At 41.4% G+C, this 133,851-nt stretch overlaps 7 protein-coding genes and 1 non-coding gene across 41 annotated transcripts; 4 read left to right on the top strand and 4 right to left on the bottom strand.

The window, feature by feature from the left end:
* Nucleotides 1-14,476: 14,476 nt before the first annotated feature.
* Nucleotides 14,477-43,630, top strand: tcf3b (transcription factor 3b). Of its 15 annotated transcripts, none has more exons than XM_029429395.1 (22): nucleotides 14,477-15,025; nucleotides 18,100-18,196; nucleotides 18,454-18,501; nucleotides 20,254-20,326; nucleotides 26,106-26,179; nucleotides 27,405-27,477; nucleotides 27,966-28,006; nucleotides 28,234-28,360; nucleotides 29,113-29,159; nucleotides 33,974-34,073; nucleotides 34,171-34,271; nucleotides 34,554-34,686; nucleotides 34,813-34,874; nucleotides 35,366-35,441; nucleotides 35,990-36,051; nucleotides 36,271-36,450; nucleotides 37,225-37,336; nucleotides 37,580-37,721; nucleotides 38,029-38,082; nucleotides 38,685-38,926; nucleotides 39,034-39,182; nucleotides 40,084-43,630. In XM_029429395.1, exons 2-21 carry the CDS (start codon nucleotides 18,122-18,124, stop codon nucleotides 39,174-39,176), a joined length of 1,965 nt encoding a protein of 654 aa, XP_029285255.1. In that variant the 5' UTR covers nucleotides 14,477-15,025; nucleotides 18,100-18,121; the 3' UTR covers nucleotides 39,177-39,182; nucleotides 40,084-43,630. The 15 variants fall into 15 exon arrangements, with proteins under 15 accessions (XP_029285255.1, XP_029285258.1, XP_029285257.1 ...); XM_029429398.1 differs by having other exon boundaries at nucleotides 28,234-28,366; nucleotides 34,584-34,686; nucleotides 34,816-34,874; XM_029429397.1 differs by having other exon boundaries at nucleotides 28,234-28,366; nucleotides 34,584-34,686.
* Nucleotides 43,631-44,450: 820 nt separating this feature from the next.
* On the top strand, nucleotides 44,451-47,183 carry LOC115006884 (cytochrome b-c1 complex subunit 10-like). Its single transcript, XM_029429493.1, has 3 exons — nucleotides 44,451-44,592; nucleotides 45,803-45,942; nucleotides 46,838-47,183. Exons 1-2 carry the CDS (start codon nucleotides 44,531-44,533, stop codon nucleotides 45,921-45,923), a joined length of 183 nt encoding a protein of 60 aa, XP_029285353.1. The 5' UTR covers nucleotides 44,451-44,530; the 3' UTR covers nucleotides 45,924-45,942; nucleotides 46,838-47,183.
* Nucleotides 47,184-47,305: 122 nt separating this feature from the next.
* Nucleotides 47,306-55,052, top strand: mbd3b (methyl-CpG binding domain protein 3b). Of its 7 annotated transcripts, none has more exons than XM_029429488.1 (8): nucleotides 47,306-47,462; nucleotides 50,051-50,116; nucleotides 50,676-50,835; nucleotides 51,681-51,818; nucleotides 52,002-52,092; nucleotides 52,556-52,733; nucleotides 53,285-53,437; nucleotides 53,680-55,052. In XM_029429488.1, the coding sequence occupies exons 1-7, from the start codon at nucleotides 47,449-47,451 to the stop codon at nucleotides 53,430-53,432; spliced, it is 795 nt and encodes a 264-aa protein (XP_029285348.1). In that variant the 5' UTR covers nucleotides 47,306-47,448; the 3' UTR covers nucleotides 53,433-53,437; nucleotides 53,680-55,052. The 7 variants fall into 7 exon arrangements, with proteins under 7 accessions (XP_029285348.1, XP_029285352.1, XP_029285347.1 ...); XM_029429487.1 differs by having other exon boundaries at nucleotides 47,381-47,462; nucleotides 50,048-50,116; XM_029429490.1 differs by having other exon boundaries at nucleotides 47,434-47,462; nucleotides 50,051-50,077.
* A 1,197-nt stretch (nucleotides 55,053-56,249) lies between these two features.
* On the top strand, nucleotides 56,250-69,048 carry LOC115006986 (unconventional myosin-Vb). The gene is made up of 35 exons (XM_029429618.1): nucleotides 56,250-56,276; nucleotides 56,832-56,942; nucleotides 57,038-57,206; nucleotides 57,664-57,808; nucleotides 57,924-58,080; nucleotides 58,180-58,323; nucleotides 58,433-58,514; nucleotides 58,615-58,722; nucleotides 59,054-59,166; nucleotides 59,277-59,545; nucleotides 60,016-60,097; nucleotides 60,457-60,597; nucleotides 61,075-61,206; nucleotides 61,302-61,385; nucleotides 61,471-61,587; nucleotides 61,677-61,774; nucleotides 61,946-62,032; nucleotides 62,349-62,669; nucleotides 63,103-63,259; nucleotides 63,407-63,646; nucleotides 63,764-63,973; nucleotides 64,084-64,174; nucleotides 64,285-64,433; nucleotides 64,542-64,751; nucleotides 64,915-65,015; nucleotides 65,107-65,221; nucleotides 65,480-65,585; nucleotides 65,857-65,982; nucleotides 66,230-66,381; nucleotides 66,733-66,822; nucleotides 66,955-67,087; nucleotides 67,257-67,554; nucleotides 67,909-68,083; nucleotides 68,189-68,269; nucleotides 68,358-69,048. Exons 1-35 carry the CDS (start codon nucleotides 56,250-56,252, stop codon nucleotides 68,517-68,519), a joined length of 4,983 nt encoding a protein of 1,660 aa, XP_029285478.1. The 3' UTR covers nucleotides 68,520-69,048.
* On the bottom strand, nucleotides 68,853-112,593 carry unc13a (unc-13 homolog A (C. elegans)). Of its 10 annotated transcripts, XM_029429212.1 has the most exons (45): nucleotides 112,298-112,593; nucleotides 107,930-107,959; nucleotides 107,714-107,813; nucleotides 105,655-105,772; nucleotides 104,203-104,326; nucleotides 103,929-103,999; nucleotides 103,698-103,752; nucleotides 102,995-103,024; nucleotides 101,902-102,085; nucleotides 101,034-101,153; nucleotides 98,452-99,315; nucleotides 97,967-98,060; nucleotides 97,015-97,061; nucleotides 96,747-96,825; nucleotides 95,413-95,418; nucleotides 95,052-95,126; nucleotides 94,726-94,945; nucleotides 93,550-93,777; nucleotides 92,049-92,190; nucleotides 91,411-91,580; nucleotides 91,179-91,294; nucleotides 89,977-90,140; nucleotides 89,724-89,877; nucleotides 89,478-89,546; nucleotides 89,053-89,142; nucleotides 88,825-88,959; nucleotides 87,127-87,260; nucleotides 86,854-86,939; nucleotides 86,068-86,194; nucleotides 85,864-85,960; nucleotides 84,971-85,114; nucleotides 84,766-84,843; nucleotides 84,564-84,641; nucleotides 84,313-84,401; nucleotides 84,061-84,207; nucleotides 83,437-83,560; nucleotides 82,163-82,168; nucleotides 80,013-80,042; nucleotides 78,692-78,748; nucleotides 78,479-78,559; nucleotides 78,065-78,212; nucleotides 77,198-77,254; nucleotides 73,425-73,517; nucleotides 72,523-72,682; nucleotides 68,853-72,447 (listed from the first exon to the last, which is right to left on the bottom strand). In XM_029429212.1, exons 1-45 carry the CDS (start codon nucleotides 112,317-112,319, stop codon nucleotides 72,159-72,161), a joined length of 5,532 nt encoding a protein of 1,843 aa, XP_029285072.1. In that variant the 5' UTR covers nucleotides 112,320-112,593; the 3' UTR covers nucleotides 68,853-72,158. The 10 variants fall into 10 exon arrangements, with proteins under 10 accessions (XP_029285072.1, XP_029285075.1, XP_029285073.1 ...); XM_029429215.1 differs by lacking the exon at nucleotides 77,198-77,254; XM_029429213.1 differs by lacking the exon at nucleotides 82,163-82,168.
* Nucleotides 112,594-113,562: 969 nt separating this feature from the next.
* On the bottom strand, nucleotides 113,563-118,355 carry hmg20b (high mobility group 20B). Of its 5 annotated transcripts, none has more exons than XM_029428936.1 (9): nucleotides 118,248-118,355; nucleotides 117,736-117,878; nucleotides 116,726-116,926; nucleotides 116,263-116,383; nucleotides 116,082-116,134; nucleotides 115,935-116,001; nucleotides 115,516-115,731; nucleotides 115,109-115,241; nucleotides 113,563-114,242 (listed from the first exon to the last, which is right to left on the bottom strand). In XM_029428936.1, the coding sequence occupies exons 2-9, from the start codon at nucleotides 117,814-117,816 to the stop codon at nucleotides 114,230-114,232; spliced, it is 885 nt and encodes a 294-aa protein (XP_029284796.1). In that variant the 5' UTR covers nucleotides 117,817-117,878; nucleotides 118,248-118,355; the 3' UTR covers nucleotides 113,563-114,229. The 5 variants fall into 5 exon arrangements, with proteins under 5 accessions (XP_029284796.1, XP_029284797.1, XP_029284798.1 ...); XM_029428937.1 differs by having other exon boundaries at nucleotides 117,736-117,902; nucleotides 118,248-118,326; XM_029428938.1 differs by having other exon boundaries at nucleotides 118,168-118,263.
* A 4,223-nt stretch (nucleotides 118,356-122,578) lies between these two features.
* LOC115006795 (elongation factor 2-like) lies at nucleotides 122,579-129,946 on the bottom strand. Its single transcript, XM_029429301.1, has 13 exons — nucleotides 129,810-129,946; nucleotides 128,683-128,897; nucleotides 128,086-128,267; nucleotides 127,517-127,728; nucleotides 127,190-127,368; nucleotides 126,908-127,013; nucleotides 126,360-126,612; nucleotides 126,007-126,202; nucleotides 125,540-125,906; nucleotides 125,098-125,451; nucleotides 124,765-124,947; nucleotides 124,274-124,406; nucleotides 122,579-122,965 (listed from the first exon to the last, which is right to left on the bottom strand). The coding sequence occupies exons 1-13, from the start codon at nucleotides 129,810-129,812 to the stop codon at nucleotides 122,772-122,774; spliced, it is 2,577 nt and encodes an 858-aa protein (XP_029285161.1). The 5' UTR covers nucleotides 129,813-129,946; the 3' UTR covers nucleotides 122,579-122,771.
* Nucleotides 126,700-126,768, bottom strand: LOC115007653 (small nucleolar RNA SNORD37). The gene has a single exon (XR_003832215.1). It is a non-coding gene; the product is annotated as a small nucleolar RNA SNORD37 (small nucleolar RNA).
* Nucleotides 129,947-133,851: the final 3,905 nt, after the last annotated feature.

Here is a 133,851-nt window from a genome sequence, read left to right as displayed (position 1 = left end):
TCAGCCACGTTTCCAGGCAGGAGGGGATCAAATCAGGCCTTTTCTCTCCCTCTCTCTCCCTCTGTAGTCCTCTAATGCCCCCGAACTAGCCTGGAGGGGATATTATTATATTAGAGCCTGGTGTTACTGTGGGTAGGACGCCTGGTGCTGGCAGTTTAGTGTGCGAGTGTGTTTATATGTACGCGTGTTTGTGCACATGTGTGTGCGTGGCAGCCAGGGTCGCTCTGGCCACATCATCACTGTGTGAGTCAGCCACAGCCTGTTCAAACATGCACCCTGAGCTGCCAGCCCCAATGCACTTTCTCTGTCTCTCACACACATGTTCACACACACACACACACACACACACACACACACACACTCAGACACAGAGACACTCTGCTCACTGGGTCCAGGTACCCTGTAGAGAAGGAAAAAAACACCAGAGCTGACATATCGATTTGAATATTGTAAGTGACTCGTACATCTGGATTTGTTAGTCTTAAAATATGGAAGTTGTGTTATTGTACAGCGAATTCAATATTATTTTCCAAACTAGCACATTGAGCCTTTGAGTCAAGAAGAGAACATGCGTATGATTAAGAGTCTCTCTCCCCCCCCCCCCCCCCCCATCCTACTCCCCACCCTGTAATATCTGCAGTAGTGCTGTAGCTCAACTATTGGTCCTTTGTACCTTAATTGGAATGAGGCAGGTTATGAATGCACTTTGTTATTGAGGAGGGCACTATTGTCAACGAAACGGGTACTTTGAAACAAACCAGTTGCAATTGAGATCAGTCCTTCCTTCTGTCCGTGGTGGTGAAGTTAAGCTCCTTCACTGGTTTTGTTCAGGTTTTGACGACAAGCTGCCAAAAAAATACACAGAAATATATATATATATATATATATATACGATATGTTCAGATCTCTAAAAAGAGGCGCCATGTGGGTTCCAATACAAATATGTTGGGTTTAAGAAAATACTAAATTAATCCCTATAACTGATCGCACTTGAAGTTAGTTGTTGCTGAAATCTAGTGAGTTGTCTTTATGTCTTAATGTAAAGGAAGGGGCTAAAAGGAACAGGCAGGCAAAGAAGAAAGGGCACTGTGTGTGTGTGTGTGTGTGTGTGTGTGTGTGTGTGTGTGTGTGTGTGTGTGTTTACATGCATTTTTGTTTTGTGCATGTGCACAAGCATGCGTTGTTGGCTGGCAGGCTGGAGGGTCTCAGGACAAGCTTGGATAAACAAACTTTGCGTCTGCCCCATCTGTTCACCAGCTACTCCCATAACTACACGTGTTCTCCGAGGAACCGCAGTGATAATAGGTCCACGGTACCACAGAAGCAAAACTACCATGTTGTAAAACAACTCATCGGACAGTTGCTTGTTTACATCACGGCTCTCTTGGTGCAGATTTGCATAACTCTTTGTTTACCCTTGTTGGTTATTATCAGGGTTTGGCTATGTCTTGAGAGTTTTAGTTTCTATTTTTGGTTCTCTGTTATGATAAAGATGGGGTTCATTAATGCACAGTTTGACTCCCACCGGCAGAATGCAAGCTGGGTGTGTGATATTTATGTAGTCGTACTTGTTATGGAGCGCTTAAACCAACTTTGTCTTGATGTGGCAGAAGGTAAAACCTGTTAGCCATCTTAAACCATTTGTTTCTTTGGACCTTAATATTTTCCCAAAAGTCTTATGTTGTTTGTTCATTAACCAAAGCCCTCAATCTTAGTCTACTGTAGACTAGAGATATTAAAAGTATGTCTATAATTTATCCAGACTGGGCCTCCGTGAGTAATCCACACACAGATGCCCTCCTCTTGAATACATATGCAGAAATGTGTGTAAAATCATACAGATATTTACTTGAGTTTGCTTTCTCTCGCTCTTTGTATCCTTGTGGACGATAGAATCAGAGGTTTAAGGATGTATAGTTTTTTGTCTACGCTTGTTTTTTTCTTAAAATAACGTGTTGTGCTACTTTTTTTTTTTTTTTCTAACAATTTTACATGGCTGTGCGTGTATGTATGTATGTATGCATGTGTGCGCGTGTGTGTGTGTGTGTGTGTGTGTGGGTTGGGGAGTCATGATTTTGGGTTGCTGTGCCAGGAGGGTGGGGTAAATGGGTGCTTGGGTGGGGTTATGGATATAAAGCCTGATAGCACTGGAAATGGTGCTTTAGCTGAGAGAGCAAAAGTTTGCACTAATGTTAAATGTCCTTATCCTGCTTATGGGAGACGGGCAGGAGACCTCAGAAAGGCCTGCGAGTTTCCATGAGCACAGAGCAGTGTGGTTAATACTCAATGGTCTCAAAAAGAGTCCATGCAACCCCTCCATAGAATAATCATGTACAGTATATTAAGAAATATACAGACAGTCCAACAACAACAAAATACCAAAGGAGAAGAAATGGCTTGCTTTCAAGTCATTGGACATTTTAAGCTACCAAGAGAGTTTTATTGTAAAATCTGAAGGCTCTTGAAAAGAGAACTTCTGATGGACTAGAAATGGTGGGATAACGGCAAATAATATTTGCTGTTCATATTAAGAAATATTCCAAATATACAACATTTAGGCACTTAGAAAGAAGCGAAGCCTCTCCGAAAGCATTTGAAACATTTGAGTGTGTCCTGGTCTGAAGGCTGAGATGTACTGTGTGCAGGTGCCAGAGAAATTCAATCCATTTCTTTTAAACATTTTAGAGATGGGATTTTATTAAGGTCTGTCTCATGTTCAGTCAACTGATGAATAATGATATGAAATGATAATGAAAAAACATTGTTATTGTTGAACACTGTTATTTTGATCTTTGCTGAACTGGATGATTTCAGTTTACTTTCTGAAAAGGTTGAATTGAAGTGAAATGTAAAAGTTTGAAACAGACTGGGACTTTGTGGCCTTGTCTGAGCAGCACTAAGCTTGTGTTTTTGTTTTGTTTTTGTTTTTTTAAATGTTTCCAGACAGTTGTATTGTGCCGTGTGGGGCTGAGGCTCACTCTCACCAGGTGGACGATGCAAACGTCGAGGGCCACAGTGTGCCTTACGTGGGCAACAAAACTTACAACACCATAAACTAAACGGTTTTTCTTCCCACATTTAAAAACAAAATAAAAATATTTGAAAGCTGATTGGCTTGGTACTGAAATTGATTATGCATCTGTTTAAGCTTTTCTTTAATGACTTTATATTAATGTCTCTGTACCAGTCACTACTTCAGAGTTTTGTCTCGGTCAGCCTCTCTGGATCCACAACTGGTGTCCCCAGCCTCAGCCCCAGACGAAGGTCACTCTGACCCAGGCCACACTGAGACAGTCTCACAACTTCAATGCAAGTGTTTTTTCCAAATTGACCTTGACATGTTTTGTTGTTTTTTTTCTTCCTATGCTGTTATCAAAGAGTTTTGGGGAATCTATCTGAGAAGGCCATAAAACAAAGACGACCAACAACTATGATAACAATTATAACTGTAAATAATCAAGCGGGGCGACTTTAATATTGAGATTCGTGGGCGGCAGACGAGGGGGGGGGACTTTTTGCTTTGCTTCGTCATTTTCCTGCACACCTGATTGTTTTTGTGTGTTTTCCATCAGGCTCTTGATGCACAGCAAGCTGAGCGCAGCATATGCAGTACGGCACTATGCGCAGCGTGGCTCTGGCACTTACACAGACAGCCCTGGGTCCTTCAGAGAGGCAGGCTGCTGTCTGTTGCTCTCAGCCAAGTGGGGACAGTTTGCACTTGGAGTCTCTCTCAGTCTCTAGGGGATACAAAGGTTGGCATACAGGGAGGAGGATTAAATACGGGTGGTAGGGGAAAGCTGGATGTTGTTTTTCAGGGATGATGTTAGAAGGCCCAAGTGATGGACTGTTTGCTGAGCAGTGGCTCAGCGTTGGTCCTCTAAGCTGGTAGGAATGGCACGGCCACACTATGATAAGAATTGTAATACAAAGGAGGTCACCACAGATTTCACAATGAGAATGTTGCTGATCTCTTTTGTCTCTATGTAAGTACTACTCAGGTGGAAAATACACTGCTATGCATTGGGTTTCAATGTCTGCTAAGTTTATGGTATGTCTAATCACCCTCCAAGTTACTTCTCTGTATTTGCCTTTCATGTTCATACCAATATTTAACATAATAGTTCCCAGAAAGATAAAAGCAGGAACAGTTCCCTCATTGTAAAGTGGCTGTGACCAGCCTATTTCTCCATCTAATATTGATCCAGTGAATTGTTTGTTGGAGGGAAGCAAGCCACTGGAGATTCAGTCTTATAAGTCAGACTGTAACGTTTTTGAAAAGCGATGGGGTTGGAAAAGCACGGGGGAGTGCATGTTCTCTTGCTCTCTTCTCCCATCGCTCTCTCCCTCTCTCCGGACTCACAGTCTACATCTTTGCTGCCGACTGGCCTTTGATCAAAGATCACACATCCTCAGCAGGGGAGTGGACAGGAGAGAAAGGAGGGAGAGGGGATTGGATGAGGAAGACGGTTTCAGTTTTCAGTCACCTAAACTCATTTACGATACATTCCATGACTTCATACTGTGATTCCCACTTTGGAGTTTTGGGGAGGCGTTAAGGATGTGTGTTCGCAGATGACAGGAGGAAATGGTCAACATTTTAGCCTGTCTAGCCTCACTATCCCGCCGCCGCGGTGTGACAGACAGACATGTAGCCAGACCCCCCCCCAGTGTACCGCTATCCGACTGCCTTTTTTTCAGCTTCTGCGATTGTAACAAAAGCACTTTGCGAAAGGCCATCCTGAATTATGTGTGCTTTTATTTTATGGTTATCACTATTGTTATTATTTTTGTTGTTCCTGTTGATGTCTTTTTTTGTTTTCTCAGTGGCGATGATTATTTAAACGCAAAAAGAAAAAAAACAATTTGATGAAAATGAAAAGAAAAATGAAAGAACTTGAATATTTGGGATCTGGATTGAAGGTGATTCGAGCTGCCACCTCATCTGGACATAAACAAACACATCTCTGTTATACCACCACCATACCTGTTTATATGCAGCTTATTGCATAGTCACACAAAGGTAGGGGAGGGGGGGGGTACTGGACAGACCTCCCCTCACCTGCTCTCTGCTTACTGTGTCAGATCTTGTTGGGAGAAAGGTCATTTGATCTCATTTTGGGAGACTCCTTTTCTTGAAAAAGAAACCTGTATAACAGTTGCAAAGCTTTCTGAGAAGGCTAGCTGTGCTGAATGTTAAACATGCAGTGTTGTATCCACTGCAGAATCTTTTTATCTGCAATAACGCCCTGTCTGTAGTTAAAGGCTGGACCTGGTATCCATATAGAGCTTCGATGATTACGAGAGATGGATGAAATGGCCAAACGACCATCATGCACTTTTTTTGCAAATCAGTACAGGAATGTTTTTGGGCCTTAACATCTTTGTCAAATCAAAATTATCGCAGTAGACGGAATAATATTGATCATGATAAAACATTCAATAAATCCATAGCTCAGTAAATGGTTTGACGTGGGAGAGAAAGAAATAGGCTACTATTTATAATAGATTGATTTGTAACTGTGATTATTATGATAATCCTTTACAGAGGGTTTTTTCTGATGTACATTTAAAATGTCCCAATTCTCAAATATGGACATTGATTACAAACACACACAAATCACATGAGGCAGAAGACTGTCGCTCCACTTCTCTCTGTGTGGTAAAAAAAACTTTCTTCCGTGTTGCACATCTGACCACGCCACACTCTGGGTATCACAACAAGTGTAACCCCCCCCCCCCCCCCCCCCCCCCCCCCCCCCCAAGGCAGAGCACCTGCTGTGGCATCACTAATTGAATGGAGCGTGGCCAAAGGTGCAACGTCATCGAAGGTTTTAACCAGCAGAGTGCAGCAGCAGTTTCCTTCCCCATGAGATTCTGAGGTGGTTTACTTTTTTGAATAACCCCTTTTTCCCCACAAAGGTTTTTTCTTAGCATAGCAGTTTGTCTGTCCATATCTGTTGGAAGCTGCAGGGGGGGGGGGAGGGGGGGGTGGATATTGGTTGGTTTTTGGAGAATTTGCACTTTTTGGCAATTAAAAGAAATTGTATTGTATATGAGACCACTAAATCCACACAGTCTAAACCATATAATTCCATTTTGTGTCATTTTTTTTTTTGTTCTGTTCTTCTTTTTTTTAATATATCCAAAAAATGTCTGGCATCTGGTTGTCTGGTTTAAAGAATATAAAAATCTTTCTATTAAAAACAATGGTTGCAAAGTTCTGGCTGCATAATTGTGTCTCTTATTCTATTTTATGTAACGTAATACATTAGTTTGTTATAATTATATAATTTTTTGTTTATCTGTAATCGGGGAGGTACGGTCAGAACAACATGTTCTACCATGTTACAAAATGCTGTCAAAAAATGTAATAACATTTTAATTTGTAGAGGGTCAAGGGTGGTCAAAATAACACTTTACATTACAGTAATATAACACCTGTCTGTCATTTCTCAACATGATTACCTGCACAAAGCATCCTTTATATAATAGCAGGAGTGCTGTATAGGATTAAATCATATCGACATATTTTATTGCTCTCTTGTTGTGTACTGAACATAATGCAACCACTTAGGAAGTCAGTTCCCTACACCAACCAGAAGGTGGCAGTATTATCACTGTTATCGCCTCTCGCGGATGCAGTGATCTTCATAGTGCAGCCACACATCACCGCTGTGTGTGTGTCTTTCTTTTGCACGCTCACTCACCTTCTTTACTGACCATTATATGTGTTATCATTTCATCTGATGCATAAACTGGTACACGCATACAGCCTTGTACGCTGCAAAAAAAAAAGCATCCGTATCCAGTGCAGACACAGTGTGTTTTGGCCTGACGTACATAAAGAGTACTGTAGTACCCTGGTTTGGTTCTGAAGGATATTTACTAACAGAGGCTGAGGTCTTGTTTGAGGATATCTATCGAGGTTAGGCCACCTATCGTGTTTTATATCTGATTCCTCCCAGAAGTCCAGTGCAGACTACAACCCTGGGCTTGTTGTCACCCTGTCTTCCTGTTTGTCTCGGTCTGTCTCCCTAAGGCGATCCTGTGGGGTGACAGAGGTCATAGAACAGCTCATTAACCCCACCCCGACAGCCCACACATTGCTGCAGTCCTCAGGCCCTGGCTGCACAGCTACACACACAAACACACACAAACACACACATTTTATAATGCCCCACTAATAGCACTTAAGTCGACTTAAGCCCACTCTGTAAGCAGTATGTTTTCGTGGATGCGCCATGAGACATGTATGTGTCTTGCATGTTGTACAGCGTCATTGCACTTCCATGTTTCCTCATAAATGTGGCACACTCAGAAGTGTTCTCTTATTTGTTTTTTTAAAAATGCATAGTTTGCATTTTCCTAAAATAAAGCCCGTTTTTAACATCTAATATAATTAGAAATCAACACTGAGTGATATACCAGTGTATGAAATATTTAATTCAGTCATGTTGAACCTGTTGGCCAGATGTCTCTGGGCTCCAAGTCATTAATTGTTGTGTTTGTAAGGTATCTAAAAACACAGTGGGATGTGGTGTTATTTTCTATGTTCAGACATCATTGTTTCAGTCAAAGCATATTGGATAAGAGGAACAGCAGCACTTCAGGGGCTGGGAGATGCCTGCGAGCTGTTGTCTGGCGTCTCTAGTGGTATTATTCCCCCAATCATGTGCATGTGAATGTGCACGTATGTGTGTGTCTGCAACTCTTTCTGTTTACATTGTCTATATGCTTATGCGCAAAGGTGTGGTTTTTTTATAATCTTACATGCTTGTGCACATGTGCATGTATAGCATCGTCATTAAGGCTCACAGTAAATGAGCCTCTTACTGCACTCACAATGAACACTTGGAGACGGGCTGTAATGTAAAGGAAAACAGCTACACACACACACACACACACACACAGACACAAACACACATACTCACACACTAGCCTCATTTTCACCGGTACACACCTTTCTCCAGGGATATAAAATGCCCCTGCCTCTGCACACTGTGGGACATGAGTTTCATCCAAACTAGCTGCCGCCCTCAATAAAACCCACGTGAGCAATCTCTGCAGTATAGATTTCCAGTTTCTCTAAGGGTATATTTTGTTCAGATCAGGTGTTTAAACTGCTCAATATGACAATAATTAGGCAGCGCTGAAGACATGTGTTCTTTCTTATGTTGATAAGGGACATTGACCTTTAACCTGTGCACCCCTGTAGTCCCCCCCTCCACCGTACCCCACCGGTCCCATATGTCCCCGGCCATCACACCCCCCCCCCCCCCCCCTTCTCGCTCTGTCCAGCTCCCATCAGGAAGGATAGAGGGGGGGATTGGACAGGCTTGGAGCCTTGCCTCTGGCCATCTCTCCTCCTCCCCAGAGAACAGAGGACTGAGGTGCCTTTAAACCACTGCGGCAAAAACCCTACCAAAACCCTGCAGTCATTAATATGCAAAAATGCAAATGAGTAGGTAATTAAGAGCTGGAGCTCTCTGGAGGCTCTTTGATTGCTAATGAATTCTAATCTGCAAAGAAAGGGGGGAGGGGAGGAGAAAAAGAGATGAAAGAAAAAGAGAAAACAACAAAAAAGAGAAACCTCAACCCGAAATGTGACATATCCATAAGTTTTCATATCGGATTTGTTTTTACCTGGAAGCTGTAATCATTAGCTTAGTCATTTGACACAAGTACTTGATGATATGTATACAGGCCAAGAGTATTTGGGAGAACATAAATGTATAATGAACCACCTTCAAAACACATTCAAGTCAAGTCAAGTTATTATTTCAACCGTGAAAATAAGAAGTTATGTTTTGCAATGCAGATTATAGTAATGATGTGAGTATCAATGGGCAGGAATCTGCTTGTAATGGACACAGTGTAGTCATTGTGTAGATATAGCTAATTAGAGGCGAACATGACAGGCGAGCAGACACTTCTGACCGGCGGCTACCAAAGAAAATATAAGGTCAGATAATCTTAACGGTGTGTTCTTTGCTGCAATAGCAGCTGTGTGCCGAAGTAAAGGAGATGTCATTTCATCTCTTTTGTGAGCCATAACACATCCCCACTTCCACTCTAACTCATTCACTCTGTCACTCACACACACTCACACACACACACACACACACACACACACACACACACTGCTGTTATTGTTGTTGCAGTGCTCCCACGACACCAACAATCTCTGCTTCCCTCCCCCACACGGGCTCACATCTATCTCCCTTTCACTCCCTCTCTTCCCCCTCCTGTCCTGGGCAGCCCTGACATGCCTACTTCAATTGATTTAGAGTTAATTCAGCTTCTGATCTGATTGTTATCATGTGACTTTTCGCACACCTCCCCCTCCATATATGACTACTGTATTATTTTCAGATTGGGCTAGAGATTTTTTTTTTTTAGGCTCAGGTAGGAATGCTCCTCCTCACTACTTTGCACTTTCTCTGTCTGCTTGCGCCACTCTCTGTCTCTGTTCCTCGATATCTTTCACCTCCCCATTCTTCATCTGTCAAAAGTCAAATTCAACCATCACCACAGTCTCCTATCTGCTCCTTCCCTCAGCTGTACAGTCTGACGGTCGGGCTGCCAATTGCCCCGGCTTTGTAAACAGGAAGCTGGTGTTGTGTTTGCTGTACCTGGAGCGAGGGTGGCAGAACACGGGCACACACACACACACACACACACACAACTGCACAGTAATGGGAATCCAAGATGGCAGGGAGGGGTCCTATAAAATCACCAGAGAGAACAGAGAGAACATCCAGAAAGAAAAGCCATTGTCAAATGAGAGCAGACAGAAGTCAAAAGGATTGTTGATTTAGTTTTTCCTTTAGTAAATAGATTGTTGATTTGTGTTGTGTTTGTCTGTCTGTATTGGATCCTGTCTAGAACTGCAGTGTTTGGGAGGATTAATGTCATGGACAATCCCTCAAACTCATTTTCTTTCTCACCGTGGAGCTCTGTGGGAATTACAGTTTCAGGATAAGGGAGAGGGACAATGCATTTTCTGCTGGCGGTGTTCCCATTAGTGATGAAGTGAAATATGGGTTCATTGTGTCCCTTTTTTGAGTTTGGCTGTTTTGGATACTTTGTTTGAATTCAAGACGATATGCCGTCCTCGCTTGTTCCAAAACAACTGCTCTGCTTCGCTTATAATATTTCCAACTATCGCTGAAAGGGGATAGCATAACCTTGCGGACTGTTGCCCTTGCTGTTTAAATCACTCACTCCACACATTTTATTGTTGTTTAACATGTTGGAAGTCGGTGCGAGTTTGGGTGTTTTCTGCCAGGCGAGCTGTAATAGGGGGGAGAAGCTTGACGGGAGTCAGTTTATCATGAGCACAGAGAGCACAACAGATAGATTCCCCCTGTCTCCTCCTCTTCAGCACAGATAGACTCAGAGCATGGGCACTCAGCCAACACTATCAATCTATCCGCTCCTACCCCCAGCCTCTAACTCTTATTGGAGGACAGCTTCCAAAGGGGCAAGGAAGCATGAATCATAGCCCGGCTATGAGAAGCTGTTATGCCTCTAAATACACGTGTTGTGGCTCAAAATGACTCCGTTTCCTCGCCATTAATGACAACCTCACAAGTGATTGTCACAGCCCTGTAACAAAGTTGTAGCATTTAGGAGGGGCTGAGGCTGTTCGGGGAGAAGGATTGTTGGTCTTGGCCTAGTTTTCTTGTCTGATCAGAAACCTGTGCACCTCTGCCCTTCCCCCACCCAACCCTAAGCCTCTACTATTACAGGCTGTGAGGGGCTCAGTGTGGAACGAGGTGAGCAGCTTGGCTCACCACCGAGCTCTGTGTGCGTAATGTGTGCTGCCTATACTGTATGTTTACGGGTTTATCATTGTGTGTGATATAACCTGGTGATGTGGTTTGGCTTGCATGACTGGCTTCCTATGAGCAGAGCTGGATGGCGATGAGCGCTAAAGGTGTATAACACGTGAGAGTGTCGAGGCAGGTAGCTAGAAATGAAGCTGCGGCGACTAAAACATTGCTTTTTTTGATTGGAGGTTAAAGCCGCCAGAATCAAAGGTGACCTATGTAAGGCATCTATACCTCAAAGCTTTATTGGTTCAATAAACCCAAAGAGGATTAAGTAACTAGTGCAAGTTATTATTATTTCTCATGTGAATTTACGTGAACTCAAAATATGTGTACATATATATTTCATGAATATGCACAAATATATGTGAGATTAGCACCAATGTGCCAAACATATGCTAATTTCCCATGTGCATCTGTTGTTAATTACACATATGAAGCCTAGAATGGCTGGAAGGAATCATCGAGGGCATGTGTGACAGCATCCCTCCCCATCCTGCCTTTAACTGTCCATTGTACTGTGAATATATTTTGAGATTATAGGCGGCATGTTTGTGTTTTTGTTTGGTCCTTCCTGTATAATGATGCTGTGAGCTTTTACCATGCGGTAGATTACCCATAGTCGGATAATGAAACAACAATTTTAGCATACAAATTGAGCTTTTAGAGGTCACTATCTGTTCTTTTATGTCGGAGTTAATTACGAAACAAACAAAATAGTGGACAGCAGCATTATAATGTTCATATGTTCCAGGCTGCGCTAATTATTTTGTAACAGCTGAATGTAGAATTGCATCGCTCAATATCAGGAATAACATATTAAAGCAGCCATTGCCCTTGGCTCCAATGAGAAAGTGGTACAACTCTAATTCACTTGTAAAAGATATTATAGGCAAGATGGCAAAATAGTTCAAGAGAGGATAAAAAACTAATTTCTTCAGCTTCTTGTTATACAAGCGATTTCTGTTTAACCTCGTGTCACTCGTTGGATGTACTCTGTGTTCATTAAGGTGAAGATCCTCACTATATATGTTTTTTTAATTATTTTTCTACCGCCCCCTCCCTCTCTTCAGCCTGGCTGCCCTTGTACATGCTCTCCATGTCAGACCCAGCTGTTACTACAAACTACTTGGAGGGCTTACAAGCCTCATTGCTAATACTGACAACTGCACTATTCTTACTCAAGGCCTAACGTCTTCTGGAAAAAGCGAGAATATGAAAGATTTTCTCTGCCTGCACTAGAAATTCATTTCCCCAAACAGATGTTTCCATCTGTTCAAATCTAATCTTTTGATTAATATGAAAGGATTCCAAATAGGTGTTAGATAAATAACTCAAGATGCTCTTTCTTTGATAGCCGTGATTATTTTCTGATGCCACGGCTGTCTTTGGATTTGTTTTTTTGGGAGTGTGTTAGTACCTTTGTTTGACCAAATGTGAATGTGTGCATGGTATGTTTGTGAAGTAGTTTATGGCCCATGTGTGCGTTTGTTTCGAGCAGTAACCCCATTACATTCCTAAGACGGACCATGAGGCTAATTAATGTTCTGTGCCGAGGCTTTTCCTTCACCCAGGGGACACCCGATGGATTATTTACCTATACGTCCTATTGACAGCAAATCCCCCTTCCCATTTGTGACCTGTATGCAAATAGACAGCATTAGGGACTAGGCTATATGTTTGCATTTGTCATGTCTTAATTTTGTTAAACAGCTCACACCCAACACATGGGCATTGTGCCCACACAGTGACTCAAAAGATACTTGAGTCACTGTGGCCTTTGTAGTGGTCGATAGTGATAGCTGTGTGCGAAGAAATATTTCTGTGTCTGAAGGGTTCTGTGGTTTTTGTCTTGTGTCTTTCTAACATAACACGTCTACAATGTATGTATACAGTATATATATATATATATATATATATATATATATAACATGGTAACTTTGCCCAGAAACAAAGCAGGGTCATCTTAACTTCCCTCTTCTTTGACAGGGTTTGCCCTCAGGTCAAAAACAACAGCTGTCTAACATCTTTGTACACTTTTTCAAAAGAGGTTTTTTGTGTGAGGAATGTTGTGATTATATGCAATACAGGTAGGAAACACATTAGTTGCATATCAGGGTCATGTAAACTTATTACATTGTAGGAAGTTCTTTATCATAATGGTGATCGAGCTGCAGGGAATATAACATATCTATCTTTTGGTCTTGTTATCTTGTAAAAGCAGCATTTTAACATTACAGACACATTTGCGTTGATCATCCGGTGTGCCCTCCCTGTTTGAACTGTTTTCTCTAAACTATTCCCCCCCCCCCCCCCCCCCCCCTCCCCTTCTCTGTGATCCTATACTCTGTGCTCTCCCTCCTCTCCACTCTGCTCTGGAGCAGGCAGTTACTAAGGGTGTGTTGGTTTTATGTTTATCAGCTCATTCATAAAAAGACTCGCTACATAGAAATTGTTAGTCGACTAACAGATGATCAACTATTTAGATAATCAAATGGTTATTTCAGTCGGTTTTCAAGCAAAAATGACAAACATTTGCCGGTTCAAGCTTCTTAATTGTAAAAATATGATGATTTTATTTGTCATGTCTGATAGTAGACTGAATAATTAAGGGGTTTAGCCTGGTGGTCAGACAAAACAAGGTCTCTGGTAAATTATGATGGGTTTTTTTGTTGTTGCTTTTTCTGATATTTTGTAGACAAACTGATTAATTTAGAAAACGAACAGCAGACAAATCAATAATATCATTATTTTTTGGGTTACAGGCCTGGTGGAGATTAAGGCTGTACACGACTAAAATAATTCTTATTTGTGTAACACTCATAAGTTTGTCGACTAATTGTTTTTTTAATCAACAGATCTGTAAAACTAAGCGTCTCAACAAAGCTTCATGCAAAAGCTTTATATATTGTGTTTAGCAGAGATGTGCTTATATGTTTCTGGAAATAACTAATTTGGCATTTAAAGATTACTTATTACTAGGGGCAGCCCTAGGGGAAATTATGTCATCATTTTAAAGTAGGCCTATTGTGGAATCACACAATATTTTGGAATATATTAATTTTAATATCAAATACGTGCATGTAAATGCTAGGTTTAAAAAAAGCCTGAATAGTTCTCCTTCATAACAACCCAGAGCATACATCAGGAGATCATATATATAAAAAACATTCAGTTTATGTCAAACAATTGTATTAATAGAGAACAAAAAATAGTAATAACAGTTTTACATGTAGCTTCATTTAGGCTACATGTCGAGACAAAAAAAAGCACCATTGGCTAGGCCCAACAAGTGAAATTTAAATTTAGTTTGCTGTTCTTGTTGTTATTGTAATGAAAACCAAATAATTTAAATTAGTGGGTTAAAATATTGTTTTGTTTTAAAAAAAAGGAAAAGCGGACACACCAACCAAAGTAATAAAATGATGTCAGCGGGCATGTTGGAGGAGCCCCCCTCAGCAGCTTCCCTGAGCACACAGGGAAAGTGAGCGTCAAGAAGAAGGCGGGTTCAACTTGGATCTCCAGCCGTTGGTTGGCTGCCGTCACTGCCAATCAAGCGCACACGCTTCCCCATTGGCTGAGCCCTTTCGCATTTATCGTGCCATCTCGTCAAGCTGCTGCTGTGTAATCGCAGGTAACTTTCTTACGATAGCCTTCCGCTGGACGACCTAGTGCTCGTAGCGCTCTTGCATTTTGAGGATTGCAGATACAGCACACAAAACTGAGCTTCTGCATTAGACATTTCCGCCATATTGGCCGTCGGAAGACGTTAAAGCTGTATTTTTTTCTCTGTGTAAATACCCCCTCTCTCAAAGGCGTTTGAAATCGGACACCGCTGGCATTGAGGCCCTCACTTTTGTGCGGAGGGATACGTTGTTGCGTCTGACAATGTGGACGGAGGTGGTGAAGATGTCTACGAGAAGAATGAAATCATCTCAGTTGTAACAACAAAAAAGGAAGACGCGAGATTAGTTACTATAATAGATTTGTTTGCACTCAGACTTGCAACATTGAAGCAAACACGTGGGCGCTGTGTGAAAAGCAGGCTTTACTGGGACAAAAGGAAGACATCTACGGTGCTCCAATGCGTTTCATGCACTGAGGTCGAAATTCTCTTGAAGTTTTATGTTTTTCCCCTCGCGAGTCTCCGCTTTTCTTTTTACTGTTGGATATCAGACACTTGGAGAGGAGAGGTAAAAACACCTTCTTTCACTTCATGTTTCGGGGGAAGTTGCATGAATTCGATAGGTTTCACTGACACCTATTTTGACGCCTGCAATTTTCGAAAAGTTTTTGGGAATGTGTGGTTAAAGCGGGGGGGGGGGATGTAAGTTTTTGTCTGGTTTGAGGTGGCGAGCCAAGTGTGTGATGGTCTCCGCATTGACCACGGAGAGGAGGAAATTACTCCTTTGTTCTGCAAAAAAAAGACCCCACTAACGATAAGTCCTACCTAACAAGCCTCATTTTGTTTTTCATCGTGTGTCTCCGCCACTAGCTGTAGCCAGATATGTGCAAATATGAAATGTTAAAACGTTGTGTAATGTTGCTGAGCATTTTTAGCTAAACTTTGTGTTGCGGGCCTACATGTATTTTCCATACAAGCCAGAGACAAACTTTCCATAAAACCCCTTTTGGCAGCCCTTTAAACATTCCTTTATGGAAGTGTCTGGCCACCAGCTAGACTTTTATTTTATTGCACATTTGGCAGGAAATTCCTCATGCTCCCACCCCCACCGTCTCCTCCACTGAACTCCCTCATAATGCACGACTTGAACCCTAATATGTGAAAGAAAGAGCTCACTATTTGTTGCATGAAGTTTGGGAGCTCTTATTCTCCAGGGTCACTGCACTTGTTTTTACACATTTGTTTTCTCCAGGAAGCCACAACTGGAGATTATTGTTTTTGTTTTTTTTTGTGTTAGTCTTTAGGATGATGTCAACATGCTTCAAGAGAAATGGTGAATGGGTTAGTTGTCAAAGCCCTGGATGTGGCCTAGCGGAGATGATCAAATAATGTACAGCCTACATCCTGTGGTGCCCTGGATGTTTACTGTCATTGTTATAAACTATTTGACCTAAAGTGGTTATTGTTTATTTCTGGCGCAAAGACCTTCACATCCATTTCTTTCGGACATAATTTGAATCCACAATGAAAATGCTTTTCTGTTCAGTACGGCGGTCCTTGTTGTTCCCGAAGTAATAGCATTGACATAAACACATGTCATGTTAATTACTTTGCTTTTATTTCCCCCATTTGACAGGACTAACAAAAACGTGTACAACTTATGCGGACGGAAATATGCTTTTTAAATTACAAATTAATGTCAACAACAGTTATTATTATTATTATTATTATTATTATGCTTTGTTAGACGTGTAGAAGGAGCTTGATTTGGCCAATTATTGTTATGTTTGACAACCATGGTAAAACAAAAACTGAGGCAGACACATGCATTTAAGTCGTGTTATGAATTTATAAAAAAAAAACCATGAAGTTTTTTTGGTGTAAAGCATTTAGTTCAGTGGTTTGTTACACTGCAAGTGCCGGCTCTTCTGTGGAGAATGACCTGCCTTCTCTGTCTTGTGTGGGGGTGACAAAGACCCCTAATCTGCTTGCTTCAAATATTGATCCAACAGTAGCTGAAGATGCCATTTTGTTACATTAAGACCCTCTGTGAGCTCTCCTACATTTACCTATCTGAACATCTTAAGTTAATTGTAGAGGTGTGTGTGTGTGTGTGTGACCTATTTTGTCATGGATTGGCCATCTTATCCAAAAGTTTGGAAAAGCTATGCCAGCCATGTTCCTAGCCTTCTTACACTTGGGGCGATGCATTGTGTGTGTGTGTGTGTGTGTGTGTGTGTGTGTGTGTGTGTGTGTGTGTGTGTGTGTGTGTGTGTGTGTGGTGTGTGTGTGTGTGTGTGTGTGTGTGTGTGTGTGTGTGTGTGTTCACTTCCTTTCCTCGTCTCAAGGTTAAATTAGTTCTGCTCGCCCGAGTTCACTAGACTTGGACTGCACTGTGTGTCTCCCCTGAAGTGACTTGTGTTATTTCCATACATGCAGAAAATTATTTATGACATGTAATACTTTTGTTTGTTTTGCTTTTCAACTGGTTCCTAATTTTATATATTTTTTATTTCTTGACCATACATTTTAATATTCTGCGCTCCCTTTGTTTACATTTTACAACGTGCATTTCCTCCAAAAACATCCATCTTTTCCCCCTTATTTTTGTGTGGATTACATCAATTTATGTCCATGCTGTATTACAAGAGAGGCTGTAAAAGCACACCACCTGTTGGTGTCCAAGTGCCTCTATTCCTCCACTCGCTCCCCTTACCACTAGTTCCCTTGTGAAGCTTGCAGAACCGCCGCTCAGCATCAGAGAGCGGCCCCCGGGCTTGCGTTGGAATGCAAAACACAGGGTAAATCCAGTATTCATGCTTACTGTGTCATTTGACAAGGTTCTTTCCGAGTTGACATATGGTAATTTGGTAATGACGTGTTTGCATACAGTCATTAGCTCTGCCTTTCACCCCTATTTCCTTGGGCTAACAATAGTCCCAATTATGTCTGTAATTGTAAATGTATTACATTCTCTTTCATGTAGCAATGATCGACATATGGCTGTGTTATTTGCCAGGGTTGCGTAAAATGAAAGACAATTTTTTAAGTCATTACTTGGTAGTGATTTGACTGAGGTGAGAGTATTCATAATTTCATGGCAGTGTCTCTTCTAGTGCTTGGCTGGGAAGGCAGTGTCTGACTGAAATTAGCATTTCTAAGTAGACCCAGCTAAAGTGTATAGTGTTAAGTAGCCTAATGTTGTCCCTCATCGGTCCGTGTGATTGAGGTAGTAATTTGAGCTGTATGTTTTGGCCAGCTGCGCCTCAATAGACTGTTGTTGGCTTTTTATATTTTAACTTCTCAGACGCGCAAGACCTTTGCCTATCACCTGGATGTATACTTTTTTAGTATTTTAAATTGGAGTTAAAAAAAAAAAATCACAAACACAAATTTGATGCGTTGTCAATAAGAAAGTTGTTTTTTCTTTTTCAAGACGAATGCTGACTTTGCCCTACATCGGTGTCTTCGTGGACACTAACGACTTGAACCGAGTCATCTCCAGGGTTGTGATATAGCAAAGATAGAGTAGTTTGAATCATTCATTACCATCACCCTCTGTTTTTTTAAAGAGCTAAATGTAAATTCTCTTTGTGCTTGCTAGTGCCATTAAAATCCTGTATCTGCAAATTTCTCTCATAGGGTTTATTAGAGACTGAAGGGTATGAACGAACAGCAGCAAAGAATGGCTGCAGTGGGAACTGACAAGGAACTCAACGACCTCCTGGATTTCAGTGCGGTAAGAGAGTGGGAGAGCAGTCTGGGTGGTTCTGGGTGGCAGTGGTAGGTGGGTGGCATTGGGAGAAGGAGCTAAAGAGAGTGCGATACAGGTCTGGGTATGAGCAGAGGAGAGCTGGAGGTCTGAATGAGAGAAATGGGGGGGGGGGGGGGTGAAAGGGGTGAGCAAGGAAAATCAGTGGGAAGCCTAATTTCTTAAAAAAAAAGTCTGTAACCTTAAAATTTGATTTTTTTTTGTTTTGTTTTTTTTAACAATAGGTTGTGTCAGCCCAAGATAATTCCATCCTTCATTCTTGGCATGCAAAGGTAGTACTGATTACATCAAAGCATGGCAAGTAAAATACTGCTGTACCTCAGGGTGACTGGTAAAAAATGAAATCAGGTTTTAAATATAGGTTATTCAATTATGTAGGTGATGCAGAGATGCACCAACAAGTAAGTGGATCGTTACTGTAAAAATGTAAAAGAAAAAAGAATTCACCCCTGTTTGTCTCATTAACACAATCTGAGGGGGGGGGGGGGGGGGGGTATATTGTTATGTATGATTTGGGTTGCGCCGACAGCTTCTGCATTTCTTTTTGTCATATTCTTAGTCTTTAGGAAGATGCGTTCAGAGGTATCCTCCAGACATTATCTACAAAGTGAATAGATGTATTCTGTTCAGCTTTTATGTTCCTGTGTTTCATTCTGTTGTGAGGCCTTTTGTTGAGCTTTACACTGACATGGACGTCTCACAGGCCCAATGGAGCTGTGTTACTTTGTTCTCCTTTAATAAATTGAATAGCTGGTAAGGCTAAATCGTCACTTCTGAATAATTACTATATATATATGGGGCACAACAGGTATTTACAAACTGACCTATAATGCTCCTAATGAGCATTTGTCAGCTGACTTAATGTGCCGTTAGATTTCTTTTGAGAAAGAAAGTTGATTAATACTGAAGCGTTTATCATTGCAAGAGTCTTTTAGTAATTTCTCTTAGGCATTGTTGTTCATGCATTTTGTTGGTGGAGCTTCAGTATAATGACTTGCATGATTCAGTCAGCTGCTTTTTGTTAATGTCCCATTCTCTGCCACACCATCGGTATTTAAAGGAAACCATACCCCGTGAAAAAAAACAAAAACCCCACTCCTTGTTGTGAAGGGGCTTTGTGGGAGGTTCTCGTTAGACAGTTGGGTTTGTGTTAGAAAAGCTCAGATTGATCAGCTGCCAATTTGTATCAGCAGATGTTCCGTTTAAATATGACATTGATAATTGGGTGAGAAACTGTCAAAAAATTGTACAAACAAATTTCCTCCTTTGTTTATTTGCTGGCTAGTCACAGAAATGCACGCTAGATTGGACGTGGAATAAAGAAAAGCTAAACATGTTTTAGATATCTGCGACCAAATGCAACGGAAACAAAGATGGTGTCCAAATCGGTTGTTGGACCGCGTACTTTCGACCCTGTTTATAAAAAAAAATAAAAAATTTTAAAAAGGAGAAATCGTAGGTGTTAGTGGCAGATTGTGTTTTTGTGTCCTACTTACAAATAGGTTTGGTTTGTACAGTAGAGTTTGGCCACGTCAATGAGCGATGCCACAGATATTTAAACCCACAGTGGCTCTGTGACAAAACCCACAGCCTCATCAGAGGGTTCTGAAAGTTAACGTTGACGTAGTACGTGTATATCAAAATATGTCTGAAATGTTTCAATTCAAAATGCTGTATATTTGTTTGGGGAGAAACCGGTCCCTTTTTTATATCAACTAAAGAGTGATAAATGTGGTATTTTGCAAACATAGACATTTAAGCATGTTTATAACTTTAACATTTTTAATCGGCATGTTTTACTGTTGTATTAGAAGTCGTCTTAACAATAGTTAAATCCCATCACATGTTTTTAAATAAGTTTATATCTAATTTTAGACTGAAATGCCTGTAAGGATAAAAAAAAACACACACGAGCTGAACGACATGTGTACGTCATGTTCTTTTTATTAGTGGAAATAGGATGTGTGAAGTGTGCCATCCTTTGCTTTTGTTAGTTACGGTAGCTTTCTTCTTTTGTCTTGTAGATGTTCGCGCCTCCAGTAGCCAATGGGAAGAACAGGACAATGACACTCGCCAGCAGTCAGTTTGGGGGATCAGGTAAGCTTTTAAAAACGCTGCTTTAATGTACTGCACGTCCTGGCAAATGTTGGTTTTCATTCTTTGTATCACTTGCTGTAAATATACTTGCATCCCCAAGTGACTGTAACTGACATGAATGTGGTTGCATGTCTATTGTGGCAAAGCAGTCGCATTAAATGCAAAGAAATTCTGCCTTTTTTTTGGTATCTAGTATGCAAACAGTTTCCGTTTTGTTTGCCCCGCGTGCGATCACTGCCTCACTGGGTATAGAGGACAATTGCATTTGGTGTTCAAAGCTAAAAAACGGTCACATTAATGTTCAGAAACATTATTTGGGTTAAATCCGTACACGTATAACGGATTTTATTAGAACATTTTTCTACTAAAGAAAAAATGTAGGGCATTTGTTGTGCTTGTATTAATGTATTAAATTATTTGTAATAGACTGAGGTAGTGCAAGTCATTTTAGAAGTAGTGACAAGCTTCAGATTTTTTTAATATTTACAATATTTCTTTAGACTTTGTTTCACTATTTTAAAGTGCAAAGTAGCTGCAGTTAACCCCCTCAAGCACCTGACGCTTTTGAGTGAGCTTTTCTCTCTTCCTGAAATGTTATTAGTAAGTCGTGTTACTTTCGTTCCTCTGTCACCCTTCCAACCTGCCGTGTGAAATCGAGTCACACTCCTCAGTGTTCCCCAGAGTGAGAACTTGGCCACTGAGGAACAAAGGCAAAAAAGGGGGCTTATGGACTTGAATCGACTCCCACACCCTGAAGTGTAAAACACTCCTCCCCCAACACGGCACAGGGCTCTTACCCCCACTGATCTGCAGGAAATGGCTTGAGTCCGAGACAATGTCCCTCACCCCTTGCTCGCAGCCTCTTAAACTGGCCCAGCATGCAGTGAGTGGCCAGAGTGGAAGAGAGAGCTTGTTGAATAGAGGGATCAGCCTGTCGAAGGCAGGATTCTGTTTGTTTCTATTACAGCAGGCAATTACTAAGCAGTGAGGAGTTAATTCCTTCCCCCCCCTCCTCCATGTCCCAAAGTGTGGCCCTCGGTCATTGACACCTATTTTAATGTGGTGCTTCAAGCCGTCCCATTTAACTTTGGGAGATCTTGCAGGTACCATCTCATTGTACTTTGGAGTCAAAATTATAACATCTGTGGATTCCAGCCCAGGATTTTCTTGTAGATGTGCGTCATGTTATAACATGCAAAGTGTAAATATAATACAGTCTCTCCATGAGAAAGAAAATATTTGGACAGAAAGTAGAAAATATAGACGGACCATATGTTAGGGCTGCACAATATATTGTTTTTTTTATCGCGATCACGATGTCAACGTGCAAGATAAACACATTGCAAAAGACTGCGATATTGCACTGAGATTTTATAGAGTATCAGTGGAAAACGTCACTTTAAAATGCAGCTATTATCCTTTAAAAATATGTTTTTATTGGTGCCTATTGTGTTCAGTTCAATTTGCAATAAAAGAATGTTGGAAATAAAAAAATTCATATTTTGAAAAAGCAATTTGTTGTATTTTAACAGTGCACTGAAAGCAGCAGAAAGACAGAACTGAGTGCTCTTTAATATCTTATGTTTTTTAATTATAATTGTTGCCATATTCAACAACGTTATTACATATTTTCCTTATTTTGTGCAGCCATACTGTATAGGAAGAAAAAGGGAAACTTACTTTTTTTTATATATATATATATTTAAATGTAATTGCTGCGTTTGTCAACAACTATTTTTTAAAGCTTTATATTCCAAAAAGCAATATGGCTATGGGCCAGGAAACCTGTTTATTATAGAAATTATAACAATTAAAGAACAATGTCCATGACGTCACTTAGGCGGCTTGTATATTCAGGGGCCCAGCAGCGCGGGAACGGCAGCGAGCAGCCTAGTGGCCCACCAGACCACGTCTATTCATCAACACAAAAGTGCTCAGAGGGGTGCTAATTGCATTAGGCGTCCTTCTCCCTTCCTCAGTGGCCAGAGTGCGTGCGTGGGGAAGGGTGTGTCAGGGAGAGGAAAGAAGAGAGAATTGGCAAGAAGTGTGGGATGTTTGAGAAGTAGGGGAGGCAGAGTGTGATGGTGTGTGGTGGGAGCTGGCCAAGCCCACAAGCCTTCAGGCAGGCGTCCCCTCTGTCACCTTTGCAGCTGCTGGCAGCGTCTCCAGCCCCCTTCACACACACACACACACACATTCACGGGACGCGACAGGCTCGCTTCCCTTAGATCACAACAAACAACATTGTGAATTTACACATGTGGTCTATCTTGGTAGCTAGCTTTCCCGCTGTATGTTTGACTCTTGCACTCTCGGTTGTATACCTGCACACGCCTGCAGTAATGTGTCATGTATTTCACTGTGCATTGGTGGGTTGTAGTTTGGAAAATCTAAGCCCTCCAAAAAGAGGAAATCTCAGAGGACAGCGGCTTCCTTCTTCAACTAAATTAGATGTTTTCAGAGCCTGCAGCCGCGAGAAGGCTTTGTGGCAGAAAATAAATATTGTTCTGGTTGTGAGTAAGTATTTGTCTTGCCATGTGAGTTTCACTGGAAGAACATTCACACACTCGCCATTGCCAAAGTCTGGATGGATGTGATATACGTCCAGAGAACCTGTTTTCATGCCAACCAGTCTTTTACATATCTTGTCTTATTAATAAATCAGGGTATTTTCAGTTTTCAATCTCATTTTCCCAGTTTGATCATGTCAATTGACTTTTTAAATATTCATCACTTTATGTAGCTAATTGTCCATCATCTGAAGGTGGCATAGATTTTAGTATTAGATTTGTTATTTAGCATGAGCTTCAGTGCTCTAGTACTCAAATGCTGTCTCCAAATAATCTTGGATGTCATTCTGAGAAGGCTCATTGACATTAAGCATTTAGTGGTAATGCCCACAATTGGCATAAAAGATGTGGAAATGTCGCTACAGAGAGTAAACATTTTAGCACATCCACCAATATTTGTAATGATAGGTTTTATAGTATTACTAATACGATGCAATGTTCCATTAATGTTCATGATTAAAGATCGTCGAAGCATTAAAAGCTTTTCTGCTTCTAACAATATGATGTAAATGCAGAAAACGGTAAGCTGTCAAAGTATTAAAGGAGGTGTGTAAGCACTGCTACGTAAGCATCACACTTGTATGTCATGATAATCAATTGCAGCTATTTAAAAGGAATCTACAGGAGCTGAGAACTGGTGTGTGTGTGTGTGTGTGTGTGTGTTTCTTTTTCCTTAGTATGTGTTGGATAACAGGAGACATGAAAAGCTCAAGACTGAACTAAGTGATGAAATAAAGATCTGTTTGTCCTCTTTTTTTTTAATTTCATTGAGAGTGCAGACTCTTAAAAAGTCTTCACTGCAAATTTTGTTAGATCACAGGCGACGAGTAGGTTTTAAACAAAGTACTAACAATATTTTACTGGCCAAAATAATTGATGTAGGAGTACATCTCTCACCTACATTGAATGGTACAAAACACATCTTGTTTTTACAATTAAAATCAAACAAGAACAACATAGCCAGGATATGAATGTTATCTCGAATGTAGTGGCCAGTGTACATGTTTCCCAAGGTTCCCTGAGACAATTGTGGGTTTGTGAATTTCATGGAAAGAAACCAAGGCTCTGAAGTGCTTGACTTGATATATTTGAGTTATTTTTGATATATTTAGTTGCGTTAGTTGTGTTCACATATTAAAGCCTCTCTCGCTTTGAGCTCCTTTTTTTAAAATTCTCAGCATTTTTAAAGTTATTACCTTTTTTTTGACCTTTTTCTCAAACAATGCTGTGTTGGGTCCTTGAATGTGTAGAAAGTGGGCCTTGACAATCCCTTGAATTTGATGCTTTTAATAAGGTGTGGGAACCCTGAGTGTAGCATTTGACCACAATTGATTTATTTTTTTGTTAACAGCATGTGAGGCTTTGTGGGAATTTAATTTGCATTATTTATTTTATTATTTTGGTTTGTGTGTAATGTCAATTTGTGTCCGATAAACAACAATGGAAAGGTCTGTTTGTGGCGTAGTGGGGCTCTCCTAGGCTGGCTGAGTGTCAGTGTCACCTCAGCAGCTCTCCACCTTGTTTTAATTGCCTCAGAGTTAATTACTCCAGTAAGTGTGAAACAATGTTGTCAGACTTCTCCTGCACAGCCGTGCTTTCGCTCTATCCTCTGCACCCCCGCTGGCCAAATGCAGGCTGCATAAGCGAATGAGTGGTGTATTGAAAATAGCTGTGAAGATTATGAAGTTACTCTCTTAACTCTCCTTGTTGGCTTGTCAGGGCTACTCAGTGCAGACTTTTGTTGACCGTGATGAAGTGTAATTTTGTGGGTTACTTGTGTGTGTGAAAAAACTTTTGTCTACCAGCAATTTGGAAGAAGCTAGAGTGTGGCTAAAGTGGAACAAAGAAAGGTGTTTGAGTTGAGATGCGTCTATTCATTGCTAGACTGGAAGCAGACAAGCTCATGGTTAATGCATCTAAAGTAGATTTTTATCTCACTAATTTGGAATTACTTCTCCTGGCATCAAGCTTTGGCTGAAGTGTCTTCATACAAAGTCTGTCATCTTTATTTAGCTGCAAGCCCGTCACCAGTGTCCTGTGCTATTGGACATGGTTGACGGTGGTGCATCGCTTTATTAGCGCTGTGGCCTTTCAGCAGGGCCGATCTGTCAGTGAGCGAGGCTGATCTTTTGAGGTCCCCTCTCCTCCCTGCTTGCCTGATTCTCCATGCCACTGGCATCAGCTCCATAGATCACGGCTGTCGCAGCGTGTGTAGGTGCTTGCACCGCTCTGTTAGTCTCATCACTCATTCTCTCTCGTCAGCCAGGCTGCTGATCTCGCCCAGACCCCTCTCACTCTGCCTTCCCTCTTGTTCCTCCCTCCCTCTCGTCCCCTTGCTTTCTCCCTCCACCCGCTCACTCTCTCGTTTGCTTTCTCACACACATTTTTTTAATTAGGCAAAAATCAAAGAGGAAATATGAATATTCATAAGGAAACTGCATTAATATGCACAATTATGCAAATCAGCATGCAATTAAGGCTTGTGTCTCCAGAGAGCCTGGATAGCATTAGTGCATAAGACAGGGAGAAGGGGATGATGGGGGTATTTTGGAGTTTTCTGCTCCACCAGTCTTTTGGCTGTGTTTTTCCTTTGTGCCACACATGGGTTCTTTCTTTACCTAAAACATTGTGGGTTCATGTTTTGGCTTTACACATTATGTATTGTGTTTTTTAATGTGTTTGTATGTGTCAATTTGATTTGAGTGGAATTCAAATGTGGTTTAGATGACATTTTATCCTCTTGGATTACATTAGGGATCTAAATGGTTGATTTTCTGCTATTCAGTGACCGTAAAAAACACTAATGGGTACACTGAGTAGCATTTCCTACGTTCTTTTTCTCCAGAAATGGTGTAACCCTGCATTGCATCTTGAAAGTGGCGTCTTTGATCAATAGTGATGCTCTCTCCTGGCTTGTGCGAGCCCATTGTGACCACTTAAGGACATCGAATGTTTAGAGTAGGACGTGGTGACAGGTTCCCTTGATATGCCTCCAACATCAGGGCATTTCTACATATCTGCAGTGACGCATAGGATAATATTTATATACTGTCATTTGGGGATTGCTAACATCATTCACAGCATTAGTCCAACCTGCTTTTTGATTCTTTCATCTCTACTCTTTACTTTGATTCTTTAATCTCTGTTTCCTACTACACTGACTTGCTGGTCTCCCTACCTGTCAATCTTAACAATGTGTCTTCTTGCAGCAATAGATGAGCGCACCGGCTCTGGGTCTTGGGGCTCAGCAGAACAGAACAGCCCCTCTTTCAGCCAAGGACGGGTAAGATCTAAACACACACTTGCACTGTTAAGTCGCACACGATTTTAAGTTTGGAGATCTAAGCATTAACACCAGATGCCATGATATTGCCACACACTCGTTCAGTTAATCACACTGCCATAAATGAACACACACACACACACACACCCTCTCCCCCCACCGCCACAACAGCTTAGTACTTTTTCATGCCGTGTGCCATGTTTGATTTGAAGTGGTAGTTTTACTCTCTACCTAATAACCTTGGCTCGGGATCCTGTATTGGCAAGCTCTCTGGTAGCCCAGAACCTCTGAGGAAGCCCACCGGTAATTGCAGCTTCACATCCGCTGTAACTGTCTTGGCACAACTCTGAGTAAATACAAGGAACAGGGGGTGAAATAGATGCAGCAGGCTTTGATTACCACAAGTTGATAATTAAGAAAGTCGGTTTGAATCCCCCGAGCTGATGCAGATTTGTTTGGCATGAATCCTGTTAGGTAGACAGAAAAGCTGAGGGAGGGTAACCACCAAGCCATATACTGTAGGTGTGTTAACAAGATGGGGGTGGCCAGAAAGTTGAGCTTTTTGTTTTTAACCGTTTTGGATCACATCCCAGTCATGCACCTTGCTTTTAAAACAATATATGCCACCAAAAAGATTCTTATCTTCCAATATTGTGTGCTAGTACCATCCAATTTAAACTTATATAATTAAAGTGTGTGTGTGTGTGATTAGGTCCTAAAAGATGTAGCATGCACTACTAGCCAAATCCGTTCAGAGGGGGGGGGGGGTTAACAGAAGACGCGCTTGCTCTATGGGCCCTGTGTGTATGTGGAAGATCCGAGTAATTTTATATTCTGAAATCAAACTTCTTTTTTGTCTTTAATCGCACAACTTTATTGGAATGAACAAGACCTCCAACGCTGAGTCCAGTTCTCTTCATGCATCCATGGTGTGGTGTCACGGTCCCCTGTTGCTCCGTGTCACACTTCATTCCAATGAAATGCGAAGGATTTTATTGAAACCCCTCTTGTAACTGTAAACTGCTCAACATTGGGTTTCACTTTGGAAGACGTGACAGCACAGCAGCGAAAGAAGCTCTAACTTCTGTTTCACTGGGACTTTAAAGAGTTGTTATCGTTTAGGTCTGTGGGAGCGTTCGTTTGGTTGGCCTGCATGTTTTTATTTCCATTTCTCTTTGCTATTAAGATTACTCATGATGTTTTGTATGTACCATTGTTCCTACAGGGCTATGGCGAAGGTCCCCACTACAGTGAGCATGAAGGCTTGTCCTCTCCGTTCATCAGTGCAGGGGCAGCCGGTATGACACTTTGTTTTTCTAAATAACTCTTAACAAGTGATGCCTTGTCACACCATCTTTAATATTATCATGTTGATAATGGCCGATTCGACTGTGTGTTTTGTTTTCTGGGTGGCAAAATGTGTATGCGTCTACATGCGCGTGTGTGTGTGTGTGTGTGTGCGTGTGTGCGTGTGTGTGTGTGTGTGTGTGTGTGTGTTCATTCGTTGAGTGTTGGGGATGTTAGGGCACTGAAGCAGAAACCTTCCCTAGGGTTTTGTCTGGCAGGCGGCTTTATGCAGCTGAGCGTACTGAAAGAGGGGAGGGCATCCCTGGACTTTTTGTACTTTAGAAAAGCTACTTTTCATTTGTTTTAGCACACACCATTGCCTCTGTGTGTGTGTGTGTGTGTGTGTGTGTGTGTGTGTGTGTGTGTGTGTGTGTGTGTGTGTGGAGATCATGGTTTCACTCGCATTAACAGTTAAACAATCTTTACTTTTATCTGACAGGTAAAAATGAGAGGCCACCATACCCTGCCTTTGGAAGCCAGGTATGTTACATTTAGATTATATTTTTGTGTGTGTGTGTGTGTGTGTGTGTGTGTGTGTGTGAGGGAGGGCTACATTCATGTTATGCCTCATGTAAATGAATTCTAGTTTTCTCACTTCTCTTTTCATGTTAAATACTTTGAATGAATTTCTTAGAAGAGCTATAACTGCTTCTCTTCTAAGTGTATTAGTAAATCCTTGTTGTTTCGGTCTTTCTCTATTCCTCTAGCCTGGTTTTCTTCCTAGCGACATAGCGATGCCCAGCCCAGATGCCATGTCCCCCTCTGGCCTGAAATCTGGCTCCCAATTTTACCCGTCATACCCCAACAACCCCAGAAGAAGGCCGCCTGATGGAGGTATAGGTAAGATTTTTTTATTTGTGTTTGTGCGTCTGTTTGTTTTTTGTTTAACTGGGGCTGCAACTACTTCTAATTTTTTAGTCGTATATCAAATATCATATTCTTGATGAACTATTTGGTCTTTAATGTCACAAAATAGTAGAAATATTACATCGCAATTTCCCAAACACAAGGTTATGTCTTCAACATGTTAAAATCACTTGTTTTATCTGACTCAACGATCCAAAATGATAAAAAAGACCAGAAAATCTAGAGAATTACATTAAACAAATCCACTATAAGAGTAGTTCACCAATGGCCTAACTGAACAATTGATTTGTTTTGGCTCTGCTGTTATCACTACCTACTTATAAACTAAAGAAATGGAGTGAACTAGACCAAAAGTGCTTTTTAAAATGATTTTTGTTTATTCAATTTGTGTTTGTAATCTCTTTGTATTGGAAAGATTTGTTGAGTGAAGACAAAACTGACTACAAAACAAACTAAATCTTTATACAGATGAATGCACAGCTCATTCACACTGATAGACCTGCACACACACACACACACACACACACACACACACACACACACACACACACGCGCACACGCCAGTGTTCATGGTTTCTGTTTTCTATTCTGCAGTTGCACACTAAGACACACTGTACCTGAACTGACATAACATTGGCAAATGTGTCTTTGCTAAGTACTCATTCGTGTTTTGTTTTCTCTTTCACCATTTCTCTCCGTCTCTGCCTGTCCGTATGTAGAAACCCAGCCAAAGAAGATTCGGAAACCCCCTGGCCTGCCGTCGTCGGTGAGAGCTTATTTCTGCTTGCCTTCACAGCTCTGTCCTTTCTCTCTCTCTCTCTCTCTCTCTCACACACACACTCTCATACTCCTCTCTCTCACTACACACACTTGCTACACACAGACGGACACAAATACACACTGCTCTCCCCACTCTGCTTGAGCGGTTCTGTGACAGACGGGGGTAAAGACCCTCTGCTCAGTTAGACTCTGTGAGCTGACAGTCAGGCAACTCAGGCCCCAATAAACATCATCACTGTGGTTGTCTCTACACTACACTCAAGTGGTTTCAAGTAGTGTTCAAGGTCTGGTTGTCATATAGACGAGCAAATTTATAGGATTTTGAAATACTTTGTCATGTCTGGTAACTCGCCTACCTTGTTGTCCCCATTTAAATGACTCGTTCTGTTCTGGATTTGGGTAATGAAGGTACATAATGCACGAGGGGTTGAACTAGCTGGCTGGTTACATTTAGGATCCAGTACAAACTTTGAACTACGACACTAAGGATTTGTTTATGGGATAGTTTAGAAGTTTTGAAGTGGGGTAGTACGAGGTACTTATCCGTAGTGAGTGTATAACCTACAGTAGATGGCGGTGGGCACGACCCCACTTTGGAGAAGCAGACAGAAGTTACGGCACGGAAGCTAAGCAATGTGGACAGGGGCATCAGCCGTACGTATTTTAGCCACCTAAAAGAAAGGCCCACCAAAAGAAATGGATATTTTTAGTTTAAGTGAATACTATATTTAGAATATTTCCACCGCTTTACCTTGCAGTGTGACAGCTCTTTCCAAAAGGGAACTGAAGCTGTTATATCCATCTATGCTCTCGCCAAAGCCACCAGACTCCATTAATAAAACAATAAATTATAAAAATCAGTCATTTTACCTTGTATAATACAAAAGTTGCTGGTCTGCCTTTGCCTTGAATGGTTAGTTTGTGTCTTGGTGTGTTCAAAGTTTTATTTCTGATCCACCAAAGTCTCACAAAACCCCCCCAAACTAACCGATGAAGGTAGCGATAGACCAGCACCTCCTGTGTTCTGCAAGGTAAAATGCTTGTTTTTGTCAAAGGAGTCTGGTGGCTTTGAAGAGAGCATAGATAATGGCTCTAGTCCCCCGTCGGAAAGGACTGTCTAACGGCATTTGCTTTACAGAGCTTCATCTGTCCATTAAAATTGTCACCACAGTGTAAACACGCACGATTAAAAAATGGCCGGGCGATTGCTGGTTCAAATACTACACACAGAATTAAGATGGCAGGTGCAACTAACCAATTGTGTGATTTTGATGAATCCTTTTTGTGGAGTTTTAATTCCTAAATATTAAGTTGTTCATAACTGTTGCTGCTTTTTAAAACAAATGGGAATGTTAAACCTATATTTAAATTTGTTGAATCCAGCATCAGATCTGACTCCACAGAGTGCTATCGAACCTCATCCTATGTCCAAGCTGCTGCAGAGTAACATATAGTGCTTTGATTTACTGAACCAAGTGTCACATTTTGTCAGTGGGCCCAGAATTCCTAGCAGCTGATGTGTGGATGATGGCAACCACACATAGCTGGAAACACAAGTCACTGCGACATGTTTGAATATATCCTGAATGAATCTCACTGTTAGTTTAAAGTGAGTTGACAAAGAATTGAATCAGGCAGCAGTTGCCCACATCATTCCCATTTATAGATTATTTCCACTGAGTCCTGATTACCAGCCATTTCGTCCGTACGGTTTCAGCTGCTGTAGACCATAGATGATTCAGAGACCATTTGCTCAATTTGAATACCACATAGCTCCTCTTAATATTTTCCTCTGCAGATGCATGAAAGTCCTTTATGCCCCTGAACCAGTGCATTGCTTTGTGAAATGTTTAAAAAAAGATATGTCAAGTCGGAAGAATCCTACCGGGTAGTTGCTCGTGTGACTGTTGCTATTAGAAACTCAGCTTGAGCTGCCACGGCATCATCAATATGAAATACTGCCATTGCGTAAAATAATTCTGTCACCCGATCCTCTACTCTAGTTCTCAGATGACAGGAGTGACCTCAAAGATTAACTGGATATGGAAATGTTGCATCTCCTCACTTGTGGCGTCTGCGTTACAGCACGGTGCCTTGAAACGGTACTGCAGCAACAAGCAGAGGAGGGAAAGATTAAGAAGTTATTTACCAGTTTTTGTAAACATTGGGTTTTAAAATGTAATACCTGCACATTAGCCCTGTCTTGGCCCTAAGATTCCTTCATCTTTGTGCAACATTTACTCACAAAAGTCTAAATGCAAATTGACTCATGCCTATGCTGATGTTTTTTCAACGCATGGATGAAGTAAATTCAAAGGATTAATATGGCTGACTAGGTCCAAATCACGGAGCCATGAATGCGTAATCTGCCAGGAAATGGAAGTCGAGCGTTAAGTGTTGCATTCAGACTCTATCTTATTTTAAGATAAAGTTGCAGATCGACTAATAGTCAGCACGGCGATGGATTTGGACCTGCTGAACTTGCTGCTTAGCTGATTTCTTGATCCCATCATTGAAGAAATGTGTTTTGTTTTTAAAAATGACATTGGTGCTGTCCCCCACCTGTGGGTGTTGTCGTGTTGAAGTGGCTGCTGAAACCTCAGCATGTAGACACACTTCGGCGTGGTGACTACATCACAGAGATTGAGTGTGAACACTCTGTCTGGCCGAGACCCCCTCTTTTTCACTGTCTGAACCTCAGTCATTCCCTGCAGTGTGAACGATGGCAACGTGTGGTTTTAGTGCGAATGATGAGATGTCCGTGTGTGAACCCCCCCCCCTCCCCCTCCCCCACTTCACCCAGCCCTCTGCCTACGCGTCACCACATGATGGCCTGGGTGGGCCTCCCCCTGTGAGTGACCCAGTTGTGAGGCGCGGTGCTTGCGAGGCCTCTTAGCCCCGTGTCTGAGCCCAGATTAATGACTGCCGATGATGATCCTGTGGTCTTTCGTCCCTCCCACACTCCCTCCCTTCCTGCTTCTCTTACACCACCCTATAAACATACTCTTCTTTTTTTCTTTATCTACTTTTGTTACTTAAATCTTGGACAAATGGACTATAATAGCTGCACTGTAAAGGCTAGTGCTCATTTCCCCTCAAGCTCTCTGACCTGCGACCCACCAATGCATGTATGCAAGATCCTTCCCCTAACCCCGTGAACCTTCACCCTCTCTTATCTGCAACAATCAAACACGAGGAACTTCTCTTCTGCCCCCTAGTTGTCCAGTAGACTAATCACAAAACCCTTGTGGTTGAATAAAGCGGCTTGAGGTTAGTTTCGAGGTTAATCTTTATCTACTGCCACAACCAATGTTTTCCAGTGTAGAGACCTTTACACGGTCATAACCTGAATTACATTAAACCCCTATTAGTTGAGGATTTTACCCTAGAAATCCCCTTTCTTCCTGAGGATACAATTATCCAGCAGCACCAGTCATTGTGTAGTTCTCTGTTCCCATCTAGAGCAGCAGGATTCACTCGACATTGTTCCCCGTGAAAGAACAACTCAAAGCCTATTGTTAAATGAAGCCATCTCCGTCATGTTTTCCCCTGAATTAACCGTGATCATTTTAAATCCCCTGTTTCCTTCACACTCCCCTGGCCATATCAAGCTTTGTTTAAGTCATTTAGATTACCTTCTCCTGTCCCCCCCTCAACACCCCTTATCTCTCTGCCCATTTCATAAATCATCAGGGCCTTCATTTTTTCCCCTCAATCCTCCCCCTTGCCCCTTTACCACCCCCTACCCACTGCAATCTCTCTCTCTCTCTTCCTCTCTTCCTCTCTCACTCTCTCTCTCTCTCTCACTGACTGGATCCCAGCCCCCATCTCTCTCCCTCTCTTCGCTCCCTCTCCTCAGCCCAGCTGCCTGTGGAGTTGGATGTGGTCCAGGAACAGGCAGATGGCTCTGTAATTAGAAGTGCATCTCTCCATTCCCTTTCCACTTCTCCCTGTTAAATCAAATTACAGAAAAAATCCCTTCTCTGGATTAGCATTCTTTGCAGCATAGCCTCCATTCTCTTTCTCTCTTTCTCTATCTGCCATGTACTACAGAGGAGGAGAGGAAAAGACGGACTGAGTGGTGGCTGATGGTGTTTGGAAACTGAGGGCTTCTCATGTCAGTCTTCAGTCTGTGGCTTTGGAGTGCAGAGATGTGTGTCACTTAAGGCCCAGCATCCATTTTTGTTTGCAATATATAGAAAGGCTGTGTGATTTGGTCTCTTTATGGTGCTTATATGAAATGTCAGAGCTGTCCATCTTCATGTTTTCTGGAATCCAATCCTCTGTTGATGCCATATAGAACGTGATAGTGCTAGTTTCAGGGGTATTGCTTGTGGAGTGTGTGCGTGTGTGTGCGCATGTTGGCTCGCTGAATGCATGGTATGTGTGCGAGCTGATACTGAGTGTGTTATAGGGAGGGGCTGCAGGCTAGGCAGGGCGATGTCACTGGGGTCCTGGGAGCTAGAGGAAGTGCTCACTGTGCACTGGGATTCAAGCCGTCGCTGTGCCCAGCATGGCATGGCCGCTGTGTTCTCCTCCACAGGCGAGGAGCCGGCCTGCCTCCACTGCCGGCAGTCTCCCTCTTGCCATCTTGTGGCCACTTGCAGCTAGTGTAATTGAATGGTTATCAAAAGCAAGGATAGGGGGTGGATCAATACCTTTTCTTTTTTTTTTTTACTATTCTCATGATGCTCAAGGCTACAAATTGAGAACACAATCTTCAAAAAAAGAAAAATCCATAATCATAAAATGTTTAAGTGTATAGTCTTTATTTTTCACACTGTCTGCATGTTTGTTTAGGTGTATGCTTCCACATCTGGTGATGAGTATGCAAGAGACAATGGAGGATATCCTGGTGCTAAGCCTGGAGCCGTCTATCCTGGCTCGTTCTATATGCAAGGTAACCTTTCACATAATACCAATGGACTGAATTTAGCATGTGATCCTATTTGTGAAGGTGTTTCTCATATTGGCAAATGCGTCTCCACTTTTCTCAGAAGACCCCTGGTCGTCTTCTGGCTACTCTGCCATGCTGGGTAACTCTCCTCACATTGGACAGCCAGGCTCCTTCTCTGCAATTAACCCACAGGACAGGATGGTGTGTAGAAACGGCCTCAATCATAATTCTTCGCTGTTTTGTTTTGTAATGGCTCATATCTCCTAATGCTTGTAAGGAAATGATGTGGTGATAACGTTTCATTGAGAGCCAAGATGTTCGCATCTGTTCTTCAAAAGTGTCTGTTTTTTATTTGAATAAAACCACATACCATATGAGATGCATGATTTTAAATGATCATTTTAGGTACTGCATGAACCTTGATCTTCCTTTTTTTCTGTGAGGGCTCTGTGCCTTATGAAGCTACTTGTATCTTCTTTCCAGAAGCGTCAACCCCTGCCTCTGTCCCCACAGAACTATCCTCTCCATGGCAGCGAAGTCAACGGCTTCCACTCCGCCCACTCCGCCTCCACCACCTACAACCACACACCCACCATCAACGGAGAAAACATCATGGGTAAGGAACTAAAATGAACTTTTTCACACAAGGGTCTTGGTAGCGTCTGCACTGTGGTCAGTTGATTTTCCTTTTCAAAAACAAATTAATGGGTCATCTGACTCTCCATTGTTTATTTTGTCTCAGCAGCCAACCGAGGCACCACAGCTGGCAGTTCAGGAGATGAAATTGGGAAGGCTCTTGCCTCAGTGAGTTCTTTTCTGTTTTGTTGTTGTTTTTGTTGTTTTTAAATTAGTGCTGGGCAATGAAACAATTACAGTCATTTTGTTTTTATTTCCTCTGAAGTGATGTGATGTCGGGCGATTTGTGTGAAGAAAGAACAAATAAGTTCAAATTTAACTAACAATGTCCCTTCAGTGGGTTAGCATTATTTTTTATTTAAAAAGATTAATGTCCATAGAAATAAATAAAAAGACATTTGCCCAACAAAGTGTTTTTTTTATTGAATTATTGGTTAATTATTACCTACTTAATTATTTATTGAATTTGCTGACGTTTTATGACATTTGACTGATTTGAGATAAATATGGTATTGTATAGAAAGCATCATATCATGTAGCAAAATCTGTTGTGACACATTGCCCACCACTAGCTCACTGTTAAATTAATTGCAATGAAAATCAATGTTATGTATTCGTAGGATGTGTCGTAATGTTGCGGTGATTATTAATTATTTCAGATTTACCCGTCGGACCACAACAGTAATAACTTCCCCTCAGCTCCATCTACTCCTGGATCTCCTCAGACGATTGCAGGTGCAGTTGGATTCTTCTTTTTAACGTTTTAATGTTATGTTGTGGCACTTAAAGGCACGTAATCTCCAATCACTCTGCAATGTGTCGTTTTAACCAACAATATAAAGAAATCTGCATTTTTGTAAACACATTATTTAGTTTTTAAGAGACCTTGTCTTTATTTTTACTAGCATCATTTAGGGGCAACTTGCTGTTGATGTAAGACTCGTGTCAACCTATCGGCTGAGTAGATTTTGCCAATCAGAAGGTTGGTAAACTGAGTTCAGGTGGTTTTATCCCGCGCTTTATTCTCAGTCATGCAACCACAAATTTGGATAATATTTCAATTTCAGCCACAGAATACCTACATCAGTCAAATTTATTTAACTTGTTCAGCTTGATTGCAACCTTGTTTTTGGGCACACAAAAATGAATCTGTTGAAATTGTTGAAAGCAAAAAGGATCCTCTGCATGTTTAATGTTCTGCAGCACAGAAACGTGTCTGCAGCTCCATCTGCTATAAAGTTAAGAATGACTACTTCACACTATCCCAATATTTCTCTCTGCAGGAGCTCAGTCTCAGTGGCAAAGACCAACCACACCCAACTATGAAGCGCAACCACACACACTGGTATGTTTACGCATTTCACTGCTACATAAAAGTAGATTTGAAGCCAGAAGTTCTCATTATATATTCTTGTATTCGTATGCTTATGATGGTTAAGTGCACCACTATTTCTTATTATTTCTTAAAAACATACCACTGCATTTACGAGCTGTTTTTTTGGACTTTTATTCTGTTTTCTCATATTCTCTAAAAACACAATAACTTGTTGTATTTGTTTTGCAGAGTAAATTGGAGGACCGTTTGGAGGAGGCCATCCATGTACTGCGTAGCCATGCTGTCGGCCAGGGCTTAGAGGGCGCCCCAGACATACACAGCCTGCTGTCCTCAGTACACAACGGGAGCCTCGCGGGGCTCTCTCCAGCTTTCCCCAATGCAAGCCTCAGCAACAGACATCCTGCTATGGTGAGTCAACTACTCAAATCATGTTTCATTTGTGTGTGTGTGTGTGTGCTCGCAAGAGACTTGGGACTTCTGATGGCGAATGACAATAAGATGAAGCAAACAAAAGTGTTCATTCACTTGCATAATATCTATCAACCCTTCGGAAACCTCTCTGACATAATGGAGATTAAATGTGTTTGGGGAAGTGCATGCTCTTCAGCCATTGCTGAAGAAACTGTTGAGATTGAAATAAACATACTATGTTGTTTGTTGCATGTCTTACAATAACATGTGCAATACACTTGATTGACGGGGTATCTTGATTTAATAATGTGTTTATTTATGTTGCACAATAAATTGCCTTTTTGAAGAAATTACTTTTTCTTTTCGGCAAGATAAATTGAGGAAAAAACAATAACAATTAAATTAACTAGTAGTTAATTTTCATGAGGGAAAAAAAGAGTCGAACGTAGTTTCATTTGTGCCATCTGCTGGCCAAATGTAGAACTGCAAGCAACAAGGAGTATCTTTATGCATCTTGTTTGTGAGTTGAATAACTCTGGTTACACAAAAGATGTTACCAAACAACATGTATAACATTTTTAAATGGCTACATCATTAAGTAAATATTTGCTCTCTCAGTTGTTGACATCTCAAGATCTTTATATGTCGTTTTCTCTCAAGTTGGACAAACGCTTTTTGTTTTGGGGAACCTTTGCAGTGTGTTTTCTAGGGGTGTTGTTGTGATGTGCATGTCCTTGTGAGCGTCACCTCATGGTTCTCCACCTTCATCAGCAGGGAGGGAAACCAGAAGAGCCCGCAGGCCTTCCTCCCAGCAGCACTCTTCTGCACAGTCATCACGCATCCGGACCCACGCCGCCAGTTGGCCAACCTGAAGGCTTCACCAGTAAGTCCGATTAGACGTTGTTACTTACAGTAGAGCATGTCTGTTGTTATATAACGTGTCTTGTATGTAGTGCAATCACGGTTGAGTATCTGGGTATTTGGTGTGCATATACTGTGATGTTCATTGGAGAATTCTTTATTGATCTCTGTTTAACTTGCTTAGCTTTGCACGTTCATCTGTTGTATTACATCCCCTCCCTTGAGAGGTTTCAGTACATCCTAACATCTATGCGTTTGTCCCTAGGTCTCCCTGGTTTGGCCCGCTCCACGCACTCCTCCAGCGGCTCAGACATCAAAAGAGAAGACAAAGAGGATGATGAAAACTCATCTAATGCAGACAAATCAGAGGACGAGAAGAAGGAGTCCAAGGCAGCACACCTTCGACGGTAAGATGGTCCTTGCACTGTTTTCTAATCTTTGTACTTTGGATTTGTGTTTAATCCGAACATTTATAAAACTTCACTTCAATTTAACAGCAAAAATAACTATTATATCCCACAAAGGTGGAGATTGTCTTCACACAAGTGTGGAAACTATGAAGCAACCCATTTGATATGGGACATATGTGCAAAGTCAGCTGTTAAATGATTACGGCAGTGTAAATCCTCTTAGTCATCTCCTCTGCCCAGTGCGCCCCACTGATTGGGTATTTAATAATGTTGAAACCCTCTTCCCTTCATGTCACGTTTTCAGAAAGGAGGCGTTGACCCTCCAGATGCTCTCTAGCCTTTCAGACCAGAAAGATGAGTAAGTGTCACCAATAGGCGGTCAATATCTTGTGCTTTATGGGCTTTTGCCAGACATCACTTAAAGCACATGTTCATGAGACTGGTGTTTAAAGTTAGACGTTTGATTGGCAGAATCATTGTGAATATTTCTGTATTTATGCTGCAAAGGTTTTGAGATTTGAATTCAAAATGGAAATGTATTTATGCAAAACAATAGGAAAACATTTACCCCTAACAGAACCGTACAATATGAAACAAGTCTACAGCTCAGTAAGCCTTCCCTTCGTAAAATGCATCGTGTGTTGTTAAAACACAGCTGCAGAAACTGTCGTAAACTACGAACATGTCCAACTTTTGTGAGATATTTGAATCATCTGAACATCTGAAGGGGGAGATGCTTCGTCTGGGATGTTTGTCCAGTATTCCCTTTCATATAGTATGCTTTTAACTTCTCACTTCCATTTAGTACAGAGCTCCACTGAGTGTACAGTCCATGCTATTGATGCTAACCCGCTGAATGCTAGTCATAAGTTTACATGAACACTAACGTGTTGAGTTTACTTCATGGTATGTCTTGAAATCTTCTTGCTGTGGCATCATCATTGTATCTCTATTTGTAAGTAGCCTAGACGAAGAAGAAGATGATGAAGACCTTCCCCCTGAGGTGAAGATGGAGCGTGAGAAGGAACGGCGAGTGGCTAACAATGCCCGCGAGCGTCTCAGAGTACGGGACATCAACGAGGCATTTAAGGAGCTTGGGAGGATGTGCCAGCTGCACCTAAGCCATGACAAACCTCAGACCAAACTTCTCATCCTGCACCAAGCCGTCAACGTCATCCTCAATTTAGAACAGCAAGTCAGAGGTCAGTCTGCAAGCAGCACTTCATGGATGGGAAGCACAGTTATGTTTAAATACACAGTTATTCTTTGATGCTGACGGCCTGTTCCTGTTTTGCCCTTTCTCTGCCAGAGCGTAACCTTAACCCCAAGGCAGCATGTTTAAAACGCCGTGAGGAGGAGAAGGTGTCTGGCGTGGGGGAAGCAGCCATGCAGCTCTCAGGAGGCCATCCTAGTATGGGAGGAGATGGCCACAACCCAGTTGGCCACATGTAACACCAGGTAGGCCATGAACAGGCTATTAAAGTACTTACTTAGGATGTTTTAGGTACTTTTTACCCACAGTTACATTAAAGTTATAATCCTTAAGACTTCCGCCCTGGTTGATTTTGGCAACACCCAGAGTTACTGGTGGTAACAGCAATGTGCGATTCAACCCTCCTTAATATAATGGTGATAATATGTTATTTATATAGCACACAGTTACAAAGTGTTTCACTTGGCAAGAAAAAAAGTCATAAAACATAGCGACGCATAAAAACACAGCAGTTATCTAAATGAAATCGGGGTAGGCGACGCAATAACTGTATATGTTTTAAGAATAGACACAGTGAAGTTTGTTACCTTGATGAGGAGTTGGAGGTGTGCTGCTTGTTGCCTGCAGCTCTTCATCTCACAGCTCACTGTGGCTGGCTGCGCCTTCATGTTTTATTCATTCCTGCAATATATATAAAACTGATCCCGTGCAAAGTGCTGGCATAACTTTGTATTGGTTTGTAGATTCGTTTTTTTGATAGATAAATGTATTTGTGCAGAAAGTAATCGTCTCTTCTGTGGCTGCTTCACAATTAAAGCCGCTCTGTGTTCCACCAGTTGAATGCTACAATGTTAAGCAGCAGCAGCAGCAGCAGCAGCAGAACGTGTAAGGATGGCAAGAGCAGTAATTTCTCTTCAATCCCTCATGCGTGTGAAGGAGTACAAACCACCATTACGAAAATATTTTTAATAAATGTAAATAAAACGGCTATTGCTGGACCATAAATGCTTTTAAAAAAGGAAAATCTTAAGGATTGTAACTTTAAATAAGAACTGTAAGTAGCATCCAGTGTTCTCTTCAATACTGTGTTGTCTTTATTGTATAGGAATACTACAACATAATGTTTGTGGTCCTTCCTTTTTACAGATCTGGTGGTGTTTCCTTGGCTGTCAGAGGATGTGGCCTTAACAGATTTCTTCCACCCATTATTCTCAGTGTGTGTGTGTATATGTGGACATGTCTGTGTATTGTCCGTTCAAGTTTCAAGATGCACATTCACACACTCGTACACACATGCATACTGCCAAAACTGACACAGCCTGTTTGTCGCACTCCCAACCATGACTACAAGCTCAAATGTGAAGAACTTTTTTTAGTTTTTGCTTTGTTTTATACATGTAAAAAAAAAATCTTCTTCTTGGGTTACACAAGATGATGGAACACCGGAGTACTTTTTTTGTCCTGCCACAAATTGGGACTTCACACACTGCCGAGAGGTGCTCTTGTGAAAGAGAGGAGACCTAAACAAACACAAATTGAATCAAGGATTTGTGCCTAATTGTTACATGTTTTCTATTTGACATTTAAGCAAATTGCTTTACATGTGAGGAACATTTATTGTGAGGGATTGCTTATGTGTATGAGCAATTATTTTTAATGTATGTCATTCCCAGCGTGATGGTACAGTCTTACATATGTTATGTAACCAAGCCCATAGTTGAAGTTGAATTGTCTAAATTCAGTGACTTTTCCTTGATCTTATCAGCGAATGTTTGGGGAACGAAATGGAAAGGTCAACGTCTTGACAGTTCAAAAGCAGCTTAAGAAAGACGGAAACTCTGACCTAGAGTCAGTCTCTGATTCAGGCCCGGTCTCATCCCACAAGGCATCTGGAGACTTGGAGTAGAAGACTCCTTCCTTGAAGGTTATGAATTATCCAAGTGGTAGTCTGTCAACTACAAACCGTTCTTCCTATTTGTTGACCACAAATTCTAGTGTTACTCCAGTAATCCCTTGTCATAGGTTCAGGTTTTTGTACTGCTTTATGTACTAAAGCATACTTAGACAAGACAAAGCACAGTTGCATTGGTTTAGGCTGAAAGTTAAGTGTCGACCTTGTTGTGCTTTTCAGTCCCTGAAAGTCTTTTTATAAAAAGCCATTTGAGACGCTTGCTAAGTGATCAGCACCACTTAGTGCTCTTACTTACTTAAAATGGTTTACTGACAATGCCAGCAGACTTAACAGCTCAAGTCCCCGTCCCCCCCCCTTCCCCCTCCCCTTAATTAATATTCTGTAAAAAAACAAAAAAAAATCTGGGTTCCTTTTTTATGATGAAGGGATCTCATCAGTCCAGTCGTTTGAAGCAGACAAGCCTTTGTGTAACGGAGGCTTCCTTTTCCTAAATGAGCATTCCCACTGAATTGCAGCCCCTCACCTTCCTCCTGAGTAAGTTTGTTCTCACGTTTCTTACGGAGAGAAGTGTGACGTGTAAATTCACTTCATACATTACTCTGATATGTTTCATTTTTCAAAATTAAATATATATAAAAATATATATTTTTTGTTAGTCTATACATTGTAGATTTTTTTACATAAATGGCAATATTAGTTTGAAGTTTAGAGTGTATTGTAGATGAGCTGAATAAGGGGGATATTTGACATTTAAATGAAATTAATTCACAATTTGAACGGGGATGGCAGAGAAAAAGGGTCAACGGATGAAAAAGCGTTTGGTGTATCCTTGATTCCAGTTTTAGTTGTAAGGCGTATCATCAGCTACCCAGATGAATTTTTTCTTTCCATTTGGGAGTATGTGGACAGAGTTTGTCCTGTTGAAGTGGTCTTACTTTAGCAGTGAGGCACTGAGGAAAATTGTGGGAAGATTTTTGTCTCCAACAGTAATTATGCAAACTGGTTTTTGAATGTAGCTACCATACAAATGTGGATCACCTTCATTTTCAAAGTTAGTGTTCCTGGGTTTTTGTCAGTAACGGTATACTAGTTTTCATTTCACCTTTTTCTAATGTTTGCCCTCGACTCAGTGGCTCTCAGTGTGCAGCTCACTTCTCAGTAGCCTGCACATTTAATTTTGGAGGCAGACGTCGGTATTTGGGTGTAAGGTAATGGATAAAATGGAGAACAAAACAGTGTTATTGTGATGTTATTCCCATGTCATGTCATGTTGTGAATGGTTTTTATCAACATGTAATCACATATGGGAGGTAGAGCATTTTTGTGTGTTTTTAATTTCTACAAAAAGAGATGAAGAAAAAGACCTATACAAATCAATAGTGTGGCCTTTTCATTCTCAAGACTTAAGATGACATTATGGGAGAGTGATGCCTTATCAGTGCCTGAACTTGTATTTTCATTTAAGACAGTTTTATTTTGTGAACCATATCATTTCATTTATCATGGAGATTAAAGAGGTACTTGTTCATTCCCCCACCCTCCCTTCTCCTAATGCTTTTTTCAATTTTCAGGAAGAAGTTTAAATGGTATAAAAGAGATTTTCTTTCAGTGTATCTAGTTAAATAAATAAATGTTACGTAGATCTTGTTTAGTTTTTATTCCCTTTTTTTCTAATTATTCAACTGGATTATATTGTCCAAACTGCTGTTTTAGTTAAGGTCATGGGTCCAGGTCATGAGTTTTCTTTCTATCTGCCCTATATTGCGATATCACTTGACATTACAGGGTTCAATAGATGCTGCTTTTGGCTCTGATTGTCTGCTTTTGATGCACATTAACATGTTTCAGTGTATGTGTTGCTTCAACTTCAATGTAGGGAGTGAGTTTTATTTTTCCGTCGTAGCTGGAACCTTTAATGACTTGGAGCATTTAAAATTTCTGTATATCAGAGTGCGAGCCCTTTGCTGCAGTGACTTTCAGTATATTTAGTCTCCAGTGACTATTTTCACTTCTGACCTTTCACTCTTCCAGCTCTTTGATGCCCTTGACAGTGACTTTTTGTGGGAAGTTCTAATCACTTCTTTCAAAAAGTTGTATTTGAAGTTTTTCTTTTTATTATTACAAGATCAATAATTGTACTGAATATTGCCGATTTTGTTCCAAGCGGGGAATTTGACTTAATGTCATTTAGTATTCTGTGAGCATCCCATTAGCCTACCAGCTACATACTCAAATTATTTGTTTGGGGGAACCTTATTTCTTAACGTGAGTCTTGACAGACACAGTTTGAAATCTGCAGAAAAGCAAGCCGACCACTGCAGGAGCACATGTCAACCGATATCAATATTATGATGGAAAATGTTAAGTTGACGGGCTTGAACTTGTTTTGGTATAAGAAAGCAGTAATAAAACACTTGCTTTCAAAAGTTTTGTCATATCTTTGTTGAACTGAAAAGGGGGAGACTATTGATGAATTGAGTGTTAAATACATTCACAGGTACAGAGCCTGACATCTTGGGAGTGAGGACACTGTTGACTCCTGCAGGGTCCTCAGGGTGCCTCACTCAATCTCTCCCTCTCTCTTTGTTTTTATATATATATATATACACATATATATATATAAATATATATAGTTGAGAACTGTCCTGTATATAACAGTAATGTAGCAATAAATGTGCCATTTTTAATAACAGATTATACCTTTTCCAATGTCTGGCTTTTGAATATTGTATACATAAAAAGGAAAATAAAGGAAAACATTGTAATAAAGGGTTTACTGTAGTTCGGAAAATGAATTTGTTCATATTTGTCAATAGCAAGTTGGGGAACAAATGCGTTTATGATAGCTTCATTATTTTGCAACCACATTAAATTCAAGACATACCTGTTGAATTCCTAAAGTCAACACGTGCAGGACTGGAATATTATTTAGAACTACTAGTTGCTTAAGACCGAGCACACAGAGGAAGGAATTCACAAAAAGATTGATGCACAAATGAGACACAAATAAATCATGTCAGTCGCAAAGCACGCGCATAGGGTGAAAAAATGCACCCGAAGCAAACAATTTCTCGACCACCCTGTGCTATGTGCAAGTGATGTACATACATTTCGCACAAAATTGGCTTATTTCTTTGCAATTAGCATAACAGCGCTAATATTCACACGCAGTTGCAGTGAATATAGTGAACATGGCAGCATTGATTTTAGCCAGGCAAAGGCATTTTGGGATGCAATGACAGTTATCTTTAAAAAACAAATTAATAAAGCTTTCTTGCATGTCATTTTTGAAAATGCATGAGAAAATAATAATTGTAAATAATGTTATTAGGCTTAATAAATTATTTCTTCCCTCTCCCTCCACAAAAGAAGAGATATTTATGGGCATGTTTGCGCTGTAATATTATTAGCGCACTATATTTTGTGGATGTGACGGGTTGAAAGCATGATGCTATCAGCAGCTACAATCCTTTCTTTGTGCCCGAGAGTCTTTTTTTTTTTTTTAAACGACGATGTTGTAAACAGACCTTTGACATGGTGGCCTGAAATGACCCGTCGCTGGTGCACGCAGCCCGTCGGTTGTTTTTGAACAGGCATAAGAAAAGGCAGCTAAGGGTCCTTAACGGCCATCAGCGAGACAACATTGCAAGGAGTAAAAATCTACACTGAGAGAAGGTCAGGATGGTCCAGAAAATACTCAGTAATTTGGTCGGTGCGAAGTACATTACTATTCTAAGGACGTGGTAAGTTAAATCAACAGCAGAGGTGGACTACTGTACTGGAAATAATATTTTTTAAGTGTTCAAAATGCTATCAAGGCGCCTGTGTCCTTCTGTGTGACCCGTTGGGCTTACTAGCTAACTTTAGCTTAGCCTGCTTGTTTATATCCTACTTATTTAGCTAGCTGGGCTAGTTAGCATGTTCTTACTATTACAGCTAGGTCAGTGGAGGAAGCAAGTGTTAGCATTGAAAAGAGTTTAGTGTTATATCTTAAATGTTTAGCATATTGAATTGCTTGTTAACCATTTAAAAAATAATTTGAAAACGTGGAGACTTCAATATCTAAGTACAGAATTGCTCTTATTCCTTTGCTAACATATAATGATATCACAGTTTATTTATTAAATATTTGACAATAAACATGTTTGTTTGATAAACCTCCTAATTATGCAAAATCACTTATCTGAATTATTTGTATTAATGACATGAAGATATGTTTTTATGTAACATTATTTTATTTTTCTCCCTTAAAATATTTGCCTTACAGCAACCTTCTTCTCCTTAGAATTTAATTTCAATTATTCTCGACAGCTGTTTTGTTTTTGTATAAATGTAGTGAGAGCAAAACACTATAATTGACCTTGCAAAGTGCACAAAGAGAAACACTCAGATAGCCACTTGTGAATAGTGATTTATCAAGCTCATTAATATTATTATTTGTATTAACTTGATTTGTTGACTAGCTAAAATTCTAAATACTATTATGTCTAATTATTTTACCCTTTAATTAATCATAAATTTGCTTTTGCCCAAGCACAACTTAAACCAGCGTTCAAGCTAGTTAATTTGTTGTCAATAATCATAATATATTATATATAATATATAATATATAATAATAGTCAAACGTATGACTTATATTATTTTAATTATAAGGAATTTGTGACAATAGCAACGACTGACTAAGTTGTAAAAAAAAAAACAATTCAATAATCTTGAGCAGATACATTTGGTAGCTTTTTATGAGTCGCCTATCGTCACGTTTACTGTGTCAGCTTGTGCGTAGACTTAGGGATGTGTGCATGCTGAAACCTAAAAATTCTGCCCTGACGACAGTATCTCTTGTAAGATCATCACGCCAACTGAATTAAGGAGTACAACTATCCAAATTGCTCTTGATATGTGTATTGCAGTCAATTGTTGTCTCATTTATGAATCCTGTTTTCTTTCATCTAGGGTACCAAATATGGTAGCCTGGGGAACAGTTGGTGGAGTGGCGCTTGTTCACTTCACAGACTGGCGATTGATTCTGGACTATGTGCCATACATTAGTGGAAAGTTCAAAAAGGATGAGTAAAGTCCCATACAGCTAAATTGTGAGTGTATTATTCTGTGTAAATGAGCTTTGGTTCACACACTTTGTTTGCAATGTTCAGTTGGATTGCTCATTAGCTTTAACCCCACCCATGTACTCATAAGATGCAGGCAGGTGTTGGAACTGAACGTTAAAATAAACACACTTAAGTATTGGTTAAAGTTGCTGTTGTCTTTGCTCACCTGGCAGTTTGTTAGAACTCTACTGATGCATCTGCACAAGCAACCAAATGGCTGTTATTCTAAAACATCTGTAGTGCTCATAACCAAAGATTACTATAGGCTGAGAAAATATAAACCATAGGGTTCATATAGCTCGTGTAACCTTATTAGATGGCAACTGTAAAGAAATAAATACTTTGTCAGCTTTTAACAAAATAAAGGTTCAGATAATGATGCATTCAGCTGATGCAACAGATTTCCATTGTATGTATCAATTTGCAATTGTTCAAATGTATTTTTGTGAGTGGTTAAAGCTTAACTATTTTGAAATGATCAACTTCTATTTTTTTACTCTTCATAATTATCAATAATGTGCCATCAGTTCTGGCACTGGTCTTTTGTGCTTTCCTACACTGAAGTATAGGAATCAGTATTATCATTCTTATCTTGCAACCTTAAGCCCAGACAATATCCGTATCCATTCTGATCTCACACTATAGACATTACGTTGATATTGTTATGTTCAAAGCCCTATTAAAGTTTATACACCTTCTTTGGAGCCCTCACCATCCCAAACCCTCTGCCACTCCCATCATCACCCCTTTAACCCCTACTTGGATGTGTTCTTGTCAGAAATCCAACACAATGTGCTTTTTTTTTTTACACATTCAAATAGATTAATGTACATTTTTTTGCTAACGAATGGGTTGTTGGGTTGTGTGTTTTGCTTTACAGCTACAGGACCAGATCTGGGAATGAGCACACAGGTGGATTGCTAACACAATGCAAGCTAAAGTGGGACGCTCCTGCTCAACAATCAGTCACGGAGGGCTTGCCAGTAGTTGGGACTACAAGATGCACTCTGTATAATTGCTGTTCTGGATCTAGTATTATTGTATGTGAAAAAATCTTTAATTTCCTCCAATGTGTCCAGTTATTCTGCAAAATGCCATCTATTAAAACATTGTATTTGCATGGTGAGAGGGTTTATAAAAAATATATTGTGTTCAATGCTGAGGAAGTGGGTATACTTAGATTATTTGTACAGTAAAAGCAATGTGAAATAAAAAATAATATTGAAGACAATGCTTATGTAAAAGTCTGTGCTAATAGAAACCCTTATGCATGTTGTTCCACACATATCCACCGAGGTTTTATGGCCCTAGTTGCACACTGAGAATACGCCAGGTTCGCCCAGACATTATGCTCATTTTATCAGCCAGACTGCGAAATTTGCGTGAATAATGTCTTTCATTTCTGCCATCGAAGGGGGAGGGGACTGAAAGAGGAGAGAGGAGAAGGGATTTAACATAGCGAGAGGGAGAAAACGAGATAGTGTCTTCAAGATGGATAAAAACGAGTAAGTACATAATCTGGAAGGTTATGAAACCACATACAACTGTATTTATTGTAATTTTAGCGTTTGATGCGCGATATGTCGTTTTCATAATATATCTAGAAAGTATGTTTATCATCGATTAGGCAAAATGCACTCTGTGGTCTCGCATTTACAAATAGTACTGTGGTCTTCAGCTAGGATGTTTAGCATCATTGTAATATGCTTTTAATTGTCCTGATATTTGCAGCTAATGTTGAATACGGAGTCGATACACTGCGTCGACAGTGTGCTATTTCGACATGGATTTTAACCTTAAAAAGCAGATTATATTTTTTTCGTCATCGTTGTTACATGCACAAAGGCTACATAAATGCATGAAATGCTTTTAAAATGGTGTCTGTGTTTTATCGATAAGATCTACTTTGTTCATTCATAAAAGCCGGCTGTAAGTCACAATGACAACGGGAGGCATTGTCGTGTCTAAACGGCTCTCATATTTCACGTAGCTAACATAAAACTTTCGCATTTTGTGTTACCGTGCAAAGCTACAAGTGAGGGTCGCGTTTTTTACTACATCTAATAGATTTAATTATTCAGCAGCGTCCATGATTGTTGTCACTGCATCTGCGTGATTACTGTTTACGGTCTATTTTGTGGCAGTAGTTTATGTTTCCCATAGGTTAACGTTGAAGTAGTGCGTGCTAGCTATCGGCGTCAACATAGACGGAAAATAACACTTCCGGTAATCCTTTCAAAACAAAAGACTAAACGGCTAAAATGTATATTGAGGTTACTTGTTGTAAAAATGTGTCACCTTGACGTGACCTCTCTGTTATTCAAGTACCGGTTCTTGAATTGGATTAAGTTAACCCAAACTATATAAAAAAGAGCTCACAGTGACATTTTAATAGCTCCAAATGCAAGAAAGTGCACTTTGAAGTTGGATTATTCTGTCAAAAATACTTGTCCCATGGTCAATAATGAACTTTTATGCTCACATACATGTAAATACCAGAAGTTCTCAACTTTCTTTCAGCCAATGACCAGATAGAGAAGTTATGAGGGAAATGCTCAGTATGTCCCTTGGAATAATTGACTATTTTGTTTACAATTCCATAGTCTTAGTTATGTTCAGAAGATACATGTATTAGACATTATATTATCATTAACATAACATTATAAATATATCATTTAAATATACAATTCTACTATAGATACAAATTAAAATATTTGTTGAACAATAAAAACTTTTTTGTATTCCCATTTAGATTTAGATCAACTTATTAAAGGGAGACCTGATAGTACATTAAAACAAATTCAAAGTGAATGACAGAACGTAGATCATCATTTCACTATGAATTCTTTGTATACAATTTTGAAAATGTGTTTAATGTTGGGGACCCTTTGAGACTTTAGAGATCAAATCGGAGTTTAATTTAGTTTATTAGGATCACTATTAGCTACAGCATTGCACCAGGTAATCTTCGTTTACATAGTGTAGTGACAATGCCACAACCATCATATCATAACCGTAACATTACTGAATAAACAGGACAGGACTAAAGCCATAACCATAACATCACGGAATAAATAGGACTAAACTAACACACACACACACACACACACACACACACACACACACACACACACACACACACACAAAAGAACAATTCCTGACTTCAATTTTTTTTTAAATAGTCTCCCAAACACATTATAAATTATAGATACGTATCAGTCCAGTATTCAATAAAATAATCAAAATATATGTCCAACACATTACAAATAATAGTAAAGTTGTAACGCACGTTTGATGCGTTAAACATTTGTTCTAACTTCCTGTCTCGTCCTGGCCGCGTTGTCCTATGTTTTCCTTGCGGATGTAGCCCTCGTGCCCCGACAAGACACGCAGGTAGTGATGCGGCCGAAGTCCGCGGCGGAGCGATCTGCGCGACGACAAAGACGAGATGTTGTTAGCAGGGAGATCCCATTACAGAGCACGCATGTTGTAATATGGTCGAAACAAAAGCGTAAGAAGCGGTAGGCCTTCCACCAAAATTGGAGCCTAAAATTGAGTCTGGTTATTCGCAGTAACTTTTAGTGGATTTATAGGCAACTCGCGTGGGAAATGGAGAAGAAAAGGTGGGATTGCACTGCTCTCCCCAAGGGCTGGAAAATGGAAGAAGTGACCAGAAAGTCGGGTTTGTCAGCTGGAAAAAGCGATGTCTATTATTTTAGGTACTAAACGAACGTGGGGCTTGCAAAACTTATAGGTGCACAGGAAACCGACTTTGCGGAAGCAGAGAGGAGTATAATAATAGGGGGACGGGAGGGGAGGGGGGTCGGACGGGGGATGGTGGTCTGTGTAAAGTTTGGGATGGGAAGGGGAGGGGGGGGGGTCTGTTTGCAGCCGGGTAACAAGGCCAGCCAGGCCAGCTCCTCTCACAAGTGTAGAGATAAGAAGGAGTCTGTCCAACCGTGCAGGCTAGTAGTAGCAGCTCACGCCTGGCGAGGCCTCTGATGAATAAACCTCAGTGTCATCTCAGTTAATTATTACTCTTTATTTCCCATTGAAGTGACTCAACAACGCCAGATTTGTTTTCATTTAGCAGAGGAGAAGAGCAAGATGAGGAACAGAGGCAAGAGAGGGGGGAGGCGGGTCGGTTGTATAGTTTGTGGTAGGCTAACTGTACACTCATACTGGTGTTAACTGTGGTGTGTGATGTAAGATACATTTGCATGAGTTACTAGCACGAATCCACCCACAAGTTGTTCCTTTCGTCGGTCATGGCTCAGGCTTTTAAGATATTGTTGCTCCCACAAGTGGAGTTACAATGTATCCATTCTGTACACGTGTTACATTGTGTTCTGAGAGGTTATAAGAGCTGTATATACAATGTTGTGAATATGTTTTTTTTAGTCATATCTGCGCAGTATACTAAACATACATGCAGCTTGTAATGGATGCTAAGGCTCAGGGGTGGTGTGTTCATCAAAGGTTGCATTCATTTCACAAAGTAATGTGATTTTTTAGTGTCATTGCTCACGTGATTGTGGTTTGCTTTTGACTTGTTGCATGTTGTCGTTGTTTGTAATGTTTCTGTCTGCTGTGCGTGTGACCTGTCTGTTTCTCAGCCGTCGTCTCTTGATTGCTTCTCAGTCTTTTATACCTTGTTTTTGTGAAGAGATGATATATTAGTTTTTTTTCTCATGCCTCCTCCTCCTCCTCCTCGCCAGTCCATCAGGGAAGAAGTTTCGGAGCAAGCCTCAGCTGGCCCGTTACCTTGGCAACCAGATGGACCTCAGCTCCTTCGATTTCCGCACGGGCAAGATGCTGATGAGCAAGCTGAACAAGAACCGCCAGAGACTGCGCTACGATAACAACAACCAGAACAAGGTGAGACAACCTCATGATGACCGGCCACTGTTCTGCCAGGATCAGCTGATGGTGGCCTGGACTCTGTGTTTGGCACGAAGACACTTAACGAGTAGTTTCACAGCGTTAATAGATTGAGCACGGCGAGTGAAACACCCGCACACAAACATCAGTTGAAGATTACAATCACTCGTTTAGCTTTATGATATGTTTGGTTGCTGTCCCTCAATTTTAATTTTTTTTATCTTCAGTAAATATTCCCAGGGTTCAGCCCTATCCCCCCCCCCCCCCACTGCCCATCCCCGTGATAACTAGGTTATGTATAAAGTAGCTACAGATGTTGTTACTTCCATGAAGTCAGGAGTTATTATTTCAACGGTAGAGTTTGAATGCATGTCGTGCTGCGTCGTTTCAGTGTTATAAAAGTATCCCCAGGTTTCTTCTCCGAGCCTCTGGCTGAGAAGTTTATCATCCCGAACTTAAGATTTCATATTAAAACAAAAAAGGCAACGTTTTATATTGTATATCAAACTTTCATCTCACTACTTATCCGTAAGAACAAACTCCCATAAATCTGCAGGTCTGCTGCAACGCTCACTTCTTACTCTCTTCTGTCTGCCGCTGCCTTTTATTAAATCAAATGATCATTCATATCTTACGCAGCACGGTAGCTTTTATTCTTGTATTTACTACCTGTCTTGTTCTATTTTAGCGTCTTATTTTTCTATTCTCTTAGTTCTTTAATGACTAACTGGAGCACTAACAGCCTCTCGGCGTGTGTATGAGATGCACGTCCTCCTGCGTGGTTGTAATAAACACATTCTGTCCCGTCCTCATCCTCCTTCTGTGTTTTCGATATTTTTCAGGGCAAACCGGACTTGAACACGTCACTCCCAGTCAGACAGACGGCCTCCATCTTTAAGCAGCCTGTTACCAAGGTTACCAACCATCCAAACAACAAAGTGAAGACGGATCCTCAGAAAGCCGTCGACCAGCCCCGACAGGTGAACATTGTTTAACATCCTCCCGTACAAACCAAACGCACACGTTCTCTGTCGCTGGAAGGGTGTGTGCTACTTTGAAACAGATCAGACGTTAATATGTTGACGGTGTATTTGTGGAATCGGCAGCATGTTTACACTTAGATGGTTTATTTGTGTCAAAACTGCCTGCTGCTAATTTTACAGCTGTTTTGGGAGAAGAAACTCGGAGGTCTTAATGCTTTCGACATCGCAGAGGAGCTGGTGAAAACAATGGAACTGCCTAAAGGCCTGCAAGGTAATGTAAAGTTTAGTTTATATTCAAGTTAAACGTTGATTCTTAAGACAAAAAAAACCTGAAGTAACATTATTTTAAATTCCATGATTGGGATAATCGTCACCTGAGTGACTTGAAAAAGCAGAAAAGTAAAAAATAGAGCCTGATTAATTTGTTTAAATGCAGGAACTATCAAGAAAGAAAGGACTCGCATGATGTTCTTTTGTTTTTATTCATCCTTTATTTATGCAGTGGGACCTTAAGCTTTCCACTATTTAAAATTGTTTCGTTCTTTGATTGTTTTTAGCCGGTCTGTGATGCAATAAAGAAAACGCCATTTTGATGATTATCGCGAAAATATGGTGAATCACAGATATTTTGGCCAGGATAATCGTGACATTGTTTTAAGTATAAGATGAAACTGATCCTGAGCAGAGGTACACGTTTTGATGTGTCTTGTCTTATAACCCGGTTGGTCCTTCAGGTGTTGGTCCAGGCTGCACAGACAAGACTCTCCTTTCGGCTATCGCTAGCGCTCTGCACACCAGCGCTGCTCCCATCACTGGTCAGCTGTCCGCGGCTGTGGAGAAGAACCCAGGAGTCTGGCTCAACACCACACAGCCGCTGTGCAAGGCCTTCATTGTCACCGATGAGGACATCAGGTGGGACATCACAGAACACATGCACACATGGATCACATGTTAAGATCCTGAATGTTAAAGGGATAGTTTGGATGTTTTTGAAGTCGTGTTGTATGAGGGTTGCGGGTAAAATCATCAGTTTGGGTCGACGCTATATTAAGAATAATTTCACTGCTTTACTTTGCCGTGAGACGACCCTTCACACGAGGATCTGACGCTGTTATATCCATTGAAAAGAAACATAATTTAACGAGATTGAACTACTCGGGCAGTGTGAATAAGACCATCTGTTTTGCCAGTTCATGAGATATTGTCTTCCATTTTCTATGCTAAGCCCCAACACAATATAAAAAGAGTCGCAAAGACATAACGGACAAATCTCCCAAATGTGAAATGTCCTTGAAGATTTCTCCCCTAAAGGTGACGGAGTTGAGTCCGTCCCACAGTCCATAACAATAACAAGCGACCCTGCGCTTTATAAAAACACACCATCTGCTCTGTGCTGATTCAGTGGCTGTTGTAGGCAGCTGCAACTGCCAACTGTAACAGCTTCCTGTTGTGTTTGTGTGTAGGAAACAGGAGGAGCTGGTGTACAGTGTGAGGAAAAGGCTGGAGGAGGCACTGATGGCTGATATGTTGGCCCATGTCGAGGAGGCTGCCAATGAGTCGGAGGATATGAAGGAGGAAGGCAACGGCAGTGAAGACATGGAGAGTGTATAGCACAGGTTGGTTAAGGGAAAATGTTTTCCTTTGAGCTAATCATATAGGCAATGTATGACCTTCTGTCACACCTGTGGCTCGCACGGAAAGCAAAGTAACTCATGAATGTTTGCTAACAAAATAAAGGTTCTTGCTCTTCCTAGCTCGCTGCATATTATGAGTTTTAGTATTTTAGCACATGAACACTTACAATCCAAAAAACAAAAAGGGGGAATTTCTTCTAATTGTCAACCCTGTCCTCTTGCAGGGATTTGTTCAACGCCTGCACACACACACACACACACACCATGAACAGTAGGAGCCATGCAGCAGTCCTGTCCTGATGAACTGTCCCTGAGTATCTGCGTCCAACTTGAACCGTAACCCGACTTACACCAGTGCAGTACAACCTAAAGAACTGTCTTCCCCCCCCCTGAGCCAAAAACACTTTCCTCATTACCTCCACTTGGATGGGACTCCTCGACTTCAACGGCAATTAAATTAGATCGACGTATTTCTGAGCTCGGTTGATTTTTTGACTCTTGACGTTTTAAAAAAAAATTCCCTTGAACTTTCAAATATTAAAAATAACTTATCTACAGTGTGTCAAATTCAGTGTTTGATGAGAAGTGTATTTTTTACTGAAAGGCTTTGAATGGGTTTGTATTTTTCTTTGTGACAATCGTCAAATCCAAACATTTTCTGTCAGCACAAAGTTGATCCGGGTGCTTTTTTGTTTGTTTGTTTGGCAGATTGGAAATGAATGTTTTGTATTTTTGGCATGTCTCTTTCTTGAGTTTGTATGATGCTCTCCTGCGAGTTGTCTGACACACAGAAACACCGTCTTTCCTCGTGGAACCAGGTGAGATGTAACTATACTGAGCTATAAGCCTGCGTCGGTGCCGACCTGCTGATGATACTGAAGCAGGTGGTGTTGTTTGAATCCCGTGTACATCCATTGGAGGGGGACGGAGTCCAAGTTGTATTGTAATTTCAAGGAAATACTTTACTCCATGACCGCTGCGTCATGGAGTAAAGGTTAGAATTGACCAAAGAGGAGACATGTCATTTTAAGAGGGGTTGTTTGTGTAACGGGAGACTGCTTGCTATTTTACAGAAAGCGATTCTATTGGCTCTGCTGTTGTACAACTAACACAAGGAAAGTATAAAGTTAACATGACGGGGCTGAGCACAATGGGAAAGAAATGACTTAAAGCCCCTTTCTATTGTAGAATTGTAACTGTTTTTAACTCATCTTTATAGGTGCTTACTGATGTTGTGAAACACGGCTGTTAACGCTTTGTTTGTGTCGCTCCATGTTTGTTTGTTTGTTTGTTTTCTTTTGAATGTGTCAATGTTACCGCCATAGAACTAGAATATGTTTCTATGACTACCACACACATGCTGCCTCCTCATAAACCCACGCACAAAATTGGTGACACAGCAAATTACAATTTAAGATTAAGTTAAGTCATTTATCATCTGAGGAATAATAATTTTGTATTTTGTATCCCTGTCTGTCGAGGTTTGATTGTGAATAATGTATCAAGCTGAAATCATAAAATCCCTTCTCAAGATCAGCAGGCTGATTGCTGAAATGAATTTGATTGTATGACTTATTAAAAATTAGTCTGTCATTAAGTCTGATGCTACTGTGTTGTTTTTATTTTTTATTAAAGAGACCTGCAGCCACAGAATCAAATGACACGCATGATGCAACATTAACAATAAAACAGAAGAATAGCTGTTTTTATTCATTCAAGAAAAACAACCACATGCCTCCATCACCACTTTCCTTGTGATGCCCTTAAATTCAACAATGAATGCTTCTAATTTTAGATATTTTTTATAGATTATTCCATGCCTACGGTGCAAAGTGTATCCTTCAAAACCCGAGTTGCATTAAAAAGCGACCACGTGGAGTGTAGCTAGTGTTAACCAGAGCTCAAACAGAGAAGGGTACAGAGGAATTGTATCACTTAATAAATAGAAATATACCAATGCTGTCATCATATAAATCATATGCAATCATATACAATGCAATGAACTGAAACAAGGTGATTAATCACAGAGAAGTTGCTTCCACACGTTTTATTATTGGCAGTAAAAGTAAATTTATTTCTGAAATAAGAGCTTCACTTTGAGCTTTTTTTCTTCTGTAAAAGGTACGAGATGAGTTACCTGGGATTCAAGGATCTTAGCCGGGACAGAGTTTGGAGATCGGACAGTAATTGGCGTCTCCTCCTTTAAGTAAGGGAAGAACAACGGCAGCTCTTCACATTTTTAGGAATTCAGTCTGATTAAAAATGTGAGTAAAGAGCTCAGCAATAACATCTGCAGCCTTTAAGAGATAAGGATCCAGATGATCTGGACCTGCAGACTCTGTAGGAGCAGAGGGAAGATGCATTTACATTTGAGCTGGTAAATACAGTCCAATCCTGGATCAAGTGTTTCGTTAAACTTTTAAAAGTACTGAAATGACTGTAACTATAGTTAAACCTGTGTTTTAGATGCATCTGATCCCCCCCCCCACATGTAGGTCTTCTCAGGGCCGCACTGTCTGACAGTAGTGAATTACACTCGGCACATTAAAATGGAGAAAGCCCTCCATCCAATCACTGCATCCTCCCACAGATTAACAGTTAACGTGACAGTGCTGTGTGTGAGCCTGGACAAAGTGCACAATTCTGTCACCAGGACACAAAGTGGCTTTTCTTGCGGAGGTGTGGAGGATACAGACTGCTCCTTCTCAGGAGGGACGGCAGATGTTACCTCTGTTGATTTAAAAAAGAATAAGAGATATATATCTATATATCTGGATGCTTTAAAATATTTAAGATGACATCGCTGGAGCTGTACAGCAAGGTAAGATTGACTTCAATATTCTTAAAGTGATTATAATTCTCTGCTGCAGGTCATTAAACGATTCATAATGATTATGATATAAAAACAACATGTAACTAAGTATTAATGTGTTAATCTTCCCCAGTCGCTCCCAGTTCTTCAGCCAATATGTCACAGTCATGATACGTGACATGTGTGTATAGTTTCTTATCATTATATTTGTAAACTTGGTGCTCAATAATGATTACAATTATAATAATAAAGCATCGATTAAAGCTTAATTTCGTAAAAAATGGGCTCATTATAAGCAAATTAGATAAGTTAGAAGTATGTAATGGCTAATCCATGTAGGCAATTTAGAGTAGGATGACCAGTGTTAATTTTTAACACCGTTTAGGAGCCTTTTATGCTGATGGGTGACAAATATCTTGTATGGGTGGGGCCAGGAAGTGTTGCACGTACCCGAAGAGTGTGGCAGAAAACCTTTGCTTTTCTGGACTTAAAAGTGGTCCAGTGTGTTCAACCTGCAACATCCATCCCCTCTTTATCGTTCCATCTAATCTGTTTACTTGTTAGGGGGCAAGTGTGTGGATTCCTGACCCCGAGGCAGTTTGGGTGTCGGCCCTGCTGCTCCAGGACTACAGCCCCGGAGAGAAGAATCTGCTGCTACAGCTCTCTAATGGAGAGGTGAGACATGCAGTAACATATTATACAAAATCATAAACCCCAGTGCCTTGAGAACACACACAACAAGAACTCCTAACTTCCTTCTTTATTGGTAGGAGGCTCATTACCCAGTGGGGTCCCCCTCTGATCTCCCACCGCTGGGGAACCCCGACATCCTGGAGGGGGAAAATGACCTGACAGCTCTCAGCTTCCTCCATGAAGCTGCAGTGTTGCACAACCTGCGGGTTCGATTCCTGGACTACAGCAGCATCTACACGTACTGTGGTGAGCACTGAAGGGGCGAAGGCAGACGGCCGAGGGAGATTTAAAGAATCGCAGCTGAAACAAGGGATGGTTGCCCAACTAAGAGTGTGACAACATTAGTCCTTTATGTCAGTCAGATGTTTTGTTGGCAGCTCCTGTGTGCTTCTGTCTGCATTATTACAGCTCATAATAACTATATTACAGCAGGTCAAAGGTTGATCACGGGAGGAAACTTCCTCGCTGCTGCTGGTTAAAGATGTAATTACATATTTACTGTTGTTTAAACGATGCAAAGTTTTCTAAATGTCACTCACTTTATTTTATTTGTGTGTTTATATACATGTGTTTGGTTCGGTTTAGACTAAAACTACGGGGGTGACAATGACATAGCTATTATAAAAATACATTTGTATTATCTTTCTCTTGAAAGCGAAGTCCTATCAATATGCGCAGTCTGTTTCTTTTCCCGTCCCTCCAGGTATCGTGTTACTCGCCATCAATCCCTATGACCAGCTCCCCATATACGGAGAGGAGGTGATCGATGCGTACAGCGGTCAGGACATGGCCGACATGGAACCTCACATCTTTTCTGTGGCCGAGGAAGCCTACCGCACTATGACCAGGTCAGAGGTCAAAGGTCATGTCATGACAACCGGGAATCTTTCAAAAAAATGTTTACAGTAAAAGCGACATTATTGCTTATGGTGTACTTGATAGTCACGCTCTCTGTGTGTACAGGGAGGAGAAGAACCAGTCCATCATCATCAGTGGAGAGTCTGGCTCAGGGAAAACCGTCTCAGCCAAATTCACCATGCGATACTTTGCTGTGGTTGGAGGAGCAGCACAGCAGACCAGCGTGGAGGAGAGGGTTCTGGCTTCCAACCCAATAATGGAGGTGATGGATGAACAGATTTATCACTTAGAAAAAAAAAAGGATTTTCCTCTCAATTATGTTTTTTTTAAATATCCAAAAAACACATTATTTTGCCTACAGTCTATTGGGAATGCCAAAACCACTCGAAATGACAACAGTAGTCGTTTCGGGAAGTACATCGAGATCGGCTTTGGCAGAAAAGGGGACATCATTGGGGCAAACATGAGGACGTATCTGCTGGAGAAGTCAAGGGTTGTCTTCCAAGTAAGCTCTTTATCAAGAGTGATGTTGAAAACAGTCCTTCATTTGTTAAGATTAAACGATTGTGCATCTGTTCCTGAACGTTGTCTGTATGTGTTTGTGTGCATGTAAGGCATCAGCAGAGAGGAACTACCACATCTTCTACCAGCTGTGTGCCTCCAGAGAGCTGCCGGAAATGAGATCCTTTAAACTGGGTGAGACTTCACAAGCTTGTTCTTAAAACTTTGCCATGTCTGCACAATGTTTTGTTTATAATAATGTCCATGTTGCGTGTGCTTTGTGTTTTTCCTCCAGATGCACCTGAGCATTTCCGCTACACCAGCCGGGGAGGAGAGATGCAGATTCCTGGTACTGATGATTTGTCAGACCTGGAGCGCACTCGCAATGCTTTCACCATCCTGGGTAGAGTATTTGCACACACACACACACACACACACACACACACACACACACACACACACACACACACACACACACACACACACACACACATCACCTTAGAAGACAGTACATTGACTTTACTGTAATGATTTACGTTGTGGGGGACTTGTAAACAGATTTATGTCCCCACTACGTCAGTAATACAAGCCCCTCCCCCCCCCACACACACACACACACATACACAATGTAACCCTAACCTGTTCAGACTCAGGTAAAACCTTTTATTTAACTAAATCATGTTGCTGATTAGGAGGATGAAACAAAAGTGCTGGTGTATTTGTTGAAATTGCAGGTGTGCAGCCTGACCAGCAGATGGAGCTCTTCAGGATCATGTCAGCTATTTTGCACCTGGGAAATGTCAACATCCAAGCCAGTGGAAGAAGTTCTGACCGGAGTTATATTGATGTAAGACACGTATGAATGTCTCCTGTCACCTGGAGGGATTCAGTTCTTCTATAAACATTATAAACATATACTGTAACATGTATATGTGAGTCTTTACTTTATTTTCTCAGGCAGACGACCGCCCTCTGGCTGTCTTTTCCAAGCTGTTAGGAGTAGAAGGACCTCAGATGGCCCACTGGCTGTGTCATCGCAGATTGGCTGTCGGGGGGGAGATGCTGGTCAAACCCGTGTCCGGTCAGCAGGCCGTAGAAGCCAGAGATGCCTTGGCCAAACATATCTACGGCCAGCTGTTCACATGGACTGTCCAGAGGCTCAACTCTGCGCTTCGCACCCAGAGGGGACAAACACATTCCTTTATAGGGGTACTAGACATCTATGGGTGAGTGATGAGCCTTTACACTGGACATACATTTGTTGCCTTATTACACTCTCAAGTTTACTATAGCTAAAGGGACAGTTCTCCCAAAATCAAAAATATATATTTGTCCTCTTACCTCTGGTGTTATTTAGAAAGAAAGACAAATATTTCATTCATAAAAGGGCTCACTGGGTCATGAGTTCTGGTAAGAGACATTGCTGTTGAGTATTTTAAATGATGTTGTTGGCACTTGTTGGCACCACAATCAAAGTGCCATCTAGTTTTATTAGATTTGAGAGAAGGCAGATATTTCTCTGGCCAATATCTCCAACACTTAACAACTCACACCAAGACAATCTAGATTGATAAGCAGCACTACAGGTAACACGAACAATGTGTATGTTTGATTTGGGGGTGAAATATCCCTTTAAGGTTATTCTGAAGTGTGTGTTGTTACAAAGTGGGACTGACAGTGTTTTCTCTCTGAGCAGCTTTGAGACCTTTGACCGGAACAGTTTTGAGCAGTTCTGTATAAATTATGCAAATGAAAAACTGCAACAGCAGTTCAACAGGGTAAGTCACCGGACAGGCAGACACGTCCTGTTTTTAGTTTGGCAAGTTCACGCACATTTTAACGCGGTGTAGACCTACATCACTTTACATTGTCCTGATTTTAGGGAATAAAGGTTTGTTTTACTCAGAGTGCAACATGCAGGAGGAAGTGCTGCTCTGCTCTCGACCTCTCTGTTGTGATGGTGCTAAGCACAATCTGCCCCTCCCAGTGTGATGATGTGTTGTTTTACAGCTAAGCTAGCCTCACTGTGAGCTCTTTTATTTATCCTCAGGATGGTCTGCCTCATTTAGAGTCATTACAGTTTATTTCATTTTGTCTTGATACTTTCTGAAGTTTGATATGTTGTGTTCGTCTGCAGCATGTGTTCCACTTGGAGCAGGAGGAATACATCCGGGAAGAGCTGGCCTGGAGCAGGATTGAGTTCAGTGACAATCAGCAGTGCATCAATCTCATAGAGGGACAGCTGGGCCTGTTTGATCTTTTAGACGAGGAGTGCAGGGTCAGTCATGCCGTCTCCCTCTGTCTTTTGTCTTTTCCAGAGGTGGAAGAAGTACTCACATCAATAATAGTAGCAATAATACAGTGCCGAAAAATATACTTGAAGTACTCATCTTTCAGAAATACATTATATGATTGAATTATGCATGAATGTGTTCATCACTTTAATGTTGCAGCAGGTAAAGATGGAGCTCATTGTTATTATTTTATACACTGCTGAGTAATTAAATGTAAATGCGTCATAATTGTTATTAGCTGGTCATATTTATATATCTGATTTTGCAAAGTAACAAAAGCTTTAAATATAATGGAGGAAAAAAGTACAATATTAGGCAAAATTGTATTTAAGTAAATGTACTTAGTTACTTTCCACCACTGGGCTTTTCCTCTGTCTATTGTTACATCTGTCTCACACACATTCAGCTCAATCCTCACATCCCAAGCTGCAGTCTCTGTGATCATTATCTGTGTTTATCAGATGCCCAAAGGTTCAGACGAGAGCTGGGTGCGAAAGCTGTACGACCAACACCTGACCAGCAAGCCCCACCCTCACTTCCAGAAACCACGCATGTCCAACAGCGCCTTCATTGTCCTGCACTTCGCTGACACAGTGAGTGATGAAGGTCAACACACAGAAACTAAAGGGACTCTGTGAATCTTTGGACTGTAAATGTGTTTAAGTTTAAGATTTCCTCTTTTCATCAGGTGCAATATGAATGTGACGGCTTTTTAGGCAAGAATCGAGATACAGTCTTTGAGGAGCTCATTAACATTCTCAAAGCAAGCCAGGTATGTGTTATGTGTAACACTAAACGTAGTTTCTATGTGACTACGGGATCACTCACTTGTGTCTGTGTGTGTTCATGTGCGTCAGTCCGAGCTGGTGGCTGAGTTGTTCCAGCAGCGGGGGAATGTTTCCTCTGTGGCTAATGGAAGTGTGCACTCAGTGAAAAGAGCCACCAGAGAACATAAACTGACAGTGGGCTTCCAGGTGAGCTGTTATGACTTTCATTTTCACTTCACTTCCTTTTTTGTTGCAGAATCTTAACTATGTTTCGGTGTTTATTGTTTTGGTGTCAGTTCCGTCAGTCCTTACAGATGCTAATGGACACTCTGAACAGCACCACTCCTCACTATGTCCGCTGTATTAAACCCAACGACCTCAAAGAGCCTTTTATGTACGTCGTTTTTTCTCCTGTCTTCTCGACATTTAAAGTTTATGCATTTGAATTAGATACTGGTGTGTGTGTGTGTGTGTGTGTGTGTGTGTGTGTGTGTGTGTGTGTGTGTGTGTGTGTGTGTGTGTGTGTGTGTGTGCAGCAAGCAGCCTAACAGCCTTGCTCTGTTAGGTTTGACCCGAGGAGGACAGTCCAGCAGCTGAGAGCCTGTGGGGTGCTGGAGACCATTCGCATCAGTGCTGCAGGTTTTCCATCCAGGTACTGAGTACTTCCTCGACATCCATCTAACTCTCTGCAAAGCTCTGGTAATATACCATTAACTACAAATGATGTGTACATTGTATAAAATAGATTTATTTCCTACCTTTTAGGCTGCATTTGTTTCAGTTTGTGGTTATATGGTATATCAATTCACTTTGAATGATTTAGAGATATAAAACATTGAGATAGATCACCCTTGACAATGACAATTTATTTATTTATATACTTACATGTTGGTCAAATTGGGAAGGAGTAGTAATGTAGATTTGTAGCCCGTCGATATGCAACAAGACTCTCGAATCTTTGTTTCCAGATGGACGTACGAGGAGTTCTTCAGCAGATACCGTCTTCTGCTTCAGGGTTCTCAGAGCCAGGATCAGGCCCAGGCCTCGTGCAGACACACCCTGCCTCAGCTCATCCCAGACTCAGACCAGTACTGTTTTGGAAAGACCAAAGTATTTTTCCGAGCCGGTCAGGTGGCTCTCCTGGAGAGGCTGAGGGCTGAGAGGCTGCGTGTTGCTGCTGTGATCATCCAGAGCCGGGTCAGAGGATGGCTGGCACGGATCAGATACACCAGGATCTGCTGGGCAACTGTCACCATACAGAGATACTGCAGAGGAGCTCTGGCCAGGCGGTGAGACGTGTGTGTGCGTGTGCGTGCGTGTGCATGTGCGTGTGTGTGTGTGTGGGGCTTGTATTACTCACGTAGTGGGGACATACATCTGTTTACAAGTCCCCACAACGTAAATCATTACAGTAAAGTTGTTGGTCACATTGGACTTGTGTACTCCCCAGAGGATTGACCTTTCAGTGATAGAAAATGTTATTTATCTGTATTTCTATATATATTTTTAAAGACAACTTGCTAGATTTATGTTTGGAGTTATTTCAGGTGAGCTACAATGTATTTTACGTTGCATAATAATATGTGGAAACTCACTAAATAGTCCGTTTCTTTCTGTATTTTGTGTAAACTTCAATCTCTAACACAACATTGCCAGAAATAGCCTTTTACTTTGAATTAAATATTCTACAATTACATCTCCTCTTTGTCATTTTGGCTGCAGACTGGCCCTGACGCTGCGCTACACCAAGGCTGCCTTAGTACTCCAGAAGACCTACCGCATGGTGGTGGTCAGACAGTTGTTCCTCATGATCCGACAGGCCACCATCACCATCCAGGCCTTCAGCAGGGGCACATTGGCACGCCGCAGATACAGACTGGTCAGCATTAAATTGCAGCTTTAATTATGTGTTTTCTTTTGTCACTTTGTCTTTGAAATTGAAATTCTGATCTATTTAGAAGAGAAGTGAATTGTGACTATTAAGTTCAGTTATATAGACATAACCTGAACTATTCTCCCTCCTCAGTTGGTGGCGGAGCGGGCTGCTGTGTTGCTTCAGGCAACAGTGCGAGGGTGGTTGGCGAGGCGGGGGTACAGGCGAGTACGTGCGGCGGTTGTGTTCATGCAGTGCTGCGTACGCCGCAGGGCTGCCAGGAGAAAGCTGATGAAACTAAAGACTGAGGCCCGTTCAGTGGAGAAGTTCAGAGCGCTCAACAAGGGCATGGAAGTCAAACTGATGCAGCTGCAGTTGAGAGCCGACCAGGAGGTGTGTGAAGGGGGTTTGATCCTGTGATGTGATGCTTGTGACCTCTAGAAAATGTCTGTTTCAAGAAGTCATTTTATTTCCTTTTCACATGATAAAGTTGTGTTTGTATTTGTGCAGGCCAGGGATGGTGCAGCTGTGAGAGAGACCCTGCATGCAGAGCGAGAAGCCACCGGTGCTGAGCTGGAGGCTTTGAGGGCGACGGTGCACAAACTAGAAAGCCAGAAGCAGGAGAAGCCTCCGCCCGGCCCCGTGATCAGCGAGAAAGAGGTGGAAGAAAGAAGGAGAGCTGAAGAGAAAGCCGCCCAGGACATCCTTCAACTCACACAAGTACAGACCCGAGAATAACTTGAACATTTCCTTTCCCATGACCATCTCTTGCAAGCTTAATTTTTAATTAAATTTTGATTCTTAATTCTCATTCTGTCTTATTGTTGAAGGAGTTGCAGGCCCTGCAGAGAGAAAAAGACAGTTTGTGCAGAGAGAGAGAGGATCTTTCTGCTCGCTTGTTTGAACAAAAGGCACAAGAAGGTAGGTTATCTCACTTTGCAGCATCGTACAGAGTACATTACTTCAAAGCTAAACCATCTGTCTTCTTTCTCTGTGTGTTTCCCTTTGTGTGTGTGTGTGTGTGTGTGCAGAGTGTGTGCATCATGCTGTGTCCCAGGCGAGTGCAGCTCTGAGGGCGGAGCTGGATGAGGAGAGGAGAAAGTATCAGGGTCTCCTGAGAGAGTTCACCAGACTGGAGCAGAGATACGACAACCTCAGGGAGATGAGTCTGCTCACTGAGGTTCATAACTACACCTACAGACACACTTAAAAACGTTCGCAAAAAAAATACTATTTTGGTCCAAAACTCCCTCTTGGTTGCTGAGGGTATTTGTTCTCCTCACAACAGCGCACCAAGGGCCACAGAAGGATGGACTCCGCACAGAGTCTGAGCTTCGAGCCTCTCTCTCCCTCCCCCACCACGCTGTCACCCCCGTCTCTCACCCCACTCTCACCCTTCCCATCTGCTTTCCCTTTCCCGGAGGAGGTCCGCAGGGTCAGTGTGACGTCTCCCGCCTCGGAGAGGAGAGTGTCAGTGTGGAGCTGCGAAACACCAATTGTGAGAGAGTGTAGGAGTAGGAAACTTCCCTCAAGTTTGGTGGCGAAAACATTTCTTTTCACCCCTATTATGATTGTTAATGCTGAATGTATGCCAGCGTGCTTTACTAACATTATCTCATCAGGTCAGGCAATAAAATGTCACACTGTGTTTGCACTGACAGGAGCAGTTGATGGTGAGTATGGACGTGGCCAAAGACCCGGCAGTGAAGATGAAAGGAGAGGACCTGGCTCATGCTTACGACGCTGTACGAGTGGCCAACAAGTCAGTCTGTCACTTGTGTATCAACTTGCTTTTCCTTGCGATTTATATTTGGTGTATTAACTCTGTTATCTCTGCCTTTTGTCTGTGTCAGGCTTCTGGAGAGCCAGCTGCGTAGCCAGCACAGTCAGAGGGAGGAGGAGCTGGAGGATCTGAGGTGCCAGCTCAGTCAAGCGATCTCCACTTCTTCCTCTGCTGCACGGCGACAGGTATCGACTTATAAAGGATGATATGAAGTAGTAATGAACTGACTTTATGATGCTCCCATCTTCTCAAAAGTGCCTTCTTACCCTTTTTCCTAATCACAAACTCTCTGACGTAACCACACACGGTCTATAAAGTGAGAGCCAGTGGCTTCTTGTAATCCCGTTTAAGCTTTTTCTACTGTTTCCGACTGAGAGTCAGTTCAGTTTAGAGCGTTGGATATGAGCCACAAATCCTGAATGTGAGTGTGTTTGTGTGTAAAGGAACCGCAGGAACTACTTGAGGCCAGAGAGCAGGAGTGTGTCAGATTGAGGAGAGAGTTGAAGGAGCTTAAAAACACGGTCTCCCTCAGACGACTCCTGACACAAGGTAAGATTACATCAGAAGCTTCAAGTCAGAGCTTTGGGTGAACTGTGCACTTTCAGAATAAAGCGTTTGGTGGTTTTATGAAGTTTTCACTTGACGTCCCAGCATATAGCTATGTTTGGATCCTTGATTTATATTGCTCCTACAGAATAACACTGTACTAAAAATATCATTAGATCAAAAGTTCCACATATAAAGTATCTTCTCTGACATCCATCTTGTTTTTTCTTGCTGATGCTGCTGTTTCAGTTGTTTGTGTTGTGATGTTTTCCAGTCCTCCCATCAGCTTTCACACCAGAGACGTCCTCCTGTGCTTCCCGACCGAAGCCAGCAGCAGTAACAGGTTTGCTTGAATGCAGGAAGAGAGATGAAACAAAGCTCGTCAAGAACCTCATCACAGGTGAGACCGTGAACAATAAACATTAACAAACTCTATGTTCAGGTTTTAGCACAAGGATTCACACATTCATTCTTTAAACGCTTTAGAAACAAGCCGATGGGATGTTGAGATTACAATTGTGTAGCGTTGCCTCTGATGGTGATGTGACGCACAGGATTAAACTTGAACTTCAACTAACTCTGACGCTGACAAATATGACCTGGCCTTGTTCACTCTGCCACTGCGGCTCTCTCTGTCCGTGCTCCAGACATCCGCGTTGACAGCGCCCTGTCTCTGCCTCCTGGCCTGCCTGCCAGCGTGCTCTTCTTGTGTGTTCGTCAGGCCGACTGCAGCGGAGACCAAACGCACGCACGCTCACTCTGTAGCGCTGCTGTCACTGCTATGAAGGCAGCTCTGAAGGTAACCTGAGTTCTGAGTCTGCTTGCTGCACCATATGGTTGAGGTTTAATGTGTAAGGGCAGATCACATCACGTCGGGGAGCTTGTCTCTTACACAGAGGCATCGACAACTGACTTTGAACCACTTTTATGTCATTGTTTTGTCCCACAATCAGTCCTCTAAGGACAAAGTAAACCACAGCAAAGCCCATATACCTCACACACACACACACGCACACACACACACACACACACACACACACACACACACACACACACACACACACACACATATGCAAAATAGCACTGAGATCCTTTAGTGTCGATCGCCAAGTGACAATATAACCTTTTTTCATCCCATGTGTCCCTACAGAAACATAGTAAAGATGTAGATATGACCGCTCTGTGGCTGAAAAACGCCTGTCTGTTGCACGACCTGCTGACGCAGCACTCCCAGAAACGGGTAGGATTATTATTATTCACGTCTCATTGACTGAGAGCATCACAGATCATAATCATAGACATTAATAGAACATAATCTTTGCAGTAGTATCAATATATTTGACTAGATGAATGTGGACTGATTATCTTTCAGACCCTTGACTCAGATGAACTCGCTCCACTGTCCGTTGATCTGAGTGACTTGACCCGCGCCCTGAGTGACCTCTGTATCCAAGCCTATCAGCAGCTCCTCTCCATCACTGAAAAACGCCTACAAAACCTCATAGGTGCCATTATAATGAAAACACCACAAATCTTCCTCAGACTGTGAACGTTTTGCACATTTCTTTACAATATTACAACTTTATAACGGCACAGCTCTTCCACTTTTAATCCACATGTACTGTACATTCTGACAACACTGATAAAGGCTCTCCTTTCCACTTTCTCCTTCAGTGCCTGCTCTGTTGGAGAGCGAGACCATCCCGGGTCTGTCTGGCTCGGCATTGAAGTTGGGAATGTCCAGAAAGCGAACAGGCTCGGACCCCAGGACTGTGGGAGGCGACGCTCCCACTATGGCGGCGGTGCTGAGGGAGCTGGGAGCCCTTCACACCGCTTTGTCCCATCAGGCTCTGCCCTCGACACAGATGGAGCAGGCCTTCCATCAGCTCACCTACCTCATCTCGGCCTCCGCTCTCAACAGCCTGCTGCTGAGGAAAGACATGTGCTCCTGGAGTCGTGGCATGCAAATACGGTGGGAAAATACACAGATAAGTCTACATCTACAATTTATCACAATATTGTAATATTAAATGATATATACAGTGATTTAACATTGTAATCCAGTTGTTCCTAATCTAATTTGTAATTCAAATCTACTTTTTAGGACCTTAAATGAGGATTTTTTTAATGATTTTTTATAACATACTATACTTTAACCTTTTTACGGCAGTTTTTGGTATACTATATTAAGACATTTTCTTATGTCATATGGTATGACTTTTTTATGACAAACTCGTATCATTGTGTACGCCCTCTTTACAGGAAGTTATATGTGTAAACATATTACATAACTTATTAATCAGCCTGTCTTTCTCCTGTCACTCAGCTATAATGTGAGTCTGCTGGAGGAGTGGCTGCGGGGCCGAGGGCTGCTGACAGGGGGCGCTGTGGTCACACTGGAGCCCCTCATCCAGGCTGTTCAGCTGCTGCAGGCTGGGAAAAAGACTGAGGAGGAAGCAAAGGCCCTTGTTCGGACCTGCACTGCCCTGTCCAGCCAGCAGGTGGATCTATATCTGTCTGAATCATCTGCATCTGGCTTAATGAGAAAACTAATTGTGCAGTTAAAGTGAATATAACTTCCTTCTGGTATCTGTTTTGTTGAACAGATTGTGAAGATCCTGACCCTCTACACTCCCAACAGTGACCTTGATGAAAGAGTCACGCTGAATTTCATCCGTAGCGTCCAGGTACTGTCTTACAGCTGCAAGGGTTTCTTCTTTTTATCATTTTAAAGTAGTTGTGTCTCATGTGAGTGGTCTGTCTTTGCTCTTCTAGGGGCTTCTCAAAGGCTGTTCTGGCGGTCAGCCTCCGCAGCTCCTGATGGATGTGAGACGAGTGTTTCCTGTCACATTTCCCTACTTGCCTCCCCCCGTCCTCCACGCTGAGCAGTTAGTCATCCCAGACTCCCTCAAGATCTCGTTTCTACGCAGACCCTAGAACAGTATGCCTCTTCAGAGAACATTTGTTAATGTTTTAGCAAACTTTAATTCCCATCCTATTAAATTTAGTTATTTGAAATTTGAATAACTTCCAGGAGATGTTGTGAACTTAATTCCTCTCTGATTTTTTTAGTGGCACTAATGTTTAATTAATCTTTTAATTATCAGTGGATTAGTGTGTGCACTGTAAAAGGTCAGAGGTCAACACTGTAACTCTCAGCTAACTAAAACGACATGAATGCTAATGGAGCGCAGAAATATAAAGTGTTTCTTTATAAAAAAGATTTGCAGAAATAACAACATTTCTTAGAGCAGTTTGACAAACAAGCAATGAAGCTTTTCTTTCATATTTTATTGGAAGCAGAAACACAATGAGACTGCAGTCCCAGTAACCTCGACCCCCAATAAGAACAACTAGAATAAAAAAAACGCAGAAAATTAGAAACATCTTGTGTATAAAAAAATTCTCATGCCAGTACTTTGTACCACTACACATCATCAGTAATACATATTTATATATTCACAAACATTTGAAAAATAGAAAACAATAATGAAATATCAAAATAAAAGGAGACAACAATTGGCAATTTAACATCAAGTAATTATGCGTGCTGGCACAATAACATTTTTTTCTTTTAGTTTTATTGTTCCTATCATGCACTTTTTCTGGAAGTACAGGACCGGCGTCGCTGCGCAGCCGTCTGTCTTGTGTGGCCTGGTCAGCGAGACAGAACAGATCATGCATGTCTGTCTGCTCTCTGTGCTTTTTCGTTGTGCTTCTACATTTCTCCTTGTCCTTAACTTCTGTGTGCATTCCTGTTCCACATGCCAGTCCGATACCCCGACACGCAAACTGAGCCTCTGAAGGAGGAGACTGAAGTATCATTGTCAAACAGCAATAAATAAAGATTATTTTTTTCGTGGCATTTCCAGCTATGTGACAGTTGTGTACCTGTTATTAAAAGACTGTGCAGATGTCCCCTTGAATAATAATTTTAAAAACCCTGTTCACACTGGAGAGTGACTATCTTAGTTTAGGTAGTTCTTCTAAAACTGAGAAACTAGCGGTGTATTTATTTGGCCCTTTTTAAAATGATCTTATTTTTTTACAAATCACTTGTTATTCATCTCCAGTGTTCAACATGGCCTTCATATATCTTTCAATAATAGCTACATATCCAGATTGGGGAAACCACACACACATAATCTTCAACTGCACAGTCACCCAGAGCAAATATTCAAGTCTACAAAAGAGCAGCAAACTTCACTTCACATAGTCTGACGTGTTTGTTACATCCGAGCTATTTACAACGTCCAACAACAACAATCCATCCAGATTATTTTCCTCAGTGCTGAAAAGCTGTACAAACAAATCTCAGTCTCTAATCAGCTCTACTACCGCTGTGATATTTGGCCCATTACAATAGAGACATCATGTACAGCATATCAGACAAGCACTTGTGCTGATATAAGAATAATCCACAATGTAAACATTATAAGACTGCTTCAAAAATGACTCATCTACATATATTTTTATAGATTAGATGCATAGAGTTCAAGTTCTTACACCTTGTTCAAAAGAGGGGTCCTGTTAAATTATCCATTTACAAACAAGTGCTTTGGGGGGAACTTAAAAAAGAGGCAGAAATAGAAAAAACTAACAACACCCTGTCATTATTAAACTTGGACTATTTTTTATTTCCTAGCATGGATGCTGGATTCTTCACGACAAACATACACATCTCATATAGATAAATAAACCAATCAATCTTTTTAAAAAAGGGCATTCATGAAAAGTTCAATTAAGAGACATGCTGGACAGTCAATTCAAAACATTTAGTTTCACATGTAATTGACTCTAAGAAATGAATTTGCAGGATGACGTGAAGGTTTAATGTGTAATTCCTGTCATTCCATAAACAATTGCTGAAAAATAAATAAAAAAATCAGAGTATAAATGTGTTATTATGGGTGCATTAAAGACCCTGTGCTTCTAAATCTTCACACTACATCTCTACTAAGCTGTAGGCCCTCTTTTAAATGTCAGCGCCAGACCTGGTGAGGTCTGGATCTGCAGCCCTTCATCAGAGGTCTGACTTCTTGGTATCAGGGTTACAGCACCTGCAGCTGCATCAGTGAGGGACCATTGGTGGTATATCAACACTGATGTAATGCTCTTCCTGTGGTGCAGTGTGTGGGTTTGTGTCACCCACATAGATGTTTTTTCCTCAGAGCATGTTGCTTTCGCAGAGCAGAATCTCAGGTTTTTATAATCTCCTTACACACAGGTTTTAAATTGGCAATTAAAAAAATAATATTTAAGAAAAGGAAGTGGCAGTCAAGATGATAATGCACCTCTCCACGCCCAGTACAGGGCTGTCGGGAATGTTTACAGTAACACAAACATCGATGGAAATACCCATCATAAGAAATCAGATGCATCCACTTCAGAGTAAAAGACACTTTGAAAATCCTCCAAAATCTAATGTGAATATTAACTCCCCCCCCCCCCCCCCCCTCTGTGTGAAGTTCTTTGCTTGTGATGGCTTTCTGTGATTACGGGCGGCTACATGAGGTCAACAATTAGAACATCTTACAAACACACTCGCACATTATGAGCTCCACACGTGCTCCAAACACAGATTAAACATTCACACTCGGACACACATCTATTCGGATGAATCACGGGGCTTAAAGGCGTGCTTTCATCAGATTAATCTCTCTATACAGACACTATATAGGAGACAGACGTACCGTACGAGGGTCAACGAGACAGAAGGCATTGAGGGTGTCAGGCAGTGTGCTCTGTTACAGGGTAGACGGACATAAAGACAGACGAGGACAATCTTTCAAGGTCCATGTGGCCATCAAATAATCCTGTATATAACTTTACATATGTCCTTCATATTATATATTATGATGTATAGAATTATTTAAATATAAATATAATTTGGAAGAAAGCCGTAAATAAATATTCAAATGATCTTAACTTTATAGTGTTTTGTCCCCCGCCCGATATCTGGAATGTTTGAGGCCTTGCAGCCATTGTTGTTGTTGTTGTTGTTGTTGTTAATGTGTCAGTTGGACAGTTGGCTGGGCGGAGGGCTGGTCTTGGCATATTTAAGCGTTTATCTGTTGGCACTTTCTGTCCCTTCTCTAAATGGGTGCAGGGCAGGGAAGGGACGAGAAGAAGCCAAAATGTTAAACGCTACAAGAACGAGTTTTGTGTGTGTGTGTGTGTGTGTGTGTGTGTGTGTGTGTGTGTGTGTGTGTGTGTGTGTGTGTGTGTGGTATGGCGTGACTCACCTCTACAGACAGAGGAAAGTATATATATGCTCTTTGATTAAACTCTATGTATTTTTCATCAAAAGGATGGCTGATAATATCTGCACCAATAAAGACACTGGTGCTTTTCGAGGAAAATGATCGATGATTAGTTTAGCACTGTGTTCTTCCTACTGACATGAATGTGTTTACAGCACTGGATGTGTGGTGACTGTTGTCTTCTCTGTGCTTTTACAAAACTGGATCAGCAGGGCAGTGGCTAGCAGTGGCTCAGGAGAGCCCCAGGGCAGTAGGTGGCGACGTCTGATTGAGCTTCAAACGGGTTTCTTTTCTTTTGTTTCTGTTATGTCTCTTAGCTGCGGCCCTCCTCTGCAGAGCGCTGGTCCGACTTGAGCTTGACGAACTCCTTGGCCACGTCGTCGTTGTTGCGTTGGGAGAGGATACGCAGGACGGTGAGGCCCGTCTCGTCCATGTTGATGCGTTTACCCAGCGGCAGCCAGCAGGCGCCGCTGCCTTTGGAGGCCATGTCCTTCAGCTGCAGGACGGCCATGCCAACGGTGCGGTCCTCTCGCGCGAAGCAGTAGTCCTTCACACACACCTGCAGCTCGTAGCACTCAGGACCAACCTCGCTGCTCAGGGCGCTGCGGTGGAGAGTACATAGTTAACAACACACATTTTCTACGACCAATTCAATCATTATCAGTAATATTACTCACAAAATGAAGGATTCGTTGTATTTGGGAGCCCAACTGTTGTTCTTCGACTTGGTGGCGTACTTCCTCTTCTTGTCGCTGAGGTGAGGGCCGATGATATACACCTCCACAAATGGCCGGAATATTCCCTGCGTCTGCCACCTCAGGTCGTTGGCAGCCACCACTGAGATAGAGAGAGAGAGAGAGAGAGAGAGAGATGGACGGAGAGCAAAAGGAGTGGAAGAGAGTGGGAAGGTGTGGGTGATACAGAGAGTGAGTCATGACAAGGAAATGTGTGAAAATGTGAACCGGTAAAAAAAACAAAACATGAGTGAACAGGAAATTAAGAACAAGAAAATACTGGCTCTCCCTCAGGTCTCACATTCAGGTGTGGCTTTTATGCCTGTGACATATCATGGCAATATTATATATTACATATGACTTTCTACTGCCTTTGACATTAGAACAATGAAATGTTTATTACCAACTGTAAAGCTCGCACTCCTTTGCTTTCCTCGGCGATCATTTACAACCCACATACTGTATACTACAACACACAGGTGATCTCCATTTGATTTTGTATGTCAAGCCACATTAAATCTACGTTGATTTAATGCTGTAAAACAATAAAATGTGACTTTTTCATGTGAATAAATGAATGTGCATTCACTTGCACTCTAATCATGAAACTATTCATACAGTTATTGAACTTGTTGTGCATTGTCATAGTCAAATTTAGATTTGCACGCTGGTTTGATGCTGGAACACCACTAAAAGAAATGATTTCCTATGTGATTGGGTTTTCTTTTGTCTACCTGTTAACATACTGATCACTTGACGCCCAACTCAAGGACCAAGTGCTAGATCCAGAGCTTTAAATCCTATCGCATGTTCTTCATCAGTGTTTGGGGGAGAACGTGTTTTACCTTTCACTGTGACCTTGTGCTCTCCAGTGTTGGGGTGAGTGAATATCTCTACATGGATGGACACTTCTCCCACGGCGTCGTCCACCCCAGAGCCTGACAGGACAGAGAGCGACGGGCACGTTAATGCATGTGAATGTGGCAACATGGACTCTTGGTGCTCCTATCGCAGACCAAACACTCACACAAACCTCTGTGACCAAATTGTCTTCCTCATTTTTTGGAAAGGTTACAGACCAATTCCATTTCAATTTGATAAATTGAACATTGAAATGGATTTGACTAAAAACCTTTTGGCTGTTGCACAGAAAGAACATTGACTGACTTGTTTTTATGTACTAAATGAATCACTGTGTAACAGGAGGATTTAAAACAAGGCACAGTGATCTGCTTTGTGCATATGTTGTGGTCTGGAAGTGGACAGACAGAGCTGCTATGAGTGGGCATACGTTTGTAATATAGGGAGCGCTGCCATTCTCTGTATGCACTATAATTTATAATAAAATATTTACTGATGAAGCCTTTTGAAGTGGCAAAACATTTCTCAAAAACTCTACTCCTGCAGTCCAGTGGATATTTCTGTACAGACCTGAAATAACAATATTCATTTCTTCACTAAGGCATTCTGCTTCATGCTTAGACACCGACTGAATAGCCTTTGTACAGATTCAACAATTGAAAGGTAATAATTTGGATCCAGTGAGGACAGTAATTTGCGCCCACTCATAGATGCAAGTTGTCTGTTAGGATGCACAGTGATTAGTAAGAGGCAGAGAAGAAGACAGGAGAGAAGCTGGAGAAAGTCTACTGACAGTGTGGTTCCCCCCCCCCCGACATAGATCAGGTCAGGACATGCTTAGATGGATCTACACAGGTGGACACACCCATTCCTTGGGAAAGACTTTTACCCAAGCATGGCAAGAGGCGGGACAAGAAAGGGGGAAGGAGCTTACGGAGATGGAAGCAGCTCAGCCTCTCACATCTGTCGGCACTACTGTTACCCAACTCTCCATAATAGCTGTGCTGTGTGAAGAGCGTCTGGAGGTCAAGTTCCAGATCAATAGAAGGTTAGGTTATCAGTGGGTTTGTCGGTTTGTCAGCAGGATTAGTGAAAAACGACTTGACTGACTTTCATTAAACTTAGTGGAAAGGTGTAGCATGGCACATCTCAGGACAGGCCGTAGCCTCGGCGCAGGTCTGAGCTCTCAAGGTGCCCTAGTTCAAATATATTTTACTGTCTTTACCTAATGTTGTCATTATGTTTCTCCACAGTTTAATTTGACTATTGCTTGTTTGTATTTATTATTGCACGTCTGTACGTCCTGGAAGTGAAATTGAAGTGTTAAGGCAAGACGTTGTGTTGTACGGTGTACAGGTTGTGAAGCCCTTTGAGGCAAATCTGTCATTTGTGGCTGTAAGTACAATTTAATGACAGGGCTTACAGTATTCTAATATAGAGAATAAAGATTACAAATGGGTAAAGTCAGAGATAAACCCCCCCCCCCCCCCTGATCCAAGAGAACTCAACTCTGGACCAAGTTTAGGGCTTGGGTTCCTTGGCTCCATACTTCTAGCTGTACGGGAATTTCAGGGTAAAGAAGACTTTTGTCTGGGAGGGAGACGGTGGACAGATCTTTGTTCCGCGTCTCTGTGTTTGGTTTTGTGCTGCAGGAGAACAAGTGGTTGAGATCCACATACAACTCCAGAAGGATACGGTGACAGATGGACAATCATTTTCGATGTTTTAATTAGTGTCTTCACTTTGTCAACGGTATCTTTGTGGCGACGACCAGCAGCCTGTGTGTGTGTGTGTGTGTGTGTGTGTGTTTTCAACCAGCCGCCCACTAAACAAGGTGTCTGTGGGAGTTAGATGGCAGAGTGTTCCTGGCATGCAGCTCTCTGCATCTCTCCGGGGAGCATTATGGGATTGTTGGTCTCACTGCCAGCGGGACCAAAGGGAGCAGCAGTCATCCATCTGGGCTTGTCTACTCTATGGAGGACGTCCATAAAAGATGAGAAAGAAACTTTTCTGGCTTGTTGGCAGGAAGATGTTGCCAGGAAACCCAAGGTTTTTTTTTCTTTCTTCAACAACAATTAATAAGCAATCAGAAAGCACATTTTCCTACCATATTGCAAATCTTCACCAGAATAGACATTAAATCTCAAACTTGTACTGAGATCGAATCAAAGCGGTAAACTGCATATTCACAAATGAGATTATTTCTATTACAAACACCGAGCTCATAGCCTGCAGCGTGTAATGATGAGAGTCATCGCTGATCAGTAACAGTCGAGTTAAAAAGAATAAATTCCACTGGGCGTCGATCAGCCATCCCGCTCTGATCATGCTTGGAAAAACTATCCAGAGAAAGCTGCTTAGCAGGAAGTTAATTTGCATCCTTGTTACAGTCAAGGACATCCAGCAGCTGGCGGGAAGGCTAAAGGCACACTACTTTGTTCTCTATATATACCTCCACTACGGAAGCAGAGCGACCCCATTAGCAACTCAATTCCTAACAATGGAATTGAACAACTACTGGAAACTTCATGTTGGAATTTAAAGAGTGGATCGTGATGAAATATGATAAACCATCCGTCTGAATTCCCCTCTTTGAAACTTCCAGAAGGTCATTTCAAGTTATGCAATACATTTTTAAGTCTCTTACTGGAAACTTAAGCACTTACTACATACCGCTGTTGTCCGTTGAGAGGACTGTCAGGGTGCTGGAGCGTGTGCAACATTAAATAAAGTCCTCCTGTATGACTGTTTGAGAGTCAAATCTTTTTATTCTAATCTAAAGTGACAGATATCAGACCATGTGACCTGAGGGACTGTTTCTGATTGGCTCAATCTGTGGAGTGGGGGGAGGAGTTGAGCACCCTTTCTCATCACTGCTGTGGGGCAGGCTGCGCTGCACGTAGGAGCTGTGTGTGTGTGTGTGTGTGTGTGTGTGTGTGTGTGTGTGTGTGTGTTTGCATGTGTATGACTGTCTGTGTTTGTGTGTGACGATCGAGCAGACGAGGACAGGGAGCCCTCCCAGACAAAACTGAGCTAACAGCCATCATCGTTCTTCAAAATAATCCTAGTCCTCTCCATCAGTGTCATTGAACACAGAGGCGGGGGGGACGACGACTTCCTCTCGGTTTTCCTCACTGGAGACAGACAATGCGCTGATACACTGTGCTTCTGCTTCAACAACCTTAAGGACAGTCTCACTCAGTCACTTTGGCTCTGCTCAATCACTCCCTCTCGTCCACACACACACACACACACACACACACACACACACACACACACACACACACACACACACACACACACACACACACACACACACACACACACACCCCTCTCTGAGTGACATCATGCTGGATCAGGATTCCTCCACACTTTAATGCATTTCTATTCTTCTCATCTGATGTCAGCACATCATGCTTTAGTGTCTGCTCATACATACAGTCCATGGCGTATGTATTCAGTGCAGTTCCATACATACAGACATCAGTGTGTACATTACATGCATGAATGCATAAAGTCTATGTACTTATTGTTACGATGGGCATGTACAGTATGTGTGTGCAAAAAGGCAGAGATAGAGAAAAAAGACGTTCAATCTGTGCATTGTATTTGTCTGTTGGGATGAGATCGAGCAGGCAGGGGAGTTTCGGGATGCACGGGGTGGGTGGAGGGTGGAGGGTGGAGGAAGTTGGGCTTTGGTCAAGAGGCTTTCCGATAGTCCTGGATGTCTCAGGCCCTGAGCCTGAGTGCCACATACCCTTCTCTGGGTAAACATCCTCACTAGTGGTGAACCTCACCCCCTTCCCGCCGAACACTGGCCCACAGACGGGACAGAAGGAGGTAGTAAACAGAGAAAGAAGAAACACGTAGAAATATGAGGTTTGCAGAGGTGGAATTTAAGAATAACAGAGTAGAAAAACAGACCAACATTTATAAGTCTTGTCCATAACGATGGGAGAGATCCTGATGGATGTATTGTTATTTCAGTCAAATCAGCTATTTTTTTTATTCTTCAGATCTGCTGTGCAACCCTCCAACATGCAAAACGGACTTAGGTATGCTCCAAAAGCCACATGGCATTTTGCTAATTAAATTTTAAACGATCATCCGCTCAAATGGCATCGCTACCAGCGGCGCTCGGGGACAGTGTGTCAGCATCAGCGCTACCGCATAGATGATGTTATGTAGCCATCTGACGGTAAGATGGATGCTGAGCAGCAGAATCAAAGAGCGAGGGAAAAGAGGAGGCGGGTATTTATTTTTTCATTGCAAATAGCTGTCAGATCGTGTAAAAAAGAATCTCTGTGTTTTCCCAAGGCTGGCTACCAGGAGAGTCAGCACTTCAGAGCAGAGAGAAAATATTGTGCAGCTACAGCCTAGACTTCATGCTCTACAAAGCATGTGAGATACTTTCAGGATAGAGAGCTCAGCAATTGGGAAACCCTAATATCAGCACACAGAGACACACAGAGCACAGACAGGGAGACACTGACCTCAATCAGAGAATTACGTAACATGAGACATTAACTTCACACGTGAAGATACTGGAAGTAAAGAGAATTGAAAGTCTGCCAAATCCAGAGAAAGGGAAGAGCGGCACAGAGAGTAAAGACCATTAGGTTACCTTGTGCGTTCTGTGATGAGACGAAGGTCTTAATGAGTTTGTCTGTAGCCTGTGTGTAGAGGGACAGGGCGTAGTGGAGAGACAGGAGGTCAGGACTCTTCTCCAGGAAAGTCTTCTTCAGACCCACACCGCCAGCATGGAAATATTGCTAACATACACACAGACAGGCAGACAAAGTAGAAGACAGCTGTTTCCAACTGCTGAAGATTCCTGGAAAACCTTTGTTCATATAAGAAAAAGGGATTTAAAATGTGTATACAATAATCCAGAGCTGCAATGATTGATGGATTAATAAATTAGCTAATTATTCTATGAATCAATTGACAGGAAACTATTCTAATAGATGAGTCTTTGTCAACATTAAGGTGGCTCCGAACAGTAAAAGTCCTTTCACATATAGCAGTGAGTTTATACCTTGATGGTGTCCAGGGCGAGCTCTATCACAGCACACTGCTTCGGGGAGAGTGCTTTGGCCTCTTCTCGAACCATGTGCTCCTGAAGACAAAAACAATAGAAGCACAGACCAAAATGATCCATCTGTCCATTCATGTTTTCTGGGCAATTAGAGTCTTGATCTGAAGCACTGACGCTAGTCCCAGAGCATAACGGTGTACAAATATAAAGTACCTTCAGCTTGGACAGCTGTCCCAGCTCCTTGGCAGCGTTAAAGATGAGCTGAGTGCCCTGGAAGAGACAGAAAGACAGATAGAAGAAAGGTGGATGAAAGGAGAGAGAGGAGTATTGTTATTATCACAACAATGCACGGACAGCAGTGAATGGCTTAGTGTCACACAGAGGACACACACACACACACACACACATTCATAAACAGTCACTCTAAGCCGCTTTACAGATGTCAAGTTACTTTTTCCTTGAAGTGCTGTTATCGCACTTATCTGTGTTTTATTCATTCCAAATCATTACACTCCGCATACAAACAAACACACATGCACACACACACACACACACACACACACACACACACACACACACACACACACACAGAGAGACATTTCAGTACGTATTGAAGGGAAACAGGCTCAGCTTGTAGTGAGGGGAAGAAAGACACGTGCACTCATGAACACACACACACACACACACACACACACACACACACACACACACACACACACACACACACACACACACACACACACACACACACACACAAGCAGGTATTTACTGGATGTCCAGCCTAATGCAATACTTTGGTAAGAGAATATGTCACTAAGTGCTGCCGACCACACCCTCAATCCTATCCTTGGTTACAGCCTTTGGCATGAAATACACTTTTAGTATATACAAACAAAACATAATAGTTAATTTTATAAGAAGAAATATAAAAGTGTGCGCTGTTGAAACTGTGATGTGTCTACATATTTAATTTGTTTCAGAAACTTCAGATTCAGTCAGTGATGCCTTGCTGGGTCATGTAAGAGTAACCCAGCTACCCTCCATTGCTCCATTATGTTAAAGGTCTCCCCCTACTTTTGCGGCTAAAATGCACCACAAGCCGAAGGTCAAAGTGACAACCTTCACTTACTTTGCCTCATGAGGCTCATGAAGCTCAGCCGCTTTGACTTGCAACGCAACGTGCAGCTGATCCGTGTGCTATTTTTCCTTCTGTGTTGCATTGCAGAAATGAACAAAACAGCACATTGTGTTTGAAATCAGAGGGGAATTAAGTGACGATTAAACTCCTTGACGTATGCGTTGTGGTGCATTTGAGCTGCAAATGTGTGTGTATGTTAAAGTGTATGACCTGCGGTGAGGCTGTTACAGCATATAAACAGCACTATAGAGAAATGTTATGTAAAAACAAAAGTGAAAAATCTATATTTCCACTGCTTTGTTTGACTGTCGAGCTGAGGGAGCGAGACGAAGAAACGAAGAGACGACATAGAGGAGAGAGACAAGACACATTGATCTAAAGGGGTTTAGTCCTTACATCACTGTGAGAAGCATTCTTCAGCCTCCCCTGCAAAGAGAGCATGTGGTTAATACTTCAAGCTGTGGCCAGTCGCTGCAGTCTGACTCTCATTGGTTACATGAGAACATGCAATCAAAAGTGCATATATTGTTTTGCAAAATGTAGAAAGAAATGTGAGGATACTGCCGTGTCAGTGCCGGAGATGTCACCACCTTTCAGTTAGCTAATTAGCTTTCCCTTCAAAGCAACAACAAATCAAAATTTAGTGCTTTTCATCAAAAACAAAGAAAACATAGTTTAACAACAGGCGTAAATGGATGCTGGGAAAACTTACTTGAAAATATGCAGGTAACATTTGCTACCACTGTATTGTGTTCAAAATCTATTACTGTGCTATTTTATGGACGGCTACAATTACTACGTGGTCTGGGGGTCACGTCACTCGTAATTACTTTACATGCTATTTACTGCAATAACAGTGATAGGAAACAAAGAGAAAATTGTACAGTTAAAAATCCTAACGTAACTTGTAAAACATGTTGACATCAAATGCCATGTCGCAAAATATACCCCGTTAACTAGTTCAATACTTATTCACCTTCATGTCTAGAGTTACAGAGATGATTAGCTTAGCTTAGCTTAGCATACAGACTGGAAACAAGAGGAAGCAGCTAGCTTGGCTTTATCTCCTCCATCTATCAGCACCTCTAAAGCTCATTAATAAATACATTATGTCATGTTTGTTTAATCGTTACACAAACACAATGTAGAAATGACAGGTTGTGATTCTATAGGGACTTATGTGCTGCAACTATTTCACGACTCTAAGAAGGCAATGCGCCCTGTAACTCTCAGAAAATCCAAAATTGTCAGTTTATAATTTCCTTTTGTGTACGGATTAAACAAACAACAAGTTCACTTGTGAGCTTTGGAGGAGCTGGTAGGTGGATCTTTTTAACTGGAGTAAGCCAGGCTAGCGGTTGCCCCCTGGTTCCAGTCGCTAAGCTAAGCTAAGCTAAGCTAAGCTAAGCTAAGCTAATCAACTCTCGCTCGATACTTACTGCACAGATATGAAATTGGTTAACCTAATTGGTTATTTCATTACTTAAGTAAAGGAACCAAATACTTCCTCCACCACTGGTTACACTTGATGATAAACAAGAAACAAGCACTGACGATCATATGGGCCGAGAAACAGACATTTGAAAACACATCACTTCCTGTGCGACACTAAAGAAATGTTTGCTTGTGCACTACCAAGTACACCGTAGCATAAACAATTCTCCAAGGTCTTATTTTAAACTAGATGCCTTGTTATATCCTGTAGGAGTCAGTATGTAATAGTAGTCACATACTGAAGAGCTTTAAGATTTTTCTTTTACCAACATCAACTCAAACCAATAACATCTTGTAAGAAAAGCTATTCCAGTGACATGATACCAGCATTACAATCATAGTAACAACAGAACATGAAATCAAACCAGGACAGACCAACATGACAGGTCTGCAGAGACATACAGTACAGTGTTGTACAGTATACTGAGAGAAGACTGCAGTGTTGAAATAGATCAGATGCAAGCAACGAACCCACAGTGGGCGGTGGAGGGGGACACAGTTCAAACAGGTGGGGACAGTGGGGGGAGGGCAGAGGTTTTAGAAGGAGGGAAACGGGCTGAGGGTGGGGCAGGACACCAGATACCAAGCCACCGAGAGATCAGAGTCACCCCACCAGAGTCCCAGTAAAAGGACACAATGCATGAGAAGAAACAAGGCAACACCAGGCGCAAGAGAGGAGTACCACTTCCTGTTTGAGGAGAGTGTTCAGGAAGAGGAGACAGCAGACGAGGGGGGCACTGATTGGTGGAGATTATTGAAGGGAGTGTGGGACCTATCAGAACCAGTCAGGAATGCACCATGCTTCTGTCCACTCAAAAGAGAGACAGTGTTGGAAGAGGGAAGAAGAGGACGAGGAGGAAGAAGAAGAAGAAGAAGAAGAAGAAGAAGAAGAAGAAGAAGAAGAAGAAGAAGAAGAAGAAGGGGACAGATCTGTGAGAAGGGAGCGGGTGTGATGTGGGATAAAAAACAGGGGAAGATCGCAGCCACATATAGCAGAGAACCAACCACCGTGGACGGACAGACAGACACACACGCAGGAGTGCTGTACTTACAATCATCTGTGGAGGAAGAGCGGTGGGAGCGGGATGTAATAGTAATCACAACAACAACAACCAGAGAGAAGGGTCAGTCAAAGCTGCAAAGAGCCCCACATCAATAAAAAAAAAAACACAAGTTTGGGCCTCAGGGCTGGAGGGATGCGGACCAATTGGTACCTGTCTAAAGCCTGGAGAAAGTCCAGGTAGAAAAGTGAGAGGGGCCAGCGAATAAGTACATTTATTACAACAAAATGTCTTTGAATAGAGCAAATGAGAGTTTTGGCTTTTAACAGCAACTTCAAATGAAACAATTTTCAAGGGATGATCATTTACACACATTAGGAGTTCACTCTCTTCTCCTGTTTTTGGTCCTCTCTCGTTTTTCCTAAATTCAATTGGACAGGGGCTAACTGCAGACCTACTGAGGCTAAACCAGTTGTGTTGATAACTGGCTGCTAGCGCTGTACATGGTAACCATAGATTATTATCACCTTATTAAATGTGATATGAGGCTCTTTAGTTAATAACCAAACACAAATAAGAACACATATATCCAAAAACAAAAGAAAACAAGAGGCTGCTTTCCAAAATGTTTGATTATTTTTGGAAGTGGGCCAGATCCTTTCGGCAAATATTGTCTGCCACTCTGATATGAGTTACTCAGAAATCAGAAATCTCTACAGATAATTGTTGGCTGACATACTGGAGAGCAGCCATGAGCTGGTGTAAGGATGATATGGTGCACTCCTTTTGTCTATTTAATAAAAAAAAAAAAAAAAGGGTTTCATCTCGATTGTTTGGATGAATGAAGGCACTGGGGGCGATGCTAAATATAATGTGTGGATAGGATGCCATATAGCAGCGAAAGTAGCTTGATCTTTTGTTCATAAGAGGGCCATCTTGAATCGCAACACACACAAAATGTCTGCCTTTGTATTCCTTTCCTTATGCTCCATCTCCTCCTCCTTTATGTTTTGATTCTGCCTTGGCAGTTGGAGGTGTGTGTTAGTAAAAATGTTTGTATATTGTGCATGCGTGAGTGTATGTGTGTTACATGTTTTGTACATCATTTTCCCACGCTGTCTACCTTATCCCCATCATCGTATCAAATTCCAGGGATGTGTGTACGTACGTGTGTAGGTGTGTATGTGCATATGTATCCACCCTAAACATGTTAACTCACTACTCGCATGTGCAGCAGGCACAGTAAGCAATGAGTGCAGCATTAGTGTGTGCATTTGTACAGTATGTGCCTCTGTATATGTCTTTGTACGTCTGTGCACGCTCACCGTTTGGTCTGTGAGTGGCGGCAGAACGATGGTCTTCTCCATGGTGTTCATCACCAGCTTCCACAGCTCCTTCAACACACGTTTCAGCACAGTCTTCTCACAGATTTTAGCAAACAAAGTCAAGCTGGCGGGAGGTAGGGGGAGACAGAAGACAGGAAGGAGTGATGAATAATAAGCAGCAGAAGCAGACAAACGATAGAGATACCAGGAGATTATTCATTGCTTGAAAACCCCGATGCCCCAAAAAAGACTTGTCAGAAAAGCCTAGAAGCTCAGACGTTCAGGAAATGTCTCTACTGCTTTTACTCACCTTGAGAAAGGCAATACCTTTCTTAGTCCTTCTCATGTCTCGGTGAGCCGTTCCAGTAATACTATAAGCTCGACACAATCTATTACATGACGATGGAATCAAGTACAATTTCCTCTCAAAAGTAGGTCAATTAGATAAAAATATTAAACTTGTGCCTGCGCTGTAACTTCACCTGACAGACACCATTCATCATACCTTCAAACCACATTCAGAGACAAACAGGCATCGCTGAGTTTGTCTATGTTATGTAATGATACAATTAACAAAGCTGAATTGTCCGTCTCAGACGCCACTAAAATGGCAGACTGCCTCACTTGCTGTCCAGGAACTCCATGATGGGCTGCAGGACGTTGTCAGCATCCTGGGCCACGCTGCTGGCATTTCCCACATTTGATGTTCCCTTCACCTGAGCCAAGATGTCTCCCATCTGCTTCACATTCTCCTCTATGTGAGGCTGGAAACTACAGTGAAGTAGAAGAAGCTTTTAACAAAGTCTGTCTAAAACATACATCCAAATTCATTTCAGACTTATGTATGAATGACATTGTGTGTTAGTGTGTTTCTACCTGACAGCAAAGACCCTGCTGAGATCATCCATGACATTGTTGAGCTTAACCTGCAGGTCTTTCAGGAAATCACTGGCCTCCACACACAGCTAAAGTACATATATGGAAACACATGCACACACACACACAGGTGGTTGGAGTGATTGTGCACGGGGCTTATGCATTGATAATGCCACTAATGGACAGATTTGGATTTAGTAAAACACACAAAACTAAACTAGTGAATAATACCAGTGTGGAGTATTACTCACATCTTTTCCACCCATGGCTTCAAACATCTTCTCCAGCTGAACTCTCAGCTGTTGGATGTTGTTGATAAGGATGCAGGGCTGAGGACAGAAAGACAAATGGATCTTGTTCTCGTTGGTAAAGGACTCAAAGAAACCTTTCTGTTCCGTTCTGTTTAAGATATAATTAACTGAACGCGGGTTCATCACGTCTGCGACCACTCACCACTTTCTCCATGGTGGCATAGTTGGCAAACAACTTGGATATGACATCAGCATAGGACAAAAGCACATTGCTGATGGTCTGAAAAGAGAAACAAGAAAGAACAACAGGTCATCAATCATCAGGCTGAACTAAAAACTACTTTTAAAGCCTACTTTGTTGTACATTCAATTTGTAAGGTATGATTTGACTGCATATTGAAATCTACCTTAGCAAATCGCTTCATGTAGTGTCCTACGATCTGCGGATCCGGACACTCTAGCTTCCTGATGATCTCAAAGCTCTGGTTGAGCTGGGAAAACACGTCCACCACCGAACAGGAGAACAGAGCATGTTCTGATGTGACCTGGAACTGTAAGGCAGAGAAGGTACGCAAGAAGTTTAAAAACTGGGCGAAGAAGCCTAAGTGATAAGGGATGAGTAGCAGGTGAGAAGATGGGATTCGAGGGCGGCTAACAAGATGTGACCTCTGGGCACCTAACACAATATAGACGAACCAAGTTGATGCTATTTTAAACCTAACCTTTGATATCTTTGACCACGTGTACTGCACCTCAGACCCCCTGGAGCCACCCAGCCATACAGTCAGTCAGACAGCCATGGTGTGACAGGTGGGACCTCCTGTCTGTCTCCTTGTAATTGGCTGCTGGTTAGCGACTGGTCCCTAATTGGCTAGAGGTGAATGTTTAGGTGCTCCTCTGGGTAATGAGGTGGAGACAGCTCTCCTGCAGTCTAACTCTGGACAAAGGCCATTCAGTCACAATATGCTACAATCACAAGGTTGCCTCACACCATAAGTACATGCACGTCTAAAACCTTTGACTTAAACATCCTCTTAGCCCAAACACACTTTTCTGCTTTGAGTCCACATCTATGCTGTTGTGTCCAATGCTTCTATTGTTGCCTTTGAAGAATGCAGGAGCAGCACACGGGGGTGTTGGAGGCAGAGCGGGAGGGAGAATGAAACTTTGGCTGATAACTTTGAGTGTGACAGAGGAAGTACAAAGGATGGATTACAGTAATTCTGCCTGAACAACAACGACTCAGCTTTTCCAGAGGAGTGAAGGGGAGATAAGGAGAAGAAGAGCTGGAAACTTTTACCCCATCTTTTTTGTCTCTCTCCAAAGCACCGTGCTGAAAGTCCCGAGACACTTCCTCGTTTTCGTCCAGCCACTGAATGACAAATGGCTCAAACCACCTACGTAGAGGAGAAAAGTATATATGTATCTACAAACTAGGAAGCCAGATTTGAAAATATGTGGATTTCTATTTATTTTTGGTGTAAGTCGACAAGTTGTTACTCACGCAGGATATTCAGGCACTCTGCTCTTGAAGAAGGGCAGGTCTTTGCAGTACTCGTTGAACAGCCACTTGACCTTGAAGTGCAGGTTCATGTAATCTGCACTCTTGCACAAGCGATTTTTTTCATGTTCTGAGAGAAAGAATAAAGCGGTACAAATGCACGTTGAATATCCAAGCGTTTCCACAGATCTATTGTGCATACAGAGGCATCGACCCACGTCGAGCACACATCCTCAAATACACTTGATAAATATAATGATTTAATAAGACAATCGTGTTTTGTGTAGTTGTCATAGCCAAGACCAAGATTATTAAAGAAATCAAATATTAATCAAACCTAAGTGACCTTTCTTTGCATCATTAGGGAAAAGGTTTTTCAAAAGTACCACACTTGGTATGTGAACAGGGACATGTCGGATCCGAGAACCTTAAACTAAAATCAGATTTCTCCATCTGATATCTGTTGGCTGTTTGCCGGGGCTAACACACAACCGTGCATACATCAGATGTGTGTATGATCAGTACGATACTTGGTGTGCTTGTTCAATAGATGACAAGGAGTGTTTCGTCAGTATACAGCTCAACAGATAGGGAGCATCAGTGTGTGGATCGTAGAAAGACTAGTGACCACTTTGTGGAAGCTAATGTGGATCCAATAAAGAATAAAGTCACTCATCAGTGCCTGAACCACAAAGTTGCAGGCAGCGGCTGCATTTATCGAACACGTTTCCAATGCTTTGACAAGTCTCGGTCAGCTCAGAGACTCAGGATATCATGACTTCCACTCACCCTCCATTGCATACTTCATATCCTGAGCAAACAGGTTCCACATCACTTCAGCGCTGATTTTACCCACGTTGAGCTCCTGGGGAAATCTTGATGGAGGAGAGAAGGAGAAAGACTGTATGTGCACTTAGAGAGAGAGAAGATATATGAAACTGAGTGAGCAGATAAGAGCTTAAGAGAAACTGTAGAGAGGAGATGGAGCAGGAAATGTAATCAAATGTGAAAGGATCTGGGAGAAAAGAAGAGAATACATACAGGAGGAGGATAGAGACTTACTGGTTTAGGCAGGGAGTGTAGGAGTTCTTGTCCTCCTCGATAATGGAGACGATAAGTGTGATGAGTTTGGACCAAAAATCTAAATTCTTGATGCTCGGCCCCTGCTCCTCCGGAGGCACAGCTCCCTGTTTGGCCTGGAAAAGCAGTGACACAACTAAAGTCACAATAAAACTATACACAGACATTTTGGGGCGAGTTTCGCCTGCTGGTCACTTTGTCCAGTATATGTGGAGATCAGCATGTCTGGCAACAACTGGCAACCTGCAGAATCTGCAGAATATTATATTCTGCTTAATCACAGAGTTTTGAAAGCCAGACCGTGTCTGTTTTTTTAAACAATTTCCATATCGTCATGAAATAAAATACTGCACACGAAAACATCTAGTCACATGTTGGATAAGATAACCAATGGGCCAATCTTCCAAAAAGAAGTTATTTAATTGTGAGACTTTACACACATTAGTTTAATGTGAATTTAACTAATGGTGTTTTTATTGTCTGCGACAGAGAGACTTTTTTTCTTGGTGAAATCTTGACTGTGTTGTTAATTCAACAACAACACCTCATACATATTCAACATTTGCGGCTCAAACGGCTTTAAACAGACCGACAGAATGTCAACTGTCTGGACGACTTCTTTGAAATAGCTGAAGATGTGCTGGGAAGAGGAAAAAACTAAGCCGAGCACTGCGGGTTTTGAAGAGTGAAGAATGATCTTGCAGAGATTTCAACAATATACAGCAACGTCCCTCAGGATGAAATGTTTTATTCAAAAGGAAAAATGCTTATTTGAAATTCCTCAGGGAGTCTGAACAAAGTTGGTGCTTTAATGAGGACTAGAAATCCCTGTTCAGATCGGATGCAGGAGGGATGGCTGGGACAGCCTGGCCTACCCAGACTGAGAGGATAATGGGGACTCACAAGCACACAGATGTGTTACAGTGCGTTTTACACAACACTGAGGATAACCTGCTGCTGATGTAACACAAGAATTTCCCAATTCGGGATCAATAAAGTATATCCATCCATATATATATATATATATATATATATATATATATATTTTAAAAGAAAGAAAAAATAAATATATATATATGTAAAATATATATATATATATATATATATATATATATATATATATATATATATAAAAAAAAAAATATATATATATATATATAATATATAAAAATATACATATATATACATATATTATATAAAATATATAAAAAAGAAATATATATATAAAATATAAAATATATATATACATAAAATATATATATATAAAATACAATATATATATATATATATATATATATATATATATATATATATATATATATACATATATTGTTTTATGTTTTATATATAAAACTCAATTACCAGGAATTGAACACAATTAAATTCAATATTCACAGTCTGAGGGAAAATGAGAGCTGAGCTCTTTCAAAAGTTCTATATCATCTATTTTATTTTATCTTTTTAATTATTTGTTTGCAACAATTGTCTTTATTGTATTATAGTGGACTATGTAGCAAGCCATTTGGAACTATTATACTTACATGAGCTTTGGCAATGCTGAACTTAATGACAGTTGTGCCACAAAAGTAAACAGAAATTTAAACATGTTCAGAGGGACAAAGAGAGAGACAGACGTTCACTCACACCTACACAGAGATTCAATACATTGCTGCTTCTCACCGGGTCTGTCTGATACTCGCGGCTGTACAGCTCATGACAATTATTAAAGATGTACTCGTAGGTGGAGTTGAGGCAGGCTTTGACACAATCCTTCACTACCTGACTGGCTCTGGGTGGAGACTGAAGCTCTTGAACCTAAATACACACAAAAAAGAGAAATGAATTCACTAAATGATGGCATTTCAGAATTGTCTTCCTATAACATGCAGAAGAAAATCTTTGACAGACCTTCATTCTAAAGAAGGTGATACTGGTGAGCAGGTCCACTGTGGACTTCAGGTCCTGCAGCCTCTCAGGACTGCTGGCAGGGAAGTTGTTCTGCAGTCAGACGGGAATAAAATACAGTGAGGCACAACACACGACATCACATCCATCCTTATCCACTGTGTGTTTGTGTGGCACGATCCAGTACAGGCAACACTCATTACTGCGTGGGGGTGCAGTGTTTCCTGAATGTGTCTGTGCAGTGTTTCAGAGGAGCTGTCAGTCTAATTAACACATCCGCCTGCTTTGTTTTACTGTTTCTCTAGAGAAAGATGAGGAGAAAGAAAGTACAGTAGAGGTGGGCTGAAGCAGTTTAAAGATCCAGCTAATATTAATTGTCATTTGTTATAATATATGAGTACAAACAGAACGACGGACAGCAATCTTACGCGGTACATGGACAGGTCGATCCTCAGGGAGTTGTGAAGCTGGTCTAGAAGCTTGACAAATCGCTCTTTCTGTGGGAATTACAACACAGATTTTCAACATTAACAAACATATAGCAGACACAGCACACTGCTGTATAACGGCCCAGACATGCAGCAGCAGGACAGCATATGAGCATACAGTTAAAAAAAGGAAATCGTGAATTAAAACTGTGCCATTTATAGAAGTTTGTTTCTGCAGTGACTCACCCCGAAGTTAGAAGCAGCAAAGCGGTCGGAGGCAGAGACGTTGTTCGTTGCCTGGGTGGTGTGAGCGTAGTAGGCGTTGATGTTGGCCAGTAGGGTGCTCATCACTGCAGGCACACCTGGACACATGTACTTAGATGACAGGCAGGCAAAGTGACTGCAGAAGAAGAGGGAGAGACGTGTAAGCAAACACACATGGTCTTTTTTTTTTTTAAGCAGTCGTATTCTGAAGCCAGGCGTTCAGACATTAACATACGTCATGGCTTGGTAGATGGACTCCACTCCATAACGCATGGCAAACTCATCTACAATCTCCTGGGGAGTCTCCTCAAAGTAGACCTTCCACGCGTCATCCCCTTTGGCATCGGGGATCTTCACCACACCGTTGTTCTGGATATCTGTCACATAGTGGAAGAGGTTCTACACAGAGGAAAAGAGGAACGAGTTAGAGAGAGAATTGGAGGAGATGTATAGAGAAAAATGACAAAAACACAGACTGTAGGTTCAAAAGAGAGCAAAGTGAGACAGCTATTAAGAGCTTCGTCAGCATTCACACATCTCTCAGTTGTAATCAAAGTTTCGATAGGATTCATTGTACAAAAACAGAGCAGATTACAACCTATAATCTGTTTATCTTTAAATGGCTGCACTACATAAATAGCCATTACACTACATTATGAGGCCAACACAAGGTCCCGTCTTGACTACTCAACCATGAAGCGTTTATGCTGCTGTAAAAGTCAGCTATGTGGTTTATGGCCACTTATGTGCAGCAATAACAGCGGTCATTTGTCTGTTAAGGTTATACGCTTATATACGCTCTGTTGAGTAATGGGCTGAGTAATGACTCCGTACAAAGCTGTGATTGGTCTACAACCAATCAGCACAGAGCCAGAAGAGAAACGTGTCTGATGTCTTTGCTTTTGGAGATGTTTTTTTTTTTATCTTATGAGAGCAAAGCAAACTTCCTGCAGTATTAACTCATTTGAAATGGATCTAAACATCAGACAAGTAAATGAACCTGTTTGGCATGGCTCATTAGGATGACTCTGCAGAGATACTCACAGAGGAACAGACAAACATTAAACTACTATAAACCTAAGCATTAATCAAAGATTCTAGGGCTGTGCATAAATTAATCTCTCTACTTTTTAAGATTCCTAAAAGATTCCCTTGTTGAAATGCTTTATTTAAATGCCCAATCTGCCTTTAGCGTGCAGTGTCGGCATCCACAGCAGAGACTCAAAGTCATGGTCTGCGTATGTTGTGCATGTTGTTATGCAGACCGACTGCACACTGACTGCACAGAAAGCAGGAAAGTAAAAATTATAAAATTCCCAAATATGTAGTTCAAGGTATAAAGTCTCACAAAATGCATATATAAAACAGCAGTATCTCAAAACAGTACAGCACTTTCGGCCCGTTCAAACACACAAACACAGAACACATTGAGCTTACTTCATGCAGACAGGTGTACTGAACGTGATAGGGGGCGACCGTCTCCTCTCCTTTGATCTCTACATTAATGTGCATGCGGATAGCCCCAGACACAGCTGATTTGTCTGTACGCTTGTCTGTGAAGAGCACAAGACACACGGTTAACTGAAAACATCTAAATCAGAGAAGTTATGCGAGTCATATAAGTGCAAATACAGAATAAACTCAGCAGACACAACGCGATTTAACTGACCCAGATTGTACCAGACGTCCATCTCTCCGCTCAGAGTCCGGACCTCGATGATAGTTTGACCGAGGAAGTCGTCTGACTCCCGCTTGAACTTCTGCTTTACACGAGACTTAATGTCGTCGTCCTCGTCCCAAACTCGCACCTTGATACGGTCTGAGGAGTTGTGACATTCACTAAGACAGACAGAGAGTCAGCCACAGCCACTACATATAGTAGTTACCTTGACAGTTGGCCAGATGGATTACTTTCATGAATCAAGATTCCTTAAATATCAAAAGCATAAGCACCATAAACAAATACATTTAATTTAATCAACAGAAAGCAGATAGAAATGTTTAACTGCATGAGTGCGACAACTATAGCTGGAAGGTTTAGGGGATTAAAATGTTCTTTAATTAAAAATAGTGATATTCAATTATTATTTTAAGTCCTTTATCAGGCTAAGATGCCAAACACTAGCTGGTAATAGCTTCTCAAATGTGGTGGATTGGCTAGTTTTCTCTGTATATCGTTGTAAATTGAACATCTTTTGGTTCCTTGGGCTCTGAGAACATTCTGAGAGACATTTGATTGGCTAAATAATAAATTGATAGAGCTCTAATTCAAATGTCACACATGTGTCCAAGAAGGTCTTCACTCACAAATTAAATGTCTCCTCCCAGACAGGGTTGAGGTTGCCGTAGATGGTCTTGGTCCTCTTTTTGGTCTTTCCCACCTGGACTGTGACGTAAGGATCACTGGAGCCGGTTTTGTCCTTGGCTTGTAGACCCTGGGCACATAACACTAGGTAGAGGAAGAGGAAGAGGAAGAGGAAGAGGAAATAGAAGAAGAAGAAGAAGAAGAAGAAGAAGAAGAAGAAGAAGAAGAAGAAGAAGAAGAAGAAGAAGAAGAAAAAGAAGTAGAGAAAAGAAGAGGAAGAGGAAGAAGAAGAGAAAAGAAAAGAAGAAGAAGAAGAAGAAGAAGAAGAGAAAAGAAAAGAGAAGAAAAGAAGAAGAAGAAAAAGAATAAGAAGAGGAAGAAGAAAAAGAAGAAGTAGAAGTAGAAGAAGGAGAGAAAAGATAAGAAGAAGAAGAAGAAGAAGAAGAAGAAGAGAAAAGAAAAGAAGAAGAAGAAGAAGAAGAGAAAAGAAAAGAAGAAGAAGAGAAAAGAAAAGAAGAAGAAGAGAAAAGAAAAGAAAAAAGAAAAGAAAAAAGAAAAGAAGAAGAAGAGAAGAAGAAGAAGAAGAAGAAGAAGAACCTCCCCTCCTACTACTCCTCATATCCCCTCTCCTCCTCCTCCCCGCCCCTCATCGCTCCCCTCCCCCTCCTCCTCCTCCTCCTCTCCCCTCTCCCCTCTCCCCTCCCTCCTCCTCCTCCTCTCCCCCCTCCTCCTCTCCCCTCCTCCTCTCCCCTCCTCCTCCTCCTCCTATCTCCTCATCTCCCTCCCCTCCTCCTCCTCATCCTCTCCCTCCTCCCCTCATCCTCTCCCCTCCCCTCCTCCTCCTCCTCTTCCCCTCATCCTCCTCCTCCTCCTCATCTCCCCTCCCCTCCTCCTCCTCTCCCCTCCCTCCTCCTCTACCCCCTCCCCCTCCTCTCCCCTCCCTCCCCTCCTCCTCCTCCTCTCCCCTCCTCCTCCTCCTCCTCCTATCCCCTCCCCTCCACTCCTCCTCCTCCTCTCCACTCCTCCTCCTCTCCCCTCCTCCTCCTCTCCCTTCCTCCTCCTCCTCCCTCCTCTCCCCCTCCTCTCCTCTCCCCTCCCCTCCCCTCCCCTCCTCCTCCCTCCTCCTCCTCTCCCCTCCTCCTCCCCTCCTCCTCCTCATCCTCCTCCTCCTCTCCCCTCCTCCTCCTCCTCTCCCCCTCTCCTCCTCCTCCTCTCCTACCTCCTCCTCCTCCTCATCATCCTCCTCCTCTCCTCCTCCTTAAATTAAAGAGAAGACAATCCAAGCTGATCAGCCACAGTGTGTGTTTGTGTGCAAACAGATACGTGTTAAATCATCTGACCTTCTGCTCTACTGCCCCACAAACGCCACCTGAGCTCTCGTCATACAAACGTCAGCGCGTCTCTTTTTATAGACACATGCCGTCCCCTCTGACTTTGACGTTGACCGTGTTGGCCAGCTCCGTTCAGAACTACTATACAGTACTTATTTGACTCCTCTCTCACCTGTGATGCAGATCTTGGCCGACCATTTAGAGGTGCCATCGAGCACGCTCTGCTTGATCTGCTTCATGTGGGTGACGTGAGTGGCCTTGGGGGCGGTGAACACCTCCTGAATGAGTTCAAAGATCTCCGGTTTGTTCCTCTCGCGGATCTTCATGCGGTCTTTAAGAACCATGATGATGTTCTGGGTTCGGTCCTCGGCGCCGTGTTTGGAGCTCTTCTCTGCTGCTCCTGGTGAGAAGGAAAATCAAGACGAGAAAGAAAAGGATTAGACGTTTTAAAGTGGTATCATATGAGCTGTTTGTGCTGGTTTATAGTTGCCATACAGTCATTAGTGGTGACAATAACAGCGCAGAAGATTGCAATTACATGTCTACAAGGTATAGGTGTACAGAGCAGAGAAGAAGACTGTGTAGGTGATGAAAAACGTGGCAATATTTCATGAATGAGAGGCGGACACATCTGCAGAGCTATAAAATGCTGAGTAAAAGAGAGATGGAAAAGAGAGGCGGATGACAACAAAAGACAAATGGCTTTTAATATCCTCTCAAGAAAACAATGGAAAATAAGAAAGTAGGCGTGAGGGAAGGAGGAGGAGGAGGACTCCGTGCTTAGCATTGACAACTGGAGATAAGAGGAAATAGATGGAGTAGATAGTTTATTATTATTAATTTAAAAACAGCAGCACTGACAAAGTCGAAAACATAAAGTCAGCAAATGGTTCTTCGGCTCCTATAAATATTTCATGCTATATTTTAGAAACACGAATCAATCAAAGCTCTTATATATCCCAGAATATTATTGTTAAATATATAATTACATGTTTAAAAAAGGTATTCCTAAGAAATGTTGGGAAATACGCTTACTCTCTTTCTTGCCAAGAGTTAGATGAGAAGATCTCATATCTGTATGCTACTGTAAATATTAAGCTAGCCCGCTCCGTCAGAAGGTTAATCTGCATACCTGCAACACTAAAGATCACTTACAAACATTTTAAATCTCATTTGTCTAATCCGTACAAAAACCTAAAGTAATTTCTTGATTTATTTTCTACCTTTGGACAGATCCAGGCTAGTTTCAAGTCTTTATGCTAAGCTAAGCTAACAGTCTCTTGAGAGCGGTATCCAGTGTGTGTTGCTAACTTTACGGGCTAACATCGGGGAAATGTTTGTTGCTTACTTTGCAGACAATCAGCATTGAGTAGATCTTGGCACTTCTCGTGGCATTTGACGCCGCACTCTGTGCAGCGCATGCCCTGACGAGCAATACCCCACAGCAGTCCCTCACACTCGTAGCAGTAAGTGGGCGTGGTGGCCGTCCACACCTCAAAATTGTGTGGGGTGGTGCAGGAGATGGGATATATGAGGGCCTGGAGGGTCTTCTTGTAGACGTGACTCTTCTACAAGGGTACAGAAGAGAGAAAGTGCAGGGTCAGCAGAGTGTGCTAGAATGACTTTCAGCATGACGTGAGATACTTTGGATTAATATTGTACATAAGCACTGACCAGTTCTTCGTTATGCAGGGTGCTGGAGGTCAGGGCCGAGGTGATGCCTGCCTTCCTGGAGCTCTGGACCAAGGACTGAGTGACATGAGAGAGAGGAGGGGTCAGTTTCTCTCAGCTCCCACCTCAAAATCAGATTTTTTTTTTTTATCAAGATAAATCTCAGTGCAGCCTGTGAGACAATGTTTTTTTATTACTGCCTGTCTGGCCATGCTCCCCGCTGCAGCAAACTAGAGGTGACAGCTGCAGAATGTAAAGTGCTTCATTTCCTTCATAGAAGTGATCAATTTCCTGGTGAGATGTCACAACTAGTATACCTTCATTCATAAGTGTTTTGAAAGCAAATGGTGTTGGTGTTACTCACCATAGCCTGTGGAAATGCATTGAAGGTGGGAGGAACAAGGGAGAGATTTGATGTTAGAAAAAGGCAAGTAGGAGGGGGGGAGGAGTTTCCATAGATAATTGAAAATGTTAATAAAGGAGGCATTCATTGTGCACAAACTGTCGTTATTATGATTAAACAAGAAGAGACATCCACAATAAAAGCATGGGGGAATCAAACAAGACAAATCTACAGCCAGGTGCGGAGGAAGTCCGACTGCAACCACATCTGAGAATTGGATATGTTAATGAAGTAGCCTGCGATCACTTCTCATTAAGCCAGGACCCCAAGCTGTCTGATCAATTACCTGAGACACTCTGACAAGTTGTGTGTGTGTGTGTGTGTGTGTGTGTGTGTGTGTGTGTGTGTGTGTGTGTGTGTGTGTGTGTGTGTGTGAAAGCAAGAGAGAGATAGAAGAAGAGAAACATCGGTGCACCTGCCTGTGACTGTCTGTCAGTGCGTCGTCACTGTTACTTTGTGACAGCGAGATTTATTAATGAAGACAGCATCTGAGCTAATGACTTGTGTGTGTGGTAAGGCTTGGATCTGCTCTCTTAAGGAAATTGGCCCACTGAGCAGTTAATATAAAGAGTCCACATTTCACCAGCCTCCGCTACAGAACGTCTTTTTGCATTAAAAGAAATAGTTCAATATTTTAAAATAAATACCGTATGCTCATTTGCAAGATCGAAATCTCTCTTATCTGTCCGTTAAATGTAAAGCTATATCCTGCTGCCAGTTAGCTTAGCTTAGCACAAAGACTGGAAGCCTCTGTAGCTCACTAATTAGTATGTTGTATTTAATTGGTTTAATTTGCACAAACACCAAAGTGTAAAAATGACAAGTTGCGACAGATTGGAGGATGTTTCTCCTGCTGCCAGACGTGCAGAACAATCAATCTTCTCTTCTAACTCTCAGTAAGAGAGCATCCACAGGGTATTTCCTAAAAATATAAAACTATTTTATAACGAAAGGTCTGTTATATGACAGCATCGAGCAAACATCAGCGTCAATCAGAGGAAACCTCTAGCCTTGCCAGTGGCCCTTTTAGTCCTGCAGCTCGCCCTGTCAGGCTGTAACAGGAGGGAAATGTATCGTCTGTTAGCAGAGAGCATGCAGTGATGTGGGCTTGAAGACAACGAGGAAGAGAAGTGAAAAGAAAGAGAAATGAAGAAAAGACCAATGACGTAAAGAGAATACGATGAGAAGGGCAACAGGAGTTTAGTAGATGAGAGCTGTCACTGAGTGATATATGGACTGGGGAGATGTGAGATACTTAGTCAGGGGAATATAAAGAGATTAGTGCAGAAACTCACCAGATCTCGGACGAGAGGCATAGCTTTCCTCTTCCTGAGGTCTGGCATGCTGTCAATGCTATACAGAGCGCCACCCATCCTGGAGACACAGAGCCCGGTTCAACACCAGCTATTCTTTTTACCAACTACAGTTGTTTACTACGACCTGGACATGCCGATTTAATTAGACGATTAATGCATTCAGACATTAAAGCCATGTTCTTGCTTTTCGGTTGGTAAGTTATAGATTTTCAATTACCGTAGTAGTAACAGCTTCATGGTTACTTACCCTGCCGATAAAAGCAGAGAGGCGATGCCAACACTTTCTCCTCGGGCCTGAGGAGAAAGAGAAAGATGAGATGAGGAAGAGAGGCAAGCAGGGTGCCATTAGAGCTGTGGCTGGGAAATGGGAAGCATAACATATTATAGTACTGTGCATAGGGCTTTTATACTGACAACGACAAAATGGAGAGATACCGTATGGTGTTCCTTTGCAAAAAGCACTATTTCATGTTGAATTTTAATAGTAGCTGCAGCCAATGAATGCAAGTGTTCCCATAATTCACACATTAATAATACAACAGTGGTACAAGCGGGAGATAGAACGAAAAAAGGGGAGATAAGGAGAGTGGTATAGCTGAGTTGCGTCTTTCTGAGCGAGTGTGGCGATTATTGACATCAGCAGTGGCTTCTCTGTGTTTGAGAATCATAGTAAAAGTAGATTACAGCCAGATGGCCATCCGTGTAATCACTCTTCTAATTCTATCTGCTCTATTATTGAAAGGCATGTTCTTTGTCTGCCTGCCTGTTCAAAGAATGACACAGGGCATTGATACTCACGTCACACTGACGAACAGAGATAGTCGTGATTGATATAAATGCCAGGCATTGAAAATGACACTTAGCAGACTTACAGCAGCTTCGTATGTGTTTATGGGCTCCCCGTAAATATCTACGCGATACATACAATATAAATTTGATGGATTAACACACGACTGGCCGCACCCACCTGAGCGTCTGCTCCAGCCGTGGGTAATCAGAATGGATACATGCAAATCGCTACGAGGGTGGCAAACAACTGAAAAGAAAATAATGAAATGGCAAAACAGTACAAGGGGTAAACAGAAACTATCAATTAGACACAATGCACTGCCATGTGCACAAAGGCACACTAAGAAACACACACACACACACACACACACACACACACACACACACACACACACACACGCAGGTTGTACCTCTTGCAGCTGTAGTCGTACTCGGCTGAAAAGTCGAAGCCAGTTGGCTTTGGCTCTGGCAGGACCAGGCTCCATGGGTTCCCTCTTTGGGAAGCTAAAAGAATGATTGAAGAAGGTACATTTAAAAAAATAAAAATAAAACATTATTAATTTATGTGCTAGTATGTGCTCTATTAGTTAATGCTGTGAATGTTCAGTAATTATTGAGATAACTATTATGAATGAATAGTAAACACATTTTGCACACTGCGTAGGAGACAAGATAATGATTACAAATGTAGATAATCATTATAAAACTTTTATTAGCTGCTATATTAGAAGCCACTAAATGTTTTTTTCTATTCCTACTATTTCTCAAGTGTCTGTTTTCTATGTTTCTCTTTTGGATAATCAGAATATTGCATGTGCTTATTGCTACTTGAACTGCCAGATTAACGTCTTTTGTGTAGTTGCCTTAGTGCTGACAGTGTGTGAACAGTGTTCACCTTGGAACTGATGGCTCCTCTGTTCTCTCAGGAGCTGGGGGGACGCTCTCTGCTGCTGGAGGCTTCTCAGGAGGTCGAGGTTCCTCCAACGGCACCTCATATTTGGGTTCCGGCTCCAGGGGCTCGGTATCTGGAGCTGGAACCTGCGTTGTAGGGGTGGGGGTGGATGTAATGGGGGTTGACAGAGCTGGCTTGGTGGGTGCAAACGGAGGTTTGATGGATTCTACACTGAAAGGGGGCAACGTGTTGTCCTGTGTGACTGGAAGTAGAGCGGGAGCTGTGCTGGTGGGCTGGAGCTGATCATGGGCTGGCCGCTGTTGATGCAACGATGCCTGCTTCTCCAGAGGTGGCCTGGGGGAGGACAGACCATCAGAGGGGGGCATATGGGTGGGGACTGTGCTTGTGGGTGTGGGGGTGTAGGGCGGCTCCTGTTCTTCACTGAGTGTGCCGTCAAGTGGATACATATCTTCATCTTCTTCAAAAGGCATCTCCTCCCCATCTTCGTAGGTGTACTCTCCTTCCTCCCCATACATCTCACCCTCCTCTTCGGCATACAACACCCCCTCTTCCCCTCCGGCATACAACGCCCCCTCTTCCCCTCCGGCATACAACGCCCCCTCTTCCCCTCCATCTTTGACGTAGCCTCCTTCGTCGCTGTAGACGCCCTGGGGGTCCTCACCATCCCAGACCGGGGAATCCTCTTTGCCGTAGCTGACGGAGGAGTGGCAGGAGTGGTAAGAGTCGTTTTCATCGTAGAACTCTGAACCCCGCAAGCTTCCGCCATCCTGAGCAACAAACTCCTCGCTGAGCTGAGAGCTGCCTCGACTCAACTCGCCTGACGAGGCGTAACGACTGTCTGTGGGACTGAGGGGAGGGGGAGATATAGACACCTGTTATATAAACACACCCACACAGGTTTAAAAGTAAACTAGGTGAGTTTCTACACCTGCACAATAAAGAGTTTGGCTGTCACAGAGACACTAAAACCACTCGTGTTGGGGCCAGGGAGGGAGACAGCTGACCAATAGGAACAGAGGAGTGACTTTAAATCAAGCAATAAGAAAAGTCAAAGCGGGGGGGGGGGGGGGGGGTGCATCTATGTAATTACAAAGGGAATCATCTTTTTTGTAATTAGTAAGGTTACTATGGATAGTAATTCACAAACAAGTTAATACAGAAGCACACATACTTTACAAAAGCACACGATTAGCAAAAATATAAGAACAGATTTTTCATAAATCTAAGATATAAATCTTAGTTTGAGGGTAATTAATTTGTCTGGCAGAACAAAAACTCTATTCGGCAGATAAATGAGTGAATAATATTTATTTGCAATGATGAATGAGGCTATTAGACACTGAGACAGACCATGAGTCAGAGAGAGATTTGAGACCCATGCAAAAACAATTTCAAACACATACACACACGCACACACGCACACGCACACACGCACACGCACACACACTTGTGTTTCGTCTCTATTGATTACAGTCCTGTTGGTTCAATAATGCATGGTGCAGGAGCAGTTAAGAAGAGAACTATATTAGGGCTTAAACACTCACACAATCATGACACCCCTGTTCTTTTCTATTCATCACCTATCTCACAATCTCTCATCCAACACAAAGACAGACACAGACAGTGACGAATGCTTGCATAATGTCTCAGTCTAAATACATGTCTGCCCTCTTTCTTAGCAAATAATTAAAGAACAAAAACATGATGACACGAAGAGGAAAATTAATGTAATCCAGTGTCATGGCCTCTCTTGCAGCCCCATTATTGGGCTGACGGCCTCCTGCCGTTTTACAAGTGGATATTAAACATCTATAATTAACACGTATGGGAAACCCAGAATAAGACAGGGCTCTTCATAATGTCTCACATACAGGATGAGGCTGTAATAACAGGCTGCCACGACAACAGACACACACACACACACACACACACACACACACACACACACACACACACACACACACACACACACACAGATTCACAAAGGCTCTTGCACAAACTCCAACCAACAATTAACCTCTCAGTCTCTGACTGTTACTAAACAACACACACACACACACCCTCTCTCTCTCTCTCTCTCTCTCTCTCTCTCTCTCTCTCACACACACACACACACACACACACACCCTCTCTCTCTCTCTCTCTCTCTCTCTCTCTCTCTCTCTCTCTCTCTCTCTCACACACACACACACACACACACACACACACACACACACACACACACACACCTTGTCACTCACTCACCCTCACACAAACACAAAACTGCGTAAAACTTATGAGAGTTTAACAATGGCCAAGATGAGTATGATAACTCATGAGATACGGATTTGTGATTCTTCACCAGGAACACAGTAAATGTACAGTAGATGCAGGACCAATAGTTTTGTATAAAAAGTATAGAATATACATATACAGAGATAAGAGGGTAAGAGCGCATGCATGCAAGCACAGCGAGCGAGGAGGACGGGACAAGTCCACCACTGACGTCACAGCGAGACGGAGTCACAGGCCGGAGCAGGAGAAGGAAGAGGAGGAGGAGTTGGAGAGGAGGTACAGAGACCCACCTATCGGACAGTGAATGCCTACTGTCTAGAGAATACCGACGACTGGTGCGCCGGCTCGACCCTGAGCCTGAGTCGATATCACTGCGCCCGTTGGTGGCCGAGTCTAAACTATCATTGCGTCTGGTAAGAGGAGTAAGGAGGGAGGTAGGGAAGAGGGGAGAGGTGGGAGAGGAGCATCAGTAGAGCTCAGTGCAAATCCTTCAAAGAAAGCTTTAACCAAACCGAGACTCTGCACTGCCCGGTTACTGACTGGGGTCACAGTTGTTTTTAAGGCCGTCTTAAAACAATTGTCAGGTGTTCATATGAACATTGAGGAAGGTTTGGCTCGCTGTAATTAATGAATACTTTTCTGAGCAATGCATGACATTTAATCATCTCTAGAAACTCATTTACTTTCTAAACAACAAGTTAGCGCAGAGGAGACCACGTGGGGGTTTCTGATGCTCACACACTCAACATGCACACAAAGATGCACGCACACACAGTCACACAAAAGATAACCACAAAGGCCCACTTCATACAGGATCTGTATACAAGAACTGTGCACCCCAGCATGCTTGTATACACTGAGGCCAGGGTTATTCTCTGGAGGAGGAGAGCACAGTGGAACAACATGTTACCATGTACAAACAAGTGAAACAAAACAAGACCGCAGGGGCTGAGCTGTCTCAGGGCTAAATGCTAGACTCCAAAAATACATATTTGTGTATTTTACAACTTTAACATTAAGCATTGTTCTCAATGTCTCACCAAAACTACAAAAGCATTCTCCCTGTTGCTGATACATTAAAACAACCCGCCATGGTAATCTGGTGAAAAGGGAAACCACTCAGTTGTGGCTACGTGGAGCCTCTAGGGTGTTTGTTACCTCAGGGCTCTTTGGTCGTAGTCCAGCTCATGGATTCCGTCGTTGTACTGCTGGTTCCTCATGGGATACTGATGCATGGAAGCGTTGGGCTGGGAGGTGGTGTAGAAGGGAGGCGGGATGCTGTTACTGGTCTCACTGCGGTAGTCGCTGTCCCTGTCGTCCACGGCGCTGTCTGGGTCTTCGTCTGTTCACACAGACACAGCGGGAGGCAGAGACGAGAAGAGGACGATGGGGCAGCATTGTATTAAACGGTATTTGTACAGTGTAAAGGGGGCACAATGACAAGAAACAACAAAACAAGAAAAAAGCATTAAATTAATTAGGAAATTAAAAAGTACGCTAAAATAGTTCTTTATGTTTTCCATAATGATGGATGTTCTAAAGTTCTATATTTGTTCCTTTAATACATTAGATAACTTGATACTTTCTTAAGGATAGTTGTTGTATTTGCATCTTTGCGACAGACTGCATTATTCATTAAAATAATAATAATGTCCAGTTGTAGTGCCTTCTTAGGAGCATTTTATCTGTAAATTAAAAAATATGGATTAATGTATAATATACAGATATTGTAGTTAAGTAGTTTGAAGAACCCTAGTAGTGTCTTCATAGTAGTATTCAGTTCGTGCACACTGCCACAACAACCTTCAGCAATAAGGTAAAACAGCCTGAATGCAGCCTGAGAGGCAAGATCCAGGGCATAAAGACTCTGTAAAATAACTGAAGGCGACTCAGCTCACTCAGATCTTCCATCATCTGGAGTTTGGTGGGCGGACAGTAAGAATCATGTTCAGAGAGACTAAAGTAATAAAATCAACCTGAAAGTTTCCACCCCCAGTGGAAATTACTCCCTTGGAAAAACTAATATGTATCTCCACCAAACACCACATTGATTTACTGTAACTTTATTGAATTTAATTCTAGCAGCTTGACTTAAAATCCATCAGCAAAATATGGATACGAGTTGAGAGGAAGTTCAGCGAGGGCGCGTGGAGAAGAAAATACATTTTCATGGCAGCTAATGGTCTCTGAGGAAAACTACACAAGGAGAATAACTCCAAGTCATTAGCAGAAGCGTATGAAAGAAACTTACTTTGCTGTTCTCCCCACAGACTCCAATTACCTGCAAGGAGATAAAGTGTTGGAGGAACCAAATTAGGTTTGGGCCTCAAATTAAACACATCAGCAGTCCACAAAGCCAGCTAAGCAAACATGTAGAGATGTATATAGATGTAAATATGTGTGCACACATATGGGTTTACAAGTATATGTACAGTACATGTGTGTGAGGAAAGGAAAAGCACAAGGTCTTAAGAGAACTGTGGATCAGAATCTGCTTTGTTCAGATGCTGCTGGCCTTGGTGCTGCTAAGAAACTAAGAGAATAACACACACACACACACACATGTTGTTATCATCTCTGCACACACAAGAAACATGCCATCGTCCAACCCTTTTCTCCATGGATTTACACGATACACACTTGCTCTCTGTGTCATCATCACTAGACCGACAGGCAGTCAGGCAGGGTGTCGTGTGTCTGACAACCCATTGTGTGTCAGTTCACATTCATCAGGCATCTAGCACCTATAAGTCATTCTACTCAGGCAGGCTTGCATGCATGATTCGTCACATCAGCTTTCCTCCCCTCCCTCCTTTCCATCTCTCAGCCTCATTTCTACCTCCCGGCTTGGCCTCTTCTCAGTACGTGGAGCAGAGGGGGCGAGGAGAAGAAATAGAGGACGTATAAAAAGGACACAGCGGGGGAGAGAGGAGGAGGTGGACTGTGACACTCACAGCACTGTGTGGTTGGTGCATGGAGAGGTCGCTCCTGTTCTTCTTGATAGGCATACTAAGAGGAAAAACAACAACAACAACATATTAGAACATAAGATGCAACACTTCTTCTGGGGCAAAGGAAACTGAGTAGGAAAGGGATTATGAAATAAAATGCTGTACTAAGGAATGAATTAATAGATGAGGAAATATAGATGACATATGGTGCAGAGAAAATAATTGAGTTCTCACATCTTGATCTCTCATGGCATTTAGTTGTTCAAGTTTCTTGGCCCAGTATCTGGCCTCTTCCTCAGGAATGTCTGGAGCACAGAACACACATTCATTTCTTTCATGACCACAGTATTACATAGTAATAAGTAATAGCACTGGATGTCGTTTGTAGTAACAGTGCTAATACTAGCATGAAATGGTATCTTCCTGTTTTTCAAATTTTATAGAAACATATCAGAATAAAACTAAAAAGGTAAAGTAGGATAAATGCAACTGTGCTGAAAGGTCACACCTAGTGGCAGTTCAAAGCGGGTGTCGAGCAGCAGCCTGTGAAAGGTCGGGTCTTTGGTTCCACAGATCTCATTCTCAGCCATGATCGCATTGGAGTCCAGGGTCAGCCACTGGCCTGGACCCTCCTGGAGAAGATAGATGAAGAAAAATGAATGCAACTATACTGACCGCACGATAAATATGGAATACAAAATGGTAATTCAATCGGATCAGTGCAAATATCTAAATGGCCTCACAGTGGCGACAAGACTCATGGAAGTCACTTTGCATGGCCGCTGTTATCCGAGAAATAATTACAGCACATAACCTCCCTAAAACCACAAACGTGTTATTTTTACATTTCTGTGCGTGAGCTTTAGAGTTGCTGGTAGACGTATTCTTGATCTTTTGAGCTTGCCAGACTATCAGCTGCTCTGTTGTCTGCTGTTTGTCCTGAGATAATCACATCCTGGCTGTTGCTTCATATCTGAGCCTGTAGTCAACACTCATTTCCCCCAAAATGTTGATCTATCTCTTTAAATTGAAAAGACAGGAGCCTACAATGGTCAACAAATGACATCCAGTCAGAACAAATATTCAGCTGCAGTTCCTGGCAGAAATCTGACAAGAATCAATTGTTTGTTTTCTTATTGATTACGCCGGTATATTTCACAGAGGCATATGTTATGCATGTGTTATATAATGCAGCAGGACGGCATTAATAATGAAAGCAGTATGCATTTGGAAAACACAACAAATACTGAATCATTAAAAGAAAAACAACCTGGAGCACTAGTTTACTTTCTGCTAAACAATGCTGACCACTTTGTACACCGACTTCAATGTGTTCATATGTTTTAACAAGTGGGAACTGGACCAACATGGACACTACACCATGTGTTAATGCTCAGAGTGATGGAGCAATACTTTGATAGCCGTTGCCGAATCGTTGTTTCTAACTTGAGGAGTCATTAACAGGATTATTCCTCTCATGAACTAGTTTTTCCCGATTATTCAGACACCACATGATTGCGGCACACAATGCCCGATGTCCTAATGTTAATGAAAGTGAAACATAATTCTAGATACGCCTGGTGATTCGGATACGCTCCAACTTTTATGGGTTCTTCCTTCGCCCGTGCTTCACCCTTCCACCAAGTTACATGAAAATCGGGCCACTAGTTTTTCTGTAATCCTGCTGACAGACAGAAAAATAACCTCCTTGGTGGAGGTTGGGTCTAATAATAAACCCAAGATATAATATGGGGCTGATAGTAAACAGTAAATATATTTAAATATAATAAAAAAATTCTCACATAATGGCTTTACATTAAAGTAAAATGAAACATTACACGTTTTCATAACCCATTTAGTAATTTCATTCATTCATCTCTCAGACTGGAGGATTGTTGCACATGTACAGTAAGCGTAACTAGTAAAACCTAATGCTGGGATCGGGACAGAGAGTGTGTACCTCATTGGACTGCCGTATGTTGCTCAGGGGGATCCATAAGGTGCCCACCATGGTGTCCCAGATCAGCCCTTTATTCCACATCTCCACCGTCAGGCCCAGATCCAGGCGGTTTATTTCGCTGCTCGGCAGGTAGAGGAAGAAACAGATTAAGAAAGAAAGAGAAACGAGTTAGGAAAAAGCAGAGGGAAGAGATTAAAATAATGCATAATGTTATAAAAAGCTGAGCGGAGACGGGGTTGCATACAGACACCTCACTGCACAGAGGGCTTTCAACTGAAATACAGTCTTTGCTGCACTTAAATGTGGTGATGGAGATGCACTATGATTCAATCTGCTGAGGTAAATGAGTCATTCAGCATAAAGATGGAAAGAGTAGGTGATTGTCAACCAAGCTGCTGGAAGATAGAAGAGAGCGCACAGATAGGAAAAGAGCAGACGATCTATATTTCTGTATGACAAACAACAGTGAACTCTGCCTCATGTTTCCATCAAGCAACACTCATATACAGCAAATATAGCTGAGGTCTGGAAAAGACAGGATTTGTAAAGTGATTAAAAATCTGACTGGCAGATGATCAGATCACTAAGCATCTCTCATTGTCAAGCAGCGCCTCTTCCCAAGCCCACTGGCTGTCTTAAGTGAAGACCTAATAATAACCACAGCTTTGATATGAAAACACATTTTTCTGGCAAATGGCTGAATGGTGTGCTGATTCACAGAAGGGAAAAAAGGTGAAGGAGAAAGTGAGCGACCTAAAAAGAAGTAGAAGAAGAAACATAAAAGCAGTATTTTGGTGTTTCTTTCCTATTCAGTCAACTTTCTGGAGTTATGAGTTGTAATGAAGCTGAGAGAAACTACGTACTGGGTGTGTGAACTGGGCTGGAGCAGGTGTTATGTCACCCCCTCACTCATCAAAGGAAGAGAGACGCAAGAGGAAGAGGGCAAAGATAACTCCTTTTAGGAAGCATAAATGTCAGAGCCGACCCTGCTGTTCTGTGTTGCACAACATCTGTGTGCTGAAGTGAACCCCTGAGGTGACATATCTATTCATGCGAACTGGAAGTATTCATTCCTTATTAAATAACCTATATATTTATATAATAATATGGAATGCATCTGCAAACCTATATTGACTATGTCAAACTTCAATACTTTCATTTATTGCATGAAAGCCAATGTATTGATAGCTTCACTCTTTAAGAGGAAGATGTTCAAGCTAAATCGTTGCTGCGTCAGCAAAGCCAGAGCTAAGGGGGAAAACAAGCAGAGAGCTTAACACTTAACACTCCAAAGATTCAGTATTGCTCTTCTTTAACATCACGCGCACAGTGGACAGTTTAGAAACATGATTAAAAACAATGCAGCCGAACCAGAGAGATCGTCTTTCTTATTCCCTGTTCCAAACTGGTTCCTACAATATGGACACAACTCGATCGGCGTCAGTTCAGTAGGGGATTTAGGGGCGTTGTGCTCGTAGCTAGCCTCGAGCAGAGATGAGGAGCGGGCTAGAGAGATCTGGTACTAAGTCAACTTCTTTCTTTCTTTCAAACTTGCATTTTTTAGCTCCAACTGACACTAACTCGAGTGACATCACGTGAGGCAATGTATCCAAACTCACAGAACTCACAAAAGCTCTTTATACCATCTGTTTCATATATGCAGTAGTACTCCCCAAGACCTGTTAACAGACTTTCATGTGTAAGTCAAAGCTCACAGCTTAACTGACCCCTCCTTTAATTAATCTAAGGCCTTCTTTTTGTGTCACTTAAACTAGAATAGTCTGCCTGTATGTGTGCAGTTGTTTGTCTGTGAGCTTTTCCCGGCCACCTGCGTTACTTCAATGAGACATAATGCAGTAGGAAGCAACGTTGTGCCAACCTGTGAAGAGAGAAGGCTCCTTGCACTGAGAGAGGACGAAGACAAGTAGGTGTGAAGAGCAGGGAAAGTAGTCAGAAATAGAGTCGAGATTGTACAGCAATGCCTATCTACCAATTAAGCAACATTGCACAGGCAGATTTGCAGAAGAAGACGGACTAAAAGAAGGAAAGAAGCACTCACAACATGAAGTCCTGCTCCCAGCATGGCTGACTGCCACGCACAGCGATGGTTGTGCTCTTAACATTCTGCACCTTCAGGGTCACGTATGTGTTAAATTTCTCTGTAGAAAATAAAATACAAATACCATTGGTCAGGCCACTGTGAGTGTTTGTATACAACAATTTCATTCAGTTAAAAGACGTAACAAATGAATGATATCCACAGGTCACAACTCACCTTGGGGTCCATCGAGCTTGCCTTTCTTCACTGCAAATAAAATGAGAAGAAGAAGAAGAAATGAGACAAAGAGTGGAAAAAGTGAGATGACATGACATCGCAACAATGTAACATCAGTGAATTCTCAAAGGCTTCTCTCGGGCTCATGCTTACAGCGTGATGTGACTTTACTCAGGCCTCTGCATGTAGCTCGTGTGCGTGAAAGTTTGGTGGGCTGGTAAATGACAGGAGTATTAAAGGGGGGGGGGGGGTCTGCTCATCTCAGCCTGGGACTCCTCTATCCTCTTTGGTCAGAATGCCACGATCTCAATATGAGAGACTTAATCTGTTCAGCAGGAGACGTCAGGACCTCTGAGTCACAGGGCCAGAAGGACAGTTTGTGCAAGTGATGCCAGGGAGGAGAGTGGCCACATGCCTCGTCCTCTCTGAATGATGTACGTGTATGTATTCCTGCATGGTTGACAACGGGGGGGGTGCTGCTTTTTGTTTAACACAACAGACGATGCTCTGCTCAGATGCCACTGCCAGCTCCTCCACGCAGGGACCTCTGAACCAGACTGACTTTTAAAACCACAGTGACGTCAACAGCCTGCTCATTATTTATTCAATCCGGCACCCTGTCGATGCCCAGCATCCCCATGTTGAGCAGTGAGGTATTAATATTCAGAGCTGTTTTAGTTGTTTTTTTAAATCCCTGCTGATTGTCTCTTTTCACTGATGTTACATTTCAGGGAATAAACATAATGAATCACATCGGACCTCAACAGCAAGACCAGAAAGAACTAAATTAATGAGCACGCCCTTTTTATTCAATCAAGTAAAGACTAAACATTAGGGTCACAAAATGATGCTGACAAACATCCATTCATTGAGTCATTGTCTTAGTCAGTGGCAGCAGAATGAGCACGGTAATTATTGTGGACAAATTGGCTTCTAAAAATAGCGGCTAACCCTCGGGATAATGCTTATCACTTAGATATCGGTCTGATATTCATGAGGCAGGTGGCGGGAAGCGGTATGGTGGAGCATGTGATAGGTAGCCAACTTCAAAGTAAAATCCACATTCTGATATTTAAGTTGCTGACAAGGCATTCACACGTATGTGGTAAGGAAGGTTCTTTTCCAAGGAAGCTCTGAATATAGGTCATTTGACAAAGAGGCGTTCAAATGAGTTATTTATTTGTTTTAATTAGACAGTTAATGACGGACGCACCTCTCCCTCCGACTCATGCACTGTCCTCTCCTCACCACCGACCAGTCATCGGTCCTTTCCCTCCCTCTCACTCAATCACTCACTCCTACAAGCCATGTGGTGAGTATGCACGTGTGCTCCCTTTCTATCTCTTTCTCTTGTGCTCCATTAATCTCTCTGTGCAGCCGGATGCGGGCAGAGCGAGCTGCATCCCCAAGACTAAAAATAACCACTTCAGTGTGACAGGGGCGGGGGGTGCCGGAAAGGGGTGTGTGTGTGTGTGTGTGTGTGTGTGTGTAGGGTAGGGGGGGTTTACAGCTCACAGGCTTAAGACTAAACCACCATTTCTGCAGTTATAGCACAGGGGAATGAGTAAAAAGGAGTAGCTGAAAATAAAAGTGCTACATATTTTTCTGCAATCCATCAACAGAAAATGTTGAGTCCCATCCACGGCAATTACAGATTCTCATTGGCTCTTTCTTTTCTGGGGATAATGGGACAAATACATTCACTCATGCCCCGGTCCAGACGACCAAAAGGACCTTTTTATTATCTGAGGTTTTCCAATCAAAGGCTTTCCAGGAGCTGTTTCAAACACTGAGAGGTCATTACAGCATGTCCCTGTGTCACATACACATACAATGCAGTCTCACACCTGTAGTACACTTAGGGGGAACATACCAATAACGGTGATTAAAGCAGTCACTGATGACTGAATACTCCTCTCGCTCAGACTAATAAACGTACGTAATATTCTGCCACTGCGGGTCTCTCAATCAAAACAATAACAAAAGAGTTTGGTGAAGTGTGGAAGTGGGATGACGGATCATGGAAGTTGCTGTTTTCACCACTATTGCCGTCAGCTTCTCCCGTGCATTGCAGACTTTAAGCGATCTGCCATTTCCGAGAATATATAGAGTATATAAACAGTATGTGTAGCTTAGGAGTCATTAACCACAGAATGTGAATGCTGCAGTATATATGTGTATATTTCCATTTTAACACAATTGATCTTTGCTCCAAACTATTTCCAGACTCCCCAGTAACCCTAGTCATTATTACAGTAACAGCAGCAGTATGATTGAAATGGTAATGAGGCACAGATCTAGCCAAGGACGGTTTGTTGCTAAATTATATTCATTTCTAACGTTGGACTTTCTGAATTCTTTGTAAAAAAAAAACGTCCCTAATGAGCTGCATACATATGTAAATAGTCTTAAATAGATGTTTGGATAATGCCATAATGAGAGAAGGTGACACTAATGAGGATGTCTCTCATGGCTCACTCTGTTATAAAGTTATAATGCATGAATTGGCATGTCGCTACTGAGGGTGGCAGTAAGAGGATGGTTGCCAGATCGGAATACGCTTATTCAGCTTCTGTGGCACAGGTTATCAATCCAAAGAGTACACATAACACCATGAGACATGAAAGTAGAGCACACACACACACACACACACACACACATCACTGCTGCTGTTTATCAGGGCAACTCGTGTTACCGTGCAGCTCAAGGTAAACCGCCATGGTCATCACCCTCTTTATTTATTCCTTCTTCTCACAGTATATCAATATAAACCTGGCTGCAGGCCTGTAACAGTGTGTAGAACCTAATGACAAAATGCCAACGGAGAACTAAAATACCATCGGGGTTGCTATGCCAACAAAGCTTCAGGACATAAAGGGACCACCAACAGGCCTGGATCTTAATCCTGACATCTGTGCAATCAGCTCCAGCACCGGTGCCAACAACATAGCAGCCTCTTCATACACACTTCGCACAAGTCGCTCCAACCTCTCCATGAACCTGAAGAAGCTTTCCCCTCACTCTTCACCGATAAGTCAGCCACGGTGTTTATCAAAAGTCTCAGAGAAGGAAACTGATGATTTAAGAGAGCTGCAGATTTGGTGAAAGCCGGATAATGTTTTTCCTCTGCATCACATTACCGTCTCTTCATAAGCCTGCCATGTGTTGAAGGAATGCTGCGACAACATGAATTCATTATCCTTGGTAAGAGAAAGTGTAAAAAAAACATTTAATCATTTGTATTCCTTATGAAACTTTATCTTTAAGATAATATCTATCCAGTTCTTCTTGCACTGACAGCTAAGGCTAGGTTAATGAGAAGAGATACTTCCTATTTGGAGCTGCCATATATGCTCTGCATGTAAATGCTCAATTATTACAGTGACTGGATGACATGTAAGGGTTTATCACCGATTCCCTAAGCCCTTCATTAAGCCCTTGGATGTAAAACTCTTCTGGGTCCACTTTCTATGTGTTACACTGGAGAAATACATCACAGAAAACATCATAGAGTTACAAAACAAAATTACAAATTGCCCATCAATGACTGAAGGAAGATGTTTGACCAACAGTCTTAATACGGTGCAATATGATAAGTCGCTTCCTGGTTATACAGTTCAAAACCAATGTGGACACCGTGAACAGGTAGCGGTTGTCATTTTAAAACCTCAATCAATAGGAGGAATATAATTAAATATTTCTGCAGCCAATCACGTGGCTTAAAGAATTAGCCTACTGTAAATAAACCCAGTAGGCTAATGAACACGCCTTTTTTTTGGTCCGCGCAATTACGCATGGAAACTGAGATGAAACGTCTGCACTGTAAAAGATCTTCAATCAAAACCTTTTCTATATTTTAGTTTTTTGTATACATGAAACAAAAAACACCCCACGCTTCTGTTGCACCGGAGGAAACTGAGAGTGGGTTACATTTTGTTTTACTATGTTTGACAGCGGCTGCTAGAAAGCGTACACCTACTCCATAAATCGATTCGGTTGTAGCGATGGCAGGTTGTGTAAAATGAGCCCAGGTTGTCATCATAGACAGTAGGAGTGAAATATTAGTCAAATAAAGAACATAGATTCGAAATGTGCAATATCTCCAAAGGTGATGTGAAGTATTAGCCGTAATAATGTGAATTGCAACAAAATAAACAACTAAAACTGTCATTTAGTAGCGTGGCAAATTTGAAAAACATTCCTGTGCCTAATGGATAATCCAAAAACATTGATGAATTGATCGTAATCCTCAAAGGTTAATCCCCAAAAGCAGTAAAGATAAGACTTGGAGTATTTAAACTGCTCACACCAGCAGGTCGAGGAAATGCACAGCAAGTCGTGCCAAGACATTGTTAGTTGTTCTCTTACCTCCAACACACAGCAATGACATTTCTTATATGTGCCTTTAGTGCAGGGTCCAGCTTCTTCACTAGCTTCCGTAATTGAGCTAATCTGTGCAATATATAGGCTGGGAATGAAGCGCTGGGCTGGAGATGGAGAAGAGACGGGGCCTGGCAGGCGTCTTCAGCGGACAAAAATAAAAACTCTTGATTCGAGAATCAACGCCAGCGTCGTCCTTTGCTTATGTCTTCTTTTATGGCGTTGTCTGTCTAATTTTAAGACTTTTCTCGCCCCCCCCCCCCTCTTCTCTCTCAGCTGTCCGCTGCCCAACACACAGCCATCTTGTTCAGCTTCAGCACCGCCGTTGCGTGGACAGCTCCTGGCAGTGACGTCAGAGCGGTGGTGATGTGTGTGAATGGGGGAGGGTGGGGTGGGGGGGGGGGGGGAGAGGAGGATGCTGAAACATCTGATTATTAGCCTCTCCATCTTTTTTATTTCAGAAAAAAGATTTCTCAAAAATCTCTGAGGGAATCCTCAGTAAATATCAACATGGAGGCAGTCGGTGAAGAACATTGTGCTAATTACCAAGCCCTACTTTTAATTTAATGTAATGTTGTTGATGAAGAGCCACTGGGTAATAAATACTTAGCAGTGATTTAGTTAAAACTTTCATGTCAGTGTCTGTTATAGTCCAACGAGTGCTTTATACTTTGCCTCTCCGGCAGAATATCACCTGGAAATGATGTTTTAAAACATTTTGGAAGAGGTAATGATGAAGCACATGAATGATGCAACTGAGGTTATTTAGTTAAGCGACTAGAAGCAGATGAAATGTTGTTGCCAAACTTTACAGAAAACAGGAGAAGCAAAATAGATAATTTGTTATAAACTGTTAATCTTTGTGCCTTGGTTTGACCGAGTATCCCATTGGCAAAATTAGTCATGTTTAACTATGTTGCATAATAACCACAGGACCTGCATACTTCCAGTTTAAAACAACCAACAACCAGGCTGATCTGCTGGTCCAGGATTCAAGACTTTAACCCCCAGTGTGGGCCAACAGCTCCCCCTGCTGGAACACAACATCCACTGCATCTTTACAGACTCTCCTTTGGGGTCAAGTTGACCAAAATCACCAAGACATACAGTATTTTGCCCGGTACCTCTAGTGTAGTGGTATTCAGCCATGCATATTTGGAAAAGGGGGAAAACAAGCAGTTTTGTGATTTGAATTTAACTTGAGATTGAGAAATTTTAATAATCAATTTAAAAATCAAAATTGCAGACTCACCTTTTGTTGGAAACATTTGCAGTATAGTTTAATGAACATTTCAGAAAATACAAATATACTTCACAAATATATAATATTCAGACAACATGTGAAATTGCTTGTCCATTTACCAACCCGCCATTATCTATGTAAACCCAAACATTGACATTTTCACCCTTTCCAGTTTGTTTTTTTATATAGTTTTTCATGCATTCTAAATAACTCTACGTACACATTCCCCACCCAACATATGCCAAATGGCATTTATTGTAAACTAATAATTAGGCTCGTCTTATTGGACAGGCAAAGGGCCTGTAGGTAACTGCTGATATTACACAATAGAGTTAGGGTCAATCCAATTGGACTTAATTAAAGCAGTTCAGAAGATATATTTAATTACATTTAATAACATTTGTAAACTGTAAAAGCCCTCAACACTGCCACACAGATTTACATTTACAAAAAAACGCATGTGCATACACAAATTGATAAAGAAGAGGCATGTAGACATGGACTGTGTGTGTGTGTGTGTGTGTGTGTGTGGTGTTTTGGAGTGTTTGTACCCTTTCCTTTACCATCCTTGAGACATTCACGTGCTCTGTTGAATGGCACTGATTTGACCTAAAACCACCGAGCCAGTAACGTATCCCTCTGATGCAGGAATGAAAGGGGCTCCAGCTGGAGTCTCCTCACAACTTCTCACTGACAATGAATCAAAGCATGCCGTTAGAAACATAGAAAACATTCAGGCATAAATATCAAATATGGGTTTCGAGCCAAGTTATGAACGTGGATAATAATGGATGTCAGGCAGTCAGCAAAGTTTACTGAGCTGGCTGCATAAATATTGTGTTGATACTTCTCACACCACTTAATACCAATTTGACCAATGAAGAAAAAAACAATCTTACAAGGTTGCAACTTATTAGTGTGTACGGTTTACAGCAAAGAATGCATAATGCTTAGGCAATGGTCCTCATTCAGGAAGCGGTCACATGCACAGATTTATTCCTAAATGGCATGCAAGAAAGATTATCATTAATTCTAGAGAGGTGGTCGTGTCCCCTTCAACACCTCTCATTAGCATCTAACCTCATGTTTTAAACCATTCTCTCTTTAGGTCTATCAAAGTGCAGCACTGCACTGATGACACGTCGATGGCAGCTGTACTATTGGGTCCTCTAATGCTACTACTACACTGACACGGCTAACTGATATTTTAGGGCCGTTGATTGTGCTAATGATCACATCTCTTACATCTCATGAAAAGGCTGAAATGAACAAATTACAACAAGTTTGTGCCGTTAAGAGAGTTTAGTGAATCCAACTTGTTTAGGATAAGAATATGAAAATGTTCTTGTGTGAAGCCGAATATTTGAGCAACTACTCCTAAAGATGATGAATCATTCCAACGTAGCTTAGCATAAATAATTATACATGTCTGGTTTGACCTTATGCTTTGATGGGGGGGGGGGGAATTACTTTATAGCCAATCCTATAATAGGCAAGGTGAAGGATAGCGGATTTATTGGAAGAAGAAGCAGGTTAACGTGGGAGATATTGGTTACCTGTCCAGATGAGAGAGGACGTCGCAAAGCTGGGTGAGCAGAGCGCGATGCTTGTGAGGATTTCCCTCCAGCACTCCACTGAGACGACTCAGGTATGAGTCCAAGTTACCATGAGACGCCGTCTCGCCTGTATCTGTTCAGAAAAGTCACAAAAGAATGAAATCCACACATCCTCTCAAGGTGATATGTCATGAAACGTAAGCACTGATATGGATATGTGTCCTGAGGAGGATTAATGAATATTGACTTCACTGGTCATTTAACATTGCTAACATTATCAATGCATTTATACTATGGGACTAACGTGACATGAAAGTGTAATATAATAGCAGGAGATTTATCTAATATCCATCGGTCTTCATTCTTGCATTTCTCCTCGGGCTAAAAATAGCCAAGTGACTGCTGACCTGGCAGGGGGACTGATGACAGACTGTTGACCAAAGTGTGTTTAATGGCCAGCAAGTGTTGGTGCAGAGCCTGCGTACGCTTCTCGTCCAGCCCCAGTTCAGCCTCCAGGCGCTCTTTAGCATTGTACATGTCCTTAATGTGCCGCTGAAGAACCGCATTCTGCTCTTCAAACTCAATGTTGGCCTTACGAAGCCGTCGCAGCTCAGCCTCTCGAGCTGAAACCGCGAAGAGAGAGAGATCAAACGGGATTTGATGGGAATATAAGATGATGTTTTACATGATACTTTGCAGTGTCAGGAGATTTGTCAAGACATCACATTAGCTAACAAATGAATCGCTCAATTTGTCTTAGCTTTAGTTAAATGGCTTTGGGATATATCAGAATGATCATTTCCTGTTTTCAGTTTCTCTCCGTTACCTTTGTTCTGATCGAGGAACTCCTCGGTGAAGATAGGAATATCGAATCTGCTTGTGAGGTCAGAAGCCTAAAAGAATATCATCAGCAAAAGGACAATTTAGTGGTTTGTAATGCGCGTGAAAATGACAAGATATGGATGTCATGTACCTTTGATATAGATGACTCTGAACGAGTACTGATGATGACAGAAGGAGTGTCTTCTGAAAGAGAAAAGTGTATGTGCACATTACAGCTCACAGAGTAATGCAACAACAAATACACAGCATCTTGCCCTTGTGCTCTTGTGTACATCACATATAGTATGACGTAAGTGGAGCTCAGTTGTCACCTTTCTTGATCCTCTTGTCTTGTATCTTGGCGCTGGTGATCTGATAGGCCTCAGTCAGCTGATATTCCTTCAGTTCCAGAGCATACTGCATCTTCTCCCGTTCCGCCTCGTCCAGGTAGCGCTGTCATTACACAGATAATGTTGGGAATCGCTCTAGTTTTTCCCAGCATGCACATTTCACAACCATCAAGCAGAATAATCTTTGAAAACATAAAATCAAACTGAATTTGATGTCTGCAACATCTTTATGATACTAAACGAGAATGATGTTCCTTGTAGCAAAACTCAAATACAGCAATAAAACCTACAATTCTTGACGGTGATTTATGTGTGCAATTATGGATACCAACCCAACTGGCACAGGTAATAACGCATTATTAAATACACAGTGCTCACAGTAATGAGTTGTACTGAATGCACTTTGTTAAACAATACATGCAACATGCAAAACTTGAATTACTACCTGTTTGTCATTCAGGGCTAATCGTGTCCACTCTGCTCCAAGTCTCTTGGTGATTTCTGGGAAAGGTAAATCAGGGTACCTGGCCCGCATATGTTCCCGGCGTTCATTCAGGAAGCGGACATATCCTGTTACTGGGGCCTTGGGACCATTTGGTAGCACCTTCTTTCTTTTCTTTCCCTTTGGCCAGCCTCTCTTCTTTGGCTGCAGAGAGGGGGAACAACTCCTATGAGGGCTGCTCACTCATCTGTGCCACACCTCCTTGCTCAGTAGACAACTACCATAACTACAGGGTTACTCACACTTCATTAATGTCTTATCAATCAATATGCCGATTACTTTCTATACTAATCGACCCACAGATAACAAGATAATCTTAACATTATAGAAGAGGAGCAGCAAATACTGACATTTGAGAAGCTGCAACCAGAATTATTTGGCCATATTTGATTAATGAATGACTCAAACTATAACTCAATTAAATAGCTTCCCATTAATGTTATGTTGATCCACTAACTGTTCCAACTCTACTGTATACACTGTGGTTCAACAGTCCTGTAATAAACCCCACCTCGTTATTCTGTTAGGTGTTTGTTCACAGAGGTGTTATTTGTACTTTATGCTTATTTAGGAGGCTGTGGTGAGTAGTGATGTTAAATTGTATTGCATTAAAGTCAGAGGTATTTCTTATGTTTACGTTCAATCTTCTGTTTTATATACGGACACCGTCTGTCCTTGTTATTTTATTTTTCTACTATTCTGTCAACAGGACATTGTCATAAGAGCATACATGTATAACCATATAAAAAAAAAAGTATACGTGTCATCCCTGTAACATTATAACCTTTATAAAAAGTAGGATACATTGCAGGATGGTTTAACTCCTTAAACAAATTGGCCAATCAAATAGTTGGTTGCAAAACTTGACAGCCTTATTCCTCCAACTACAGAGGTGAAATTCAAGTAATTTAAAAAGCTTGTTGTTAATCCTCAGCAGATGTAGCAATACTCACCTCCTCTTGTGGTTGATCTGCTGAATGTGAAGGTTTGGACTGATGTGATGCATCACTCTGCTCTTGTTTGATCCCTCCCATGATCTCCGTATAATGGACTATGTAATAGTGAAAATGGGTCTTTATCCGTCAGGGTTATAAGTCTGTGCACAATAACGTGGGAGAAGCTGTAAAACAATTGCAAGCAACAATACATTTCAGCATTATCTTTCCTCGCAGGGATGCCGTTTCTTAAGCTAACCTGACTGCTAGCAGTTCGTCAATGCGGCTAACTGTTCAAACACACGTACACACACACACACACACACTCACACACACACATACATACACACACATACATACATACAACGGATAATATCCCGACAAAAAGGTAACCCAAACTGTCCACTTCTTCAAAATATAAAATACTGCAAAATATGTTTTCGTGCTTACAATAATGTTTAGTCATCCCGGACACTGCTAGTTTTATTGAATTATTTCTACTTTTTTTAGATAAACGTCTTCTAACTCACCCGATAATGATTCCCTCGGCCAAACAGGAAGAGAACCCTGCCTGCCATCTGATTGGTCAGTCGGCAGGGAGCGTTGTGATTGGTCGGCTGGATATTCCCTTAACTCGGCCTAAACAAGCAGGAGTCCAGGAAGTATTCAGATCCTTTACTTAGGTAAAGGTACTAATACCAACGATGCTTTATGCTAATACCACGCAGTAAACATACTCTGTTACAATTAATTCATGTGCAAAATCTATAGTATGTACAATATCACAGCCTGTGCACTGTCTAATGTGCAACACTGCAAATATCCCTATTGTGGTATATATAAAGGATTATTTTATTTGAAAAGTTTTGCATTGAAAATTTTACTTTAGTAAAGTATATCCTAAATTAAGTATGTAAGTATATGTAGGAAAATGTATTCAAAGTAGAAATGTCCCCTGTTACTGTTATCATATATTGTTACTCGTGCATTAATGTCAAAGCCTGATTTTACTGTTGTAGTTGATTGAGGTGAAGCTATATATATATATATATGTCATATATATATATATATATATATATATATATGATATATATTTATATGACATATATATATGACATATATATATATATATGTCATATATATATATATATGACATATATATATATATATATATATGTCATATATATATATATATATATATATATGTCATATATATATATATCATATATATATATAAATATCATATATATATATGTCATATATATATATATATATGTCATATATATATATATATATATGACATATATATATATATGTCATATATATATGTCATATATATATATATATATATATATATATCATATATATATATATATAAATAATCGTGAAGTTAATAATCAGTTGGATAATGATAACCAAACCTCTCAGCTCAGACTTGTTTTTTTCTAACAAATAGTCCAAACTACCAATTACAATACTTAAAAGGAAAAGCATTAAATCCCCACATTTGAGAAGCTGGAACCATGATTTATTTATTATTTATTTAAACATAAAATGAACTGAAATGTAATAATTGTTTAAAAAGTTGTCATTAATGTTCTGTCATTCAAATAACTATACTTGTTTCATCTGTATGTGTATATATTGTTAGGCAATTTATAACAAAGCATCATATTTTAAGCTCATGTTTAAAATGTAAACAATCTTATTCTGTATATGTAGAGTAAAAATAACAATTTTCCCATTAAGATGTAATGGAGGGTAGTTATCTTTATAAAATAGCATGTCTAATTAGCATCACTTGTAATTACACTGAGTTATACATTGTATACTACCTGCACTGTTTACAATACAACACTATTCATACTGTTTATATCTTAGCATTTTCATTCATTGTTAATACTGCTCCTACTGTGTTCATACTCCTGTTTATTACACTATCTATTATATATTCAATTCTGTGTATTCTGTAAATTACTCAAACTAAAAACAGAATATATTATGAAATAACATCAATTGATAAAACTACAACTCAACATGGCACAGAACACCTGCTGTTTAATGGAGACTCAGAGTATCTCAGACTGTTGCGGAGGTCGAGTACTAACGCAGGGTATCTTTCTGTTCTTTGGTGCCCAAAAAAACAAAACAAAAAACTTACCGTTACACATTATCTGGTAACCATCACAACTCCAGAAAAGTAAGATAGTTTATTGCTGAACATTGACAACAATGGAGGTTTGATTCGGAGGATTTACTCGACGGTCATCATCGTGTTGGTTCTGTAGGTCTGTTAAGGTGTGGCTGCAACCGAAGATTATCTCCATTTTTATGTTTGCTGAGCATTGTAATTTGATATTCTTGTAATGATAAGACATTTAAAGAGTAAATACAAATTAAGAGTAGATTACACCACAAACCATAGGTGTGAAGAGCATATCATGAAAACAGGGTGCGACACATTCATTGTAAAGCGGAGGTTCCCAACCACCGGGTCGCAGAGAGAATAAAACTGTTTGAATTGGGGAAGATCCAATGAGACGGAAGACAAAAAGAAAGCTGCACTGAAAATACAAAGAGTCCTTATTACGGATTCATCTTGTCAGGTGACTCACACTCCAAAACCCGCTCTCTCATGTGGCGACCGGCTATCCAACGAAGCCCTGAAACCTTCAAAATCGCTTTGCCGCATGGAGACCAAGCACCCTGTATTAAATGTAAATTATGTTTTGCACTTTGTTTTGTTATGCCCCGCCCCGCAGGTGCATAAAAAGATTGTGTTGCATGAAACCGGTCCATGGGGCAAAAAGGTTGGGGACCTCTGTTGTAAAGCATAAAATAAAAATCAGAATTGACAGTGCTCAATCCTCTGTAGGCATAAAACACAATTATTTAAATGTTTGGTCGTGGAAAAAATTTGATTTGCCTTCATACAGCTGTAGTTTTTGCATTGAAGACCAAGCAAACTTCAGTTGTCTTCCAGACCCTAAAACATTAACTGCACCCACCTTTAACACAGATAATTAATGGGCTTAAGGAAAGAACTTTTAATTTAAGAAAGCTGCATTCTTTGAAAAATTAAATCTAACTGAAAAACCTTAAATTGGCCAGGGTGTGGCGCAGTGAAAACTAAATTTAATGTTCAGTTATAAAAAAATTCTTCTTTAAATAATGCAAGGACATAAAGACATGGCTGCATTAATAAATGTGTAACTTACTGAATTGTTACCCAATATTTGGCTAGTTTACTATATAATAAAGTTTATAAACAAAAGTAACTAATTGTAGCAACCATTATTTCTGCATTAATGTCTTAAACTAGACCTAGTTAACATTATGACAAATGTTATTCCTGTTTCATTTGGTCACTTTGTAATGGTGACATATTCCCTTTGTGCATCAGCGTTGAGGTCGTCTGCCATAAATTAAAAAATAATGCATCAAGTGTTCAGCCATTTTTTCAATACACTTTGAAGATCTTGGTCATTTTTAGCCAAAGTGAAGTCCTTGAATGTCTGGCTCCTAAGTTATGAGGAACAAACCAAGCTAATGTTAGCCGCAGCCAGACAGCGTCCGAGAAACACGGAAAACTCCGTGTTTTGACCCTCGAGCCTCACCAAGAACAGATCTTAATTTTTCAATAACTTTGTTTTTGTTAATGCACATACATTTTTAGTAAGGTTCAGTTTGTCATTTGGAATTTTAACTTCAACTCTTATATTAAGTCTATAATAAAGCATGTATTCAAAATACAAACACGCATCCTTAAGGACAAAAATGTCCCCATTGACCCATCTTTGATCCAACACATTATAAAACCATGCATAACAGATCAGGCTTTTAATCTAGAGCTCTGGCTTCAAATTATTTGTTTTTACTATTTTCCACCATTGAGCCATTTGCTGTATAAGGTACATGCAATAAAAATACATGCCATTTTCCACTACGTAGGATTAATTTTTGCTTTAAGTCATAAATAAAAGTAGGTAAGCTATTAAGGTTAAACTTGAGTAAGTAAAGTAATTAGGTTAAAAGGTTTGAAGGGTCAAAGGAGTAATAAAAACAAGCCATAATGGACATGTTACACGGACTATAAATTACCAGATAGGTCTTTAATATTGCACAAAAAAAATGAACGCAACAAAATCAATGTTGCTTTTCATTGACATATTCCAGACTGGGGAAAAAATGTTCCCCATAGCATTAAATATACAGAAAGAATTTTTTTTAATTGTCATCTTCATAGAAAAATGGGATTTAGGGGGGGGGTTAAGATCCTGAAAGCAAATCATTTGTTAGGATCAGGACTGAAGTTCATTAAAGGATTTAACTCTGAAAGTAGCATATATACATTTATGGCAGTTGTGAGGCAGACATTTGTCTAACAGAAACTTTTTAAAGTGAGGCACAAGAGTTAATAACAGACTCCATTTGGTCCATTCAGTTGCAGTTTACATCCATAGCTTTCCAAAATGTCATCACGTTATCATTTCATCCAATTAAGACTTTGTGTGAAAGTCATAATAGCATATGAATTGTTTGGTTACGTTTTGTGAGGTCACAGTGACTTCAAACACCAAATTCAAATCAGTTCCTCCTCGAGTACAAGGTATACCCGAGCGATCTGGTTCAGGAGACTGGGACAGACGCCTGGTGCGTTTGATTTAGAGTCGAGACTCCTGCGGGAAATGTTCCTCCTGAACTATGAAGGAATCCTTACAGAGAGAAGCTGACAGCAATGGGGCATGCTACTTCACAACACCAAACTAAACTGTCTTATAGTTTTGATTGAGACACCCTTAGTGGCAGAAAAGTGCATATTGGAAACCGTGTTCGCTTCCTTATAATAAATTAAAAAAGCCTTTGTCATTGTTTTTTAATTTTATTTAATGTTTACAATTTTTTTTCTGGTTGTTTATTCATTATTTTCAATCCGTTTGGCAAACATTAGTGCTCACTGTGTTCTGTATAGTATAGTCCAATCCCCCAAAGTAGACTTAAATTTGTTGTTTGGAAGGGAGGAATGAGGCAAGCGCCAACTCAGGTCAAGGCGTTTACATTTTGTCCAGGTAGTTGTCCAATGCCGGGATACCTTCCTTGAGACCCTTACGTTTACGTGTTTCCGTGACAACAATACCAGGCCTGGATAAAGGATCCATTGGGTCTCCTGGAAGGATCTGCCAATGGTCGAACACACACTGTGGGAAGGCCTGGCCACCAGTGTGGGAACGAAGGTCAGCTGTGAAACCTGGGAATGTAAACAGAACAAATCACAAATTCTTTATTTGTCCCACGACAGTGAAATTTACATTATTACAACAAAGCGAGTAAAGTGACAAGTAACAATCAAATAGAATAAAAATACTGTAACAGCAACATAAGTAATATAAGTCAAGTCATTGGCGAAAAATAAAGTGTAGGAGTGATGATTGCACATGGTGTAATTGCAAAAGTTATAAAAAAGTGAATATTGCACATGGAATTGGTAATGGCACTGTCAGAATAGACTTTTGTTGGTGTGGTGGTCTACCAGGGGAAAAGTATGCTTCAATATTTTCCCTATATTAAGTCTTTATTACATGATGGCTGAAAGGATTGCAAGGTGTGAGCGCAGCAGTCACATGTGAGAGTGAACATTTGATTTCCCACCGCATAATAAACGTGTCAACACAGGAGTTACTGATTGGAAACGATATTAGTCAATGACGCCCAATATCTGCAGAGTGCTTCCTTTGATCTTTAATGGCTGTGTGTCTTTTCTCTCCGATTTATTTTAGCATTGGGTTTAAATCTTAAATTGCCACCAATTATTTTGTCAGACTTGATGGTCTACTCTCCTTACTCTCATGCCAAGTGAAATCTGACTGCTGCTACTCTGTACGGAGCCGACACTCAGTTTATAATTGTAGCATCAGACGCCCAGACTACATATTGTTAACATGCTGATTTTACTACACAAATTCATTTATTATTTAAAGAACGTCAGTGGGTTTTATTTCTCTTTAAAACAAAAACACCAATGATATATGGTAGCTAAATCTAAAACCATGTGGACATTACATATTAATGCAAAGCATAATTGGCCCTTTAATATAATAAAACACACCAGGCCACAATTAGCCCATTACTTTATAAAACTCTAGTGCAGTGACCTAATTTCACCTTTCTACAAGTTCTACTCTATAAAGTTTAAAAACATTAGCAGACTGCTATACGTCTCTCACATCTATTCTACTCCATGAAAGTACTTTGTTTTCTCAACCACCAGCCTCCTTTTTTTTTACTTTAAATTTAGGTAGCTAGGTACCTGTTGCACTAAGAAAAAACGCATCTTTGGTTAGAGTAACATTATGAATTTAATGTTTGAGACTGTTCCATGTAAGAATGACCGTCTTAACTTCTACAATCCAACTGAAAATTGACACCGCAAGCAACAAGAAAGCAGGTCATATGATTTCGGCTAAGAGCTTATAAAGTCAATAATCCGGTGACAAAAATCAAGATTTGTCACGAACTTGTGGTCACTAAGGTCAGACCTTGTTAAAAGACAACTTACCAAACGACTCCATGACAGGCAAGTAGGCCTTGGTGACACGCATGGGTGTTCCCAAGACAGAGACTTCCTCAAACACATGACCACGCCTCTTGGTTAACACGCCGTAGATTCCACCCACTGCACTCTCAGGACACTGCAAAGACAGGAGGAGTCATTCAGAAAACACTCACATTTGTGAAATGACAGGCAAGTACTACAGATAACAATTCTGATTAATACTCGATGTGTGACGAGTAAAAACCTTTGTAACTTAACATTACATGTCATTTATTAGACTCTTATACAGAGCAACGTGCAATGAACTAACTACAAGGACAGTCCCCGTGGAGCAACTCCAGGTTTAGCGCCTTGATCATGGGAACAATGGTGGCAGCCCCTGGTATTGAACTCCCAACCTTTCAGTAATTGGAAACCTAACCACTAGACCACCATTGGTGCCCTACCAAAGCTAGATATATTGGGTAACTTGAAACATCTCCAGTGACACATACCTGAATCTCCACCAGGTAGACTGGCTCCATCATTCTGGGCTCAGCGGTGAGCTCACATGCATACAAACATCTGCGAGCTGTGGGAATAATCTGACCACCACCACGATGAATAGCATCTGTATGCAGGGTGACATCATGGACGTTGAAGCGAATGCCACGCATGTTCTCTTCACAGAGGACACCCTAAAGACAACATTGAGACACCAATTATAGATAAAGCATATCGAGAATAACACAATTGCTGTAACGGAACCTGATACAAGATTCTATCTGAACTTAACTTTTACCCGAGTGTAATGTACAATAAATGATTGCCTACTTTGACCCTCTTACCTCCTTGACTGCCCACTGGAAGCCAGCCACAACGCTATCCTTGATCTCATTAAGGTACTGCACTCCCTTGGTAACATCCACCAAAAGGTTGGGGCCAGTTCCATCAGGTCCGAAGCACCAGATCTTTCTGGCCTCACCGACATCCCAATCGTGCTTATCGGCGAGGAAGCGGGCACGAGCCTTGAGCTCCTGGCGTGGGCCAACGTCACCTTTCTCAATGTTCTCTGCCAGGCCTTCATCGAAGGGAGCAGCCTTCATGAACAGACGGTTGTGCTTGTTGGGCGACTTTGACAGACACACAACAGTTGATTCCACACTGACCGTCTCTCTGTAGGACACCACGGGATCGGATTTCTAAAAACAAAAACGGTAAGTTTTAATGCAGAAATGTTCCCCTATAGGCATAATATCATCTTTCACTATTATCTACATTTTTAATTACCTTGAGTGGAACACATGCATGATCCTCTTCCAGATCCTTCAGACAGATCTCCAGATGCAGCTCCCCAGCTCCAGCAACGATGTGTTCTCCAGACTCCTCAATGATGCACTGCACCATAGGATCAGACTTGGACAGACGCTTCAAACCCTCCACCAGCTTGGGCAGGTCAGCAGGGTTTTTGACCTCCACAGCAACTCTCACCACAGGGCTGACACTGAACTTCATCACTTTCATGTTGTGCGCATGCTCAAAGGTGGTGATTGTTCCAGTCTTGACGAGGAACTGGTCCACTCCCACCAGACCCACGATGTTACCGCATGGCACATCTTCAATGGGCTCAACATAACGACCCATCATCAAAATGGTCCTACCGAAGAGCAATGTGTGCAAGGGTTAGAATTCAGAAGTGATAAATATTGTCATTTATAAATACATCAAGTAACTGATCAAAAGATCCTGAAACTAACCTCTGAATCGGCTTCAAGTAGAGATCTTCCTTCTTGCCAGGGACAAAGTTTGGTCCCATAATGCGCACTTTCAAGCCAGTTGAGACACACCCAGAGAACACGCGACCAAAGGCATAGAAGCGACCTTTGTCATTGGTGGGGACCATCTTTGAGATGTACACCATCAAGGGAGCCTTGGAGTCACAGTTCTTGATACCTGGTTAAAAAAATGAATTGGTTCGACAATCAAAGTCCAAGAACTACTACAAACGAAACAGCATGTGGCTTACGATTAAATTATGCATGTATACTTATAATACTCGTATAAATGTTATTCCTGTACATGAGCCAAGTAAAAATAATCAACTTCATACCCATGGCAGCCTCATCATCTCCAGGTCCTTCATAGAGCAGTTCACAGCGGTACCTCTGGGCAGTGACGGGGGAAGGCAGGTGGATGGTGATCATTTGCAAAAGGGCTTCTCCGGCAGGCAGCCAGCGGCGCATCACAGCCTTCAGAAGAGGCTTGCCCTCCTTATCCTTATCCTCAGTATCCAACTTGATATCCAGCTTCTCGATCAGTTTGGCAGTTTCTTCTTTGTTGAAGGTCATGATGGCATTGAACACCTAAAATGGAAGTTAGTTAAAAATTAGTAGAGTGCAATTTAACATGACTACACCAAGAATGTTCAAGCAAACCAATGTTTGTGTCCTGCTCAGAGTGAAGTTTATCATCACTGGTTACTCAGGTCAAAGTGAAGAATATTTCAAATCATCACTTGCAGGCACACAGTAACATCTATTTTGCTCAAAGTTTACACAGAATTCTTAAATTACAAAATGTAGTTATGTGAACATCACTGCTTGTTCATTAACAGTACTGTACAACAGCTATATTTAAATAAAAGCAGATTCACGTTACCTTGAAGATGGGGTCAAGGATGAGAGCAACAAAGGTTCGGGGGTACTTGGTGCCATCAGCTCCAATACAAGTCTTGAGGAACTTTCCAGAGGATGCATCAAAGTATCTAGAGTAATACAAATATTTACCATATCAAATTGTGTTGTCAGTTAGTGAAAACTAGACTCTGCATTTAAACCATTCTGCTACAGTGCCTCTGAGTGGTGGAGTTGTGTGCTGTCCCCCTCTGCTACCTAGCTCTGTCCCCAAACACATACACTTCTTATGGTAATCAAGACTCACCTATCACCCCACAGCTTCTTCATCATGTCTTCCACCTTCTTGCAGTGCTCATCCGGTGTCATCTGGGTGTTGCCCTTGGCAGCAAACTTGGCTGCATACATCTCAGCAAACTGCTTCAGGGTGAAAGCCCAGCCATGGAGTCCAGAGCCAAAGCCAACGGTTCCATTGACTGGTGCGATCTTCGAGTTGAAATCCCCACATCAGGACATTAGTAACATTTTCAGAGATTGAAATTGAAATGTACTGCCCTAGAGTCAAGCTAAACCAAACCAGACACAATGAGGAAATTGTCATGCAAATAAGTTAACTGTTCAGACAGACACTCACCTGGAGGTTGCCCATAGGTCCGCCTTCATCTTCTCCATAAGTGGAGATGATGACATTGACGGACTCAACAATACGCTGGAAAGTCTGGTAAAGGTCTTCAGGTTCCAGCTGCAACTCCAACAAGGCACGGTCCATCTTGTTCATCATCAGGACCGGCTTGATACGCTCAGCAATGGCCTGACGCAGCACTGTCTCAGTCTGCACACACACACCTGGCAGGGATACAAAATGAGGCAATTTAATCTCAGGAAAACGCAAGTCGTGCATAATTTTACAGAAGCAATGGTAGATCTAATATGAAGGACACCACCAATGATTTACTCCGTAGATCAGCACTTCTAGTTTTCCTGTAGTATACATACAGCTCTACTTTTACATCATTTAATCTGATCAGTCATGTTTTCATTTTATATGTGCAAACATTACAATTACCGCACTGTAAAAGTAATTTGCACTGCTAGACCCCTTAGGGGTTTTGCTTGTGGGCTTAAAAAAATATGGACGTGAAAAAGGGCATCCAGTTGGCACCTGCACATAAACTACTGAGGACTGATTAGCCCTGTCCTTACCAGACACGCAGTCCACAACAACCAGGGCTCCATCAGTGACACGGAGAGCAGCAGTCACTTCAGATGAGAAGTCAACGTGTCCTGGTGAGTCAATCAGGTTGATCAAGAAGCCACAACCATCCTTGCTCTGCTTAATGAAGGCCAAGTCGCTTTCGGCCAGCTCATAGTATAGGGAGATGGCGCTGTAAGAAAGGGCAACCGGTTAGCTGAGTCAGCTGCAAAATGTCACAATTTACACTTCTATTACCTGATTTAATATAAGAAAAAAAATATGTAAAACGTAATATGTTGAGTCTATATACATGTTACTGCGCAGAAATGAACAGCAGAGTAAAGATTTTAATTTTTGGAAGTGAACACAATGGCTTGTAAAAAGATAAACTATGACAACCATGTGTGACGAAGTAAAAGCCATACAACTTAACAGACGTCTTGTAGTCGACTGGAAACTCAGGCACATCTTTCCATACAAACCACCATATTTATTAAGTGAAACGTATCAAATAGTTGCAGATTGCAACAATCAGGCTGCCAAGGAAGGATAAGCCTACTTTTAAATCAAAGAGCAGGAATGCAGAAGTTGAAAAGACAACTTACGTCGACTTAATGGTGATGCAACGTTCCTGTTCATCTTTGCGGGTGTCAGTGAAACGGGTCTCTCCAGCACGAGAGGAGGCAATGATGCCAGCCTTTGACACAAGTGAGTCTGTCAGAGTTGACTTGCCATGGTCAACGTGCGCAATCACAGACATGTTACGGATGTTGGACTTTTTGTCCATGATGGCACGGATCTGGTCGATGGTAAAGTTCACCTGAGAGACAAAATCACATTAGAGCGTTTACCAAAAGAGAAATAACCCCCAAAAAAGTGCATACATGACAAACGAGCATTTACAGCATATCTAAGATTGCTGCTGACGCACCGTTAATTCTGCATCTCCACCCAGGGCGTTATCCACCCTCATCACAGCTATGACATAACAGTTATCCCATTTAACAGACTTATTTTTACAACCCCTCGTCTGTTTTCATCAATATATCCGGTGGAAAACTGACCGACTGTATAAAACAGCCTAATAGTTAGTAAAAATAGACTCAACAAAGCAGCAGGCATTTTGTCGACACGAATAGGCCACGTGTACAGACTGATACGGTGCTAAATGCTATTAGCTTGATAGCTAGACTAGCCGGCACGAATGGATAGTGCGACATGCCGGCAAAACCGCGTTACCACGTCAAAACAGGGCGGTAATACCACCACATACAGCATATTCTAAACACAATTACATGTCAATTTTTAGATACTTTAATTTATATTGGTATTTGCTACATTTTACGGTGAACATCAGCTAACATCGGAGGAAAGAGCCACCGCTGTAAAAGTTAGCCAAGGCAACACTGCAACGTCACCTAATTTTAGCCATTTTGATCGAGACAAAAGAGCCGGTTGCCACATTATCACTCAAAACTACTTAAACGTAAGCAAACAATCTGGTAAAACAAATCAGAAATAGTTTTTTTCCGAGTCTTAACGGCTCCTTATGGTCGAGCGGTACCGACTGGCAGAGTGGCTGCCATTTTGATCAAAGCACAATCTACAGAGTTGACAAGCAAATACGCATATCATCCGTAAAGAAGCCCATATGAATGTTAATATTAACGTTGGACGGCACCTTGTGTGAACAATAATTCATTAATCACTCAGAGAAATTTGATCAACTCACCATTTTGACGGATGTTTTTGGATCCGCTTAGTGGCGAAACGAGACAGTAAATTTTACGCTGCCCACCTCACCAGATCATAGGCAGGAAAGAGACCGCTGACGTCAGAAAACAGGGCTTTATACTACATGCGTCAGGCCTGTGCGTCTTTACGTAATGATATGACGATCAAGATGTGGCCACGCCCACAGGAAGTGCGACAGGCTTTGAAGCTAATTTTCGTAGTGGCCAAACCGTGGAGTTACAACTTACGTGTCAGTCATGTGATGCCATGGGACCCAAAAATACTTTCTCCATTGACGTCTTTAAATCAGCATATACTTTGACGTGTTCTAATGACTTGCCTTTCTGGGATGGAACCATATGGCAGCCATTTTACCTAGGTCCAGTTTTAAAACTTGCTGTGATGAGTCAGGCTTGCAATACAACAAATCAAACATGTCAGGGATTGCATGCTTGCTCTAGTCCCTGTAAGAAAAGGGCAGCAAAAATACAATTATTATCTAAATACATAAAATCTTGCATTATTATTAGCGTAAAAATAATTACAAATGTATACTAATGCAGCATTATTAAAAAGAAAACTCTTACTCAAATCTGTATTGTCGTACAAAGAAGTCAGGCAGTGGAACAAAAACAGTGTAAAAGGAGGTTGAACAGATTATTTAAATATATATATTATTTAAATATATATATATGATGATGATTAGTGTTAGTTTTTTCACATCTTATTGCCTCTATTTTTTTTTTTAAATCTCCAGCAGATGGTGCCCAAGCATCACTTCCAGAAACTCCAGCTTTCAGCACATCAGTCCCATGACACACCGGTGATACTCAACCGTGTTACCGTGATTATCATTTCACTCTATACTGAATTACGCAGTAATTATGTTGCATTCACAGAGACGCTTTATAGCACACATGGTTAATGTTACATTTGTTCATCGGCTCTATCAGTGTGACAGAAAATGATGCCTTTGATTTTGTTGGAATTATTGCACCCTTAGTCTCCATTCAAGTTTGATTGTATTTAACTTAGGTTGACTGCCCTTACTAAAATACACATTTGTTCGCCTACATTTTCTTCTTCTGTTGATTCAATTCAACCCTGTGTACATTTGCTTCATAGCTAAAGCTTTCGACAACTGTGTGACTTTGAAGCACATATGCAGAGTCACAAGGTGAGGGACAAACAACAACATAAACTGTGTGAGCGCTAACAGTTTGGTGGGGAGGGAAATCATTGAGAGCTGCTGTTTTTTGTACTCTTCAAAGGAAATGTTTGTTTAAAAAATCTCTGTCGCTCTTAACAGAGGGGACGTGAATGATGAAGAGTATTGCTCTTCGTCAAAACTCATCCAGGATTCTTCGTTACACAGCCTTCGAGTGAATGGGTTTCTGCAGTTTCCCATGTGATAATACTACATTAAATATGCCGTTTAATTTTCCTTTATTAACCTCCATGATACACTCGGTAAGATATTTTATATTACCAAATATAAAATTAAATAAATTGCAATCCATTTAATTAGATAGATTTTTATATTAATGTCATTCAACATTTAATGGGATTTTTCATTACCATAGAAAATACTGTATCTCTATAATATTCATGTATATTATAATATATAAAACACAAGGATGCCTGCATGAAGAAGATCCTTGACTTAAATGTCATTATTAATACATTTAATTTATTTTAAACTTAGAGTGCAGAGGTCTTTAACGTTTTTCAGGTTACTCTGAAGACCCCTTGGCTCACGGACCCCCCTGTTAAAGACCCCTTGAATAGTGCATAATAATATTCAAGGTTTGTTTTGTGGATTGTTGAATTTCACTTATGAATCTGTCACCTTGCAGATGTGTTACTTTTTCTTGTTTATAAAACAGCTTCAGATGCCTTGAATGTATTCACACTTCACCTACGCCTTTCAATATTTAGAAAAAAAAGCAAAATATCACCTTTTGCCACATCAAATCATATTGTGTGTGACATTCCATTGCATGTGTGTGGTGCAGTTTTCTAATAGAATTTTAAAAGACAGCTCTGTCAACTTCGTCCCCACTCTATGCTGAAATATGTTTTCTTTGCCTTGCTGCAGTGGGAATGGTTAGTTTGATAACACCCTGACGATTATCCACCACTTTGTGATGAATTGTATGGACATGCTAGTGACACAAAAGCACTCTCTTAAAAAGCATTAAATTGTTTCATGATTCATATTCCGGGAGGCGACAGGGGAACAGAATTAGGCCTAAAGTGAACACAGAAACACAGGCATGCTCAAAAACCACAAACATAGTGAATTGAATGAATTTGACAATGTTAATTACCTGTGAGAACAGGAAGTAAACTGTGTAAAATGTTCTCATTTAACGCCATCACACTTGATCTGCTTGTCCAGATTTGTGCTGCAGCTCTCATGGTGCTATCATATCTGACAACCCTGACACAGAATGATTGACAGGGAGAAAGGGCAGGCTGCTCAGCCTGAGTAATTGACTATGGATTGAAATGACAGCAAACTTTTAGAGGTCTATGATTTCTCCCAAAAACAGCTATCCCTTGGAATATGTCTTGGTAACATTCAAAGTTGTTGTGGTTACTTTAAAAACAGTATATGTTCTGCTGGTACTTTGTGTGACAGGAAGAGAACAAAGTCTGTCATACCGTATTCACATATTCGCTTCAGTCTGATCCTCAAAAATGCACGCAGGCCTGAAAGCGTTAACATCTGGGATTTATGTGATGAGTCTTCTTCTCCATTTTGGTCTCTTGTCTTGATCCAGTCCCTTGTTTACTCCTCATATGAAAACCCATCACACAGACATCAGTTGTCTTAACTATTATTGAGATGAAGTGTTTAGAGCAGGGGTGTCAAACTCACTTTAGTTCAGGGGCCACATGCAGCCCAATTCGATGTCAAGTGGGCCGGACCAGTAACACCACAGCATAATAACCTACAAACCATTTTCCCCTTTATTTTTGTGCAAAAAAAGTACATTCTGAAAATGTTCACATTTAATGAACTATCTTTTTACAAAACATTATGAACAACCTGAAATTTCTTAAGAAAAATAAGTGCAATTTCAACAATATTATGCCTCAGTTGATCATTTACACATTATACACGCATTACAACTTACAAAACATTTAGTGGACAAATTTGAAATATCTCGAATCCCGCCGGATTGGACCCTCTGGCGGGCCGGTTTTGGCCCACAGGCCTTATGTTTGACACCTCTGCTTTAGAGGAAAATACATTTTTATATATATATATAAAAAGTTGGTTTACAGTCAAAGATCTAACTCCAGAAAGCATTTAATTAATATAGGTAATATCTTAACTATAAGAGAACACAAGCACCTTGTCCCCTGGAGCCTCACCAAGGTATTAAATAAAAAATAAATGAAGCAAACAAAGACACATTGTTCTCATCAAATAACAGCGTGTAATCATAAGTGCCATGTATGACTCCTTGTGACAGAAGCACTTTTGTTTTACCAGGAAGGTATGGCTTATGGGTGTCTATAGTATTTAGGGCACTACATCACTAGTTATGCATAATGCCTAACGACATTGCGTGAAGGCATATCAAATAATGGTAATTTGTGTCTTGTATTGTTTTCCCACAAAACAACTTCAAATGTCGTGTTAAAGATTTTTAAAGGGACTCCTTCTCCCTCATTGAAAAATCCACAAGCATCCTAACGTCAGTGAAATGTCCAGTCTACAATTGACTTCCAAACTAGTTGTGATGTCACACAATCATGCTTGTAGATAAAGCAAAGCAAAGAGAAACTTGTGTAAACTTCATTATACACACACACATGCAATGACTCATTCTGCACGGTGAAGGTCAAACATCCAAGTGAATAAGCGAAAGCACTATGTTAAGTAGAAGGGGACTCACTGCAACATGTGGCTCATTCAGGATCACAATTGTGAAATAATCATCACATTTGATCGTGAAACCTTCCAGCACAGTTTATGTAAATAGAAACCTCACAAGAGGAACGACAGCATCAGTCAAGTGTTTACG

This window comes from Cottoperca gobio, chromosome 4 (genome assembly GCF_900634415.1).
Source record: "Cottoperca gobio chromosome 4, fCotGob3.1, whole genome shotgun sequence".
Classification (NCBI taxonomy): domain Eukaryota; kingdom Metazoa; phylum Chordata; class Actinopteri; order Perciformes; family Bovichtidae; genus Cottoperca; species Cottoperca gobio.
This window is presented reverse-complemented; position numbering and strand designations above follow the sequence as displayed.

Bases quoted from the DNA above. Each gene is read 5' to 3' on its own strand.
- unc13a (XM_029429212.1), bottom strand. From the start codon at position 112,319: ATGTCATTGCTGTGTGTTGGAG. The intron at 104,327-105,654 runs GTACACACTCTC...TATCTTCTCCAG, and splicing joins ACATACGGCAGTCCAATGAG to GAGGGTCCAGGCCAGTGGCT. The intron at 73,518-77,197 runs GTATGTGGCACT...CTGTCCTGTCAG, and splicing joins GGATGTTTACCCAGAGAAGG to GCTCTGGGGTGGACGACGCC.
- mbd3b (XM_029429486.1), top strand. From the start codon at position 49,567: ATGGAGAAGAAAAGGTGGGATTGCACTGCTCTCCCCAAGGGCTGGAAA. The intron at 50,836-51,680 runs GTGAGACAACCT...GATATTTTTCAG, and splicing joins ATAACAACAACCAGAACAAG to GGCAAACCGGACTTGAACAC. The intron at 52,734-53,284 runs GTGGGACATCAC...GTTTGTGTGTAG, and splicing joins GTCACCGATGAGGACATCAG to GAAACAGGAGGAGCTGGTGT.
- LOC115006884 (XM_029429493.1), top strand. From the start codon at position 44,531: ATGGTCCAGAAAATACTCAGTAATTTGGTCGGTGCGAAGTACATTACT. The intron at 44,593-45,802 runs GTAAGTTAAATC...TCTTTCATCTAG, and splicing joins ATTACTATTCTAAGGACGTG to GGTACCAAATATGGTAGCCT.
- LOC115006795 (XM_029429301.1), bottom strand. The intron at 126,613-126,907 runs GTAACGTGAATC...CTTCCATTTTAG, and splicing joins TCCTTGACCCCATCTTCAAG to GTGTTCAATGCCATCATGAC. The intron at 124,948-125,097 runs GTAAGAGGGTCA...TGTTGTCTTTAG, and splicing joins TCCAGTGGGCAGTCAAGGAG to GGTGTCCTCTGTGAAGAGAA.
- hmg20b (XM_029428936.1), bottom strand. From the start codon at position 117,816: ATGGGAGGGATCAAACAAGAGCAGAGTGATGCATCACATCAGTCCAAA. The intron at 115,732-115,934 runs GTAACGGAGAGA...TCGCGGTTTCAG, and splicing joins GTTCCTCGATCAGAACAAAG to CTCGAGAGGCTGAGCTGCGA. The intron at 115,242-115,515 runs GTCAGCAGTCAC...TTTTCTGAACAG, and splicing joins GTCATCAGTCCCCCTGCCAG to ATACAGGCGAGACGGCGTCT.
- tcf3b (XM_029429390.1), top strand. From the start codon at position 18,122: ATGAACGAACAGCAGCAAAGAATGGCTGCAGTGGGAACTGACAAGGAA. The intron at 29,160-33,973 runs GTGAGAGCTTAT...ATGTTTGTTTAG, and splicing joins CCCCTGGCCTGCCGTCGTCG to GTGTATGCTTCCACATCTGG. The intron at 34,272-34,553 runs GTGTGTAGAAAC...TCTTCTTTCCAG, and splicing joins TTAACCCACAGGACAGGATG to AAGCGTCAACCCCTGCCTCT.
- LOC115006986 (XM_029429618.1), top strand. From the start codon at position 56,250: ATGACATCGCTGGAGCTGTACAGCAAG. The intron at 56,943-57,037 runs GTGAGACATGCA...CTTTATTGGTAG, and splicing joins TACAGCTCTCTAATGGAGAG to GAGGCTCATTACCCAGTGGG. The intron at 57,809-57,923 runs GTCAGAGGTCAA...CTGTGTGTACAG, and splicing joins GCCTACCGCACTATGACCAG to GGAGGAGAAGAACCAGTCCA.